Raw genomic sequence first — 137,536 nt, forward strand, 5'->3', positions numbered from 1 at the left:
TGTCCCCGTGCACGCAGGCCACCTCCATGGGAACCCCTTCCTTCCCGCCCGCCAAGTCGGGGCGGAGGAGAGTGACCACGCTTCGGGTGTCCACGAGGGCCTGCGTGTCCCGGTTCATCACCCGCGCCGGTATGGTCGGGCTTCCTGACGTCCCCTGCGCCCAGCAGGTCGCCAGCATGCAGGGCCGGTTCGCCCCCGGGTCCGCGTCGGCCGACGGCATCGACACATCTCGGTTCCCCGGGCAGTCGCGAGCGAGGTGGCCGGGTTGGCCGCACCCATAGCAGCGCCTCCACTCGCTCCTCTCCTGTCTCCAGCTCGGCGGGTCGGGGAGGTGTCTCGTGGCCCCGGCCGCGGGTCCTCGTGGGTCCCGGCGGGTCTCGGCGCGTCGTGGGGTGGTCCCGGTTCGGGCGCTCTGTTGGGCCACCTGCCAATTCTCCAGTCGCCGGACCAGGTCGTCGACGGTGTCGGGGTGGTGGTGGGCCATCATCTGCCGCGCGTCCGGCGGGAGTCGGCAGAGCGTGTGGTCGATGATCACCCGATCGATGGGGCTGGGCCCTTCCCCCGCCGTCAGCCACCGCTTCACCAGCCGAGTGAGCTGGGCGATCTGCGTTCGGACGGCGCCCCGGTCGTCGAGCCGCCAGTCGGCGACGCGTTGTGCGCGGGCCGCGAGGTTGTGGCCGTAGTAGGCCAGGATCACCTGCTTGAGGGTTGGGTACTGCCGGGCGGCCTCCGCCGGTAGGTCCTGGCTCGCCTGCTGGGCGGGCCCGGTGAGGAACGGGGCCAAGATATGGGCCCACTGCTCCTCCGGCCAGCTTTCCCTCTGGGCGGTCCGCTCGAACATCTCGAGGTAGGCCTCCACATCGTCGTCGGGACCCAGCCTGGAGAGCCGGCTGGTCGGGGCGGCGGTCGGGGTGGCGGTCGCGGCGGCGGCGGCGGCGGCGGCGGCGGCGGTCGCGGCGGCGGTTGCGGCAGCGGTCGCGGCGGACTGCTGGGTGAGCCGTAGTACGGCCTCGCGGAGCAGGGCTAGACTCTCCGCGGTCTCCCGCTGCTGCTGCTGTGCGGACGTCGCCGCACTCTCCTCCGGGTTCTGCATGTCGGCTGAGGGGGGTTGTAGAGGGGGTCGTCAGATTTCCTGCATTCTCCACCATATGTGGCAACCCGTTTCCCCGATTGTCAATACCCGGCAGGAATCACACAGGAATCAAGGGTTAAAGCCGCAGCCGGCGTTTATTTCGAAGCCGTGCAACACACTAAGTACGGTAATGCTGAGCTAGGGTCTCCGCGAGCCTCGTAGTCTCTGGCGCCTCCGTGTCGCCCTTATCTCCGTTCTCCTCGAGTCAGTCCTCCGCTCCCCTTTTAGAGGTCTGCGCCCACGTGTCCTCCCTCTGGCCAGGTGTCCCTCATCCGGCTGATGGGGTTGAGGGTTGTGCTGCTCTCTGTCGCCGGCTGGTGGATGGCGGTGGTACACGCCCTCCACCACAAGCCCCCGGACCCTCCCGATGGGGGTCGGGATGCCACAACGCATGCATGTTAATAAATTAAACAATGCTCATTGCCTTGGGTCTTATGTGGGCATGAATTGTTAATGCCAATGCAAATGATGGAAACAGCTTGTCATAATATACTGATCATAAAGACACTGATAAATCAAAATTGACACTTCTATATGGTTATACTCAATAATCGGAGTGTCTTTCTGTCTGAATGACATCTTGCTGAGGCCTCATAGGGTTAGTATAGGGAGAGAAACTTAATACATTTCAAAGAGAGGATAGAGTTGTCATATTTCATAGAGAGTGGACATTTCCTTACACTTAATGTAAGAACCTTCAGGGTGCCGCCAGAATTAACAGGGCATCTATGAAGAAATCCTATGACTCAAGTGAAAATCCAAGAACCTGTGATCTCTTTCTCTAGCTCTTACTCTATCATTGCTTCTCTCTCATTCCCTCACCCTATCTTCCTCTATTTTCACTTGTTTTGTCTCCTCATCAGAGTATCAGGGCCTCCCGTGTGTGTGTGTGCTACAAAGAGAAAAAAAAGAGGCAGAGGGCTCTACCTCATGCCTCATACGGGTCCCCATGTTGCTCTTACTGACACTGATTCTGGCTTATTACTGTCTTGGTAGTTATTTTCAGGTTTCTGACTTTTCTGTGCTTGATCTAATATATTTTTCTGGGACTCTTTTGAAGGAGTCCTTCGTTTCCATAACAGGTGAAGAGGGATGTGTCAGGATGCACTGCTTTTATCCTGAAGATCTAACGACCCCAGGAATCCCCCACACCTCACCTCTGTTTGTCCCCACTCTCATACCTGCCTCCCTCAACCTTGCAGTCACTGCTGAGCTCCATGGCTCTTTCTGTTAAACCGTTTGTGGAGGGTTAGGTCCCAGCTATACGAGCCGGGTGTATTTGTAATGCTGTCAAAGGTGGACATTATAGCGGACATTGGGCCATTGGGAGAGTCAGTGCTTTGCGGTATAGGGAAAAGAAGAGCATGAAAAAGAGCTAGCGCTGGGTGTTTGGTGTGTTTGCCACGTGGCGGCGTGGCCCTGGGGGCAGGTGGGGTGAAGTGGTGGGGAGTTGGGGTCCATTAACTAATACTGCATGTACTGCATAAACATGTCCTAATCCAGACTGACCCTGTTGCAGGAAACCGGCTTACACGTTTCATCCTGTGAGGAAGCCATTCCCTCATCTCTTCAGGGTGGTACACTTTTTACAGACACATGTAGTCGTAGGCACACTGTAGCACACGCACACATCCGCAAACCCAAACGCGGAAACACACACACACACACACTGTAGCACACACATACGCACATGCAATCACACACACACAAACACAAACATACTGTACTAGCACACACACACATATGAACATGTGAACATGCAAACACACACACACACAGACACACACAAACACACTAGTACACACACACACACACATGCGAACATGCAAACACACACTGTAGCACACACAAACACACACAAACATACGCAAAGGGTTAGGCTTAACGCAAACATGCAAACACAAACTCACACAAACACATTGTAGCATACACACATTTCCCCCAACTCAGCTCATGGAACTCAAAAAACTTGTTCAGGATCTTGAATACCTCCTCGCCAGTTGTCCTGCCAGGGACCTCTTTGCAGAACAAGAAGTCCTCCAGAATGGCTCCATCCCACGGGTAGCGGACAAGAGTGATAAGCTGTGCTGCGCTAGCCACATCAGTTGATTCGTCCAACTGTATGGAAAATTGCACCTCACTGCAACGAAGTCTCCCCAGAAGCTGCGAAACAATATCATCCGACAGGTCATCGATCCTCCACTTCAGGGTGTCTTCAAAGAGGGGTATGCTTTTTAATTTATTTGCTGCCTCTGTCCTGAGCATTATCTCACACATACCCACTGCTGCTGGGAGGATCAGCTTTTGTGTGATGGTATGAGGCTTCTTGCATTTGCTGAGCCACTAAAAATGAAGCCTTCTGTGCCCTCTCAGACGTTGTGGCCAAATTAGTGAGTTTTGATCGTTTATGGATATATTCTTCACTTTTCCTCACAAAGAATTCCTTTAATTTGTCACTGTACTCCGGGTGCTTGGTTAGGAGATAACGCTTTATCTTAGCGGGCTTCATTGATTTGTTCGCTAACACTTGAAGACACACAACGCACATCGGCTTCTCACCACTGTTCTCAATAAATTCAAAGACAATGTAGTTTTCATCGTACCTCCTGACTTTTCCGCTTTGTTTAGGATTATCAGAGTCATTATACGAAAACGTGCCATTTTGTGTCCCTCCAACAAAACTGCTCTGTAAATCTGAATAAACAATAAAAAATAATATATATAGTTTTGTTTCCTTGATATGTCTAGTAACATAAAAACAAATTAATAGTTTATTTTGTTTTTAGAGTTTTAAACCCTTTTTTGTGCAAAGCATCTTGCAAAAAATGTAAAAATAGCCTGTCCCACAGTATGTTTTTCTACCTTTACTAGCTACTAAGGCCCAAAAAAGTCAAACTATCATATAAAAACTTAAACTTATATAAAGCCTCAAGTGTTGTTTCATTACTCATGAATGGGTTTTATTCTTAATATGTGTTAAATGTTGACAAAAACAACAATTTACTCGGGTCCCTGGGTTGTTGTCAACCCTGTTACTTTCGATGAAAACACCCCTTCAGAGATAATGGACTGTTCTCAAAGTTTCATCCTGCCAGGAAGTGACATCATCTGCCTTTTATGAAGTTGATGGTGAAAAGACAAGTGAGTGTCCTCTTCTTTTAATGATTTTTTATTTATTTAAGCAATGTCTGACAGAGGGGGACAAGCTCATGTTGTCAGCCCTGTTACCACAAAAGCATACTTTAAAAAGTTATTTGTTTGAAATTTTAAATGTACATATATAACAACATTTAAGCCTCTCATGAATGCACACCATGTGGTGTCATGACCTTTACACATGGCTAGTAATGGCTGCCAATAACATTTTTCGTCAACCCTGTTACCGTCAACCCTGTTAACATTCTAGGGTAACAGGGTTGACAACAGGGTTTTAACAGGGTTGAAAGTATATGCTTTTGTGTGTACATGAAAATATACTTAGTATTAACATAATTTACATGTTTTTGCAGGTTTCATACCTAAATATCATGTTTTTCTATTATTCTACTGATAGGCGGGCTACAATTTATTGAGGTTACTGACCTATGCTGATCTATCTTTATACACCATCGTTTTTTTAGGAATGTGCTTTATAAATCAAATTCATTATTATTTTTATTATTATAACTTACTACATGAAATAGGTTAGTGTTAACGATAAAGTGATTTATGTGTTTTATATGTTTGTGCTAGGATGCCTCTTTCTGCAGCTGAGAAACAACGCAGATACAGACAACGTAGAGATGCTGATCCTGAGAGACGGGAAGCATATTTAGAAAAAGAGAAGGAAAAGTGGAGAAAGGACAGAGACACAGGGAAAAAGCTTTCTGTTAGTGAACTAAATGACAGAGAAAGGAGAGCCAAGCGGCTGAATCGGAGAGCAGCACAAGTAAAATGCAGAACAGCCAAAGCAGCAAGTGCAGCAGCCATAGATCAGTGCATGACGCCCCCTCTAAGTCCAGAGCCAGAGCCAGAGCCAGCACCAGGGCCCTCAAGGTTAGAGTTAGAGGAAAGAGAGGTTATGGCTTATGTTCAATGTGGTTGCAGTAGGTGTCTTTTAGCATTTTGTAAATTTAGATTTAATAGGATGTGTGTGTGTGTGTGTGTGAGAGCTCATGTGTGTTCATACATGTATGACACTGGGCATTTGAGTGTGTTACATGCATCTCCCTATATATTAATGATAATTTCTTTCTCAGTACAACTGTTTCTCAGTACAACTGTTTGATTAATCAGCGCTTCATTGTGTTGCAGGCAACGGGATCAGGGGCGTTTAAGGTCAAAGAGGGAGAGAAAGAAGCTCCACCATGATTTGGGGAAATTGAGGCAAAGCCTGGAAAAAGAAAAACAAAAGACAAATAAGTACAAAAAAAGGTACTTCCGCCTAAAGAATAAAACAACATCCCCATCTTCTAAAGTCAAGCATCATCTCAGCACCCCAGTTGCGCGGGCAAAAGCACGAAAAACCCTCAAATTCCATACTGCACTGTTGAGGGACTTAAAAAGCAAATATACAGATTCACGTGATGAGCGAGAGAGGCAGATTATCTCCCAATTGGTATCTGGGCAGATAGTCAAAAAGTACTGCATGCAGAAATATGGACAGAGTGCCACTGGTCTTCCAAGAAGAAGGTGGAAGACTTTAGATAGAAATGCACTTTCTTTCACTCGTAAAGAAAAGCTCCACATCCCAACACAGTTCAAATCAAGTGTCAGCGCCTTCTATGAACGAGATGACGTCAGTCGGGTCACAACTGGAAGGAAACAGACCATAACGCGAGACAAAGTTAAAAAACAAAAGAGATTTCTTGTTGATTCATTGTTAAACCTTCACAGGAAGTTCCAATCTGAAAATCCACACAGATCTTTGTCCTACAGTCTCTTTTGCAGACTTCGTCCCTTCTGGGTTGTACATCCGACCATTCAGGACAGAGATACTTGCATGTGCAAAATCCATGAGAACCTTGGCTTTATGGTTGACAAGCTAAAGCAACTAAGTTTGCTTACCAACTCAAACCGTGAGAGGCTAACAGAGGAGGTCTCTTGCAGCACCAACAGTAAAGAGTGCATGTATGGAGAGTGTCCCACATGCAAACTGAAACGCTTCCCACTGGCTACTGTTCATGATGCGTCAACGCGTGTTACATACACACAGTGGGTAACGGAGGAGAAAGAGAATACGAATGAAAAGAAAGCAAATGAGGCTATGTCATTCAAAGTGACTGCCAAAAAACTAATTGAAAGCTCTTTAGAGGAGCTCATTGAACATTTCACTTGTCTGCTGCATAAGTTTAAGAAGCATGTGTTCAACATTAAGCAGCAGTTCTCATTCTCCAGAGAACTAAAGAGAAGTCTGTCCTCACACGAATGCATTATACATGTGGACTTCTCAGAAAACTACTTGTGTAAGTACAGTGCAGAGATCCAGGCTGTGCATTTCGGTGCCTCACATCAACAGGCAACAATGCACACAGGTGTGTTGTATGCTGGTGAAGATGCAAATCCTCTCTGCTTCTGCACCATCTCACAGTCCAAGCAAAAAGGTCCCCCGGCAATCTGGCAACATCTTGACCCAGTACTGGACTTCATAAAAGCCCGTCATCCATCTGTGTCTGTGGTCCACTTCTTCAGCGATGGCCCTTGTACTCAATACAGGCAGAAGGGAAATTTCTTCCTGTTCAGCACTGAATTGAGCAAGAGAGGCTTTGAGAGTGGCACCTGGAATTTTTTCGAAGCGAGCCATGGCAAGGGAGCTCCTGATGGTGTTGGGGGGGTGTTAAAAAGACTGGCAGATCAGCTTGTGAGCCAAGGGCATGACATCCCTGATGCCGCCACACTCTACCGAGCGCTATTGACAACTGGCACCACAGTGAAGCTCTTTTATGTGGAAACCGATGACATTGTGGATGCATACCGCAACATGCCAGTAAACATCCCATTAGTCCCAGGGACAATGCGAATACACCAGGTGGTCACCAACCAAAAAGGCCACTTGATCGCCAGGGATGTGAGCTGTCTGTGTGCCACATTGAAGAACCTGTCCTGCACATGTTTCAGAACTCAGCACTTCATCTTCCCATCACTGTCAGAGGACCCTCAAATGATCCAGGCTGAGGAACCTGAAGCAACCAACCCAGTCAGACCTCAACCAACCCAGTCAGAGGAGCATCTGACAGAAAAACCTCAGGGACCCCAGGAGATCGACTGGAATAATGATGAAATCGTTGGCGAATGGTGTGTCCTGAAATATGATAAGGAGCTCTACCCAGGAATCATCATGGGAAAAGATGAAGGATATGCCCAAGTGAAGTGCATGCACCGTATTGGCCAGAATAGATTTTTCTGGCCAGCCCGCGATGACAGTATCTGGTACATGTTTGATGACATTTTGAGACTGATTCCTGCTCCTGTTAGAGTGACAGCACGGCACGTAGAGATACAGAGAGACATCTGGTCAAAACTTGTTGGATAGGCATACAGTAATGTTACATGAAGTGATCGGGTCAGGGTTAGGGTTTGCACTCTATACGTTGGAGAATGGATGGTTGGAAATTACGTTGTAATTTCAATATCCTTCATGTTTTGAATTAAACAATTGGAATACATTTACATACAGAGTATCATCATCATTTTTCATCATATTTTATTCTAAAACCTCTCAATCTGTCTCCAAAATAGTAGTCATGTTGAATGAAAGATTTATGAATGTCCCAATATAACTTGATTATAGCCATCACTGTAATTTAAACAGTAGTATAACCAATACGGTAACTGTTGGCAACCCTGTTACTGAGGTGTCAGCCCTGTTACTTGTATAATATTCTAATATAATGTAAAAAATGAAAAGACAAATGTAAAATCAACTTATTTTATATGTTAAGTAAAAGAGACCAGTAATCCACTCAAAGAAATTGTGGTATTATTATTTAGTTTTCATAACCTTTTCTTAAAGAGAAGATGCTGTGAAAGAGTCAATTGTAAATGAGCATAGATTCATTCATGGAAAAAAGTAAAATCCTCAATATTCTCACTTTGTAAACACACTTAGTGTAACAAGGGGGATTGTATATTTCCCTGTATATCAGATTTGTTTAAAATTTGGATTTAAAACCTTTTCAAACAGTAATTGATATATCAGTAACAGGGTTGACAAAACACATAAGTATGTTGATTATATGTGAAAATAATAATAATAATAAGATGGCCTGAGATGGCACGGCACATTTTTCTGAGAGGTAAGGATATGCTTCATCCAAAAAGGGGCTTAAAGACTTTTAAAACATTACTTTGAAAATCAAACATTAAGAATGGTAAATGGCACGTTTTCGTATAATGACTCATCAGTATTAGGCCTTTTAAAATATTTATCCATTGTGGATTCTCCTCAGTAGGCTACTTCAAAGTTTTCAGACTCGAGCATGCGTTGACAGATTGACGTAATGTTAACAGAGTTGCTATTGGCCCAAAATTAAAGCAGAGGGAGGGCTGAACACAATGCGCCTGTTTAATTGGCTTTCATTTAGTTATTTAGGTGTGAGATGTGAAGTTAAAGCCTGAGGGAGTTTGACGTAATTAACATTTACATTTAGGGCATTTAGCAGACGCTTTTATCCAAAGCGACTTACAATAAGTGCACTTGTTACAATAATGTAGAAGTCGAGTGTTCATTGGTTTAACGTTACACCGACGGGAGTAATGACGACAGGCCCAGCACTTTCTCCATAAATACCGGTATGTTTTTGTTGCAACAAGCTCTTCACGGACCCCCTGGCAACGCGCCGCGGTCCCCCGGGGGTCCGGGGACCCCACTTTGAGAACCGAGAACATAAGCAACTCCAAACACTGATTTATAATCGTGTCCATAAACGCAACCAAGATAATTTCGCTGTATATCATGAATGTTGTAAAATGAAGATATTTCTTACTCATGCCAGAGGCGTGTGTCGGACCAGTAAGCCGTCACAAAGCTTTATGGGAAATCCCTGCTGTGTAGAACAACCAAATCCATGCAAATTATTGGGAATCCGAGGGAACAAATTTACACATCCGTTCGTACATATTTACACATCAAGGTATCTTTTCTACTTAGTGACCCTAGAGGGGCTCCGTAGAAAAATAAATAGATGATATAGCACTAGCAGTGCTATTTAGTAATTTGAGTAAAATTACCGGTAGCGTAACACTTTATTTGAAAGTTTCTACATAAGAGTGACATGTCACTGCCATAACTATTACATGACACTAGCTGCGTTTCCATCCCCCTGCTTGAATGCAAATTTTGTAGAGTACACCAAAATTGCATTAAAATCCTAACTCACAAAAAGGTTTTTCCGCTCGCTTGACGTGGTTTTTCACTGATGCGAAAGAGAGTAAATAGGCAAAATGGGAGATGGAAACACACTTTTCAAACAGCTGTGACGTAGTGAACATTAGACACATGGGACTGACAACATCTTTCAGATTTCCGCATAACGACCGGCCACAGCAACCCCCGCCGACATCAACTTGTAGCATCACTATTTTTAAGCGTTTGTGTATCCTTTAACTATACCATGGTCTTGGGGAATACGCGATTCTGATTGGCTGCAGGGTGTTCATTTAACCCTGATATATGGACACCTACTAAGTAGTTCCAGTCAAATCGTCTGTTTAGCCTTCAAAAACGAGAGCTGGTAAATTGTGAAAAATGCATTAAACTGTTATCAAAAAACACGGTTGTATGCTATAGACCACCAGTGCCTATATGCTATAGACCCTAGAGAATCTATGGTATAAAGGCTGGGACGAATTTCGAATTATAAATATGTAGGCTACACTTATGTTGAAAGTATAGACCGTCGTGATTCCCATTGAAACGAATGGCGCAGTGATTAGTCTTCAAAACGAGAGCTGGTAAATTGTGAAAAATGAATTAAACTGTAATCAGACAACGCGTTTATATGCTATAGAGTCTATAGCATCCCCAAATGGCGGACCGGGGTCCGGGTCCAGACCCAGTGACGGTTCTGCCCGGACCCGTTACAATTCTAATATTACATTTAAAAAAACTAGATTAGCTGCATGCACAGCTAATCTAGTTAATACGACAGGAGCGTCATCAAAAGCAAAGCCAATCAAATTGATTGTTTGCCTTCCTCGAGTGAGAGTGAGAATATGAGAGATGACTTGCTCAAAAGTGAGAAAAGTAGATGGTGAAAACCGAACTTTTAAAGATGAATGGACAGACAAATACATGTTTGTTCTGCCTGCAGCCAGTTCTAAACCGCTGTGTCTCATATGCTGTGAAACTGTGGCGTTAATAAAAAGTGGCAACGTTAAGCGTCACTATGAGACCAAACGGGTCGTTTTAGGAAAGGTACCCACAGAAGTCCGCAGTGAGGGCAAGTAAAATGATCGAACTGAAAGCACAGTTTGGCAGGTCTACCCGTGTCCTCACGCATACATTTTCAGGCCAGCAACGTGCAAATGAGTGTTCATTAAAGATTGCGTGGATTTTGGCTCAACACAAGAAAGCATTCAGCGATGGGACAGTTGTGAAGGAGTGCTTAAATGCGGCAGCAGAGACTTTACTTGACGGTCAACATAAAGACGACATGTGTGGAAAAATCAAGCAAATACCATTGTCAGCTACAACCAGAAAATCTGAACTATTAGCAAAGGATGTACTGGCACAGCTTGATGCAGCTGTTCAGAACGCAGTATGCATATCCTTAGCCATTGATGAGTCCACAGATGTTATGGATAATGCCCAGCTTTTGGTGTATGTGAGATTTCTTCACAAAGAGAAGAAAGAGATGTGTGAGGACCTGTTGGGTTTAATGCCACTTGAGACATACACAAGAGGAGAGGATATATACGAGATGATAAAGGAGACGCTCACAAAAAGAAAGATTCATCTGAAGCAAGTAGTCTCAGTCACCACAGATGGTGCACCTGCCATGGTTGGGAGAGAGAAGGGGGCTGTGGCACGGATGAAACAAGACAACCCTGATCTCAAAGCCTACCGCTGTATCATCCATCAGACTGTTCTCTGTGCTGTCTGAAGGGTTTGCTGAAATAATGAATACCATGATGAAACTCATCAACTTCCTCAGGGCAACCTCATCCGTTCAGCATCGACTGCCAAGAGAATTTCTGAAAGAAACGGAGGCAGATGCAAATGACCTACTACTCCACAACAACGTTAGATGGCTGAGCAAAGGGAATGCACTGGGACGCTTCTTGTCCATCCGAAAGGAAATAGCTGCTTTCTTACAGCAGCTCAAGAGTCAAAATGCAACACAGTTTGCAAACTTTTTGCAAGATAAGCACAAGATGGATGTGGTGGCTTTTTTGGTAGACATCACCGGACACCTTAATGAGCTCAATTTAAAGCTGCAGGGTCATAAGAATTCCTCCTGCTAATCGAGAATCCATTCCTTATCAGCGAAATCAGAGGATTTTCAAAGGAGGTTCAACAGACCTTCAAGTGGGCACATCCTGGATCTTTACAGTTAGAGCTCACTGATCTGCAAGCAGATATTGCTCTGAGAGAGCATTTTTAAGCAACTGACTCTGCTACTTTCTTGTTACGGATTGTGCCTAAAACGATGTTCCCTGGTCTAACCAAAATAGCACTTCACACCTTAACCATGTTTGGATCAACCTACAGCTGTGAGACAGCTTTCTCTACGATGAACATTATTAAAACACAGTACCGTTCCAGGCTCACCAATGAGCATCTCCACATGAGCATGAGAATGTCACTAACCCCATTTAAGCCAAGATTCAAACTGCTGGCAGGACAGTTTACATGCCCATTTCTCTCACTAGGAAAGGAAGTTGGAAAGGGAGGAAGGTGAGGAGGAAAGGAGAGAGGAGAAAGGGAGCTGCTCAAAGCTCTGCACTTTTCCATTATTCATTCTGCCCTGTTTTATTTTACTACAAATTAACTTTACTACAAACTACAAACTACTGCTTTAGCCTAAGGTCCCCGTGTTATTTCATTTGAAATGTAGTTAATGCATGTAAAAAAAAAGGGGGTGGGCAGCTCAAAGGTCTTTTGTTAATTTTTTTTCTTAAAGATGCACTTTTATTTTATTCAAAAGATTCTGAATGTTTTGCGTTACTTGAAATATAGGCCCTAAGTTCAGGCTGCCCAAAGCTGTGTTTGCACTTTCAAAAGATTCTGAATGTTTTGTGTTACTTGAAATATTGGCCCTAAGTTCAGGCTGCCCAAAGCTGTGTTTGCACTTTTAAAAGATTCTGAATGTTTTTAGGCTTACTTGAACTATATTTTATTCAGGAGAAATTCAGTCTCTTATTGATAAAAGTATATTACTTTGAAAACACTTGAAGTTTGCCAATAAACTATATAGAAATGTACGTACGTTGTTGATTTTATTTACATCAGGGAACACTATTTCGAGTGACAATATATAAGATTCGGACCTTTGCTGGGAGGATATTTTAGTAACTGGACCTCTTTCAATTTTAATTGAATACCCCTGCTATAGACCCTAGAGTATAGGTTGGTTGGTTACTTATGTTTTATGGTAGCCCTGTAACCTTATTTGGAAGTTAAATACGTTCTGAAAATAAAGGAAGACATTCAAAAATTCAGTCTGTACAAAATTTTATCATCTCAGAAACGTTTTTTAAAAACCATATATCGATATCGGCAAATATCGGTTATCGGCCATGACAGCAAAATTAATATTGGATATCGGTATCGGCCAAAATTTTCATTTCGGTGCATCCCTAGCGCTAAGCCTTCTGGGTAACGTAGTACAACAAACCTTTATCAACACAGCTATGAGGACGCAATCATGTCAACATAATTTCTTTATAGGTCCATGATCAAATCGGCTGACTGTTCCCATGGTTACCGCTCTGAACTGCTCGCTTCCGGTGTGACCTTTTCTTCTAATTACCTTCAATTACGTTGAGTCTCACGCTTGCGTATCTGCAAGCAACTCAACATTTTTCAAGTATAAATGTCTTTCATCTATACTTGAAAAGCGAGTATTTTGTTTTACTCTGCGTTTAATCAGACATTAAATATCAGGTTTATTTGGGCGACCATAACCAGCAGATGCAGGTTAACAAATGACAACGATACATATTTGATCTGTTTGTATGTATGACAGTTCTATATGTACGCCTAACTAATAATTCAGGTTTTCTAGTTAAATGTGTCTGCATCATACCTGAGCTCCATGGGAGAGAGAACAGAAGCACAGGTTAATGTGAAAGCATCCCCCAAGCTTCCTTGCTTATATTCTTGCATGGCTTTACTCTACCCACACGCGTCCTCTTCCTAGCTCCCCTTTCCCCTCATGCTTTATGTCATATTACGTTGCCTAGTAACAGCAAGAGGATGAGGAGGACAAAGATGTTTTCTCGCTGTATCTCTTGTGATGTGTGATGTAGACATATGTGTCTTGCAATCAGAACAACAAGGGACATGATTAAAGTATACATTTTAAGAAAACAATATCCCGGCACTTTTGTTTATTGTTTAAACACGTATAGGTTGAGGGAAAATGCTGATCTGTACGACCATGACACTGTACTATTGTATAACAATTTGGGCTGATTACATTGATCATGTCCCACATGAGTAGCAATACCAAACTGTACACCTCGAGTTTCAAATGCACCCTCACATATTGACCTCATATTGTTTTCTCTCACAGTGGACATGTTGTAAGCCGGTTGAGGGCCCGTAGAGTTACCTAATAAAACAAATGTGAACTAGTTAAAATTATTACTTTTAGTAACGGTTGAGTGAGCAGCAGGGGCTAAAGGACTCAAAAGCACGAGGCAGATGTCTGTGTAGGTAGATTGTTCTTTTACTAGCTGATAGTTTGGTACACGGGAAATCAGTAGATCCGGCAAACAATCTGTCAGGGAGAAGGCAAAGGCGTAGTCGGGAGCGGGCAGGAATCAGAAAACCAGGAACCATGAATATCGCTAGGAAAATGCTGGGACGCTTGATACAAAGACGAACTGGCTCAGATGAAGGGAAACGCACTGAATAAATACACAAGGAGGGGAATGTTGATGAGGGACAGGTGAAAACAATTAAGGTGAGTGAGGACAATCAGGGATACTTAAGGATGGGGAGTGAAAACAGTCAACGAAGGGGGCGATGTGTGACACATTTCAATTATATAAACATTTCAGAAATAGGCTAATAAACCTATGTAGTCCTATAATTTGGATCAGACATTTTATGAATCCATCTGAATGCTGCATCAAATGCCAATAAAGAGTACAGTAGGCTATCAAGGCACCAGAAAAAAACAACAACTTTGGGCTGATTCACAAAGATTGGATTCTAGTCCATGATTTAAATCATTGAATACAATTTAACCTAAAAGCCTGGTTGCCAATGACAACATCTTTGATGACCGTTTGGTCTGAAGAGCTTCCTACTATTTGTAGGGACCAGTCGCCCCCTACTGACAGGCACTCGGTTCATCATGTCAATTAGATGCCGCTTCTTAGAAATCTGAGAGATGTATAGCAGGTGCATCTCAATCAATTTGAATATTGTGGGAAACTTAATACATTTCCATAATTCAATTTAAAAAGTGATCTCATATTATATAGATGCTTAACACCCAAAGGGAAATATTTCAAGATTTTATTTGTATTCATCTTGATGATATGGTTTACAGCTCATGACAACCCCAAATTCAGTATCTCAGAAAATTTGAATATCGTGAAAAAGTTCAATATTGTTGACTCAAGGTGTCAGCTAATTACCTTAAAATACCTGCACGGTTTCCTGAGCCTTTTCATGGTCTCTCAGTCTGGTTCAGTAGGCTTCAAAACCATTGAGAATTCTGCTGACTTGACAGATGTGCAGAAGACATTGACACCCTCCACAAGGAGGGTAAGCCTCAAAAGGTCATCGCTAAAGAAGCTGGCTGTTCACAGAGAGCTGTATCCAAGCAAATTCATAGAAAGTTGAGTGGAAGGAGAAAGTGTGGTAGAAAAAGGTGCACATGCAACAGGGATAACTGCTGCCCTGAGAGTAAATGCATCAAGAGCCACCATGCACAGATGTATCCAGGACATGGGGTTCTACAACTGTTGCATTCCTCGTCTCAAGCCACTCCTGAACCAGAAACAACATCAGAAGTGTCTTCCTTAAGCTAAGAGAACGAGTCTGTCAGTCAATGGTCTGTCACTCATTTCAATTGGAAATCAAGGTCCCAGCATCTGGAGGAAAAATGGAGAGGCACAGAATCCAAGTTGCTCGTTCAGTGTGAAGTTTCCACTATCAGTGATGATTTGGGGAGCAATTTCATCTTCTGGTGTTGGTCCACCGTGTTTTATCAAGTCCAAAGTCAACGTAGCCGTCTACCAGGATTTTTTAGAGCACTTCATGCTTTCTTTAGCTGATAAGCTTTATTGAGATGCTCATTTCATTTTCCAGCAAGACTTGGCACCTGCACACAATGCCAAAAGTACCAATGCCTGGTTTAACGACCATAGGATTACTGTACTTGATTGGCCAGCAAACTCGCCTGATCTGAACCCCATAGAAAATGTATGGGGAATTGTCAAGAGGAAGATGAGAGAAACGAGACCTAACAATGCATACAAGCTGAAGGCCGCTATCGAAGCAACCTGGGCTTCCATAACACCTCAGCAGGGCCAAAAGCTGATAAACTACATGCCACTGCGCATTAGCGCACTCAGTATTTCATGCAAAAGGAGCCCCAACAAAGTACTGAGTGCATATACAAGAGCATACTTTTCAGAAGGCCTACATTTCCATCTTAAACATATTTTTTATTGTGTTATTCTCTGAGATACTGAATTTGGGGTTTTCATGAGCTGTAAGCCATATTCATGAAGTGTGAATGAATCAATATAATATGAGTTTCACTTTAAAATTGAATTATTGAAATTAATTAACTTTTCCACAATAGTCTAATTCATTAAGTTTTACCTGTTGTTGTATTTTTAATTATGTTTTTCCACATGCATTTGTATGTTTTACATTAATTATTGTTCATTAATTTGTAATAATTGTGTGTTTATTAAGTGTTTTGTATTGAATAACTAAATAACTTCTTACAAATAGGCTTAGAGGTGTTTGGTTACAGATTGGATTTCACAAGAGATAAAATAAGCAGTCTATCGATTGTATATCCCTCACAAAAATCAAGGCTTCATGGTTAGTATTAATCAAAAGAACATTTGAAATAACACAATACAAAAAACATAGTTCATAATTTGTTCAAGTTTTTAATTCATACAGCAAGTGTACAATATTGAACTTGTTATTTTTCTATAAAATATATGAATTAATTACCTTTCAGCCTCTTAAAGCAAAACTAGATAGAAAGTGTTTATTTTGTCAAAAAGCAAATTACTTTCAAGTTTTAACCAAGGCAATCAACTTCTTTGGCAGTTCAAAAAATAACTGCACATTTTGGAAAAATCTAAAAGAAAGCCCTCGGACAAACATCACTTCTGTTTGACAAAGAATTGCAGCTCCATGGCCAATCATTGGCAACAATCATTGGCTATATTCTTTTCTTAAGTAGCAAAGACCATTCAGATACTGGCACATAGAGATTCAGCAGGTTTTATATGATGTGAGAGCGAAAGAATAAAGCAAACAGTATGAGCACACTACGCAGAGATAGAGAATGACAAAACATAATAGACAGAAGAGGGACTGTTCAACCATATGAAATGCAAAGGATGTGTCCCCCTTATGCATGTGGATGTCTGATTTCACACTTGTACACGTTGTTCACTGCTATGCTTGCCCTCGCATTCCATTTCCAACCCCACCCCTACTCCCTGGCTGATGAAATGCAGGGCAGTTGTCATGGCGGACATCTCCTCACTCTGAGATGGAAGGCAGGCAATGGGGTTGACGACTCTCAGGACCCTCCTCACCACAGATTGCCTTGTTCGGGTGCTGAGGAGAAGCTTTCTCTAGCGTGGTGGCCATGGTCGCGAGCTCCACAGGGAAAGATACAAGACAAGTAAACCCCATTACTACTACTACTACTACTGCTACTGCACACTGGGGTGAAAACGCACAACACTAAACCTATATCGACCCAAGACAAGAGAGATCACAAAGTGAGGAGTGGTAATGCGTTAAGCCATCTGCTAAGGATAATGGATCCCATTAGTGCTGTTACAGTTTTAAAAAGTGCTGAATCATGCAGGCCTATACTGTAACATCTTTTTATTGAAGTGTTTTAGTTTTTTAACGAAAAAAAAATGTAGGTGCAATAAATTCAGGGAACAATTGGGTATCAGTTTACATTTGACTATGGCTACATTCCTATGCTCTCTCACTACTCTCTCAAACTGCCACACACACACACACACAAACACATACACACACACACACACACACACAGACAGACAAAAACCTTAATGGGAATACACAAACACGGAAACACAGAAACAGGCACACACACAAATGGAAACAGACAAACACATACAAAGACACACAAAGACGAACTCAACATGAACAAACACACAAATGGAAACACACACACACACACACATACACACACACACACACACACAAACACACACTTAATACAGATAAATGCACGGTAGGAAGAAAGAGACAGGTACCAGACAGGTCCAGGGATTTATTTCTGTTCTGGGGTAGTCTAGGCTTTTTCACAGGGGGTTTGCGATTGGTGGGCTTCTCAAGATTATCCCTGTCCCTGTCAGTGCCTGAGATACGCAAGCACAGGAAAAAACAGAAATATACAGTTAGATGCAGATAGACTTATAGCAGATGAACACGACCTAGGATACAATTTTAACACACCTGTGTCACATGACATGGCCTTCCTGTGCCTCTGAGGCTTAACAGGAGCCTGGGGTCGTATTCCTTCATCACCTGAACAAACATGCAACAAATAATAGTTTGAATTGTGAATGGGGCCTGTTCTTTACAATTGTCAGCTTTTGAAAAGAAAATGGAAAGCATACACAGATTTTAGTTTCTCTTTTGTGTTATTTTGTATATGTGTATTGTGTCTTTATTTGTTATTTGTCATTATTCTTTTTTATGTATTTTGTTGTATTGTGCATATGAAAATGTTTTGATTGCATAATCCTTGGCACCACTATCAAATCAACCTTATTTACAGTTCTGTTGTGAAGCAGTTGCATGAGTTGCTCTAGATATAATTCATCATTCATAATTATTGCATATTATATCCTGTTTGACGTTTGTGTACCTTGGTAAGATTTTATGTATGTCCAAAATCACCAAAAAGTTTTGAGTACTGAATTATGACAACTAGGTGGTGGAGCTCCTGTGCAAATACCTTGACTGGCAGCTCGGTAAGGCAATCTATGCAAAGCTCTGGTGTTAGGAGGCGGGACCGGCGGTGGAGGTAGGTGTCTATCGCTGTCTGAATTCTTAGGGAACGTCATATAGGACGACGTCGTTGGCTGTTGCTCAAACAACATACAAGCGGCAGAGAAATGTACACATGATTTTCTTTACAACGCAATAAGCAATCCAATACATCGCCATTACATTCGTAATATAGATTAGAAATAAGGGCCAATGCCAAATAGAACGTATAAAACAATAAGTTCTGCATGTGCTCATCAATTAAATTCTGCGTGATTTGTCGCAGATTTGTCAATAGTCTCTTGACCCACAACCTGGCCTACAAAACTGGTCACCAACCCACAAGGAGCTACTTGTCAACGCCCCCGCATGGACAGTCTCCTGTTGTGAAAATTGCCCAATGGGTAGCTGACTGAAGTACCGAAGAGACTGAAAACGCATTGGTGCATCAAAGTTTAACGTGATAAATACTGAAATCCTGATTAGAACAACAGTTGATGGTGGCATTTTGGAGAGGAAAACAAACTCCCTCCTCACCTTCTCTGGAATGGGAGGGTGTGGGCCCTCCAGGTCCCTCACTCCCTCCCTCTTCTCCATCCTCCCGGGATCCACTTCCTCTTCCTCCTCCACACCTGCGGATGACAGAGAAGCAAACTTATTTGTAGTGAGGAATGGTTACCAGATGGTAACTGCTCTGTCGGCGAGAAACAGTCATTCTAAAGCTCTTGACGAGAAACAGAACAGTCTCTATCAGAGTAGAGCTAGTTGCATCTTAAATTAAGACATTGCCTCAATTCAAACTGGTGTAGTTTTTATGTAAATTTTAGCAAACTGTATCCACATTTTGTTTGCAGGTATCTTTAATTACTAAGCCACCAAAGCGTTAGTTTTCCTGTTTTGTATAAATGACAAATGCTTGCTTAGGGAGATGGGAGGTGGGGCACCTGAGCTGAGCCTGTGCAGGTGGCGTTTGCTACTCTCTGGGGGAGGATCTGGCTTAGACGCACAGGGAGCACTGCGGCTGGATGACACGCCCCCCCCTCCGCTCCTCCAGCCCTCTGATTGGCTGTGTCTATCCGATGGCGTTTCCTGCATGTGAAGCAGAGTTCGCTCCCCGACCACCAACGCAGCCAAGTCCAGATTTCTCAAGGGATCTCCTTCCTGCTTGGGTGAGGGCGTCCAGTCTGACGTGTATGGAGGTAGTGGCCTCTGGGGCAGTTGTGGCGTAGGGCCGGACCTCTCAGTCTTCCTGCCGCTGCTGCCAGGATGCCTCCCCTCCGTCCACATCCAGTCGATTGCGATGTCCGTGGGCCTGTTCTCCGACCACGAGCGGTCTAGGTGCCTGCCCGTCGTCCACTGTCTCTCCAGCTTCCGGTCGATCTGCCTCTGAGCGTGGCGATCCAGTGTCCACTGTTTGTCGGCGCGCCTGCTGTCACCACATGCCCTCTCCGTCGGTTTGCTCTCCGCACGCGTTCTCTCTCTCTCTCCGTCCGACCGCTGTTGACCACAGAGAGGCCCGTCGTTGGCTGCCTCAGCGTGGCCGTCCCCCTGCCTCCCGTCCGGCTGCCGCGGTCCCTCTGCATGCCCCGATCCCTCCGTCGTCTGGAGTCTGTCCGATTGCTTGACATCGCCCCAAAGCCTACCATATTCTGGCTGCCGCAGCTCGGGGTCCAACATGGATTTTTGTCCAAAACAAAGAAGAGCAGAAAAAATACAGTTTTCAATAGCAGCCATCAACCATGTTCTCAACAAGGCAGAACCCCCTTCTGGAACTCCCCCCAAAATCAAGGGTTTACCGCGGCATACCTCTTTGGGAGAATAAAATGGGTGTTTGCTGCCCCCCATGCCTGTATGTGGTATGCTCTGTACCGGTGGCGGGCTCAGGACCAGGGATTTCTCCCACTGCGGGCCGTCCCCTTTCCTGTCTGTGGAATCTCCGGGCGACTCTGCCCTGGACTGGGTCCTGGGGGGCTGCAACAGCGTGTAAACGTTCTCCATGGCCGTCCTGTGGGTCACACACACTGGGAGCATGAGAGTGAAGACAAACCGCAGATGGTTCAATCTCACCAATGAGAGCACACATCCTGCTTCCTCGTCCCTACATGTGAGGAGTGCTTAACAGCCTACCAACGTGTTGAGGGGGAGTTAACACATAAGTGGAGTCATGGGAATCTGCTCTGTGCCCAATGATGCTGATGACGATTTGCAATCTGACAATCAATGCCTTCTCTCTCTCTCTCCGTCCGACCGCTGTTGACCACAGAGATGCCGTTCTTTGCACTGGATTCTAGTCATAGTTTTTGACCTGGTAGCTGCTGCACCGGCTGTCTCTTACATCTGTGTACACAGACGGGTGTCGGCCCATCTGCTAGGGCTTTTTCTCATGATATCTGAGGTTTCTGAGCATTAGAATATTATATGCAAGAGATACAACAACAACCGTTGTCCCAATCAAGGGAACCCTGGCAGCCAATCAAGAAAATATAATGGATTACAATATGCACTTTCAATGTTCACATTATTGTATACCTAATTAATTAATGATTATCATTTAATTTGGTTATGAACAGAGGGAAGCAAAAATATTGTTTGTGAGATACATTTGCTGGATTAATCCTTGCATCTGGCTGTATGTAAGAGCTCGCTACAAAAGCGTTATTTACAATAGTGTCAGTGTCTTCTTTGGTTTACTTTTATTTGTGGCCAAGTGAACTGTGTGTGCATGCCTGTATATGTGTGCATGCATGAGCCAGGTATATGTTCACAAACCCGGTGGGTGCTATGGCAACAGCATGACATTCTTCGCTGAAAAGCTCTTCTCTTGATTCAGGCTCAGGTTCCAGGGTCTGGTTGCGGTTTTTACGAAAGCTAAAGATGGACAGCATGTTGCTTCTCTTCTTTCTTCTCAGTGAGTTGGATTTGTGCAAAAACGAGAGTTGACTGAGAGAAAGAGAGAGAGCGAGAGAGAGAGAGAGAGAGAGAGAGAGAGAGAGAGAGAGAGAGAGATTTGTCCCTTCTAAGGAGCAGTAACTTAATTTAATATATAGCTATTCAAAGCCTGCCCATCCGTACACTCGTTATGCACCGTGCATAGACAACTTGAGTGTTGCTAGGTTACGCCTCTGTTGTTATTTTTCCAGGGTGCACTTAGAACTACAGATAATTCTAAATAATCTAAATTCAAAGGTAATACAATTAAAAGCATTACTTGGGCTGCTGAATTATGGTGCTCTGTCTTGATGAAATAACCACTCTATATTTCTCGAGAGCAACTTAACTCATACAATCTCGGATGCTAAAAGTTGTAGATTAGATGGGAACAATACCTATCAGGGAGTACTCTTTTAGAATAGAAATCTGGTAGTCCATCATCAAGAGGGCTAACTCCTCCATTTTCACTGCAGTGCTGTGGAAACAAGCACACGCACAAAGTCACAGACACAAACACACACATTTGTATGATTATTTTCGAGAGGGGCATTAGGTTGTACTGGGTTTCATTTGCAAATGTTCTGAATGCAATAATATCAATGGATTACTCAGGCTCTAGGAAGAGGACATTACCGAGTTGCACTGAATCATTTCACATAGATTGCTCTTGACAAGGGAAAGAATTATTTACAAGCAAAGAGCAGTGCAATACCCTAGCGGCACAGCCAGACTGTGCAAGGCTGTATTTAACATCTTGAGATTCAATCATGGTACTATATATATATATATATATATGTTTTTTTTATTATATATATAGTTGAACCATAAAACACTACCCTCAGCTGTTTTTTTGACGCACATGACATAGATGTAAACATATTGTGTTGCCATTGAGTAATTCATTTTTAATCAGCTCTGGCCTCAAACTGTGTTGGTGAGAATGTGCCTGTGTGAGGTGTGTGTGTGTGTGGTGTGTGGTGTGTGGTGTGTGGTGTGTGGTGTGTGTGTGTGTGACCCCTACTGCTGAACATCAATAATCTCAGCGGGAGTTTTGACAGAGGTCTGGAGTGTGTTCAGAGATTCAGAGGAAACAGAAACAGAGGAGGAAGAGAAAGAGCAAGATGGAGCGTGACATACTGTGTCAGGGGGAAGGTGGCCGGCCCCGTGTCGCCGCGGGGGCTTGGGCCGGACCCGCGTGACGTGGAGCAATGGTGCACCCTGGGTAGGCAGCTCCGACAGATCCTCCCAGGATGCGGAACGGGATAGGGGTGAGGAGAAGGAGGGCATAGAGGGGGGTGGGGTAGAGCTGGAGTCATCACACAGGCCTGACACAGAGAGAGATGAAAAGATTTTAGGGTGTGTGTGTGTGTGTGTGTGTGTGTGTGTGTGTGTGTGTGTGTGTGTGTGTGTGTGTGTGCGTGTGCATAAGAATCTGAGAGTGCTGGATAGATTAAAAAGGAAAAGTCCAGGGATGCTTATGGGGAGTAATCACCTAGCATGTGACCATCTTCCTATGAAGTTCAACTTTACAAAGGTAATAAAAAAGCAATTGCCTTTCTGTGCTCACAACTCAAAGCAGAGCTATAAGCCCAGGTTAGCCCATCCATTAAAACATGGAGAGAAACACAGACATAAAGCAAGACTAAGAGCGGCTCACTAATGGAGCCCTGAAAGGTATTGTGTGTGTGTGTGTGTGTGTGTGTGTGTGTGTGTGTGTGTGTGTGTGTGTTTGTGTGTGTGTGTGTGTGTGTGTGCGTGTGTGTGTGTGTGTGTTTCAGGGTTTCTGCAGGTTTTAACAAGTTCAATATTACACTTCTTAAGACCGTTTTAAGACAATTATGAATGCAATTTTATTTCAACTCAATACTGGCAAAAAAGGTACAAACGATATGAACAAAAATCAGTACCAGAATTACTAACAAAGTAAATAAATGTTATCACATTGAAAAGAATGTGACAACACAGAACCGTTCGTAAGAGATAATATCTTCATTAAACAAAAACGTAGAACCTACGAGAGACATTTTAGACTACTTAAATGTCAGTACGGTACTGGGCAACTTTGCCTTGTGTGAGTGCACCCCAAGGGGACATATTAGGAAAACAACACTTTTCCTGGGATTTGGGGTTTTGTTTTGGGTCTCTGGTGCTCCCACACACATACAAACACATTTGAAATAAGTCTGTACATGATTCTTTGAGTGAGATATGCATTTCTGAGAGTACTCTGCCTACAGTTACCAAACAAGCGAGTCAGTTTCGGTTTCCCCTCCTACATAGGAAGGGGGCACATTTGAATATTACCCCTCACTTCCTCACCCCCCTCCAATCAGAGCATAGATACGAATTTGTGGACCAGTGGACGAGCACTGGGCGGAGATGTTTGCGCATTTCAGAGGCAGGGAGATTCCATACAAAAATTGATGTCTAATTTGTCAGTTTGCCATGTGACTGCCTGGCAGGGAGTCCGGCAGAGCTGCCGGACTGCCGCCCAAGCTCCCCCGGACTGCCGCCGGGGGAGCTTCGGCGGCAGTCCGGCAGCTCAGCTCCAGGAGTACAATTCCTTTCTCCTCCATGTCATGGTTCTATCTGGACTTCAGAGAGTCAAAGCCAAAGTTCCTTTTCCCCAATTCTTCTCAACCATGGCCGAGATAACCCCCACTACGATTATTTACTTGTTATGGAAGTACCAGAGACATCTTTATGATTCATAATATCATCCGAGGCACACTAAGCTTTTGGCCGTGATATTAGATATTATATTATATAGATACCTATCAGTGGCGGTGGGTCAATAGAGGGCGCTAGGGCACCGCCCCTCCGTGAAATATTCACTTCAATATATCTGCCAACTATTAATGAACTATATTCAATATGAAATAAATCAACAAAAATACATAGCTTTTATCCTCGTTTAATTGTGTGATATACTTGTCGCTGCCAGCAACCATTTAAATGCGTCTGAACGTCAATGATTTGGGCTAGGCTAGTTATTGGTCATTCGAAATAAAGCCCTCCTCCAAGTCAGGGGCGCCGGCCACGTCGAAGTCAATGTAAGCTCGTTAACTTTTTGCTGTCTATCAAGCAGAGACAGCTTTTCATTGGCGCAAGAAAATTCGCCCTCGGGTCGCACCAGTGTGCACCCCAGGCCAATGGTATCGCTTTTCTTTTTTGTTATCACCACATGATTGGACAATTCAGTAAATCAATCAAATAGGCTACCTCCCTCAGCAGCATTCGCGCAACACAGCTACATGTAGAGAAGAGATAGATCGCTAACTAGCAGAGAGTTGTAAGCACTTTCCACCCTTTTCAGTGGAGGAATTGGACTCCCAAAGCAATGTAATACTTAAAAGGAGCAAGTAAGTTACATTTTAATTTAGTCTTTCGGCCTGTAGCATATAAACAAAATGAAGCAACTGTCCCATATTTCAAACTACATTTGAAGTAGACATTGAGACTCACAAAAAGTGGACGCTATAGGACAGTGATCATGATTTGTCTCAATATCAGAATAACAACAATGGGTGAAATAGCAATGGCTGGTGGAATGGCCATGAAGTAGGTCTTTATATGCAGTGTAACCTTGTCCAGGCCCTGCAAGTCAGGATGTAGGCTAGGAATCTGAATGAATAGTAGGTAAATAGTTATTTATTTTTTATTATGTCTATTACTGTGCCCCACCAACATTTTTTATCACCAGCCACCACTGATACCTATATACATATATTATTATTTGATAGATATAGATATAGAGCCCCGGGAGCCCGCAAACGGCAACAATCACTTCTCCTCCATGCTGTAGTTCACTCTGACAGCTCATTTGTATGCAATGGGCGGCAGGTCATTTGCATTAAAGCTACAGACACCAGAAACAGCACATTCTGAAGGGACTGAAACAGAGGGGAATAGCGGTAGGCAAGACTTTTTTTCCTAAACAGCTTCAAAAACATGTTTTCTGGAACTCATATACTATGTTTACTTGTTGGGGAAACACCATAATATGTCTCCTTTAAACAAGCCCCATCAAAAATGTTTCCCCAATAGTAATGTGTTTTATTATCATGACATTAACCAGGTATATTAAGGTTGTTTCGGTGGTGTAGGACCACCTGCAGGGGCTCTGAACATTACATTTTTTTATTGGAGAGCCTGATTTTACAGAAGAGGATTAGGGCCACACGTGACTTTTTTTGAATGTTTAGGAATAATGTCTGAATTCTTAGGTTAAAGTCTGAATTCAGACTCATTCTCAGAATTATACTGCTCCCCCTCTGTATCTTCTGTAGGTCAGCGTGTGGTTCACGTTCTGTATCCGACCCAGAATACTGATTTAATTCTCAGAACTCCAAAAATAATCACATGTGGCCATAATCTGTGGCCATAAGAAATAAATGTTAAGAAGAGAAATAATATAATAACTTGTTTTAGGTACCTTTAATGTCGTACTTTGTAAGACATACCTATTTACAACAATAACAAGATTGTTATTGTTATTAACATACAAACGGTCCGTTTTGGCATTTCGACGAATAGGCCAACGCGACCTCCGCTTCATCTGGGTAAATATGCTTGTGTACGCCACATGCACAAATCGGGAACCGGAGTTGCAAGAGTCGATGTTAGTGCAGTAACAACGATTCTTGCAAGTCCTGGAACTGGACTTTGATGCTCCCGGTTTGAATACTGAACAATATTGGGTGATGGCAGGCGTTTGCCGGTGGCTTGTTACAGCGCATTTATGTTCTGATAACTTCCCATGCGACTCTAATGTCTTTATACCCAAAGTTCCTAATTTGAGTGTTTTCTTGCAACGCTGTTCTCGAGCCAGATCTTGTTGAAGTTGCATTTAGCCATAGTAGATTAAATAAATGTTAACAGAAACGATAGCTGTTATTATAACTCTAGTTCTTGCATGTAGGCTACTCACTTTAAGGGCTTGTCCCTTGCGCACGTTCGCATGTACTGCAAATTTCAGCAATGTACCAATCCACGTGGGCACTTCCCAAATCCCCAACGACAACGTGTATGAAATGTGGCGCACAGCAGTGTTTGTCTTCAACTCTATTCTTTCAGCAATTGGAGGGAACAGCAGGTGGGAAACTAAACGGCTATGCCTACAATCATAGAACTAGAGTTATAATAACATAACTATTGTTCTATTACATGTAGGCTAAGCCATTTACGCCTTATGAGCTAAGGTGAAGCTAAGTCTAAGTCATCAGACTCAATAAGCAGAGGATGTGCAAAAAACAACTGATCTATAAATAACAGACATAGGGGACTCGAGTCACATGACTTGACTCGAGTCAGACTCGAGTCGCAAATTTGAGGACTTGAGACTTGCTTGACTAACACTGATAAAAAACTCGACTTGACTTGGACTTGGTCTTCATGACTTGAGACTTGACTTAGACTTGAGACAGATGACTTAATCTAAAGTTAGATTAAGTTAGAAATGATGTTGTATTTATATTAATATATTTATTATTTTATTTTGAAACATAATCGGGTGATTTTACAGGGCAATGAATACACGCATCTCAGGTGATTGCGCTCTGCACGGACAAACTGCCACTGCGTGAGCAGGTCATTACAGGAGCAGCAGTCATGGAGGCGGCAAGACCAAAAATAATTCAATTTGGGTTCAAGGATTACATTGTCGATGACGGTAAGAAAAAGAGGACAGCGGTATGCAAGGTCTGCGGCGCAAAAATCAGTGACACGATCACCACAACATCCAACTTCAACCGTCACTACAAAACCCACAAAAAAGGTAAGCTACGTGACTGCGTCTTTTAGCTAGCTGTAACGGCTGTTAGAAAGCTAAGTTTGCTAACACTAACATAGCTTAAACTTAACTTGGCTAGAACGCTACCTAATGTATATCTCTTCTCAATAAAATGTGAAGTAAAAGTGTCTTTAGCTAACTTATTGGCTGGTCAAATGGTTCAGACGTTAACTAGAAAGGTAACGTTTGCTAACATGAATTCCAACACAGTAGTTTATTAAGCTAACATTACGTTGAAGATATGCATAAGATCAGTGGCGCAAAAAGTGGTTATGCACTATATGTGACGCATAGGGGCTAGAAGCAGTGGGGGGGAAATTATTTGGAGAAGGCTTTTTTCTGTATTTAACAGTGTTTGTGTAAATGGTCAGTGTTGGGACTAACGCTTTATTAAGTAACGCGTTACAGTAACTACGTTACTTTTGCGGTAACGAGCACTGTAACTAATTACTTTGTCAAAATCAGTAACGCGTTAATCGTTACTGCGATTTAAACAGGCTCGTTACTCGTTACTTCACGTGCATAACCCAGAACTACAGTTTTCGTGGTGGACGTGAAGAGGACGTGAGTCATGTGACGCAGCGACGCGCAAGTAAATGAATTAAAACAATGGCGGCAGTCGACGACAGTCAAGGGGTTGTATTTCTCATGGAAATATGCACATTATTTTTCCTTTCTGACGGTAAAAGACGTAAAGAATATTTTGGTGACCTGTCATCTATGTGGAGGTTCCAAAACTCTAGCCACATCAAAAACTAGCAATTCTAATCTTCAGAAACATATTTAGAAACAACACGCATCTACCAAGCTAATTTAAAAAGACGCTGAAGGTAACACAGGTGATGCTGCTGCTAACGTCAGCTCCGCCGACGCTAAAGGAGAAGCCACTCCAGCCAAACAACAAAAGCTTGATTTTACAAAGCTTTAACCCAGACACAGCTAAACAAATGATGGAGATGTATGGACAAAGACTGATATAGACAGACATACTAACATAGACTACTAAAGCTCTTTATCCACCATTATTGATTTCATCAGTTGTTTTATTTATCTAAATGGCCAGAGTAAAACAAACAAATTAACTATGTTTGGGAGGCTGAAAGTACTTTTTATTTATTTAGTTTCTCTTTGTGATGCTGAAAATACTTTTAAGTTTGCCCATCATTATTGATGATGAGGTCTCCAGTTGGTGAAGTTTAGCTGTTTTGAGTTAATGTTACAAAGAACGGATAAACCTCACTGTGTTTACATTGTAAACATCTATTGTATCAGTTTTGCCATATTATTGAGTCCTACATTTGCTAAATGGTCGGAGGCACAGTTTAATTTTTGCACTGCCAAACATATACTTTGTACCTGTTTCAATGGCTACAATAAATATGCCTATCAAAAGTTTCAAAACATACTGTATGTTGTGTTTTGTTGATCCACTGCTTCGTGTTTTGTTGATCCACTGCTTCATCGTAGTGATACTGGATACAATGATAAAATTTTACAGTTGTTTTGTCGAACACTATGCCACATCAACCCCAAAATAATTGGTGTGTGCATTTGTAGAGGGTTGGAAACAGTTGGAAACAATGGAAATATTTCATTCATTTGCACTCACACTACTACACTGCTATGGCACGTTCAGGTCACTAGATGGCGCATTGCGCTTGTGGTAGAATAGGACTTACGTGTAAGCAAGCCAGAGGACTGGCGGTCCTTTGCCACATTAACACATTAATAAGATAATTCAGAAAAAAAAGTTACTTCCCCTATCAACTAGTTACCTTGAAAATAATGAGTAACTTTAAGTAACTGAGTTGCTTTGGAAAGAAGTAACTAGTAACTGTAACTAAGTTACCGTATTTTCCGCACTATAAGGCGCACTTAAAAGCCGGTAATTTTCTCAAAAAACGACAGTGCGCCTTACAATCCGGAGCGCCTTATATATGGATCAATTCGTGTTTACAAATGAACAAAGTTGTCAGAACGCTTAATAAAGTTTGACTTTGTCTGACTGTTTTGTTGACATTCCCTTCATGGTTGGTTCAGACCACACGACAGATATTCCTCCACTATTAGGAAGGTCACACTATACGATCACAGAGCCAGGAAATCGGGCGGAAGACTGGCCACACTACAAGATTCGAGGGTGCGATGCTCTACTTTGTATCATTCACGTTTGCAAGATATTTAAAAAATCTAAGGTTTGGAACTGCGTAATTGTGTTTTACTTTTTTGTCATAAAGGTTCCAGTTTTATATCTGCTAAATGCAGCAGCTCGTCCTCACAGTTGCGTTGCGCGTGACGAGCAATACAATTAGCACAGCTCCATCTAGTGGATGCATAACGCATCGCCAGTCAAACGTTTGACTGCAGTATCTTCTATGCTATGCGCCTTATAATCCAGTGCGCCCTATTTATGAAAAAAGTTCTAAAATAGGTCATTCATTGAAGGTGCGCCTTATAATCCGGTGCGCGTTATAGTGCGGGAAATACGGTACTAATTTAAAGTAACTTGCCCAACACTGTAAATGATGCACGCTGATAACAGCCGCGACTCGCGGATTGTCATTGCAGATTAACATCACCTCAAGTTTTTGAGAGAGAGAGAGTGTGTGTGAGCAAGGGCTTGAGATAAACTATGGGTGAATAGAGAGTGTATTTCTATGTGTTTGATTGATGGTTGTGTAGCAATGATAATACAAATCCTGTTTGCCACAATCTTTATAGTTTATTGTAAGGGAATTTGGTGTGATAGATTTGAGGCTCTATTTTATCTATTTTTTCTGTCTTATTAACTTGAAAAAAAGTTGTATCAACAAGCTGGTTTTTGCGATTTAACCGTTTTCTAAGCTGTTTTTTAACGTTTTTCTTGGTAAATACCTACACACTTTCTATGGGTAAAGTCAAGATGTTCTGATGATCAAATTTATAGTCATGTTTTTTCCAGAAAAATTCCGAAAGCCATGAAATGTAGGCCTTGTTAAGAGTCACTTAATAGCATACATATACACAATAATGATCATCAGCTTTGTAAATGTTTAATTTTGAATATGTATTATAAGCTATTAATACATTATTACCTTACATTGTAAAGAAAGAAAGGAGTGAAGAATATTGATTTTGTTAATATTATAAATGTATCCTAAAGTCAATATTTTCTAGGAAAACTCTGATTTTAATTTGACTTGTCATAAGCCCTATAAAAGTTGCCTCTCAGATTGCATATTAACAGATTTTGTTTTCATGTATGAACATTTCAGTGCATTTTAAAACAGCCAATTCACAGAAATTTAACAGACTGATTGAGACCTAGCTATATGGTCTGCAGTTCCAAGATTACAATTGATCTCATTTGATTCTTGCATTCATAGAACTAAACTATATTTCTAATGATTTACTATGCAATGAAGATCATAATGTGGGCTGAATATATTCCTCTCTTTTCTTTTTACTGTCTACAGATATGAAGAGTACATCCATACCAAAGCAACTTTGGATCTTAAACAGCCTTCAATCTCCCAATTCATCGAATCGAGGAGTGTGCAACTGTACAACTGCAACCATCCCCAGCAGAAAGCCATTACACACTCAATACTGTCGGATCTAATTATAAATTGCAACATGCCATTGTCCATCGTTGAACATCAAAGCTTTCATCATTTTTTGTCAATAGTGGACAACAAGTACTCTCCAGTCAGTCGAAGAACAATTACTTCAAAGATTGACAGTCTGGTGGAAGATAGAAAAATCAAGCTAAAAAATGAACTAGCAATGGCAGATAATGTGTCAGTGACTGTAGACATATGGTCAGACCGCAGCATGAGAGGCTTTCTTGGAGGCACAGGACATTGGATCAACATCGAAGATGAATGAAGATGATGCAACCGCTTCAGAGGTTCCCATACAGGGGAAAGAATTTGTGAAGAGTTTGAGCAAATATGCGAAGAATATGGAATCAAAAAAAAGGTCGACCACATCATCTGTGACAATGCTGCAAAGATGAAAAAGGCGTTCTCTACATGTTTTCCTGGACAGGAAGATGAAGATGATGACCTTGATGATTTCAACATTTGGAACGACCTGACTGTGGAAGAGCAGGAGAGGGTTGAAAATGTCTTGAGTGCAAAGTCCCAGACAAGACTTCAATGTTTTGCACACACCCTTCAATTGACTATAGGTGATGGCCTAAAATACAGACACTAAACATAGCGACATAGACACTAAAATAATCAGTGCAGCTCTCTCCAAAGGTTCAAGGTTGAGCTCTTTGCTCCACACAAGCACCACTTTCAAAGACAAATTTGAGATGGAGTTTGGACAGCGTGGAATCGCTGCCTCTGTTACCACACGCTGGAATTCCACACTGAGGCGACTGAAATCAGTGCTTAACTGTGACCAACTGAAACTGTCTACAGTTCTTGAAGATGCGGGACACAAAGAGACAGTATTCACAGCTAGAGAGTGGAGTCAGATAAGGGAACTGGTGGATGTTCTTTTACCCTTTGGAGAAGCCACGGATCTCACACAAGGAGAAAATATTGTCACTATAAGTGCTGTGGTACCCTGCATCCTTTCTCTAAATCACCACTTGGAAAATCAAAAAGAGAGAGTGCACTACTTGGGTCGCTTGATCCGTAGCCTGCAAGGATCACTCCAAAGAACATTCAGAGGGATCTTTGTACATGTGAGGATGGCAGATGACCAGAGTGATGGAGCAACCTTGTCCTTCTCTGACCCTCTATACGTAAAAGCTGCTCTGCTGGATCCTTCATTCGGCACCATGTGGTTGGCCCATGATGTTTTGGCCCCTGAAAACGTCAAGGAGGATGTGTCTGTGATGATAAAAGGTATGTTATTTTTTCCGTAGTAATCCAATTTTAATGTCAGACCTAAGAAGAAATAGGCTGTAAAAGAAATGTTCAGTATGTTGATATATACACACTGAGCACTTCAGTTTTTGTCAGAAAGGTGATAATTCTACTTTATAGTTATTATTGAGGTTATAGTGGGTGATAGTGGTGTACTGGAGAGTGTTATATTGAAAAGTGTTCCTAATATTTTCCCTCCCACATTTATGTTAATGAAGTGGACAAAATTGAAATTTTGATAGAAATATTTTGTGACTATTGTTTTTGCTTGTTTATCAGACTTGATTCTCAGAGATGCTGGCACGACCACGACCATGACCAGTCCAACCACCGATGAGCAGGACCAAATTACACCATCACAGCCAGAGCGTCAGACTGGGCTGTTCTCAGCATACCGCAAAAAAAATTAAGATGGATTCAGGTTCCAGTCCCCAAATTCAGTTGAACCACTACTTGGACATTTGTGATGGACAGAGCTGCCTTCAGTTTTGGGCCATGAACAGGCGCACCCTCCCCTCTTTGTTCAAGGTGGCGGTAAGAGTTATGGCAGTCCCTGCATCAAGTGCACCTGTTGAACGTGTGTTCAGCCATGGTGGGGTGATAATGCGACCCCATCGTTCACAACTCAGTGACAAAGTACTGTCAAATTTATTTTTTTGCAAATGCAATGCATTGTAAGTCGATGTATGTTGCGAGGCAGCAAGATCGCTACCAGCTTTCAGGTTTGTGTATTACTATTTCCCCTTCCTACAGTATGCGTATGTGATATTACTTTTGAAACATTCATTTTTTTCACGTCTGATGCCATGTGTTGCAAATAATATTCTACAACATGTTGGGAGATTGACTGATTGACTTGTTGAACTGTTCTCGTATACAGCCACCTAGAGGTTCTATTTGATTCTGTTCATAGGTTGGAGGTAATGATCATAAAAACATTTTCAAACTATTCACATAATGGTTTTGGAATGTTTTGCAATAGTTTGAGTTATTGTTAATGTTAAGACATTGTTATTGTTAATGTTGAAATAAAACTCAACTTATGAACCACTCTCTTTACAAAACTTTTAAATGTGGAAACTGGGTTAGATCATCAGATTTTTGTTTGACTTGACTTGTGACTTGCTTGACCTGAGCAATGACTTGACTTGTGACTTGCTTGATTCTCACCACAGTGACTTGGGACTTGCTTGAGACTTGAAGGTTATGACTTGAGACTTGCTTGTGACTTGCACATGAGTGACTTACCCCCACCTCTGATAAATAACCCTTAATTCTCCTATGAACACGCAAAAAGCAATGAACATAGAACGAGTCTAAAACTTCTGACTCAACCCGTATTTCATAGAATCCATGAAAAATGTGCGATGCAGAGCAACAAGGCTTCTCCTATGGAACATTGACAAGTGTCTCGGGCGTAACAATGAAAAGAGCGGCTAAATGGCTTCACAAAGTAACAAGGCTCTAGTTTGCCGCTGAACACACCGAATGTGCAGAACTGGCAACGAATGTATATGACGATGGACTAAAGGTCCACACAAGCACTCATAAACTTCTAGATAAATGCAAAGCGTTAAAAGGATAAAATCCATTATAAATGGTTAGAAGACAGAATATTAAAGACGCCATCTACGAACTGTAAACAAAGACAGAATATCCGGTTACTCTTAATCCCAGCATGACGCTGGGACGCCACCATGTGGTGAAGTGAAGACGGTGTAGCCTACATGAAATAAACAGCGACAAAGAGTAGCTAATGCGGCATATCATTGCAGCAAGAAGCTCTACTTGCCGGATAACACACTGAGTGTGCAACACGACCGTATGTGACGGTAGACTAAAAGTTCATACAAGCACACATAACCTTCTCAATAAACACAAAGTGTATAAGAGATTGGGCTAACGGATCCATTATAAATGGTTAGAGGACAGGATATTAAAGATGCTTGTTACAACCATAAACAAAGCCAGAATAACCGATCACTCTTAATCCCAGTGTGACGCTGTGTCACCATCGGGTGACAGCAGATTATGGTTTAATCGAGGAGCACTGTTACGAATCGTAACAGCTCAGAGAAGCAAGCCTAGCCATGCCTTACATCAACATGAGGCGATGCCAGACGGCATAGCCTACATGAAAATAAACAGTGACAAAGAGCAGCTAAATTGTTTCAAATCATTTATTATGAAGCGTCATTTGAAATATCAAGCCACAAAATAGTCATTATTGCTTATTTTTTAAATATACAAAAATGCATTAGATATGCCTTAATCCCCCTACCCACAACAACCCACCCCAGACTGTAAGGCAAGACTCGAATCAAAACTTGCACGATAAGATACCAAAGGTTGCGAAATCGGATCCTCTGAAGGTGGAGTTTGTCCTCTAGCTTCAGTGTCGGGGCTTACTTCTTTTCAAGTATAGGAGGATTCCATACGACAAAAAGCTCCGTTGAGCCTGTGTTTGTGTTTTTGTTTCTTAAGATTTCCCCAATATTACTAAAACTGGATCTACGACAATCTGAACCTTTAATACATTTGACATAAAACTAAAAATATCACACAAGTAAACTTGTACCTTGCCACAAAGAACATAACTGTGAAGTAAATGACAATCATGTGTTTCACATTTTTCACACAGAGGAGAGATTTCAGGAAATATTTTATGTAATTTTTCTTTGGAATAATTTAACCTATGTAGGATTTTAAACTGTATTAAACAGTGACGTGCATTTATGGAGCAGTGGAAATATGCTAAACGCCCATCCCATAGGTCATTCTTAATACCCAACTCTTTTACCCAATCCGCTTTAACAGTGGTTGTTCTTGGACTGCTTAGCGTTGCAACGTGTATCCTATGAACAGGATATAATGTGATCTGACCTACCTAGCTTATCTAGACAATCAACCAACTTCTCTGGCCCTGCTTTCTCAAACTGAGGGAGATGTGTTCTTAGATCATTTCTGAATCTGAATAAGTGGCGCTTTGGTAAACAATTTTTTTTTGTAGTTGATAGAAAGATGCAAATTATTCTTATCGTTCTGAATTTAAAGTTCTTGGACATTTGATTCCAAATCCTCGTATCCTTGTATTATATATTACCGGGTTATGATTAAAATAAGTTCTGTTAAGAGGAAATGGTAATAAGATGACGGCACCGATTGAATATTGCAGACAGTCTTCTCACTCAATCTCCAGCACTCTTGAAAAAAAACAACGGTATAATCTAACACAGAACAATGGAACGGATGCATTTAGCCCAATAATATTTTATAAATGTGGAAGCGCAAGTCCTCCACGTGATCTGCACTTACACAAATTATCTTTCTTTATTCCATGGGATTTATAATTCCAGACAAAGGATAGAATTATTGAGTCTAACTTTTTAAAGTAGGACTTTGGAAGGAATATTAGTATGTTTTGGAGGAGTTAAAGCGGTTGCGGGAGAAAAACATCTTAATTGTATTCAATTGGCCCAGCAGCGTCCTGTAGGCGTGTGTGAGCGTCCTCCACAATTGAATGCTACTTTTGAGTAGCATTCAATTTTGTCTTCACATGTAATCTCAGCATAAAGGGAACTACAGTAATGCTAATTCAATGTTGGTTATTTAAATGTATAAAAAAATGGACCAGAGTTCACCTTAGATTTATATGAACCTTCGTAAAATTGCCGCACTTGATCATTAATGTCACCCTGTGAGGTGCAGAGTGGAACATTTTGTTTTTATTTTATGGATAGTTCGATCATTTTCTATTTTACTTTTATCAAGCAATATTTTTGCTTGATAAAAGTAAAAACCCTGCAGATTTTTCGATAATATTCGATGAAGCTTATACTTGTGTGACATAATGGTATTGTATTTTTTTCTGGAGGGCTGTTTCTGAATCTAGTGTTTTTATTTGCGCTATTTGCGCTTCTTCTGTGAAGACTGAAAATAAATGATGGATCCCCTAATATATGCTTTAAAGGTTTCCGATAATAAAGTCGGAGAAGTACTCACAAAATCTAGGATTATTTAGGAGTTGAGGATCAAAGCTCAATTTTTTTTTAAATTAATTAGTAATTAATGTTATTGGAATTTACTGCATTTCCCCCATAACTATAACATATATAACGTAGCTTGGTATATAACGTAGCTTGGTGCCTAAAAGGAGTGTTCTCCAAATCAGTATGGCCGCCCCTCTTGCCTTTGCGGAAACCTAGTGAAATATTTGGCTTATTCATCTACACCTCAGTTTATTGTGAGCATAATTTTTCAGATGAGTTTCTTTTAAGAAAATTACATCAGTTTTAAGCGCCTTTAAGTAGGCAACAACCTTTCCCCTTTTCACCAATTCATAAACCCCATTTACCTTCCAGCAACAAAATTTCCCTGTTACTCTATTCTTCTCTCTATTGAATGTATCCTGCATTGCTAAGGCTGTAGTCAATTTTTGCAGCCCTGAGTAAGGCAGTGCTCCTACCCGTCCTGCCTCCATCTAAACATTACACAAAAAACGCTTATAGTCCGAACCTGAACTACCTGAACCTGCGAGAAAAAAGTCCCCACACATTCACCTAACTGAACAAAAACACAAAAACAACATCCATAACCTAAGCTCTTAATCACTAACTTCCTTATACCAAAGCAGTAGCTCTGCAGCTTTACAGAAAAAGGGAGAAAAAAAATTCAACTTAGTAGCTAAACTTAAATGTGTGTCCAGATCCTTGTCATCAAGGAGAAAATAAACTGAGAAAATAATTATTAATTTGGAGAGCGGTAGTAGCCTAATGAAAATGTGCATTTATGGGCATGAGAGCCACATTCACAGGGTTTAAATTTGGTTTTAATGCTCCCCTTGTGTCAAAAAGCACTTGTTACCCCTCTCTTGTCACATGCCAATTTGTTGGATCTTTCATTCATAGCCAGTTGTAACTAGGGCTGTGTTCAAAAAATCGATCCGCGATCCGATATCGATTCACGCTCAAAAAGCACGATATCGATCCAAAAATGTCTGGATCGATTCTTTTCCAGGTGACTAAAGGCACTATTTTCTTTGACGCGCAAGGCGCACTATAAAAAGCGAGTGCCGGCTAAACGAAACCAAAACTTAAGCTAGCGAGACGGCTGAAGAGGCACCACTTAAATCACCTTCTGGAATGAAGGCTGATGTTTGGCAAAACTTCGGATTCAGACGTTACGAGGACAAAGACGAACTAGACAGAACAAAAGCAGTGTGCAAACTGTGTCAGACAGAGGTAAAATATAGTGGCAATACCACGAATTTCCGCAACCACTTATCCAGGCACCACTGCGACCTAGCTAAATCTGCCGCGAACCAAACAGCACTGGAAAAGGCATTTGGGGTTAAGTTTCCCTCGAATTCTACGCGTGCCTTGAGCATAACCGAGGGTGTCGGAATATTTATTAGTAAAGACCTCCGACCCTACAGCGTAGTGGAAAATGCTGGATTTAAACTACTGATCAAGAGGCTTGAACCACGCTATGTCCTGCCCAGTCGCAAACATCTGAGCGAAACGGTGATTCCACGAATGTATGCGAAAACAAAAGATGCCCTTGTGCATTCACTGAAATCTGCCGAGAGGGTGGCGTTGACATGTGACTGCTGGACCTCGAGAAATACTGTGTCCTACCTGACAATCACTTGCCATCACATCGACGAGGAGTGGAGACTAGCCGCTAGCGTCCTTCAGACCAGAGCAGTTGAAACGAGCCACACTGCAAGCAATCTCGCAGACCTGCTCGCTGAAGCCATAGAAGAGTGGGGAATTTCCGACAAAAACCCAGCTCTTGTTACGGATAATGCAGCCAACATCGTGAAAGCGGTGCATTTGATGGGTCGTTTTCACATGGGCTGTTTCGCCCACCTCCTCAACCTGGCCTGCTATCGCACGCTTACTGGGGCGGGTATGGCGGATAGTTGGGTTCTTCCACCGAAGTCCCACTGCGAGCCACTCACTGAAAGATAAGCAACAGCTACTTCAACTGCCGCAACATAAACTCGTGATGGATGTCACGACCCGGTGGAACAGCTCGCTGGATATGCTGGGCCGTTTCCTCGAGCAGCAGCCAGCCATCTCAGCAGCGCTGCTGTCCCCTGACGTCGGCAGGAGGGAGAATGACCTCTGCACATTGACTGAGACGGACATCACCACTGCAGAGGACGTGGTTAGATGCCTCGGACCCATGAAGACCGCCACCCTAGCCATCTCTGAGGAGGAGTCCCCTACCATGTCAATGGTTGCCCCGCTGCAATTTCAACTGCTTAATCAGATGGCATGTACTGCCGAAGACACGTCCATCATAAAGGAGCTCAAAACTGCTGTCCACCAGAACTTGAGTTCAAGGTATGTTCATTTAACATGGCTGTGTAGTAGTACGCAGCACTGAAATGCATATGTAGTTTTTAAATAGATTTGTCTCTGATTTTGTTCTCATCTTCTCATAGAATAGAGCAGTGATTTTTTAAAACTGTACTATTCATAATAGTGTTTGCATGACTGTTCCTGCATTTACTGTAGACCTACCCTGCTATCTATCTAAAGTGATATATGTTCCTCTATATAGATATGAAGGCCTGAAGGAGACCTTGTGTGTAGCATCATCCTTGGATCCACGTTTCAAGACCCTACCGTTCCTGTCTGATGAGGCACGTGATGCTGTCTTCTTGAAATTGACCTCTGAAGCTGCTCATCCAAACCCATCAACCAATGTAGGTTTGCAGATTATATAGTTTGCCCATTTGAATATTTAGACTATTTTTTCTTAATTGAGCTACAAAAGACTGAATTCAGGTTAATTTGTGTATTATTTTCTTTTGTAATATTATTCTGCATCAGAACACTACACCAGAGCAAGAGAACACCCATGGTTCAATGGATGTGGCTGCACCTGCACCTGCACCAACTCAACCAAAGAGGCCCAAAGACTCTGCTCTGACGGCTTTACTGGGGTTGGTGTACACACCACCAACTCCACTACAGAAGAAAACAACAACTGAAAGGGCAGAGGAAGAGATCGCCACCTACAGGAAAGTGCCAGCTATTCCTCTTTCACAAAATCCACTGACATAGTGGCAGGTGCATGCAGAGGATTTCCCTCTTTTCGCAGGCCTTGCAAAGCAATATCTTTGCATACCTGGGACCAGTGTCCCATCTGAACGAGTTTTCTCAACAGCTGGAGACATTGTTAGTGCTCAAAGGAGCTGCCTCACTCCACAGCATGTTGACCAGCTCCTTTTTCTCCAGAAAAATTACACAATTCCTGAAGACTAGGACTCTTCTCAGTCAGGCATAATTTTTTCACTTTGTTCTTGTGGCTGAGCTGGTTGGTTAGTTCCTGTCTATTGTTTTACTCCTGCCATGGGTAGGCCTATGTTATTACCATCTAGCACACTTTTACATACATTCAGCCCAAGGCAGGCCTCTCTCTCTCTCTCTCCCTCTCAACCTGTATGGCATTTCACAAGTCTCTGGTTGTCAAAGACTGGGTACAGGGGTTCTTGTAGTTTTCTAATATAGAGGGCCACTTAATTTTAATTTATTTATATTTTATTTGGTCATTGTTGTTTAGTTCTGGTCATTGTTTTATTTCTGCCATGGATATGTTACTTAAATTTCAAATAATACTTGGATTTTTGTCTAAAATAAATACTTGATTCTTGACTCTTCTCTCTCTGTGTCCCTCTTACACGTACACAGATACAATCACAAACACATGGAGCTGTTTTGTCTATGGGACAGTATTTATTTGCATTATGTCTGCAAATAGATCAATATCGAATCGAATCGGATCGAATTGTGGATCGAATCGGATCGTGACCTTATGAATCGGAATCGGATCGATCCAGGAAATTCGGATCGATTCCCAGCCCTAGTTGTAACCCTCATGTCGAGAAGCCTTGGGACCCAAAATGTTGCTCCGCCTAAAAATGTGCCTTATCTGGGTCAGTAAACACCGCTTCTGACCCCTTGTTTGTAATCCTCAGTTTAGCCGTGTGGAGAAGCTTGAATCTCACTCCAGGTTTGTCCCGTTGCAAGTTCTGTGTGGTGGTGAAGGCTGCTCGTCGTTTAATTACAACCTGCGACAGATCCCGGAAGATTTGAATGCTATCCTCTCCACACTTCAGATTCCTATTGCCAGTAGCTTTCCGTAGGATTTCTTCATGTGTGTGACAGTAGTGTAGTCTCATGATCAGATGTCTCCGCGGGCCAGTGTCTTCCTGACGTGTCCCCATGGCACTATGGGTCTATCACCAGAGTTTCGGCAAAGTCCAGGGCTTTTTTGAGCAGCTGCGCCACAAACTCTCTCGTACTTTTCCCAGTTTATTTTCCCTCGCATGGCCTGTCGGTTCAGATGTTCCATCTCTTAGATCGTCCCTCTGAATCCACCCATTTATCAGACAGTTGTTCAACTTGGTTAGAGAGGCGCTTAACTTTGTTTTTTAACTCCACCAAGGTGTCAGAGGTGTCGGAAGTGGACGCAGCTATATCCTTTAGTGTGGAATTCTGAGTTTCCCTTTTTTCGTCTTTCAATACATCTCCCCTCTCATAGAAGCTGCTACATCGGAAATGTTCTTTACCCCGGAGAGCTCAGCATGCAGTGTTGCTATGGCAGTCAAGATCTTCAGGTCACGGTCTCTCTCTACATTCTCTCCTGCTTTGGCAGGGCCTGCCTCCTCTGCTGACCCCGTCTTTGCGGCTCTTGTATTTGGCATTATTCAGTTGAGTTATATCTCTGATACTAATTCATACATTTCTTAGACTTGTTCTAGAAATGCAATTTTAAACAAAACTCTGCAAGAGCTACCAATAAACATGTTCTACCCACTCATCGACAAGCCGGAAGTCTCAGAGCAGCTAAATTGGTGGCAACAAACAAATGCGGTGATCGACTAAACAACCACAAAACACACATAAACCTCTGAATAACGCAAAGCGTATAAGAGACAGGGGTAGCGTATTTGTAACCAAGCAAGAATATCGTTCACTCTGAAGCCCAGCGTAATGCTTGGACACCACTGGGTGAGAGCAGAGAGACTTATTCGAAGAGAAACGTTACCAAACGTAACAACTCCAAGAGACAAGCCAATTTCCAAGCCATAGAAGCGGTCTCCAACTGCAACAGAGAGTGGAGCCCCTGGACATGTCTAACATGCCGGGGGATGACCATGACGCAAATGCCCTCCACATAAAAAACGCTCTAGAATAGAGCTGTTGAAGCGGCCACACCCTGTGTAGAGCAAGGTGTACCGACCCTTGGCAGCATCACTATAACACACAAACAACTTTTGTGTTTAACAGAACGCCGCCAAAAGTATTATGTATGCACCAGGCACAGGAAAAGCAACTCTGCATCTGCTTCACTACATTAGAATGAGGCAGGGGGTGGAAAGCGTTAAGCCCAATATCCCTTAACCTAAAGAACTGTAGATGTTCTTGGGGAGGAACACAGGATTGGGTCTAAACAGTGAGTAAGTAACAAGCAGCTCGGGCTGACAGACAGAGCGGCCAACTCACCGGCGCGTTGGCAGAACCCAAAGCCAATAAGAGCGCTTTCTTAAAAGACAGAGCATCCAAAAGGCTTGAGACAGAGGCTCCAAAGGGTCCCTGGATAACCCACACAACACAGTGGTAAGATCCCTAAGTGTTAAAAGCACTAGAGAAAAACAGGCTTGACATGTCTAGCCCCACACAAGAATCTCTTGGGTGACTGTAAAACCGGTTACCTGTGGGGCCAGACGAAACGGCTGGTGCATAGACTTTGTTATTGGAGAAAGCCAAGCGTTTCTCCAGTAAGCACTGTAGGAAATAAAGCTCACTGCCCACCTCACAAAGCGATGGGACAACGTGGTTGATGTCACACCATTTAGAGAAAGTGCCCCACTTCACCGTAAAGGAAGAGGAGGGCACATGCGCACTCTGGGTAGTGTTGATACCTCTCAGAAAAAGCCGACCCGACACATCGGGTGGGTGGGAAACTGTCCCGTCCTGTGAGGTTTTGAAAGCAGATCCGGTCTAACCGGGGACAACAGAATGAGGACAGATCCTCTGGTTTGAACTGCAACAAAGGAAGACGGATCAGTTGAAGTGGCGGGAATGCAAACATGAGAACCTGTGGTTTAGAGTGGGCGCCGTTGCGTCTTACCCCCAAGGGCGGACATCTTGATGACTGAGAGACAACCACTACCTGCAGTGGGTGTTCTCTCTGGACACGAAAGGACCACCTGAGCTGGTCCACCACACCACATGTCTTGGTGGGGACTGAGGTTCGTCCTGAAGTTCTGGGCGGCCGCGGTATGAAGGGCTCTAGGCTGAGCAGATTATGATCAGCTGAAAGCCAGAGCTCGACCACTGCTCTGTGGAGGGCCAAGGAGTGCCCTGTTGGTTTATTTAAGCCGCCGCTGACATGCAGTCCATTCTGATCAGAATGTGCATCAGGTGAGGAAAAGGAAAACAACGTATTTCCTGACCGCGGCCAGGGAGGGGGAGCATCATCCACTCACATCCAACCGAGTGGGGTAGGTATATTCCTCCGCAATCCGTCAATGAGGTCTCTGTAAAGACCACCACGTAAGAGAAGTGCAAGGGGGCTTCCCCAACATTCGAAGCCTGGCAACACTGAGCCGGGTACGGAGAGCACCCTTGAGCCTGGGGATCAAACCTCTGGTGAACCAGCCACCGCTCTAGTCTACACAAAAAGGACAGACACAGAGGAACGACGGGGAGGGGAGCTGCCATCAGCCACAACAGGTGATAGATGATGATAGACAGTGCGGTCACACTCCTGTGTGACCGGGAGAGTGTGCCCCTTGCCGAGGAGACGAGAGCCTCGCTGTCATCGTGGCCGAGTCTAGGGGAAAAAAAACAAGTAGACGACGGCAGGGGAGCGGGGAGCTCTTTTCCAAGTTGACTCCAAGTTGAACGCAAAGAGGAGTGATGTTTTATCACTGTCATGGTGTCTCTTCTCACAGCTTCCTCTGAGGAAGAAGGCTCAGGAAAAGCAGATTGTGGTTTATGCATAATAATATCCCTTGACGCCTGAGCAACCCCAGCACAACTTACAAACACCTTGAGGAGGTGCGCGGGCCCAGAGAGTTACCGGATGGCAGGCCCTGTCATACAAATGCCACTTCTCAGCCAAACTGTTGGAATATTGGTAGAGAAGAGAAGCTTCAAATCAACACTTATCTAACAGCCTGCCCTGACCTGGGCTCAAACTACCACGGCCTGATGATTTCTCCAAACTATCAAACATTCAAATATAGCCGACACTAACAATGCTACACAAATTCCACTTTATAAAAAAGAGAAGCTGTACTCACTCATTCAAAGCTCATTTTACGGGCCTTGCGCTCAGCAAAGTAATTTACGATGCTGCTCAGGTCCAAAGTCCTCGCTCTGCTGTTCTCAATAGAGAGTATAGCCAGTCCACTGAGTCTTTCTTGTCCCATGCTGCTCCTTAAATAAGTCTTTATCAACTTGAGTTTGGAGAAATTAGCGCCCTGCAGTCGCGACAGTGACAGGTATGGTGAGATATAACAGTAATGCAGTGCAAACGTCAGTAAATGATGCTGCCATGGTGCTATTTTCTACAATTAACATCTTATCCACATCCTTCACAGTTGGCTCTTTTGCTATTTCAGACTTAAAGCAGGCTCTGAATGCAAGGAGTTGGTCGGGGAAACTTGAGGATAAATCCCTGCTGTAGTGGTCCGCGAAGTGCCGTGCGTCCTGGTGAAGTGCGTCATCCTGCGCTTTGTTCATTGTGCCCTGGTGGATAGCGTGGAACACCTTGTTAGTTTCACGCATAGAAATGAATCTCTTTGAAAGCTGGCTGATAATGATGTCCAGGCTGGCGTGGAAGACATTTATTCTGAAATAGCTTTCTCCATTACTAAGCCTTTCATCTTCACAGAGTTCATCGAAGTGGCGTTTCACTCTTCTTTGGCGTATTTCCATGAACTCGCTCTGTGCTCCCCATTTTGTGGCCAGATTTTGAGCCACAAAATGAGTCATGTCAGTATGCAGAGAGGGTCTGACTCTGAATTATGTTTTTCGAGGAGACCGACTGCTTTTTGGATGTCGCAATCTTTTGCCTGCAACATCTTTGACACTGCATTCACGTTTTCCAGTATTTTCGTTTGCTGTACGACAAGGAAAATAAAGCAGAAATGTTCCTCTTTTTTTTTTTAGGGCTGTAGCTTCATCCCGTTCCTCTCTTTTTTCGCTGATGAGGGTGATTTTAGTTAAAACTTTCATGACATCTGCACAACGGTACCTCAGGGCAGCAAGGGCATCATACCTTGAGGACCACCTGGTGGGGCAGAGACGTTTTAGAGTAACATTATAATGCTCTGAGAGTTCCGATGAAATTATACCAGAAAGGAGCGACCATCTCTTAATACTTTGGCCGAAAAAAGTATAAAGACCCTCAACAGTGTCATAAAATCGACGCATCTCTGCTATATTTTTTACAGAGTCATTCAGTGTCAGATTCAGGTTGTGTGCAGCACAGGCACGGCGCCAGGATTCCAGTTGTGGATGGGCCGGACCAATTGTGGGTGGTCCTTAAATTAAAAACGTTATCAAATCCCTGTTTAACCTAATACAAATGACTGACTAATAAACTGTTATATTATCTGTGCATATAGAGATTTCAATAGCTTGATGTTATTTAAATAATTTGTTGCATTGTAAAAAGTTTCGGTGCATAGGACAACCTATCCGCGATCTCTCCTTAGGCCTTTTACACTGCCAAGCCGGTTCGGTCGCGGCTTGGCACGCAAGGAACGTTCTTCTGCGTCTTTCTTGTAGATCGCACCATCTTACAACATCTTTGTTAAATGCGACTGCATCAACTTCTCTCCCATGATGGTCAGCAGCTCGCGGATTTCACCGTCTCTCCAGTTAGAACTGCTCATATCGCTGCGTTATTGTCTTTGTTGTAGATACAACGCAGCAACACCTCTACCCAAGACCCCCCCCCCCCGGAACCGCGGAGCATCTAATCAAATTTACATCGAAAAGGAACCGCGTGTGCAGGGTCCGGGAGTGTAAAAACGTCTCTTGGTTCTGACCAAAGAAGGCAAGGCAAGGCAACTTTATTTATATAGCACTTTTCATACACAAGGCAGACTCAAAGTGCTTCACATATAAACATTGTCATACAATAAAATAATAGATAAGTAAAAGAAAACATATGCAAAGAAATTAGTAAAATAGAAAGTTAAAAAGGCATTTTAGTAATAAAATAGAAAATAAAGGCAAAGTTAAAAAAAAGCTTTTTAGAAAGTGCAATGTATTTACGATTTTAAAAAAAGAAAAAAAAAGCAAACATAAAAGCCTTCAGTCTTGTTTTAAAGGTGCTCAGAGTTGGGGCAAGTCTTTAATCCTCAGGGAGTTTATTCCAGCTATTTGTTGCATAGTAACTAAATCCTGCTTTCCCATGTTTCGTGTTTACTCTGGGGATAATTAACAGATTGGTCTCGGAAGATCTTAGTGGTCTAGAAGGCTTATGTAGTGGAAGCATAACAGTTCAATTCTCTGACCTACAGGAAGCCAATGTAACGATTTAAGAATTGGTGTAACATGTTCAAATTCTTTGGTCTTTGATAGAACTCTAGCAGCAGCATTCTGAATAAGCTGAAGCTTCCTTAGAGTTTGTTTTGGGAGACCTGTAAGGAGACCATTGCAGTTATCAAGCTTATTAGTGATAAAGGCATGTACAAGTTTTTGTAAGTCTTCGGTGGACATGAGCCCTCTAAGTCTTGCTACAATTTTAAGGTGATAATATGCAGATGGTGTAACTGATTTGATGTGACTGTCGAAATATAAATCTGAATCCATGATAACCCCTAGATTTCTGGCTTTGATTGAGGTTTTCAGGGACAGAGTGAAGGTGTTGGGTTACTTTAAGCCTTTCCGTTTTAGAACCAAATACAATTATTTCTGTTTTGGTTTTTTGTTTTGGTCAATATTGTTATTTTGCATGATTTGCCCTAGTGGGAGCATATAGATGGTGAATAAAGAGGGTCCTAAGATCGAACCTTGTGGGACTCCACATGTCACGTTGGTTGATTCTGATACAAAATCGCCAATGGAAACAAAGTAGTTCCTATTTTGTAGGTAGGACCTGAACCAATTTAAGACTGTGCCTGAAAGCCCCACCCTGTTTTCTAACCTGTCCAAAAGTATTGTATGGTCTACAGTGTTGAATGCAGCACTGAGGTCTAGTAGCATTAGTATTGAGGTTTTGCCAGAGTCTGCGTTAAGACGGATGTCGTTTACAACTTCAATAAGGGCGGTCTCAGTGCTGTGCAGGGGTTGAAATCCTGAATGGAAGGTGTCATAGCAACCAGTTGATGCCAGGAAGTGATTAAGTTGCTGGAGAACTTTCTCAATGATATTACTTATGAAGGGTAGATTTGATATTGGTCTGTAGTTGTTAATAATAGAGGCATCTAGGCTCCGCTTTTTTAAAAGGGGTTTAATAACTGCAGTTTTCAAAGCTTTTGGGAAATTGCCTGACTGGAGAGACTTGTTAACTATCTGCAATATGTATATTGCTAGGCAGTCGAAAACATTCTTAAAGAGGTGTCTTGTGTCACAGTTTCCACAAGAGTTTTAGAGTCTATAACATTAAAGCATGCCATCCTCGCCATGTTACTTTTGCCTGAACAGGGTGGTAGTCCAACATTTTTGTTTGAAGTGGAGATATTGATGGCGCGTCTGATGCCTTCAATTTTATCAGTTTCTTCTGCAGCTCACGGGCTGATGTGTCCACTGTTTCCTCGAAACCTAGGAAAGCCTCGTTTATCAGGATATCTTTGGCGTTGTTGTTTTCATCCCTCTGGATAGTCACATACCTATAAACCTGGCTCAGCTGGTCTCTTTTGGAAATATCTTGAGTAGTGTCCATAATAACAGAGAAAAATGGAGCACTGTTTATTGCCTCTTGAATGTTGCACTGCACCCGTTTTGCAATAATGTAATAATAATAATAATAATGAATTGAATTTTCTAGACACTCAAAGACGCTTTACGGTGAAGGTGGGAACTGGATCATAACGTGCTAAGAGCTGTATTATACTGAGAAAGTTCCTGCTGTTAGACTGTCCAGTTATCTCCCTGTGTCCTCTAAAAGACAAGTTACAAGTGGCCAGAGTGATTGTAACATTGATAATACGTGGTGGTGTAGTGTTTGTCAGAGAAACACCTGTTTCCTTGCGTTTTGTCTCTGGGGAATCGTCCGGTAGGCCTACATGAACCAGTTGCTATTATATAGCTTTTGGTCTTGGCGTCGGGAGGCAGAGTAATGTAGAGTACTCAATCTGTGGGCAGAATTATCCCTGCAACAGGTCCACTGGTGGGCACAGCCAAGTCCGCCGACTCTGACCTCTGAAGCTTCGGTGGCGGGGAAGTCTCCTTCGGGCCGACCGGAAAGACGGGACGCGGCGGTAGGGTCAATTTGAGCTAGCTGGCAAGCTACCGCTAAGCGGGACGCTAGCTTTTGCCTGGGTTGCCTGGGTCTGAGTGAAAACGTATCTAACTTGGCCATTTTAGTTTTACCCTCATCCTGCTTCTTTCTTTCCTTCCTCTTTTGCGCGCCGTTTTTTTGTTTAGGCTTGCTAAACATGATTATGCTACCTTCTCTAGTCAACTTGCTTTTCTTTCCTGCTGAAAGGAGAAACAACTCACGTCACGTCATCACGACTCATCATGACTGAGAGCTATCAAGGTGATTGGACAAATTATATTTTCCTCCTCCCATACCAGCCACTCAGCGTTAGCCAACCTTATCGACCCGCCCCCAAGCTATTTCATTCACAAAAACAATACAGCTGCTGGACAGATCCTTTTTTTTCTTCCTCCATGAGCCCCTGACGGTGTCTGGGCCCCGGTGCAGCTGCACTGGTTGCACGTCGATATTTACGCCACTGAATGGAGCCAAATGTTAATCACTATTGAGATCTCCAGGCCCTTCCTTTGCCTGCATTTCGATGAACCCCCGACACGTCATGTAAATGGCCCCTTATGGCGCATTTCCACTGGCGGGTGGGGGCGGTTCGGTGCGCAATAGTGTTGCAATAGCGTTTCTACCGCCAAAAGTGGGCGTGACCTGGACTGAGCCGTATTGAGCCGTACTCGTCTCGCAGCACTCCTCTGTTGGGGTACTGAGACGCCGGAAAGGGTGCCGGCAAGTTGGAGCTACACACGCCGTCCGTTGATTGGTCGACAGAATGGCACTTCCGTGTGACGGGGATAATAACAAACAAACACATTACCTGCAAGATATTTCTGGACGGTTTATTATTGGGTAAATACCACTGGTAATAAGAAGGTAAATACAGAGGAATTACAGCTGAAGTACTGAGAAAAACCTCCACTATTACCCATCAACTCAAAAAAATACAGTGTAGTTGTAAATGTTTTAGTCTGGTAATAACTCAGATATAATTGTGTACTTCCTAGGAAAGTAGGCAACCAATTCTTAGAAACACCTCTTATATTACCCATCAATTCAAGATACAATTGTAGTTATTCAAGGTTTATGTTGGTAACAGCCCAAGGTTAATTATGTACTATCTATAAATTAACATAGTACTTTCCAATAAAGTACTTTTTCTTATGTAGTTATTGTTCATAGCTACACCCAATTTTAAAAGGTTTATTCGATTTACCTCAGAAACTACAGAATTGTTTTTATTTAAGTTGAAAAGTTACAGCAATACTGGTAACAGCGTCTGCAGGAACAGTTTTCCTCTAGTGTCATGGTACATCTTCTTAAATACTGGGTGTGAAGCCTTGTTTGTTTCCATGGTATTACCATTGTAGGATCAATAGGTCTAATTAGTGAATATCCAGCTTGACGCTCCGTTTTCCCTTCAACGCATACCTCATCCAATATCCACAAAAATGGTAATACATGGTAATACCAGGCTCTTACTAAATAAGTTCTAACTGGTTATTCACTTCCTTGCACTTTTCGTGCAAGGAAGTGGAGGACATTAAGTAACGGATTGGATCATAAAAATAGATCATATCGGAAATATAGGGTGGGGTGAGGCCGTTTAATGATTTAAAGACAAGAAGGGAGCCAGTGAAGTGTTTTATTTTACTGGGAGCCAGTGAAGTGATTTAAGAATACAGTAGGGTTGACATGATTAAATATAGATATTCTAGTGAGTATTCTAGCAGCTGCACTTTGGACAAGTTGAAGTTTGTTTAACATCTGTTTTGTTAGACCAGCATAGAGTGTGTTACAATAATCTAAACAACTCGAGATAAATGAGTGTACTAATTTTTCTGAATCCTGTAAAGACAGGAGGCCAAAGACTTTAGAAATATTTCTAAGGTGGTAAAAGGCTTTCTTTGTAATGTTAGATATATGTTTTTGAAAATTAAGATTGGCATCAAGAGTCACTCCTAAATTTTTAACATCCTTACACGGTTATACCAAGAGGGAGGTTAGGATTGGGTGAAAGTGATGTCTCAGGGCCTTAGTACCTACAACCAGAATCTCTGTCTTGGCATCATTTAACATTAAAAAAATTTGGGCCATCCAATTTTTTATGTTGGAGATACAGCAAGTGAGGTCATTCACCGGACTGGGGTCATCGGAGGAGATGGATATGTAAAGTTGGGTATCATAAGTATATTAGTGATAAGAGATGTTGTGTTGCCAAATGATAGACCCAAGTGGTAACATGTACAAGTTAAAAAGCAAAGGACCAAGAATAGACCCCTGAGGTACCCCATATAAAATGGGCATTACATCAGAAGAGAGGCTATTAATAAAAACAGAAAAAGATCTCCCATTTAAATAGGATGAGATCCAAGCAAGAGCTGTACCTTGGAGACCAACTGAATGCTGAAGACGTTGTAGAAGTATAGCATGATCAACGGTATCAAATGCAGTACTTAGATCAAGGAGAACAAGAATCAACATTTTGTGATTATCAGTCGCAATTCTAAGTGCATTTACAACTCTGACCAGAGCAGTTTCTGTGCTGTGATTTACCCGGAACCCAGATTGATAGGCATCAATATGGAGTTTTGAGACAAATAGGTGCAAAGTTGCTTATAAACAACCTTCTCTAGAATTTTGCCTAAGAAAGGGAAGTTAGAGATGGGCCTGTAACTTTCATAAGCCAAGGGGTCAAGGTTTGTTTTTTTTAGTAGTGGTGTTACAATGGCATGTTTAAGGAAGCCAGGGAATGTTCCAGGTAGAAGGGAGGTGTTAACAATATGAAGTACGTCAGCAGCCAAGCAGCTGAAGAATTGTTTGAACAGCTTAGTAGGTACAGGGTCGATGGAGCAAGTAGCTGACCATAATTTTTGGACTACTTCTTCAAGCTCACTCAGATGGATTAGAGTGAAATTGTGAAGAGTAACCGTACTTTTGGGCAGATGTTGGCTAAGCGGTTGATGATTAAAGCCATCAATGAAGGATGATGTGATACTGCTCCTGATAGTTTACATTTTTTCACTGAAAAATGTAGCAAACTGATTGCACTTCTCTTCAGTGTGGAGCTCATAGGATATCAAGCGCGGAGGATTGATTAGTCTGTCAATGGTATTAAACAGGACTTTAGAATTATTTGAACTATCTGATATAATCTGGGAGAAATACTGTCATCAAGCTTTTTTTATTTCACAGTTGTACATTAGCAAATGACTCTTATAGTTCATGAAGTCAACCTGTGATTTTTTCTTGCACCATTTACGTTCAAATTGGCGGCAGGTTCTTTTAAAAGTGTTTATTCCCTTAGAAGTCCTCCAGGGTGGCTTTTGTTTTCCTGAGACAGACTTAAGTTGTATTGGTGCAATACTATCCATAATTTCTGTAACAGTAGCATTAAAATACTTGACTAATTCACCACAGTCTGAGGATATTTCTACATTATCACAAATAAAATCAGTAGAGAAATTCAGATTTAGGAAATTAAATAAGCTGAAACTGTACTGTAAAAGGAAGCCTTGTTTGTTTCCATGGTATTACCAGGCTCTTACCATATAATTTGTAACTGGTTATTCCCTTTTCCATGTAATCAACACAAACTTTTACCATATATGTTCTGCAACATTACTAAGTAAAACATGACAATTTACCCAGTAAGTAAGCTGAAACTGTACTGTAAAAGGAAGCCTTGTTTGTTTCCATGGTATTACCAGGCTCTTACCATATAATTTGTAACTGGTTATTCCCTTTTCCATGCAATCAGCACAAACTTCTTCTATATAGGTTCTGCCACGTTACTAAGTAAAACATTTTAAACCGTAAGTAAGCAGAAAATGTACTATAAAAGGAAGCCTTGTTTGTTTCCATGGTATAACCAGGTTCTTATCATTTTAATAGATTATTTCCTTTCCCATGCAATCAACACAAACTTTTGTTTGTGTTGATTGCATGGACCATATATGTTCTGCAACATCATTTAAACGTTTTAAAACGTTTTGGTTTTAAATGAAACAAAAACAAAGGCTCATCTTTCAAACAATGCATCTCACAAACAGGCAATGAACACTGAAAAAAATCAGACAAAAAAAAGAGCTGTCAAAATCAACTCAATTTAAATGTTACTGATGGTGTTTTGATAAAACACATGACAGTGTTACGGCAAGTGACCAATTAGGCCTGTCAATTAATCAACATTTCTAGAACATGTAAAACTCAAATATTATTTTGTTTGCCGGTTAAGAAAGAATGCTGGTCCTCTGGCCATTGTGTTTGGTCATATTAAAAAGAAAAAAAGGCATAGCCATAAATACAGTTAATAGGACGGGAGCGGACAGGCTCTGTTAGCTCCGGTTAGCGCTTTAGCTTCGAGCTAGCGGAGCTTCTGTCATTCAAACAACTAGGACATGTTGTTTAAAACCTAGAACACCCAACTTATTAAAATATCCGGATTTAATGAGGTCTGTCCCATAAATACAGTTAATAGGAAGGGAGGGGACAGGCTCTGTTAGCTCCGGTTAGCACTTTAGCATCGAACTAGCGGAGCTTCTGTCATTCAAACAACTCGGACATGTTGTTTTAAACCTATAACACCCGTTAACGCTTTTTATTAAGGTCCTTGTAATAAGCCTTAGTTAACATGTAATAAGACCTTATTATATGCTTATTAACATTAATTTGTTTTAGTAAGACTATCATTAAGTGTTAATAATAAAATAATAAACATGTTTATTGTGAGATTATAAGACTTTTATAAGCACTTATAAGAAACTTGTTAACTATTTATTGATTGCTTAATAATATTAATAATGGTCTTATATATAAGCGGAAACCATGCTTATTAAGGTTAATAAGTCCTTTATTTAACTGCTAATTATGCATTTTGCAGGTACGGGATCTAAAGCAGGAACAATGCTTATTAAGGTTAATTCTTTTAATATACGCTTAATAACAGTTAATGAGTAATATATATTATCAAGGTTGATAAAGGGTCAAATAAAAAATACATATACCGTAAATACAATGTTATGGCAGTGAAGCACATCTTTAAAAAAATTAATATATTTTTTAATTTTAAAAACTTCTGAACGTATTCTTAACATCAACATTGAAAAAAAACGGACTAGACGAATCCGAGTCCGGCTTCTCCATGGCCTCGGGATGGTTGGGAATTCTTCTGGCTGGTCTTTCTTGTTACTGTATAAAAAAACACAAAGAACATTGACCACAATAGACAGTTAGCAGACAGGTTACAATAAGCATTAAGCCGTTTAGACATGGATTCATGAAAACTGTTAATATTAGATACGTTTGGTTACCTAGTTTCATATTAAAGCATAAGCTAAACGTTAGCTCCAATGTAGCACGCCAAAGCCTCTGAAAGAAAGTAATGTAAGCCAGAAAAGTTTGCTAGCAAACAGCTAGCTAGCTAGAACCAGCTCCCGTTACTATAGCATCACATTCTTAAACTTACCCGAGAGTAATCCTCCAGTTCGGACCTCTTTCTCTTATCCATGTTTTCTGTGCTCTTTCCTGTCTTTTGTCTGTCAGTTGTTCTGGGGTACTCGTGCCGATGATTCCGACTTGTTCTCCAAACGTTCGTCAAACACATCAAGCATATGCGTCAAGACGTCATCCACTTGCATAAATAGAACTTTCGGTTTAAAACGATCTTCAAAATAAAAGCCTTTATAGGACATAATATATGAGGCAAAAAACGTCACACTCGCTCAACATGTGCAGACTTATTAACCTTAATAAGCATTGTACCCGCTTTAGATCCCGTACGTGCAAAATGCATAATTAGCAGTTTAATAAAGGATTTATTAACCTTAATAAGCATAAAAAATGCTTAGTAAAGCCTTAACAATGACATAATAGGTAAGTTAGTAAGGCTCAATAAATTGGTTTGTAATACTTTTATTAACAACTATTAGGGAATATTGCACTACGGTCCTCTATGTTGTTGCACTACGGGCCTCTATGTTGTTGCACATAGCGGAACAGGAAGTTAATGACTCTGTTTAGATGTAAACCTACCAGCACTTTCAGCTGCTCATGACATGTTTGGTTATTGTCATTTCACTGCTGTCGTTCATTAAAGCAAGTGAACAAATGGAAAGTTATTCTTATTTATAACCAAACATCTGGATTAAGCCAAGCAGACATCTCCGACGTCGCGAAAGAATGCAGAATCATACGAGTGGCCTGACCGCAAGTGTATTTACAAGTGACGTCGCCCGGGAACCCGGATATACGAGCGCATCATTGAAAACAAAGAAACGAAAATACAAAACTGTGAGACCAAGGATGAATGTGCCTTGCCCTATCGAGGAGTGTGACTATGTGGCTACACATGCTGAAGCAGCAGTGGTGGTGGCCATGCTGAACATACACGCGACCACACACGCTGCAGCCCCTAGGGAACCACGCCCAAATGCCAAAATGGAGAAACTCAGGCGCCCGTCCATAGCGTTGGCTGGAACAGCCGAGACCTGGTCATACTTAACTAACCCACTGGAGTGAGTACAAGAGGGGCACTAAACTAATTGGATCAGATGTTGTCACACAACTGCTAGAGTGCTGTGAGGAGGATCTGAGAAAAGACCTCACCCGTGCTGCAGGTAAAAGCCTGCAAGTCAACGACTTCACAGAGGAAATATTGCGTGATGTGATCGCCCGCGGCATAACAGACCAAGAAATACAGCTCGATCTGCTTGGCGAAAGGAATCAGGATATGCCACTAAAGGACATGATAGAGTACATCGAAGCCAAAGAGTCAGAAAAGCGCTCAGCGTCACGCCTGCTTGACCCTCAGAGCACGGACACTATCAGCAGCTCTTATCGACGGGGGAAGCAGCAGGACGTCCGCGGCAGGGCCGGCGCCAGAGCGGAGAAACCCAAGGTAAAGGCAGAGGGGACGTGCATCTACTGCAGCGAGGCAGGCCACGGGTACGAGTGCCCCGCGTACGGCAAGACGTGCCGGAAATGCAACCGTCAGAACCACCTTGACAAGGTCTGCCTGGGTGGCCGATCATCTAGGCCCGCACCGGAGGAGGCTGATGGGGTGTGCGACGAAGAGCAGACGACCACCTTCGGCAAACTGTGCACAATCACCAGCACCGGCGACATGGTACGCACACTCCCCCTCGCCCACCACCTGTATGATGATATGTGCGACAAGTGGATGAAGCACCCGTCCAACTCACAGCCATACATTCACCTCACACTCACGATTGAAAACGAGGTTTACAAAGCACTGGGCCTCGACCTGCAGAAGCGCACCCGCACTGTGACTCTGCCTGCTATGGCTGACACGGAGTGCCAGAGCTGCCTGACCGGCGTGAAGGTCGCCCAACAGATGGGCCTGAGCACAGATGACCTCATTCCCGTATCCATGACCATGAAGGCCGCGAATAATGAGGGCATACGGATTCTCGGGGCCGCTGTCGTCAGGTTCGCTGGTAACAGCAGCGACACCCGAAGAATGGAGACATGCCAGATCGCGTACGTGACTGACACCTCAGACTGTATATTCCTGTCTTGTGCAGCCTGTGTGGACCTGGGCATGATCTCAGACAGGTTCCCAACACTCGGGGAGGTCAACCTCGCGACCTCAGACCCATGTGACTGCCCGCGGCGTGCGGAGCCTCCAACCAGGCCAACCATGCTCCCCATGCCGGCCACGGAGGCTGACAGGGAAGCTCTATGGAGACACTTACTTGGACTATACGCTCAGAGCACATTCAATACATGTCCCCACCAGCCTTTGCCGAGGATGTCTGGTCCACCGCTTCGTCTCATGCTGACGCACCCCCATCCCAGTCGCCATACACTGGCAAGGTGAGGTGAAAGCGGGCCTTGACCAGGACGTTCTTCTCGGAGTGCTGGAAGAAGTGCCCATTGGCACACCAGTGACGTGGTGTCACCGCAGGGTGATCTGCGTGAAGAAGAACGGCAAGCCACGACGCACGGTCGATTTCCAAGCACTGAACAAGCATGCGCTCCGTGAGACCCACCACACGCAATCTCCCTTCCACCAAGCGAGACAGGTGCCCAGTGGGAAACGCAAGACTGTATTCGACGCCTGGAATGGCTACCACAGCGTCCCGCTGCATGAAGATGACCGCCACAAGACGACGTTCATCACACCATGGGGGCGCTACCGGTACCTTTCAGCGCCACAAGGGTATGTGGCGTCCGGTGATGGTTACTCACGGCGCTATGATGAGGTGGTTGCGGACATCGGCAACAAGACCAAGTGTGTGGACGACACGCTCCTGTGGGCTGATACAGTTGAAGAGAGCTACTTCCAGGCGGCACAATGGCTGGACGTTTGTGGCAGGAACGGCATCATCCTCAACCCGGATAAATTTGTCTTCGCCGCACCCTTGGTGGACTTTGCGGGCTTCACAATCACCATGTCCGACGTACGGCCATGCAGCCATTACCTGGAGGCTATCCGAGACTTCCCACGACCCCGCAATGTCACTGACGTCAGGTGCTGGTTCGGACTGGTCAACCAAGTGGCCTACACCTTCAGTATGGCCGAGCGCATGCAACTGTTCCGGAAAGTCCTACTGCATGGGGTACGCTTCGAGTGGTCTCCCGAATTGGAGAACGTTTTCCGCGAATCAAAAGGAGGAGATCGTCCAGGAGATCGAGCGCGGCGTCCGCATCTTTGACAAGTCCAAGCCGACATGCCTCGCCACGGACTGGTCAAAGGAGGGCGTTGGCTTCTGGCTGTTCCAGAAGCACTGTCAGTGCGCGCCGGTCAGGCCCTTCTGCTGCGCTGATGGATGGAAGGTGACCCTGGTTGGCAGCAGATTCACGCATGCGGCCGAGTCCAGATACGCGCCTGTAGAGGGCGGGGCGCTCGCAGTCGCTGACGCCTTGGACAAAGCGCGCTACTTCGTGTTGGGCTGCAGGGACCTGATTGTTGCGGTCGACCACAAGCCACTGCTCAAACTCCTTGGTGACAGGGCACTCGACGACGTGTCCAACCCCCGTCTCAGGAACCTCAAGGAGAAGACCCTGCGCTATCGTTTCCGCATCATACATGTCCCCGGAATGAAGAACAGGGCTGCAGGTGCCATGTCGCGCAGGCCGGTCGGCACACCGTTCCCGTCGCCCATGGATCTTCTGGACGACAATGCTGCCATGGTGGCCCACCTCTCAGCGCACACACTGATGTGCTGTCTCTGATACGGTGGGCAGGGCCGAGGGCCGATGATGTTGAGGAAGGTGACCTGGCCTGGTGCGCTGCGGGGCTTGAATTGCTGCAGTCCGTGACATGGGACAGCGTCAGGGAGGCCATGAGCAGCAGCGACGATATGAGCGTGTTGGAGGAGATGGCAGCAGACGGCTTCCCCGAGTCAAGGGCTGGGATGCCGGTGGCGATTCGTGGCTTCCATCAGTACCGCGAGGACATCACATCAGCTGACGGGGTGGTCCTGTACAAGGATAGGGTAGTCATACCACCCTCACTCCGTGGCGAAGTGCTGAGCGCCCTGCACGCTGCCCACCAAGGCGTCTCCATGTTGACCGCCCGCGCGGAATCGTCCGTGTTCTGGCCAGGCAATTCGGCTGACATCTGCGCCACTCGGAATGGCTGTGAACACTGCCACCGGATGGCGCCCTCTCAGCCCGCGGCGCCACCGACCCCGCCTGTCATGGCCATTTACCCCTTCCAGGCTGTGTGTTCAGTCTTTTTCATGCACAGGGGTGTACACTATCTTGTGATAGTTGACCACTACTCGAATTGGCTGATCATCTCGAGGACGACGGGTGGCGCCATGGAACTCATATGCCAACTACGCCGTGCCTTTGCCACGTACGGGACTCCGGAAGAGCTTGCATTGGACGGGGTACCAGAGTTCGCCTCCGCCGAGACCAGGTCTTTCCTTTGCAGATGGGGCGTGCACCACCGCCTCTCATCGCTGGCCTTCCCCCACAGCAACTGCCGTGCAGAGATCGGGGTGAAGACGATGAAGCGGCTCATTATTGACAATACAGGCCCGAAGGGCGAACTCGACACTGACGCTGTGCAGAGGGTGATACTCCAATACCGTAATACGCCGGACCCTGACACAAAGCTATCCCCGGCGATGTGTGTCTTCGGCCGGTCCATCCGCGACTTCATCCCGATTCCCCCCGGGAGGTACAGGCCTTACGTAACGTGGCGTGAGACGCTGACGGCGAGGGAGGAGGCCCTCCGCAAACGCCACTTCCGCACAGCTGGCACTTGGGCGGAGCACACCAAACGCCTCCCACCTCTCGAGGTGGGGGACTTTGTCCGCGTACAGAACCAGACGGGGCCTCACCCTAACAAGTGGGACAGGACGGGCAGTGTCGTTGAGGTGCGCCAGCACGATCAGTATGTGGTCAAGATTGACGGGTCGGGCAGGGTCTCAGCTCAGAACCGAAGATTCCTGCGCAAGTTCTACCCGGTCCACAGCGACCGGCCCCCACCTCGTTTGATCTTTGATGATCTGGCGTCTCGTGTCGCTGTACCAGCACTTCATGCAATGCCACAGCTGCCTGGTCTTGCGAGCGGCCAAGTGAGGCCCATGACGGAGTCAGGGCCCACTCCACCACCGGCGCTGCTACCTGCAGGCTCTCCCCGGCGTGGGACGCAGCCCTCCTCTATCGTGCAAGTGGTGCCGGCCCAGGGCGTGCTTCGTACACCGCCGCCGGCCTCTGTGGCCCCTGTGGCCCCTCTCCCACCACCACCCGACGTGTCGCCAGCGGCAGGCCTGCGCCGGTCCACCAGGAAGGCCAGTGTGCCTGCCTGGCATAAGGACTCTGCTGTGGGGTAGTCTTTAATGGGTTCTGTGGGCGTTGTGTTCATGTTGGACTTTCCGCTCGTTTTTATGGCACAAAGTGCATACGACCGTTCGTTCGATGCTGTTTTTCTTTTATTTTTATCAGCCTTTGTGTTAGAGTGTTAAAGGCTCAGGGGGAGATAGGGAATATTGCACTACGGTCCTCTATGTTGTTGCACTACGGACCTCTACCGACCTAATGACTCTGTTTAGATGTAAACCTACCGGCACTTTCAGCTGCTCATGACATGTTTGGTTATTGTCATTTCACAGCTGTCGTTCATTAAAGCAAGTGAACAAATGGAAAGTTGTTCTTTTTTAACTATAAGAAGCTCATAAGACTATTATTAATATTATTAAGCAATCAATAAATAGTTAACGCGATTCTTATAAGTGCTTATAAAAGTCTTAATAATATCACAATAAAAATGTTTATTATGTAATTATTACGCTTATAGATGGTCTTATTAACGGCAATTAATGTTAATAGGCATTTAATAAGTGTATGATCAAAGGCTTATTACAAGGACCTTAATATAAAGTGTTACCAAACTGGTAATTGCATTCTGATTAACAAGCAATATATTTGTGTGATTCATTTTCTGAAACAATTCCATGGTAACGTCTATACCACCAGTCTGTGAGTGTAATTTATACACGGTCCCTAAAACAGGTAGCAGCCAGAACGTAGATGTTCTCCACAGACATCAATGGCAACAAGATGTCTTTGTGATTGTTTTCAATATGGTGTCCTAAACTGTCCTCAACATAAAACACCCCTAATGTAGTGCAATTGTGTTGATGAATTTGATCGCGTGGTAAGTCAAAACCGAATATCCGGCGAATATCAGACTGGCTGCTAACTTGTACCTGCTGAGGGAGCATGCTCCGGTAGAGCTGCTCTTTAGCATCGCGCTAACCGGGGCTACCAGAGCCTGTCCCTTCCCGTCCTATTAACTGTATTTATGGGACAGAGCCTGATTAAATTCGGATATTTTAATAAGTTGGGCGCTATAGGTTTTTAACAACATGTCCGAGTTGTTTGAATGACAGAAGCTCTGTAAAGCGCTAACCGGAGCTAACAGAGCCTGTCCCATCCCGTCCTATTAACTGTATTTATGGCTATGCCTTTTGTTCTTTTTAATATGACCAAACACAATGGCCAGAGGACCAGCATCCTTTCTTAACTGGCAAACAAAATAATCTTTGAGTTTTACATGTTCTAGAAATGTTCATTTATTGACAGTCCTAATGTTTATTTTCTTTTGTTCTACTACTTTATTACAGTATGGGAGGGGAGATTTGGAGGTACCTGGTCAGGGCTTGGTCAGCCTACAAGGTGTGTAGACTGCGGGGAAACCACACAGAGAGGACACTAAAGAGCCATCTCTCACTCATCGAATGGACTCATTGGTTGGCGAATGACCACAAAGATGCTCCTCTAGGCAGATTGCTTCATGACATTCGCCACTTATTCAAATTGTAGAGGTTGAAGCAGTCTGCATTTTGGTCACTTGCCATAAAGCTGTCATGTGTTTTTATCAAAACACCATCAGCAACATTTAAATTGAGTTGAGTTCTTTTTTTTTGGCAGATTTCTTTCAGTGTTCGGTGCCTGTTTGTGAGAAATGCATTGTTCGAAAGTTAAGCCTTTGTTTTTGTTTCATTTTAATATGCCTTTCATCAACAGTCGTTTGGGGTTTTAAAACTAAAATAAAGGTGCCTAACAACTGGTGAACAACGTTGCAGAACATATATGGAACAAGTTTGTGTTGATTGCATGGAATAGGGAATAACCTGTTACAAATTATATGGTAAGAGCCTTGTAATGCCATGGAAACAAACATATCTTTCATTTACAGTAGTTTCAGCTTACTTACTGGGTAAATGTTCATGTTTTACTCAGTAACGTTGCAAAACACATATGGTACAAGCTCCAGTTAACTGCATGGACAATGGAATTATCTATTACAAAGGATATGGTAAGAAACTGGTAATACCATGGAAACAAACAAGGCTTCGTACCATAGGCGCCAGAACCTATGCGGCCGCAGGGCCAATGGCCACCCCACTTTTCGGAAAAAAATAAAAATAATAATAATTTAGCCTGTATTGATTAACCATTTTGTTTCTTAGTAATGTTTTGGCCTAATTGGCCTATTGTTACTATACAAACGAACAGAGCTTCGTCTCCCCGCGACCTTATATTGATTGAGTCTAAACCCTTCTCAACGATTCAGCCAATGAAAGTACTACAGCAGGTAACAATCGCGTTGCCATGGCCCATTGGTAAACAAATGATAAGGCACCGACACACAAGTTAACTAACGATCGCTGTAGGCTTCAATATCATGGAAGCGCTTTATGTTTTATTTTTATTTTGTTCTACATCACAATTACATGCTTTAATAAAGTATTGTTTTTACCTACCATTACGAGTCTCGTTTGTTCTAGTAGGGAATTCGCACAATGGCGCTGCTGCTGCTTGCTTATGGCTGGTTCAGACTACACAATTTCAGCCCGATTTTGCCCCGATTAGTTTGTCGCAGACAAATTTGCGAGTCGTACACGATTTTGAAAAGACGGCGACGAGACAAGGTCTTGTAATGTGACATGCTTGCGATCTGCAATTTTTCCGTCTGCGACGTTCGAAAAACCCACGACGAAAGTTTGGCATACCAGAAATTTGGGGGAATCACATGACGTATCCATTGTTGACATGGAGGGAATCCCGCGAACAGCTGGAGCACACAGGCAGTGTTTACTAACTAGTGAAGAACTAACTAATAATGTAAAGACTAGTAGAGATGTGCGGTTGGCGGTCATACCCGCGGTGGATTGCGTGAAAAAAAGTAATACTTGGAGGAATTGCGGGCGGGTCGCGGTTGAAATAAATACATTTTTAATACAAACGGCAAACTGACAAATTATATTTTTGTATAATCTCCCTGCTTCTGAAATCTCCGCTCGTCCGCTGGTTTTCCATTAGCATTCCACTGTGCGATCATCCCTGCTGCATATGCTCTCACACATTGTTGAAATCATATGCTGGATGCTTTATTCTTTCTATGTGGCTTTTAATTAATGATCGGGCTATAATAAGACCACGTTGGCTATGTTTGCTGACAACAGGGGACATTTCATAGTGGTTGGACATTTTAGCAAGCCTTTTTGTCGGGATGCGGAACACAGAACTCAAAATCGGGATGACATTACAGCTCATCCGCGCATCTCTACTAACTAGACTTTATTTACACTTTGTTGCTGCGTTGATGCTGCGTAAAGCACTGCATTAAACACGACCAAAGTTTCTACAGTCAAATCCAAAAGCCATCTATAATGATGATTGCGATGATGATGAGGATTACGATGACGATGATGAAAATGAAGAAGGTTATTATGATGATTCAGTGTTTACTTTGCGGTGACGACACATTATTTGGATCACAACGGTGCTGCAGCGCGCCGCTTCCTATTGGTGCTAGGGGCGGCAATTGACGCGCGTGAAATGCGCACCGCGGCGCTTCGGCGCCGGTGTGTGAGTGTGGCCGGCTTAAGGATGATGAGGTGTCACGCGTTGTTCGACACATGCACGTGCATTTGGCCCCCCCACCACTGAAATCATTCAGGCGCCACTGCTTCGTACCCAGTATTTAATAAGATCCCTGCAGAGGTTTTTACCAGGTCAGTATTGCTGTAATTTTTCAATTTAATAATTAAACTTGGGCTGTTACCAACATAAACCTTGCAAAACTACAATTGTAACTGATGGGTAATAGAAGATTTGTTTCTAAGAATTGGTTGCCTACTTTCCTATATTATATCTGAGTTACTACCAACCTAAAACAGTGACAACTACATGGTACTTAGTTGAGTTGATGGGTAATAGTGGAGGTTTTTCTTAGTAATTCAGCTGTAGTTTCTCTGCATTTACCTTCTTATTACCAGTGGTAAGTAACCAATAATATCTATGATTTATCATATATTTACCAGGTAAATACCTAGTAATTAGGGGACTTTAGGCTTCAAGTTAGACGTTAAAGCAGACATATTATACCATCAGGTGTGAGTGTGATTAGCCTTACAAGCCGTTCTGAAGATCTGCCCCATATGACATCACTAGTGGACGTGTCCACCTAGATCTATGCTGGATAGATCAGTCTACCAGCCTAAACGTTGCTCATCTATCCAGCACAGCTCTAGGTGGACACGCCCACTAGTGATGTCATAATGGGAAGATTTTCGAAACGGCTTGTAAGGCTAATCACACTAACACCTGGTGGTATAATATGTCCCCTTTAAGTTTCATCCATACCCCAGTTAAAATTAGACACTACCAGCTTTATGATTATGACTGTTTATGCGACAGACAAATAATGTGGCATTGTTAACTAAATTTATTACAAATGCATATTTTATTGTTTAAATGAATATTGCTTTCGCAGGGCTCATCTGTTAAACACGTCATGTCAACACATAAGTCATGGAGATTTAAGATCAGGTTAATAAACAAGGTGATGAATGGATTTTAATCAAAGACCTCACTTCATGTAACTGTAATGTATAATATGTAACTTCATGTAACTATAATGTTTAATATCTAACCCTTTTGTACGTAATGCATGAATGTATGAGAATGTAATATGGGCATGGTAGAGGGACGATAAATGTTAACGGTGGCCGGGGAGTGCCCGGAGATTGGATTTTAGAGCACTGTGATTGGTCTAGGAAGTCACAGATGTTGGGGTTACCTCAGAGAATGCGGCCTGGATGGGGCAGTTCTTGCAAACCAACTCAGGTTTCTGTTGGTACTGTTGGTACTGCAGTCGCAATGAAGCCTTGATCATTCAACCCTAGTCCTTCTCAGCCTCTCGTATTTAGAGTATTAGACTTTAGGTTTTATCCATGACACGCTCTGGTGATGAGCAATTTTCATTTCTGTGTAATAACTGATTTGTTGAAAACGCAGGATCCAGAATGAGCTCGTCTCTCAAGAGAGCAGAGCTAGTGAGCGGAGCAGAGCGGTGGAAATATCCCGCTCCTCCGCTCAAATTCGTGTCAGGTCGCTCCGCTCAATTTCGCTCCACTTAAAAATCCTCCCGCTCCAGTGAAATCGCTCCATGCTTGCTCCAATTTAAAAGAGGGAGAAATAATCTACTACGATTAGTCACCTTAAACCGAAAATGTAGATACTAAAGAACTAAGAGCAATGGCAATATATTTCACTCACAGAACATTTATTTTAAAAGATAGACAAGTGCAACAATGAACAAGCTTGGCAACGTCAAAACACAGATTTGCCTAAAAATAAAGGGATCAGTGGGATAAATTGCCTAAAGAATACAGGCTAAGAATCAAATTTTTAAACAAACAAAACAGGATAAAAGTGCCTGCTAGAAACTCTAACCATAACTATGCAGCCACAATTAACCCATCAGAAATGTAGCCTATTGAACTGCCTTTATATAGCCTGTTTCAGCCTATTTTTGTAATTACAGTCATCCTTAACATTAAATAAAAATATGAAATAGGCAATAAAATGAAAGGAATTATGCAGCTAGGCTAAGCATCAAAGTGTGCACTTTAAAGGTCCCATGGCGTGCTACTTCATGGATGCTTTTATATAGGTGTTAGTGGGCCCCTTATACAGTTCTTGAAGACGTTCAAGAAATTCAGCCTTGGTGAAGAATTACAGCCAATACGAGCCAGTCCCACAATGAGCTTTCCACAAACTAGCCATTTTTTAGAGGCGAGTCAAGGTGGAGGGTGGGGGTGTGGCTGTGAGCAGCTTGCGGCCACGGTACCATGCGCTAGTGTTTACAGTGGATGTATTGCAATGGCTCGGATTCATAATATCATCCAGAGGCGCACACAGCTCTTGGCTGTGTGCTCTGGCGGGAGTCCTGGAGCTCTATATCTAAATAATATAATATAACATATAGATATCTATATAACATAATATATTTTATGACGGCCAAAAGCTGTGTGCACCTCCGGATGATATTTTGAATCTTAAAAGACTGCGTCGGGTTCTCCGACGTCTCTGGTTCTTCCACGTCAATCTGAAGTACAGACTGAGCGGCGACATGGAGGTGAAAGGGATTGTTGTCGTTTGCGGACTCCCGGTAGTTCCACAACGACACTCCTAGAGGCTAGGAGAACTCATATTAATGTTAGAAAACCCCATAAAGTCCTACATTAGTTATTTTGCATTCACTTTCAAGAAAACAAGTCTGGCCAACGTCTGAGGCTTTAGACTACAGTGGTGACTTCTGGACAGTAGGCCAGCAGTGGAGAAAACCCTTATGGCACTAGGGATGCTAAACACTCTGAAAGCTACTTTGGCCAGGTGGGTAAAAAACACGGCATTCTTTTTCCAAAACTAAGATTTTACATCTGTCCAGGGTCTGCATCGAGGATGAAAGATATTTCTCAAACTCACCTTTGGCGTCAGCAAGTGTGTGCAGCTCCTTGCTGTAATATGAGCCAAACAGTCCAGATTTTGGTCCAGAATCAGTGTCTGATGGGCCAGCGGTGTCAGTGTCGGTGTTGGGTGTCCAGCTGGAAGTTTTAACCCCCATGGTTTCCTCAATGAGGAGTTCTCGGATCTCCCCAACCTTGTTGCACAATGACTCATCTCGGAATATCCATTCAGTCTTGAATCTGGGATCTAATATGGATGCTAAAACAACATGCTTGTCTGTGTAATATCTCTCGCACTGAGTTTACATGTTGTTCGCCAATTATTCCACAAAAGCTGCGATTTTCATGGGTAGATCAGCATCACTAGAGAGCAGGGATTTTATTTCGGTGACAGCGGGGAGAATTATTCCCTCGTTCCCTAACATCTTCTGTAACTTCTCAGTTAGGTCTGCCAGGGGGTAACCACTCGGACCAGGTGCTTCAGCTGCCTGAATTCATTGAGAGTGAGATGAGCAGCATTAGGTTTGAGTTTCTTTTGCCACAATGGGTCTTTCTGAAACAGTTGGAGGACCGAATCAATCATGTCTAACTGGCTGCTCCATCCAGAGATGCAGGCCGTTGTGGGCCGGACACCTAATCGGTCTGTTACCTCAGTGTTCATTGTGCTCTTGCACACACTTCTCACCAGCTGACCGACTTACAGGAGCAGCCGTAATGCTGCTGTGCTTGTTAATGGCATCTTTGATTGCCAGCTGGAGCATGTGAATCGGACACCTCAGATGTATGTTGAACGCGGTGAAGCACTGGTTGATCATTGTCCCAACGTTGGCCGCTACCTCTTCCACCTTGATCTGCGAGAGCGCAGTCCTCCTCCTGGTCTTGGTCAGCACTGCTGTTGTTGGCACCCACGGCCTCCTCCTTGCTCTCAGCCTCCTCTACAGTGACCGGGATGAGGTTAAATGCCTTTACCATGTTACTGGCACTGTCGGTGACGTAAATACGTTCAGTGGTGTGGTTCCCCTGTATGTGGTAACAGCCCAATAAAACCGTGTGTCCCCGGAACGTTCCATCAATAAAACTGGCAATGACGCCGAGGAAGCTGTGCCCTCTTCTATTGGTCCAATTGTCCGCTGACAGAACAAACCCATCACTATTCTGCAGTAGGTCTCGCAGCATTGCTTCCATCTCCTCAAGAGCATGCAGCATGAGGACGTCCCCCGCACAGTGTTGTAGCAGGGGGGTGTGTAGCCTGGCTGGGCCTCGCTGGAAAAGTGTTGCATCCCTTCTCGTTCTCCTTTACTCAGCGCTTCATGGTCCACGTAAATCATTTAAAAAAAGTTTCTAGTTCCTTCTTTCTCGTCCTAGATATGGTTGGGGCTTTGGCTGCAGTGAAGATACTTTTAAATGCCTCACTTTGTTGCTGTTGTTGCTGCTGCTTCTGCATTTCTTTCTCTATGAAATACAATTTCATGAACAGCGATAAGTACATTACAAAAATTGTATTAGGCCTACTTTGAATGGCAAAACAAATTTATTTTATTTTTATAATTAGCCTGTTCTTAATTTAGCCTTCTACTTGATATGAAGCATATTCAAATTGCTCACGTTTTTCTTTGCTCTGCGCCTGTTCGCGTAGCACACTCATGTTTCTGGAAATGTGTTTTCTTAGATTCCAGTGAATCGTTACTCACTGAAACAGTGTCACCACATGGTACATCTTGCACTACATTCATAGTATTTAGTTGTTTAGTAGGAATAGTAGACTTGTATGACTTATCAGTTTCCCATCCAAAATATTTAGCGAATGGCCAATTTTTGAAATTTAACGGTCTTGGTTGTATTAGGCAGAAATTAATTCTGGGTGGATTTGGGCTTGCCTCAGACACATGGTGTGAGCGGTCTCAGAGTGAAATTGGAGTGGAAAAGAGCGGCCACTCCGGCCTCTAAATTAAAAAGCGTTCCGCGCTCAAACAAAATTCCATCCGCTCCTTGCTCGCACTCCGCTCCCTAGCTCTGAAAGAGAGCCATGCTCACAACGGGGTCCTGCAGCCTAGTCTCCACCAACCCTAAAGAGGGTGAGGGACAGTGCTTGACCTGAATGGGAGGTCCCCATCTCAGCGTATTGTTCTACCATGTTGGCAAACGCGTCACTCGTGCATGGGCATCAGTTTGGTTTGAAATGTGCAGGGCACAGAGATGCTTTCGGAAGTGCATTTTCAGATGTGTAGCACAATGAGGATGCACTTTTTTTTCTCTTGCAGATAATGAAAGGTTCTGAATGACGGCATACCCATGAAGCTTACTACTGAATAAAATGTATACAAAAAACTGATGTCTGACATGTTTTATGAAGAAATCGTTTCCAAAAAGCATTGGACATATGACCCACTATGTTCTGCTCCATGTACCTAATGTTGACAACATGACATGACATGACTAAGCTACCAACATAACAAAGAGGAGCTAGGAAAGGAAATTAACTACGAGTTTAAAGGCTGTGTTGCAGGTTAACCAGAACTTTCGATTAATGGGTACATAAAGAACTCAAAATACGTACATCATTTATCAAATGTCTCCAAAATAGTCCAGTTTTGTCATTTTTGGTAGTAACCGTTTTTTTCTTCTCATGTTGGGGAGACGTGGTGGAAGGTAGCCTCAGCCTAGTACTAGAACCATGGCATCTAAGAGGTGGCAAGAACCACAAATAACATGTATAATAGCCAACAGCAGTATAATTTCGTACATGTCAGACGTGAGAGGGCGAATGAGGAATTGCCGAGAACTGATAGCCTTCAAAGCCAATTAAATGCATGGTCAGAGGAGAATGAGTGGAGAGGTACCATCATTTAGCAATGCAGCAACAAGGGCTGGAGCTAGTCTATGAACAGCAGAGCATACAATAACAACACTTTTTTTTATTGTCAGTGAATAGCACCAAGTGAAACCGAGTTTATATCTAGTGATTATGTCGTTATGTCGTTCAAATAAGTACCAGCGAATTTAAGAAGTTCACCAAGCCAACAGAAGATCTAGAAAAAGAAGGCATAATGCTAGCTATGGGCTAATTTGCCAGTCCCAGCTGTGAAAGCCCCCCCCCCCAGATAATCCCTAATTATATCTTTCCCCCGACGTTGTAAACACATTTCCCATTAATTATCCCACGTTTTGATGGTAGGCGGTAGCCTACTAGCTCCAGTAGCAACATCTTTGCCTATTGTTTATTTCTAAGCTTCAATATTCGATATTCCATCTCCCGATTGTTGCGCAATATAGATCTACATTTTCTCAATATGCAGTAGGCCTATAACTACAATATTTCACAGATGCAAGCCAAGACAATCAGTCTACAGCCTACATGACAACACACACATTTAACAATTTTGATAATCCGATATGCTATAGTATTGGTAAAGCATCACATAGGAGGCTGCATTGGCTAAAGTTGTTTGGATGCACGTTGTTTAATAACAATGAGAGGCAAAGTTGTGCATTACAATGCAAACACGACAATGATTAGCACCAATCTGGTGCACTTCGAAGAGCAATCAACTGAATAAATGCCAGGTATAACCTATCGAACACGTAATCAGTACACTTCCAAATGGTGCCTGCAGTATGACCGATCATGGTGTGACACTATTTAACCATCCATCTACAGCAAATACGATCAGACAGATAAATCATTGAACACATACACAAAGCACATTCGTCCAACCCGGCGGGTGCTGACAGACAGCCCACAACAAGCCAAACATCACCACGGCGGGTGTGGTCTCTCTCTCTCGCACGCACGTACACAATCACTCCAACTTCTCCAACTCCAAGGCTAGGCTGCTTCACTAACACCACAACCAACCACAAGGCCTTCATAGCCATGCAGTATGTCAAAGCTGGAAAGGACACACGCATAGTCGCACACACTCATCTTATGAACAATCAGTTCTATTATCAACATTCTGTCGCTGCAAAGATAAAAGAAAATAGCCTCTTACCTTAAGTTAGAATGGACCTAAAGTGTGTGACTTGCCAGTTGGCTATCTGTCTATCTATCAACGCATATGTCTAGTTTTAATGTGATGTATTTTGTGTATGTCCAGTCAATATTGTTGTCTCCCTTGTGCTGTGTGGTATTGTACTGTCCTGTTTGAGCTGATTAACCTAAATAAATTCCAGACGATTTGTGTTGTTTGGCAATAATAAAGACTTGACTACGCTATCTATCTAGGCTATCTTTATTTAGCATATGCTACACGTAAACCTCTTAAGATGGCACAATTTGATTGGTTCGCTATCTCGGGATATTGGGCAATATCCCATGATTGAGGTCTCAAACTCTGGATATTGTTTTCATCATGTGACGGTCATCTAGTCACGCTAATGAAAATGTAACCCTAGTTGGCAGTAGAGTATTCAGATATGGACTAGTCACTAGGTTAGTAAGGAGGGAAAGAATAAATGACAACACAATGACTAACTGGAGCCACAGGTTAACTTTTAGATCAACTGTATTCATCCTTGTAGACAAATAATAATATAGATTGCAATGCAATCAAGAATATTCAGGAATTCCACAATTTAGACCCTAACATTAGGTCAGAAACAATTATCTCTAAACACCATGAAATGGCTGAAAAATGTCCATAAGGAAAAAATAAAATATAAACAAAAATAAATTCCTTGCAAGTGTTCCTTTAGTTTCCTTGGTTCAGTGTACTTTAGTCAAAAAAGAGGAATGTCAAGTCAGAAGTCAAAAAGTAAAAGTCAATTGGTCATGTGTGGTGCTTCAGAGCGCTTTCACCTGATATGCTCAAGTGATGTATGTAAAGGAAGATTGGTATCCTCCTCGGCACAGGTGATATCTGTCCACTCCTTTGGATAAGGAGGTATCTTCACTAGCTCGCCACCCCTTCGTCAAGGGGAATTCGATCCAGATTCTCAAGGGTTTCCAAGGACTACAAAAAACCTAGCCAAGACTCCACCGAAAATAATAAAACTCCCGGCGCTTGGTCATCAATTCCCTCTCACTCACTTCGGTTTTGTTTCCTTTCAACTTCAACTCCGTTTTTTATACAGTTTTATAACTGACACTTTCTTCAATCTGACTCGATTTCTCAGCTCGTTTTACTTGCCTGCTTGTGTTAGCGTTCTGGCTGCGCATTGAAGACAGCTACGTGAAAGCTGGGGTTTACTTCCCTCTACCCATTAGGAGGTCTGTATTCTTAGATACAGCCAATAAGACTCCAGTATGAGCAAAATCACTGATGGACAGCTTAATAACCCAACAGGTAATATAATATTAAGGATATAGTACAGACAAAAGTACAGAAAGGGGAAACTTTGAGAAATAAGTATATAATATGGAAATAAAATAATATATCAGGGCCCAATGTTCTGCTGGGTTACAAAAACAAATTAACCGCTAATAAAAAATAAATAAATCCCGGTAAAAAGTTTTATCTTGTTTATTTTTGGAGTGTTCACGTTTAGTAGGCTATATATATATATATATATATATATATATATATATATATATATATATATATATATACATAAAAAACAATTATTCACCTCCGGCGCCGTGAATAGTGGGGGATAGCCCCCTCGACCTTCAGTCTTGGGCGAATAATTGTTAAATATCTATGCATTTATCTATTTATCTGTATAATCTACTGACCATTCTCTTATTAGTAGTTTCTACTCTCAAGGATCTCAATGCGGCTGTAGTCTGTCGTCTCCCCAACCTGACGTCTTGCAATGCATTGTGGGGGAAATGAGAATCAATTGCAAACTGCTAAAATAGTACCTACTTTTTCGTTTTACATTCCGTTTTGATACCCAACAACATCAATTACAATGGATAACAGTTTAAATGTTTATTACCAAGAAGCAAATTGCGCAAATTTGTTGGAAAGTTAACCCTGAAACACAGATTTTAAGTTGTGAAGGGGCAAACGTGTGGCTACACACAGCACTACAAATGTCTTCAAGATTGAAAAAGCAAAAAATATGTATTGCACGGCTGAACGCTATATCACATCATGAGCTGGCTGTTCTCAATTCACAACATGCATCCATCCAATCTACATCAGGGATTCTGACCAAAACACATGCACTCCCCACCACTATTATTCCAGAATTCAAGCAGAGCAAGAATGACCAAAAGTCACTTTGTGTCAACAAGACACTGACTCCATCGACTCCACTTTCGTCATCTCCACTATACCCAACACTGTGCAAACCCTGGATAAGTTAGCCTACTTGGTGGCTATGGCTAATGTAACGGGTATAGAAAATGGCTTGTGTTATAAACCAGTTCCCCCCACCCATTTTCTGGTTTTAACGGTTAATTGCAATAGCAGTTAATATTAACCACTATTGTATTTATTTTCATGCTACTGTGCACTGTTGCCGTAATGGATTGCCATGGAGACGTAGCTCGAGTTAATAAACTGTTGATTGCTTGAGGAAGATTGAAAACTGTTCTCCACTTTGTATTACCCACAGCGCAAACCAGCCTGTGGGCCTTGTACCTGCCCAGATTCCCCTAGATCTGGCGCCGGTAACAATTGGGGGCTCGTCCGGGATCAAGCATCCAAGAGCAGGGTGAGCGGTCTCTGTGACGGTGAGACCAGGTGTCCAAGCTTCAGGGAAGGCTGCTGTGTTGAACGTCATCCAGAGAGTGACATTCACCAGTGAGACATCACGATGGCCATTGTAATCCCACGGTGGATGCTGATCTTCCAGATTAACAAAAAGCTTCCAGCGCTGAGTTCCAGTCAACTGCAGTTGGTTGCCAGGTCAGTCGAAGATGGCAGCGAGAGCACTGAGAGCTTCAGTGAACCAGAGCTGTACAACTTCATTCTCGACTACACCAGGAGCAAGAGGTTGAAAGCGATGGAAGATGAAGGCATGGCTCAACTCCTCTCCCTCCAGGACCTGCTGCATGATCTGACATTGACAGACGCCAGGTCTGGTGAGGTTGGTGTTTCCACCATTCACATGAACGGTGCGGGTGACATTCACACACATCCATCGTCCAAGGACAGCAACACGTGTCTGTCACCCATGGGCATTCACCTGCACCCATTGCCCAATGACACAAACACAGATTTGCCCTCCATGAACATGCACACACACACACGTCACCAATGGAAAACCATGCACCTGACAATCCAGGGATGCCAGCCCAGTGTTGCTGAATCCCGCAGTGTCCACCATGGTCGGTCACGCTTATCCTCCACTGTAACAGACCAGGTTGTAAGGTTGTCTGATGTTACTGCTTTGCTTCCACGCAGAGAGTGCACGGTGGACAGATATCTGATACAGGTTCTGACACGTCTTTTAAGGGCCTTTGTAAGCAGATTGACACCGCTTTACAAGAAGGGTTTAGTGAGGCTGAGATCATTAGAGCAGTTCTTAAAATAATTAAACCAGGTATATTTAGGGAAATTTCAACTAACAATGATGATCTAACAGTTAATGGGTTAAAGAGGTTCCTCCGCTCTCACATCAGAGATCAAAGTGCAACCGAGCTCTTCCAAGAGTTAAGTAATGCCAAACAGCACAACAGGGAGAGTCCACAGCAATTTCTATATAGGCTTATGGGGTTAAAGCAGAGAGTTATTTTTGAGTCAAAGCAGCCTGGTGTAGAGTTTAGTTATGATAGGAGGCTTGTACAGGGTACCTTTCTTCACATACTCTTAGACATGACATCAAAAAGATTCTTGCTGACCAGCAGATTAGTGATGGCTTTCTGTTATAACAGATGACTAGGTCAATGACTGAGGAAGAGGGGAGGTTAAAGCGCCTGGGTGTTGTATCTAAGTCTCGACCAGTGACTGTAAGTGTTGCCCAACATGACGGTAATGGACAGACTGACATGAATACACTGACTCTAGTTGATGCCAAATTAGAGGCTAATCGTGTTGCTATCAGACTGCACAAGTGTCTTCTCTGACCAGACACATGACCCTCGTTGAGCCGTCAGCCGCCAGGCACACCATGCCAATCAGACCCAAAGAAACGCATTGCACAGCTCATAAGGAAACGTTGTACCGTCTCTTGCAACATCAACGGTGTGCCTATTGAAATGCTTTTAGACTCAGGTGCTCAGGTGACGATGGTCAGCAAAACCTTGATAGACAGTGCATCACCCCACGTCAAAATCCAACCACTTCAGTCCCTATTTGCCGATCAGTCCTTTGAAATATCAGCAGCAAATGGTACACAAGTTCCCCTGGATGGATGGGCTGAGGTTGACTTGTAGATTTGTAGTGAGCGCCATGGGTCTTTGATAATTAGAGTGCCCCTACTTGTCAGTCAGAGTTGTCACTGTCCCCTGTTAGGTAGCAACGTTATAGCCGAGATCGTCAAAGAGCATGACAATACCCTTAATGTGACTGCAATCCTGACTGATGCTTTCAGTGTCCCCGAAAACACAGTTGAGACTTTAGTTTCTGCCCTCCAGATCACAACCGGTGACGAGACAGCCTTGTGTACGGTGCGCATAGGCAGGAAAGGTGTCACTATCCCTGCTGGTCGAGTCTATGAAATACTTTGCCAGGTTAGGGGGTTATCAGGGATATCGTACCATGCTGTTCCAGCCTCTCATAGAGAACACCTGCCCTGAGGGTTTAGAACTGTTTCCTGCCCTAGTCAACGTTCATTGTGGGTCATCAAAATGCATTAAAATTCCCATCCAAAATGCAACCCGACATGCCATTTATCTGACCCAGAGAACCACTCTCGGCACCCTTGAGGAAATGAGGCTGATGTGAAACCTGTCCTGAGTCCTGAGGGCATGCAGCGTGACGTTGCCCAAACCTTTTCAGCTCAGCTAAACACAGATTCAGTGACCTACCTGAACGATGAGCAAGACCTTGGTGCCTACCACCAAGGCTTTGTTGAAGAGAGCTGCCGTCACCTGACCACTGTTAGCACACCTTGGGGGTTTTATGAGTGGGCACGCCTCCCATTTGGCCTCACCAATGCTCCAGCAGCATTTCAGCGCTGCATGGAAGGCATGCTGGCTGGTCTGAAGGATGGATGCTGTTCTCCTTATTTGGATGATGTCCTCTGCTTTTCCGAGACATTCCAGGGGCATGTTGAGGACTTGAGACGAGTGCTGTGTCGCTTACGAGATCATGGTGTGAAGCTGCGCGCGAAAAAGTGTGATCTGTTCAAACGCCAAGTCAGGTATGTCGGACGCCTGGTCACAAGTGAAGGTGTTCAGATAAACCCCAAAGACCTGGAAGCGGTGTTGCATATGAAGGAGGGACAGCCAAAGAATGTGGGAGAGGTCCGAGCTCTGCTTGGTTTCTTGGGCTACTATCGCTCATTAATCCAGGACTTTTCCAGAATAGCCCGACCACTGTTTAAGCTCCAAGAACAGCCTGCTGCTTCCAACAAGGGTCCTGTTACAGCAAAGTCCAACCAGAAAGGCCAGAATAGTGGCCAGTTATCATCCAGGACACCAGTTCAGTGGACTCCTAAACACAGTGCTGTTGTGTCCCGCCTTGTTGACATGTTGATTAACCCCCCCATCTTGGCCTACCCTGACTTCCATTTGCCATTTTTCCTGCACACTGATGCATCCAATGAAGGTTTGGGGGCTATGCTGTACCAGGAACAGGATAGTAAACTCTTGGTTATTGCTCATGGTTCCAGGTCACTCACGTCTGCTGAGAAGAATTATCACCTTCATTCCAGTGAGCTTGAGTTCCTTGCCCTGAAGTGGGCCATCTGCAATAAATTTCGTGATTATCTGTATTATGCACCAACATTCACTGTGTATACAGATAACAACCCCCTCACCTGCGTCCTGAGCACGGCCAAGTTGAATGCTGTTGGACACCGCTGGGTTGGTGAATTAGCTGACTTCAAATTTACCATTACAGGCCAGGCAAGGCAAATGTTGATGCTGACACCCTGTCCAGGTATCCAGTGAAGCTCCAAGATGACTTGTTGGAATACTCTGAGATAATGCTACCTGAGGTTGTATCTGCCATCTGGCAGGGGAACAAAGCCGAGAGAGATGAGGATGTACCCTGGGCTGCCGCCCTTCAGATCTCCGCCGTTGATGATGACCCTCCTCCTGTGAGTACGCCCATGTTCACCCCAGAGGACATCAGAGATGCCCAGAAAGGGGATGAGTCCATTGGTGAGGTGATCCAGTTGAAAGGAGCAGATGGAATCCAAAAGACAAAGACCAGAGGCCAATACAATCAGGAACGCGACGGCTCATACATGAGTGGAACAGGCTCAAACTGGATAAAGGAATTCTGTACAGGCAGTCAGGACAAAATCAACAACAATCATCAATCCTTCCAAAAGCAGTGAAGTCAACCGTACTCAAACACCTGCATGATGACATGGGATATGTCGGAGCTGACAAAGTCATCCACCTCGCAAGGCAGCGGTTCTACTGGCCTTTTATGCAGCGCGACATTGAAGACTACGTCATCTGCCAGTGCTCATGCATTAAGCAAAAGCGACCTGCTGTTCATGAGAAAGCACCAATGGGCTCAATCACAACCTGTGCCCCTTTTGAGCTGCTCTCTGTCTACTCCATGCACCTCGATCCCAGTAAAGTAGGCTATGAGTACGTCCTTGTTATAGTAGATCACTTCACCCATTTTGCTCAGGCCTACCCAACTCGAAATAAGACAAAACAGTGGCTGAAAAGATCTTCTACGATTTCATTCCACGCTTCGGGCACCCTCAAAAGCTTCACCATGACCAGGGCTGGGAGTTCGAGAGCACCCTGTTTCAGAGACTACAGCAACTGGCAGGAATTTCTCACTCCTGAACTACTCCTTACCATCCGCAGGGGAACCCTGTCGAACGCTTGAATAGAACGCTGCTCCAGATGCTCAGAACGCTCCATGAGGAAAAGAAGGCAGAGTGGAAAGACCATCTTCCCAGCATAGTCCACGCCTACAACTGTACAAGACATGAGGCAACAGGCTACTCACCTTTCTTTCTTCTCTTTGGAAGACATCAACAGCTCCCCATCGACCTGATCTTCAACCTTCACCCAGATCGGCAAGCACAGACACAGCAGGAGTATGCCCAGACCTGGGCTTCCTGGATGCAGGAGGCATACCGGATTGCCTCAGAAAACAGCAAGAAATCCTCTAAGAAAGGGAAGAGGCACTATGACCAAGGTGCCAGGGGTGTTCTGCTGCATCTAGGTGATCGTGTGCTTGTCAGGAACCTGTCTGAGAGAGGTGGCCCAGTAAAACTCAGATCTTACTGGGAGGGGAAGATCCACTGTGTCATCGAGAGGCTAGGAGACGGTCCAGTTTATCGTGTCCAAGCAGAAACAGGTGACCGAACCCTCCGGGTTCTCCACCACAACCCCCTCTTGCATGTCAGTGACTTGCCAGTCAGCCATGAGGAACGTGATACTGGTGTGGAGAAGAAGCCACAAAGACAGAGACATCATGTTCAGCCCAGAGAAGCCACCAAGTCAGATTCCAGCACCTCCTGTGATGAGGGAGAATGCTCATACAACCTCAGACCTTTGCCTGTGTATGAGAGAAAGGCTGTCAGACACCTTTCACCTCAACGTGAACTTCACAGCGAGCTGAGGGCTGTAGCTCCAGCATACCAGCCTTTGAACCGAGCACTGGAGTCTGAGGATGTATGGCAGGCAGAATAATCTGACCCTTTGATGACAGGAGAGCCAATGCCTGCACCACGAAGGATAGATCTGTCCCCAGCTGTGGAAGGAGAGGAACAACACAGGGATGATGCTGTGGAGAGTGGAAGTCCTCAGGATTCTGAGACATATGTTGTTGCTGTTCCTCAGCCAGTGAGAGAGGTAGAACAGCAATTGCGGACATCCACCAGACCAGTGAAACCCAGAAGCATCTTCACGTATGACCAATCAGGACAACCTTCCTACCAGCCTTGGAGAATGGGGGCTAATGCCATGTACTGTGTCCCGCATCCCACGCTCACCTACCCAGTGTCTGCTGAGATGTACTACCCTCCCCAAGCTGTATGGACATACGGAAGAATTGACAGTGACCAGAACATTGACATTGACATACAATCTTACTTACATATGACTTACCTGTGACTGACGTTCGGCAGATTCACCTCCTGTTCAGACTGATGACCGCTGGGGACTGTTCTTGCTTGACCGACTGTATAGAAAATGGCTTGTGTTATAAAACAGTTCCCCCCACCCATTTTCTGGTTTTAGCGGTTAATTGCAATAGCGGTTAATATTAACCGCTATTGTATTTATGTTCATGCCACTAGATGGCACTGTGCAGTGTTGCCGTAGTGGGTTGCCATGGAGACGTAGCTCGAGTTAATAAACTATTGATTGCTTGAGCAAGATTGAAAACTGTTGTTCTCCACTTCATATTACCCACAGCGTAAACCAGCCTGTGGGTCTTGTACCTGCCCAGATTCCCCTAGATCTGGCGCCGGTAACACTAACATCAATTGCATGAGTTCAAACAGCCGACCACTTGAGTGCAAAAAACACATAAGACCTCACCACAGCACCAGCAATAAATATTGCGTCTTACCTTTATTTATGTGGCAGTGGTCTGCAGGTGCATCCCGTGGTGTAGCCTACCACATCCATTTAGTTCAACAGGTCATCGCTCTGATACTGTCCATGTTACTAGCAACCTGGTCTGGTGCTTTTTATGTATGTATTCAGGCTAAAATGACTTGATTGTCTGATGCCTCATTATTGCATCCCAGCCAAAAGAGTATTGGTATTAATACAATTCATTATCCAAGCCAGGCTGGCAGCCAGTGGCGGTGGGTCAATAGCGGGCGCTAGGGCGCCGCCCCTCCGTGAAATATTCACTTGAATATATCTGCCAACTATTAATGAACTATTATCAATACGAAATAAATCAACAAAAATACATAGCGTTTATCCTCGTTTAATTGTGTGATATACTTGTCACTGCCAGCAACCATTTAAATGCGTCTGAACGTCAATGATTTGGGCTAGGCTAGTTATTGGTTATTCAAAATAAAGCCCTCCTCCAAGTCAGGGGCGCCGGCCACGTTGAAGTCAATGTAAGCTTGTTAACTTTTTGCTGTCTATCAAGCAGAGACAGCTTTTCATTGGCGAAAGAAAATTCACCATCGGGTCGCACCAGTGTGCACCCCAGGCCAATGGTATCGCTTTTCTTTCTTGTTATCACCACATGATTGGACAATTCAGTAAATCAATCAAATAGGCTACCTCCCTCAGCAGCATTCGCGCAACACAACTACATGTAGAGAAGAGATAGATGTGAGTTATAAGCACTTTCCACACTTTTCAGTGGAGGAATTGGACTCCCCAAGCAATGTTATACCTAAAAGGAGCAGGTGAGTAACATATTAATTGAGTCTTTCGGCCTGTAGCATATAAACAAAATGAAGCAACTGTCCCATATTTCTAACTGCATTTGAAGTAGACATTGAGACTCACAAAAAATGGACGCTATAGGACAATGATCATGATTTGTCTCAATATCAGAATAACAACAATGGGTCAAATAGCAATGGCTGGTGGAATGGCCATGAAGTAGGTCTGTATATGCAGTGTAAGCTTGTCCAGGCCCTGCAAGTCAGGATGTAGGCTAGGAATCTGAATGAATAGTAGGTAAATAGGTAGAGGCCATCCCCAAAATGCACCAGAATACATGAAATCAAATCTGTTAAATTCAATTTTTTTATGGGGGGGGGGGGGGAGAACCCCAGACCCCCTGTCTATTACTGTGCCCCACCAACATTTTTGATCACCAGCCGCCACTGCTGGCAGCTCATATAAAAATAACCCATAACTACGTTGCCTCAGAGGGAGCCCACCCACCCCTCAATATCCTAGAATTTATCCCAATGTTACAATTGTTGCAAATTGTTGACAGAGAATCATGTACCCTTAGGCCACGTAGTAGCAGTATGTGGATTTTTTTGTGGATTTGTTGGCATCAGTCTCAAGATTTATGTTCTATGAACTTTTTTATTTCATTAAGTGGTGGGTACAAAATTAATCTTGACGAAAACTGGTAGGTACTCGTCCCCAGCGTCCCAAGCGAAATCGACGCCTATGCGCTCGCGCCAACACGCATAGCGCTCGGAGAAAGAGCAAGCAGATTGCTGATAAAATGCTGTGAGGCCCCTCCAATCTTCACATCGTGTGTGATGTGATGGAATAGCTCATCTGCAAGCGGAGAAAACCACTGCAGGGCAAGCCGAAGCAACCGATTGAGGACCGTGCCACAAGTGTAACAGGCAGAACCGCCTTCTCCTTAAAGCTAACCGACTGTAGGGAGATAGCAGGGAAAGTCAGGGTCTAGGAGACTGGTACACACAGCCGTACAAAAAAGGCCTCATGCAACGAGTGCCCAGCCCGCTCATGAAGAACAGTGAAACACTAGGCTATATTACGCCGCCCCACAACCACGTGGCTGAAGGGATGTAATAAGCTTAAATTGTGTGTGATGGAATTGCTTGTCTGCAAGCGGAGAAAAACGCTGCAGGGCAGATCGGTACCGCAAGCGTAACGGGCCACTCCACCTTCTCCTTACAGCCAATCGATGGTAGGAAAGGCAGAAAAGTCTGGGTCTAGGATACTGGTACAAGAGGCTGTACATGCGGCCTCGTGCGACCAGTCCCCAGCCCGCTCATGAAGCACACAACGACGCCGCATGGAGGTGGATGAACCCGGGCTATACTACGCCGCCCTACAACCACTAGAAGGGAGGGCGAGGGAGCGTGACGATTCTATACGTAGTTGTATAGAGTGAGACATTATACATTTTCCATAATTTCTATACACAAAATATATATTTATGTGTATTTATAGGTCGGTCCTTCTGCGGTCGGGTTCCCCTCTGCAAAGGGATGTCGGCGATGTCAGAGAATCTTCTCCATGTCGTCAGGCTGGAGACTGCCAAAGCTGACAGTCAGAGGAGAGCAGGTTATGTTATTAACATCCTCAACGTTCAGTGAGGCACAGACATGAGTCTATCCCATAGAGCGTCAGGCTGTTTTGTCAGGAGGTACCGGCTCTACATTCGGACACCATATGGCGTCTCAACAGAGGAGCGCTGTTAGGGGTGACTGCAAGCGAGTTATCACTCTTGCTTGAGAGGTTCCCCTCCACCCTGTTTAGACTGTGAAAAACTTTCACTGGCGCCTTCAGGGAATCATCAGCAGAGGCAAAGAAACAAGAGGCGTGCTCGTCGCCTGCTGGAAGCGCCACCGAGCAGGAGGAGCAGAGAGGCCGAGAAGGTGCCGTTCCTCTGTGGGCTCCGTCACGCCGTCGCTGCAATTCTTCATCGTAGATGGTCGAAGTAGTAGACTGATAGATGACTAGTTCAAGCAATTGCTGAAAGAAAAGGGAGTATAAACGCTGCTGTGTGCCGCGTTATATACACGGTGCCGTGGGGAATGTGGGCGGTGCCCACGTTGATTGGTACATTGCTGAAATTTTCGGTGCACACGAGTGCACTCACGGGACAAGCCCGGAAGGCAAAACCTAGACGGCGAAGCCTACATGAAATAGAACAAGTAGTTATTATTTGACGAGAGGAGACTTCACTAACCCCCGCGACACAATAGCTGGGTGTGCTCTGATCAATTCTAACCAGGTTGCAGTTTGCATTAGTGGTTTTTGGTTCCACAATCCAATATTTTTAAGACCTGTCACAAATCGTATTTGAGTAATTTTAAGGGCTAAAAATCGGATTATTGTATTTAAGGACCTGCGGAAACCCTGGTGTGTGTGTGTGCAGATGCAGGTGTGTGTGTGTGTTTTGTGATGATATGGGGCAGGATATAAGCCTCACTTAGCCTGGTGGATACGGGGCGTATTCGGCGAGTTCTAGAGCTGCGCTTCTTAATTGCAATTGTGTCCTGCGGAGAAGACATGACTTAGAAGTTTTTCAACAACACACAAACGCTGAATAATACAGAAACTGCATCATTGATGGACACTACTCACTATGCTGGTTCCTAGCTCCTCATCTGTGATCTCCAGAGAGTTTCTGTGTGACCTTTGACCCGTGCCGTCCTCGCACGTCCCATCCCAGCGTTTCAGCTGGGACACCTGCTGTGTCTGACAAAACAAACAAAGAATCAACTATGAGTCCCCGTTCTTATGTCGTGTTTGACAGTCCAAACACCTCAATACACACTCACACACACACACACACACACACACACACACACACACACACACACACACACTGTGTGTGTAACATTTACAAGGGTCTTGTGGGTAGTGTAGAGTTCCTGGAGGATCTGATCCACGATGGAGTTGGTGAGATAAGACACGACGGACAGCTTCACCTCCCTGGGGTTGTGAGAGAGAGAAAGCGAGAGAGGGAGAGGGAGACAGAGAGACCAATCGATTTGAATCGCAATTATCAAATGGAGTATGGCTAATGTAGCCAACCACTGGCTCTCCCCTGAGGGCTTCAGGATTGGGGAAGAGGGTTCGTACTCTAGGGCCCGGTGGATGTCCTGCGCCGCTCTCTCCATCAGCGCGGTGCGGATGGCCGAGCGAGGGATGGACACACGGTCAGAGACAGACGACAGTGGTGGCGTGAGACGCTCTGCGCTGGACGAAGACAGGGGACACAGCTCGCGGCACAGAGACACCATGGAGTCCACGATCACCTGCCGAGAGAGTCCGGCAGGTGAACGTTACACATCCACAGCTGTCTGTCCTTTGAGGCACATGGAGGCATGTGTGGTGGCTATGGAGAAAAAAACTTAAATAGTTTTGCTTTCTTTCCAGAAATAGCAACGTCACCACAACGGCCTGGGAGAAAACCAGGAATTTATTTGTAAGATGCCGACCTCTCAGGCACCTCAGATAGCAACAGGGGGTTGGCATGGCAACCCTCTTTTGTGTCCGGTTTCTTGTCCAAATATTACAGTTCACAGCAAAAACTGGTATGGGGTGGGTGGGAAATAATGTCAGCTCAATAAGGAAGGACAGCGTCTTGGGATTGATTATTATTCATGCTGGGTTTTGGTAACGAAATCCAGGCTGAATCTCCACTCCACACCCACTCTAGGAACTGTAGACAGTTGATGGAAAGGAGAGCTATATAGACATGTCAAAATAAACTCGCTGCCATTTAACAAAAAATATATTCTGAGTAATATTAAATGAAATCCATACCTGCAGCTCCTTATCTGCTGCCTTGGCCAGTTCTCCAGCTAGAGAGTCTAGCCTCTGTCGGACTGGTCCGTCAACTGACAGAACATGAGCCAGCTCGCACAGTGAAGGGTAGAGCTGGAGAGAGAGGAGCACACATTCAAGACAAGTCTTCCAAGCATAGGATCAGACACACACTCTACTTACCCTGCTTGCTTTAAAGGCAACATATGTCAACCAAGCTGGTAGTGATACTACAAACCCTGGCAGTTTTGTTAAACGATAAACAATGTAATGGCTGTGCATGGTTGAGCACATCACTGGGAGCTGCTGCTCTATACTGCATAAAAATCAAGGTCTGTTCCTTAAATTATGTTCTTCATCAAATCAAATTAACACATGCACGATAGCTTCTGTGAAGGAGCAGTCAATGGTAGAGAAGCATTTTGTAAAACTAAGAATAATACACTGTTCACCCATTGTTTCCGGCTGTGTTTTGTTTGTGTTCAGGGCATGCTTTCTACCTGTAGGTCTGGCCATCTGGCATGCCCTGTGACAAATAAGGTGCCAATTTGTTTTTCCTCAAAAAACTAATAATTTACACCTGAGGTAGTCATTGACAATTATATATTCACTGACAGCACGGGAGCTCCTGGCTTCTTTCAGCACTTGTTTGGCAGCTTGGATCTCCTCCATGTCGCCAACACCTCGTAACACACACACCTGCTGCTCGACACGCACGCACAGACGCTCCATCACCTAGACAACACATGGCCGGCAGAGGGACAGGTGTCGGAATGCACACAAACACAGACACGCGGACACGTGCAGACACACGTGAGGATTATGTTTTTCTCTACTGGTTTAAATACATTTTTCCATTTTGATATCCCACATCCGGTGGTATCAAAGTCTTACATTTACTGCTGGTAAATCATGGCTGGTAAAAACAAATCCAAACACAGTCTGCATAAATTATGTCATTTCATAAAAAAAAATTGGATTGCACTGGAAATTGGACCAGGATCTGCCCCTACTCTGCAGGCTGCAGTACCTGCTCAGCGGTGCTGGTGACCAGGCCCTGGTGCAGGCGGAGGGCCTGTCTCTGGGAGAATTGTTGGGTCTGGTTGTTTCTCAGCAGAGCTCGCTGGATCTGCAGGGTATAGAAGTGGGGACAGAGAGAGCCTGACAATATTAGCATAGCTACCATTTAGTTGTATTTCACACTGCCTTGATTTAAGATAGGAGTGGGAAAAGGAGAGAGTTGAAAAGCTTTGATGTGGCTATTTTTTCTAGGAGGATGCAAAGTATCAATATAGTCACTGGAGTAGAGATGGAAAATCAGCTAAATATCAATTTCAAAGTTTTTGCTTGTCATTTTTGACAAGCAAGAGTAATTTATTATCCAAGTATTTTGCTTCAAATTTGACAAAGCAAAGCTTTAATGTGTGTATATCTCTTCCCTTTAAAAACTGAAACTGGCAGTTAAACTGGGAGACCATAAAAAGTACATAATTTGCGCAATGAAACCATTTAGTTAAATTCCAATAAATAAATTGCACCGCGATAAAAATACATAAAGTTGTATTGGGTTTATTTCTGGAGTTTAACCAGGCGAATGCCGGACAAGGACACCAACCTTGGTCAGAGCCTGCTCCGTTTTCTCTGGGGCACTCCGATATGCCTGGCTGATGTCACTGAGAGGGAGGGGCATGTATTGCAAGGTGAAATTACTTAAGAGGAAGACGATGGCGGTGTCAATGAAAACGTAGGAGGAAAAAAAGAAGAAAGGGTTATTAGAGCGGGGTTTTGTTCCAGAGAACCCTAGCAAAAGACTGAACATAAATCTCTGGTTTAGGTTAGTATTTGCCAGTGGAGGAAGCTGTCCTAAAACATATTTATCACACTCGTTCAGAAGGGGGAAGAGTTTGGCTTTGATCTATAACCATGTCATCTCTGGCCCTCAGCCCAGGTTTCATTCACACCTTTCCGATGTGTTTCTTATTTACTGCTGTGCTATGAAGGAAGGCTGGTATTCAAAGAGATGGTTTGAGTTGGTGGGTGTGTTTTGTGTAATCCTCTTACTGCTCAAGTGCCCGCGCTACATCCAAAAAGCCAGTCGCTGAGGTATTGTTTCGATCCCATGTCACGCTCCTATAGGAGGCATCGGCAAACCAACACACAGACATGGTGAAATTGAATAGTTTGCTAATGTCTCTAAAGACTACATCTCTAAAACACTTTCTGACTGCATGGTCTATTCTGAAAATGTAAACTTCAAGTTAAAGATCCAGTCTTTTGCTGTCAGGGACGCTGAGAAACACAAAAGACAACACCTGTAAGCCATAAGACACATGACGTTGACAACTCTAAGCTACAGTAAAAAACATACACCATGGTAATAACTTACACAACATTATAATAGAGAAAATAGATACAATTAATGCATAAAATATCCCAAAATACAACTATCAACAAACTATAAGAGTAAGTAGGTATATGACGATGATAGGCACTCCTACCACCTGGCCTCAACGCTCACCTGAGTGTGGTGTTGATCTGAAGAGCCTTGCTCAGCATCTTAGCGCCAATGTCCTCCATGCTGTTCCCACTCAGGTCCACTTTCCTGAGGCAGGTGTTGCTGCCCAGGGTGTTGACCAACACCGTGCCCCGAGAGCGGAGACGCGAGTCAGTCAGCGACAGAGACTGCAGCGCCTGGGGACGGAAAAGACATGTGGCAGAGAGAGAGAGAGATGAGAAGAATGTGGACACACCATAGCCGTGCCAAACACTAATCGCAGGAAGTGGGACGCAAGCTCCCATTCACGCAAGAAAAAAATCCCAGATTCCCAAGCTGCGAGATAAAAACAATGCAAGATGAAATGCTGACAAAAGGCAGGGCCCACGTCGGCGAAGGTTGGATGGCGAAATTGCCATTGTGACAGCCCTCTGGCACCTCCTGATTGAGTTATCAGTGTAATGGCTAACACCCATGCGGGCTGAGCTCCTCAGCTATAAAAACTGTAGGAGTCAGCCACTTGCTCTCTCTCTCCTTTGACGTATGGTTTGTATGGAGTTTTTCTTGGCAGGCTTAGCAACTTGTTCTAATAGAGTTTGTTTGCATCCTTTTCTTTTTATGTGGTGGTGAAAGAGGATAGAGCTATATGCTCTACCCACGTCTAGGGTGTTCTGAGGGTAACTGCATAGCAGGGGCTTTTCAGACCCACTGGTTTACAGTGAGTTAATACCCCCAGCCCGTAATCACACAAAGACTAGGGATGAGATATATAGTTAGCTTTGGGGGATTATCTAGTCTAGGGTAGGGGAAGCTCCAGTGTTCCTTTTAGCTAGAAATTGTATTGCTGCCTATATAACACCGTTTTTTTTGGTTGGCTCAGGCTGCGATTGTTGGAGCAGTATGGCTTCTATAGTAGAGGAATTTGTTTGGTCTCCTTCTGAGGCGTTGCTTGATAACTGCACGAAGGATCAGCTTTTGTCAATTGCTGATTATTTCAAGATTCAGATTGCAGCCACTCGTCTGAAGGACACCATAAAACGCATCCTTAAGGCAAGTTTGAAGGGGTTCTGGCTGCTGATTACGGTAAGGAGTTACCAACCACAACTGTTTCTGCAGGGGGTCGTTTCAGTTTTGAGCAGCAGAAAGAGCTGCTGTTGTTACAGATGGAACATGAGAAGTTCAAGCAACAAAGGGAGTTGGAGTTTGAAATAATGAAACAAAACAGAACAGCTGAAACTTGAAATAGAACAATGTAAACTGAATCTAGTTAAAGAAGGTAAAAGGGCAATAACTGATATAAATAGTTCTACTAGTTTGCCTAGGATGGATTGTACTAAGAATCTGAGATTGTTGCCAAAATTTTATGAGAAAGACCCAGACACTTTTTTTTTTTTTTCTATGTTTCAGCGTATCGCTGAAACATAGACATTTTGGTCGTTGGTGTTCGACATCCAGTGTTTCCTTTGAAGAATTTTGTAACCTTGTTGTGATTGAACAATTTAAGCAGTCTGGACCTGAGGACCTGACAGCGTTGCCATTAGCACTTGGGCATTTGGATTTTTGAAGTTGGTCGGAGGGGAGAAGAGTTGGTCGGAGGGGAGAAGAGTTGGTCGGAGGGGAGAAGAGTTGGTCGGAGGGGAGAAGAGTTGGTCGGAGGGGAGAAGAGTTGGTCGGAGGGGAGAAGAGTTGGTCGGAGGGGAGAAGAGTTGGTCGGAGGGGAGAAGAGTTGATAGGATTGTGTGTTCCCTAGTTATAAGGTTGCTGTGTCTCAGGGATGCCAGAAGAAGGAATGTGAGGACAAAATTGTCCTCACATCAATGATCAATGTGTGTAAGGATTGAGCATACCTGAGCACACAAGGTATCCCAAGCTTGGTTTTTTGGTTAATGCTTAGTTATGTAACGTATGTGTGGGGAGACGTGCGACGTCTGGCCTGCAGGGGGAGTATGGACAGGTTGGGAGCGCACGGGATTGGCCGGGGGGATTGGACCTGGTGGTGAGCAGGTGTCTGCACTCAGGTCAATCAGGGAGCTTTCTGTTATAGTAGGAAGACCAAAACCCAGGAGCGAACAGACCACGGAGGTCCGGAGCGTGTGGAACCTACCCCGATCCACCAAGAGACGGCTCTGAACGGACCTTTTTGTTATATTTTTGAGTATTTCTGTTTCCGGTTAAATCAAATAAACCGATCTCCTGCTGAGAGAATGACAACCCTGCCTGCTCGCATTACTTCGAACCTGTTACAGTATGATTCCACCATGTAACATTGTTGTCCTTCAGGTTACGGGGTGAACCCCGTTCTTATGGAGGGGGGTGTGACAGGCCTCTGGCACCTCCTAATTGAGTGATCAGTGTAATGGCTGTAATGGCTAACACCCATGCGGGCTGAGCTCCTCAGCTATATAAACTGTAGGAGTCAACCACTTGCTCTCTATCTCCTTTGATGTATGGTTTATTTAGGGTTTTTGGTTAACTTTGCTTTGCGCATTCATGACATTCTCCACTCAACCACACAAAGCACTGATTACTGATTTACATGCATCACTTTAAATTACTTTACGTTAAGTTGGTTAAATAAACTATGATTGTTAAACTTAAAGCTATGTGTGGTCTCCTCCTTGTTATTCCCTTGAGCCGGGCTGTGACACTGTCCAAACCCAGCTTTGCCAGATGGTCATTAGCACCAATGTGAAACTGAGTATGTCTCTCAATTAAATATGAAATGGCTCTTAAATTAATCCATAAAATTGAATGATGGGCTATAATATATCACTAAATACAATTGTGTGTTGTGTCCAAAATACATCGCCATATTAGCAGATTTTGTTCTCAACTGCTTGATTTGTTATTCCTTCGTACTTTACTCCTTTGGTTACTAATCATTCTAAATTTATCATATTAAAAGGTTAATGTCTTGTTGCCACTATTATTATATCCTACCGTATTGCCTGTTACACAATGTCTGGGAAATATTATCTGCTAAACTTGGTTGCCTACAAATTGCACAAAAACACAAATGGTTGCCGCATTGAAAAAATATAACTAATAGTTTTTCGAGGATGCCATTTATGATTGTGAAATGATGCATGGATGGTGTTTTTCAGCACAAATCATGCTTTGCTGAGATGAATCGTTTTTTGGTCACTTCCTATGGACCTGGTTGAAGAACTGCTGAATTTGGGGGAAGTAGGGAATGTAACTATTTAGAAGTACTTAAACCTAAAGCACTAGCATGGAAGCCTTTTCCGGCTAAACAACTTGTGTTTGAGACACTGCATTATCACTCACGCAGTCCTCCTCCTGAATGAGCAGAACCAGCTTCTGCAGGACCTCGTCCAGAACCCTGGAGGGAGAGAGAGGGACGAGATGGTTCAGCTAAGGTGCCTCCACAGGAGTTTTTTTCTGTTTCAATTGTTATTTATTTATTTAAAAGGGACAATGCACATCAATTGACATTTTTAGTTTACACTCAAAATGTAAATTTGCCAGGGTAAGCAAAAAAGAGAGGAAGAAAAGAGGCATTAAAAATAAATAAGTGCCGTAAAAAGAAGTGCAGTACTTAGGATGAGGTAGATCAGCTATTGATGATTGCAGTTTTGGCTGTTTTTAATCCATCTCTTAAGTTTTGTTTTAAATGATAGAAAGCAGCGCTTTCTCTAAGTTAAGTAGGAATGCAGTTCCAGTTATTTGAGGCCCGTACGAGAAGACTGTTTGGCCAAACTTACTACGTCTATACTGTATAATACAGTCTCCCCTGGTGGCTGCCCTAGTTGCCCTGCCACTGCTGTTTTTCTCGATGTTGAATTGCATTGCCCAAGGATTCGATTGAACAAACAAGTTTCACAAATGCCCCCAAGTTCAGTCAAGTTCAGTGAAAGCGTGTTGATAATTAAGTAAATTTTCTTAATAGATGATTTTTGTATCTCTGAATTTATTTAATTTGAAATTGAGACTTTAATGGGCCAATGCAGCCATCATTCATATTCATTTTAATAATATTGCTGCTAATATACCAAAAACCAATGGACCATCTATGTTTATAAATCTAGTAATTCTGCCAGACACACCAACATCCCTTACCAAAAATACATTGTGAAAAAAGGTCCCAATACAAATAGTTCCTAAGGACAGAACTACCTGCTCTTGATGTTGAAATTTTTGCCCAGATGAAGGTGCTTGAGGGAAGGATGTCTTGAGAGGGCAGGCAGGACCAACAACAGGTCTCCGTCTAGACCTACACAGACACACACACACACACGTCCAAACTCCACAAAGCCAAGGTGTCTGGAATAATTGTAGTTCAGAGAGGGCTGGTGTGGAGGTTCAGAGTGCCAGCCTACCATTATCAGAGATATCCAGGCTTGCGATGGAGGACACCCTGGGGAAAAGCTCCTGGATCACGGCAGCCCCTGCAGATCTCAGCTGAAGGGGGCAGGGAAGGAGTGAACAATTGTTGGTGGTTAAAGGGTCATCAAGCCAAGCCAAACTTTGCCTGATCAAATGTCAGAAGAGTTTGTGGAGTACTACATGCTATAATAATATTTTATAACCCCTGGAAATCCTTTGAGCTATTTTCATTTGTGATTGCTATGAATTATTTTATATTTTAACATAAAATATAATGTTTAATAAAAAGATAGGAAATAAAAAAATTATTGTAAATGTAATAACAAGACAATAGCAAGTAATTAAAACACGCACAAAGAAATCCCTGAGCATAACTCCAACAATTAGAAGAAAAACAATTCCAAATGCTTCCTATCAAAGCCATCTCTGGGCGTTGTCATTTGAAAATGCAATGATGTACAATGTTCAGGATTGACAGTTGCAACATGTTCTTTGTCATCTCAGCCTGCAAATGGGTTGACAGATGGGGATTAACTGACCTCACAGCCACTGAGATCCAGGTGTAGTTCATTGATGTGGGGGTTGGTGACCAGTCCTGTCAGCAGAGACCTGGCAGACACAATGAGCCAGTCCACCAGGCAAGTAGAAGCACAGATAAAGACATGTACAAAACTGATAGTTTCTCAGTTCGTCCTAAACAATGAAGTGAATTGTGTATAAGGAATAATACAGGCAACAAAACGTTGACTTTGAAAAGAATGTCTATTGGCGATGTACAACGCACCCCAGGGCCTTATTTTACTGTTTTAGGTAGTATTTCACTTTGCCGGGGCTAACCCTGATTTCTGTAGATGCTACCAAGTCATAAGAAGACTTTGTGGCAGTAGTAACAATGGGGTTTAACAAGATAGTATGTCTTCAAATCCCTGTAGTATCAACCATTAGTATCAGCTAATAGTTTTATTCCCATGTGATAAGGGTTCTGTCGTCGAATCATTGCGTATTACATATTTTACATACTTTGCAATCTACCCAAATGGTCATCATTGGCTACAACTCAGTTGACCTATTTGTTTTTGTTGAAGTTCGGGTCACATTCGCTGAAAGGGAGGGGTACAGGATCAAAATCCAGCACCGAAAACGACAGTCGATGACAAACTGCAAATAAATATAAAGTCTAATATTACACAGAAAAATAAACCCAGTAATGAATAGGAAATCATGGTTGGACGTTGTATAATAATGTCTTTGTGTTGCAGCCTGTATTATTCCTTTAGGATTTAAAGAGCAACCACCATAGCTGTTGGTACAGGTTTTAGTTTTCAGTTTCTCTTTGATGTTCAACCTGAAACAGGATGTGTGGGTTTGTGTATGCGTGTGGTTAGGTTTGTGCCCGTAGGTATCAGGTGTATAACTTTGGCAATGTGTATGTGTGTGTTTACTTTTAAAATACATTATTGTATGAATACATTCTTTGTCTTACTAGTTAAGACCTGTCTCAGCCAACAAGCGTTGACTTTGTGGAGTTGTCCTCTTGCTTTGCACTAAGCTTCTAAATGTAATGTATGTATTTTACAAAGAAATCCAAAAAATATAAGAAAGAAAGAACCACAGAGAAAGAAAAAAACTAGAATACAGAAATAACAAGAAAGCAAGCAAGAGACATAGAAACAGCAGGAAGCTTTTGACCGTGGAAACCACCTGAGCACGTCGGGAGGCAGTTTCATGGAGGCGAGGCTGACATGGGTGAGGCTGAAGGCGGATTTTACGAACTGGTGGAATAGAGGCAGAGTGTCCTTCACCTTTCTGGGTGAGAAGGTTGAGAGGAGAGATCCAGAGGGAGAGACATCGTGAGTAGACATGATTCGTATGCCCATCCATTACTGGCCATGGCAAAGTTAACGATCGTCTGCGTGTACGATAAACTCGAAACACAGCGGTACAACGTCACCGGGGCTACGGGAAATTAAACTAGATACAAATAAAAAATGGCTTAGAAAATGGGAGAAGTTAATTGATAGATTGCTGCGTCTAAATATTCACGACTCTTATCCCTGCAGACAACTCTGTGAGTTATCGTTTTAAAACAGCATTAGACACCCAAACACACACACACGCACACAAATACACTCACACATAAAAACACAAAGTGTGGATATACACAATGTTTCCGTCGTACCAACTATTCTGATTTCTGATTTGTATGGGAGATGAAGATTATTGCAGATTAAACCAGAGGCTTAACACAAGAATAGCAAGCAAGAGAGAGAAGAGTATAGTGTAAAGCTTAGGGTTCCAACTATTATAGGAAATCATTTACACATAGTTATGCTCTGTTTAAGTCACTCCAAAAGCAAGATGCCATCTGAAAGATGTGACTAACCTGTGAGAAAAGGAGTTTTTGGAAAGATTGAGATAAGAGAGATCGGCACAACAGCCCCGCAGAAGAGCACCAAAGAGCTGTGCGAGAAAAGGAAAGGGGGACAAAGTACTTCACACAGATGGAGAGAGAGAATGGCACTTGTTTGTTGACGGTTTTCTTTCATGCAATTGCACACTCAATTATTTTGTCTTTCGCTACTCACAGAGTCTACAGTGCAATCTGTGCCGGAAAGATCCAGGTGAACGAGGCAGTTTGGCTGCGACAAGAATAGGTACAACTTCTACAAAAAGACAGAGAATATAAATAAATCGTCCGTCATTTGTTAGTGTGTGTGTGTGTGTGTGTGTGTGTGTGTGTGTGTGTGTGTGTGTGTGTGTGTGTGTCACACACTAACCGACACGTCTTCGCCGGACAGCAGCCCTGGGTTCTTGCTCAGGTCCAGGTGCAAGAGAGAGTTGGAATATTCATCACTGGAGCAAATAGCTTGAGAAAGAGAGACCACTCCTGAGAGGAAGAGATATATGGTGATAGAGAAGATAGGAGAGAGGAGACAGAAAGACAGACAAAAGAACTGAATAAATGTTTCGGCCATGCATAATAATTCCCACCTGCCTCCGAGCTGGCAGCTATTGTGATGTGCGTGTGCAGCAGCCATTATGTGAACATTTCAGAGTTTGTGGTAACACTGCTCATTTCTCAATGGCGCACACAGCATGAGGAGAGATAGCAACTGTTGGCAGGCAGTCCACTTAATCCAGACCAGGGTTACCATACATTTACTGAGCTGTTGAAGCCATAACAAACTGGGGGATATCAATGATGATGGTGCTGAGGATCATTCCATTGATCTATGGAACTCTGCCAGAACTTCCAGAGTTCTTCATTTATTTAACAAGGACTCCACAGAAACACATGGAGGTAGCTGTAGACTGGGATGGTGTGTGTGTGTACGTGTGTGTGTGTGTGTGTGTGTATGTGCGTGTGAGTGTAAGAAATTTGCTTTTGTTAGAGGAGAATATATTTTGATTTACTTGCAGAAGGATCCGGCAAGAGCGAAGGGAGCAAGAAAGTAAAAAAGTTATAAATCTGGTTGGCAGGAGTTTTGTGGACATGGTAAGGCTGTGCCCATATGTATATATAAATGTAAATAAATGACAATTGGCTGCAATTAATATCAGTCTGGCCCATTCAGGGCCAGACTGATATTAATTGCAAAACTCAAACTTCAATATCTGGTCTCACAGAGCTAGAGAAGGGTAATCTGGACCTTGTCTAACCTTTGGAGGAGAGAGAGGTCTTGGAAAGGTTTAGCAGACGGAGTCCCTTGCTGAGGCGACACACCTGCTGGATGAGGTTGGACACACCTAGAGCACACATGAAAGAAGATCAACACGATTTAGTCCAAAGCCAAGGAGCAGACATGCTTCCTGGGTCGACGGTTTGAAATGAAAGGACTGCCAAAGCCAAAACCAATGCTCTCATTTTTAACAAACACAGATACAAACTTTGATACTATCAGGCCCCTGGGCCTCAGCTAGGAATCAGGGTCAAGGTCTTATACCTCTTGGGAAGCTAGGAAGGATGGATGGATGAAAGAGTGGCTAAAGAGTATTAGGTGGTGGTGAACAGAAACATTAACTGGATATTCCAGTTGAACATTTTAAACAAGCATTGTTTATAACTGGGCAGATTGTTAGATTGTTTTCAGAATTTCCTACTTCCCACAGAATAATGAATAGAAGTGGAAGTGTGCCCATTTGTTTATCTACTAGATATGTTTTGTTAAGTTCCACTTCAGCTGAGACTTGTTCCTTATACCTTGATTGTCCAGAGAGTTATGGGCCAAGTTGAGGGAGTGGATGGCAGATGCTGGATTCTCTGAAAGAGCAACTGACATCTTCTGTGGAAAGTCCCTATGGTAGCATAAAATTAAATGCAATGTTCAGCTAGTGCAACAGTGCAAACAGACTTAGACAGTCAAATATAATGTGGAAGTGGGTGTTCACTCACGATTTTAACCCAGCGTTCTCCAGTGTGATCTCCTCCAGGCTTGAAGACTTACTGAGCGTGTGCAAGACCTGCTCCGTAACCTCCGACCCCTGTGGCAAAATCAACACTCAGATTGAGTAGCATACACATTAATCACAATCCCCCCTCCTGCAAAATCAAACAAACCTCAGATTAAAGAAATACATACTATCCGCAGGTCTTTGACATACAGTTTGGTAAACCAGTTGTTGTAGGCCATCGATGCAACAATGACAGCCAAATCTCTGTAAGAGCAAGGACGGATCATCACAAATGATGTGCAGATTCTGAATCAAGCTATATCTGCTCTAATGTGTTATGATCCGGGAGAGGCTACACGTGGATACAGCTGAGATGGTTAAGGTAAGGTATTGGTTTAAAAAGGGTTAAGTCCAGGAGCTAGTTAAGTTCAGGTATAAGGTTAGCGATGGTTAAGTTCAGGTAATAGTTGAGAGATGGTTAAGTTTAGATATTAGGATTGAGATAGCAACATTCTGTTGTTAGGTGGGAGATGGTTGTGTTTAGGTATTCAGTTAGATATCGGTATATTAAGATGTAAGGTTAGGGATGGTTATGTTTATGTGTTAGGTTAGAGAAGGCTCGGGTGATGTGCATGCAACTATGTCAGCTGTGTCCGTTGAGTCTCTCCAGTGATGACCCATGTAGCTCGGCCACACCCCCTAACACTCACCTGCTCTCAAGGTGACTGAAGTCCAGCAGGTTAAACTCCCGGTTGTCCTGGGAGTGATAGATTGTGTCCACATCCTATTAAACATAATAGTTTCCACCATTTACACCATTGGCTTGCCAAAGGATATTTGGAGAAACCCCTAATGCACACAGCAGTTACAGTCATGTAACTCACGCCCCCAGTTGGGAGACTGAAGGACGGGCTTAGCTTCTTACCCACTGCACCTCCTCCTTGCAGCCAATACCGTTGTAGTCGCATAAAGCAGCGTAAGTCTCCGAAAAACCTCCTGCAACGACACAATAACAAAAAACAAGAAGTTAGAGAAATGTATGAGCAGATACTTTCGTTGGTGAGGGATGGGGAAGAAATTAAAAACGGGCAAAAAAGCAGTCGACAGTTATCTTTTATGTTTGTGTGAAAGGGGAATTTACCAGGAACATCTGGGAAATGGGGTATTCTAGCACATACTGCCTCTCTGCAACCTGCCAAGACGTAGTTTGCAGGTGCACTTGCGAATGAAAGTGTGTTCATACTGCGTGTGTGTGTGTGTGTGTGTGTGTGTGTGTGTGTGTGTGTGTGTACATGCTTGTTCATGCACAAGTGTGTGTGTGCACGTCCAAGTGCATGTGAGCGGTTTGAATGCTCAGGTGAATAGTAACTCAAGACTAATGCAGAGCAGTCTCAGCAGTGTGCTCCTCTTACCGCACGCCCTCTGGGTTTCCAGTGACGTCTCCGAGCTGGGGGAGTACTTTCTGCTGCCTTCTGAAAGGTCACTGTCTGAGTGACAGATGGAGGGGCTAAAAGAAAAAAGGCAGACGTGAAATACCAAACAAAACCATCATTATTAAAACATGAACTAACTAATCAACATAAGGGAGGACCGCCTAAGCACCCACGCAAACACAGAGTTGTTGAATATTCGTGACAGGGCGAAGTTAACATGGCTGACGACATGGTTGAGCTGCTCACGGGACTGAAACCACAGGGAGTAGGTGGACTTGTCCGTGTCAACGATCACCTGGATTGCATTAGAGACATGTGGTACAAGGGAAAACAATGAGTAACTGATATTTACAATTCAAATTTACAAACTTCCGTTTGGTCTGATGAGACGGACTGACTTTTCAAACTTGAAGAGCTGCATTATAAAACAATTAGGCTGATAAACAAATTAACTAACAACAATATACAGAGCTTCATGGAGACTTTAAGTAAAAAAAAATAAAATTGGGGAGGGGAGGCAGGTTGGCACATGAGTTGTCACTCATGTGCCATTAAAGGGAAAATTGATTTCCCACAACACAGCAGGGGTAGCCAGTACTGAGCTTCTTATTTGTTTCCACTGTTGTTGCTTCATCAAGTCGCAAGTAGCGATCTTAATTATTGCTTCCATGGCTTGATTGTGTTCTTGTGTTGGAACCAGAGCTGCTTATGTACCTTTGCATTGATTAGCCTGATTATGGAATAGCAGGCTCCCATACCAACTCAATAATGAGTTTCTAGATAAAATGTAAGAGTTAATATTCAAATTAAACGTAGTAATTAATAACATTATTGTTTACAGTGGTTTGTCTCCCATATAAAATGAGTATGGTTACTATAATTGTTATTAAACTTTTTTTACTTAATTAACATTATTCTCAAATGAATTGCAATGCAATTTCAGTAAAGTAGAATGTTGCTTATAATATAAGCACATGGAAGTTATGGTTAAAGGCTGACCCACTAGTTTAAATAGCCACTCAGTTAGCATACATAAGCATCAGCCAGCATCAACTAACCTCCCACACTGCCTTAGGTTTCATGTTCTGGCTCATTGACACTTCAGCTAGCCAGGTGTCAAGGCTGCAACCTGTATATTCTCTAATTATCCCTTCATTATTGCATGCATTTTATCCCCATAACAGGACTGCAATAATGCGGTTATTATTTAATTACCTTAAAGGATTCATTACCTGTAATTGGAAGAATGCAGTGCATGCATACAAAAATGACTAAAAAAAATATTTAGAAAATAAATAAATACACCTGATGTTCCGCATGGGAGGTCAGAGAGCGAATTTCTAAGAAGTTGAACGTTGCCTCTATCTGTAGGTGGAAGATGCAATTTCAAACACATTTTATTAGGCATGTGTAGAGGGTTACTATGAAGGTATTATTGTAGCAAAAGTCTTTAGCACCTGTAACTGCCGATTTTGTATGCGTACTAAAGTCACAAATGTGTAACAGTAAATTTGAAGTCGTAAATATTTATTTTGCAGTTTTGCAACATGTCTAGGTGGTACATGTGTAGCAGAAGTGATTTGTATCCGTATGAGGCAGAGCGTCATTCATTGGTTACTGAATTGCAGCAGTAACCAATGAAAGTCGCCGGCAGGGAGTGCATTTTTCAAACTACATTGGGACCATCCAAGCAGACCATTAAAATACATTGAAGGACACTTGCGGCATGTAAATGCAATAATTTGGAGGGAATTCAGTTGAACTAAGTAATTTAATTTGACATAATGTAAGATACCCAACTCCGTCGTGTAGGATGCCCTCTTGTCTTCTTTCAAGACTCCAGAAAGTAAGAGTTTGCTTGGATGGTCCCAGTGTAGTTTGAAAAATGCACCCCCTGCCGGCGACTTTCATTGGTTAATGCTGCAATTTTGTCCTGCTTCATACGGATACGAATCACTTTTGCTACACTTGTACCACATAGACATGTTGCAAAAGTATCAAGAAAAACAACAGCTGAGACTCGTAGCAGCAGATTCGAGCAGGTGTATCGATGGACTTGCGCTCGCTCATTAAAATGCTCATTGAACATAGCGATCTATATAATTTCATTTGTGAGGAAATATTTCACAGATGTGCAACTTCTGATGCATTAGTTCACATTTGGGTTTTTTGGGTTTACATGCACAACTTTTTTGCATGTTCTCAGATTATGAAACACGCGTGTGTGAATGTGTTTTGCACCAACTGCGCTGCAATGATTGTAGCAAAAGTATCAAGTACATGACTCTTTGAAGTTGTGATGCACAGGATAGGATTTGTGCACCTGTATGACAGACTTGTGAACTCGTAGACCCTATTTAGTGTTTACAATGGTAGAAAAAATATTTACGACATCAGATGTACTGTTACACATTTGTGACTTTAGAGTACATATGCAAAATAAATATTTAGGACTTCAAATTTACTGTTACACATTTGTGACTTTAGTGTACACATACACAATCTGCAGTTACAGGTACTAAAGACTTTTGCTACAATAATACCTTCATAGGTTACAACGGTAAACATCATCCCTAAAGTACCAGGAAGACCAAACTACCTTCGTGGGAACCTTGGGCATCAGGAAATACAGTCGCCATGTTGTGAGGACCTGAAAATAAGGAAGAATAAGACTAAACTTTGATCAAGTTCCATGCGACGCAGCCGCACTCCCCGCCTGGAGCCAAAGCACACCCTTGAGTTACCATGGTATTAGTCAGGTTGAGATGAGAAGTCCTCTCTCTATGCATTTATTGATCTGCCTAAAAGCATTCCATTTGGAGACACACTGTCTTCAACCAGGTGGGGAACAAATAACTGAGATGGATTAAATAGCATTGCAATGTAGTCTATAATGGTATTAGATAACAATGCAATCATATAACCCATCTCTTGCTCTCTCTGAAGTACCAGTTTTGCTCGGGAATTCCTGATGTATTCATATATATTATAATAAATTCATATAAATGAATATATTCATTTATATGAATATATATATATATATAAAGAATCTAATAAAATGTAAGGAACACACGCGCACAAAGCAATATTATGTTTATTCACCTATCGATTTTCTGATTTGAAGCTAATAAGCGGCTCTCACACGATTTCCTTCCTGCCAGTCCAAAATGAGCGCATGCGGCTACTTCTATCCAAACACCATTTAGACCAGACTGTCCTGCTTGACAACAACCTCCAAGGGATTGCAGCTCTCCCCTCGCTGGCAGTTGACTGCGGCTCGCCAGCCTGTCTTTACAACCTAAGAGCTTCTCAGGAGGATGCTGCACAACTCCGGGCATAGCTTGGCACATTTCCCTTTCCCCAAAATCTGCCTGCCCTGAAGGTAAATGATATTAGCAAACCTCATATTTTATATGGCTCTGTTTCTGCTTACCCTCCCTATGGCTGAAATGTAAGATGTCCTTCAGCATCCAGCAACCAGCCAGGGCCTGTCTGTTGCGGGCACGGTTGATAGGGCTGTGGACTTGGAATGGAGCGGATCAGTGCAACATAGGCTATATTCTAGACTAACTGAGAGCTATTCTGTGGATCAGAGTTACTCTTTGTCTCCTCTCTGGAGTCCTGACATCAACCCCTTCCCCGCTTGTCTTCTGCTCCATCACTCCCAATCACTTGATCTGTCTTCCACATGAGGCCCCGACTGAATATCTCTCTACCTCTCGGTCAGTCACTTCACATTTCTCTTTCCTTATGTTTTTACTCACTCCAAAAAGTGAGTTATTGCATTAGTGCCAGCCCCACCCCTCTCTATGCTTGATACAACCCTTCACTTTACCACGCACACTCTTTCCTCCCACCTAACCAAAGCTTAGTCTAACCCGATGTCCGAAACCGGTTGAGTAGTTGCAGAGAGAGTGGGTGGAAACAAAATGTGTGTGTCTTTGTTCATGCATGCATCTGCCGCAGGGTGGGGGGCGATGGAGCGACCTGGGTTAAAGGGACTGGGAGGGGGAAAAGGGGGATGCTAGACTGGGTACCCCCAGGCTGTTCTGCCTACATTTTTAATTCGCCCTGCAGCAGGGGCTGGAGAGGAGCAATACTTTTCTTAATTTTTCCGAATCACTTTTACTGGAGCCAATCACCAAGTTGGCTTTTCCCTCAGGCGCGCTAATGGCTGGTTTAACAAAATGACGCCAGGGCAGCAACGGCAAGCTAGACTGGGTATCCCCAGCCCGATCTGCCGGCGATTTACTCATCCTTCCATCTCCAGTACGCGGTCAAATCGTGCTCAAGGTGTGAGAGAACAATAACACAGCGATTGAAAATTTGTTCAGATTTGCCCGACTCTTGCACTACCATCAACCCTATGCCTGCAAACCTGTCGGCGATACTCATAGGCTTCTTAGCTTTAATAAAAATATCGCTTGAGTGACTGTATATACACTCCACTTTCATAATAATTTTGCACAACCTGCAAAAAGTTTTAGCTGCTATTGCCAACCCATTGTGCTACAAAACAATCACGTTTGTTGACACCTGCCTTGAGTTTTCCCTTCGTTCTGCATAGTACGTCATCCGGATGGTTGGTCTGATTGGTTGAAGGACTATCCAATTGTGAACAGAGTCATTTGAATCACGGCTCTTGTGCTGAAGAAAATTACAGCAGCCTCCCAAGACCAACGTGCAATCTAAGATTGAGCTTGTTCTGGCAATAGCCAGGCTAGGGGATGCAGCAATCAACTTAAACCCCAATTCAGAGCTTGACTAGTGGAACTTGATTAAAAAGATACTAAAGTGTCACTTTGTGAGGGATGAGTTGGGGTCATGACCTGAAAGTGTGAGACAGTTGGTACAAATAAACAGTAAAGAGAAAGGTGGGCTAGCTGGAGCGAGAGAGAGAGAGAGAGAAGCCCAAAGAGATGCTTCTTATTAAAGTTGTACACATCAAAAGAAGACAACACACAAAGATAACACCAGTTGTGGCATATCATTATGCAGTGAGGGTCCAGCGCACACACCTCTTCCTTCCCTTCCTTCACCCCAGCAGCTGCCGTCTGGTAGACGCTACCGCAGCATCTGGTTTCGCACCACCAGACTCAGGGACAACCCACAGTTTTATCCCACAGGCCATAAGACTGTTGAACACCTGAGCTACTTAGCTCGCCACTATGCCACTTCATAACAGTTGACATCTGTATAACAATGTATTTTTAAATTTCACACCTGTTTATGCTGCATCTATTTATACATTAGTTATTATTATATTTTATTCTAATTATTTATTATTTATATTAAATTTACTCAGCTCTCTTTACTTTTTATTTTTATATTGCACTGTTGAAGGAGCCTGAGACTCAAGAATTTAATTGCCAGCGACTGCTTCTGTAATTGTTGTGCATATGACAATAAACCATCTTGAATCCTTGTTTGAAAGACAGAAGGGAATATACATAAAACTTTCCCTGGTTAGTAGAGCTGTAATGTGGTGGACATGTTTGTAACCATTACTCATTTCCAGTAGCGTGCCGTGGGGTTTAAGTCAGGGCCTTCAGTAATGAACTCCACCAACAGCCAACCCCCAAACACTCAGACATGCACACAAATTTCATATTAGGTGCCAATACAGCCAACACAGCCACAATATGCACTACTGCATAACATCCACAACAAGACAGTTGATCTTCAGCAACAACAACAGCGCACACGCACACCACTTAGCATTACTGCAGAGCTAGAGTAATGCAGCATCACCATCAGATCTTTCCTTATGTCACTCCGCAACCAGATTGCACATCACACACATGACACAAAAACAAGTGTTCACAGTTATTGTTATTTTCACTGGATGCTTTCGCAACTTCAACGGATTCAATAAAGTAATATTGTAATATAAATGAAACATACAAGTATGCCTTTATGCCACATATTTTAAAACAGCTATTCCAGACAGAATTTTAAGCCCACAGGAGTAGTAGTGAACGGGTTAATTTAATATGCTTATCAAGCGGCATCCACACACAGCATTACCATTAAGTCTACTGCCCAAATTCCAGCAATATATTTGTGTTTCCAACCTTTGAAAAAAATGCTTTATAAACTAAAGTACTGTAATGACCTCGCCGGTGACATAACGATGTCCAGTCATAAGTACTTGAAGGAACTTTTAATGTTACAAAAACCAGGTCACTAAAACCCGTAACCAACGGCAAAAATCCACACTAACAACCCGGTTACCCGGGCAACCCCCAACCCGGTCCCTTCAACGTGCAAGCCCCCACCCTCCTGTTCGACCAAGGCCTCCCCCAGCTGACCTGATGATTCGCCCCCACACTGATTGACAAGAAGAACATTCAAATGCATGCACATAGAACAACTGGCATAACGGACAACGAAATACAATGCAACACATAACACACAAACTATTGTAATGTCCCAGGGTCGCTACATTGCCTCCCCCCTTCAAAGTTCCTCGTCCTCGAGGGAACAAACAAAGTCCCAGAAGCGACCCGGCGCTCTCCCCTCCCTACAAGGCCCTGTTGGGGCTACAGGGGGCTGGGGAGAAGCGCCTGGGGGTGAGAGGGGCCCACGAGTGTCAGGCCCAGGGGCGGGCAGGGGGAAAGGGAGGGAGGCTGGGGGCCAAGTTGCTGACTGTGGTGATCGACAGGGAAGGGAGACAAGGATAGGGTTAGGTGGGGACCTAGGGCCAGAACACTGAGGTGTGCGTGTCCGGGGCCCATTCGCACTGGTGCGGGGAGCTGCAGGTCTCGCTGGAGCAGGTTGAGAGGTGGCGGTGCCTCGATAAGGGGCCAACCTGTCTCTGTGGAGGGCCACCCTCCTTCCCCGAGGTGGTAGTTGGACCCTGTACACCACCTCCCCCATTCTCTCCAGGACCCTGCATGGCCCGATCCACTTGCTATCAAGCTTCGGGCATCTTCCCTTCTTTCTTTGCGGGCTGTAGGTCCAGACCAGCTCCCCAGCCTCAAAGTGCCTGCCACGAGAACGCACATCATAGTTTCTTTTCTGCCTCACCCCTGCGCTCAGCAGCTGTCCCCTGGCGAAGGAGTGAGCCGTCTCCAGGCGGTCCTGGAGTCTCCTGGCATACTCTGGGCCGGGAGGAACAGGGGGAGAATCGGGCGGCCGGCCAAACGCCAGGTCAGCTGGGGTGCGAAGCTCGCTGCCCAACACCAGCAGAGCAGGCGTGCAGGACGTCGACTCCTGAACAGCTGACCTGTATGCCATGAGCACCAGAGGCAGATGAGTGTCCCAGTCCCGCTGATGCTCAGCCGAGACAATGGCCAGCTGCTGCTCCATACAGCGATGAAATCGCTCCACCAAGCCATCACTCTGAGGGTGCAGGGGGGTAGTACGGGTCTTCTGCATGTCTAGCCTACTACATAAAGCCGCAAAGACACAGGATTCAAAATTTCTCCCCTGGTCACTGTGGATGGACTCCGCTGCCCCAAAACGGCTAATCATCCCCCCGACTAAAGCGTCCGCTATGGTCTCTGCCTCCTGGTCAGGCAGAGCATATGCCTCCGGCCACTTGGTAAAATAGTCCATAACCGTTAGGGTGCATCAAAAAACACAATTCTTGAATTTTGATATGGCTGGGTGCTAAAAGTGTTCCAATATATGTAGAAACAACACATGCAAAATATTTTTCCAGTACATGATGATTTAGGGGCGCCACCGCACATCTGTTTTTGTTGGATATAGTGGTTAACAGGGCTCAATGGTTGCCATGGAGATCTGAGGTAAACAATACTACAGCTCAAGAAAACTGAGGTGATCTTTCTGTTTGAGGTGATCTTTCTGTGTTGGGTATGTACTATTACATATTCCTATCATATCTGTAGTTGTGTCTTTGTATAGTTATTTAATCATAAGTCATTTAAGCCATGTTTATAGGATTTGGTGCTCATTACATCTAGGTAACGTTAGCTAGCAACAGTTTGCTATCTATGTTAGCTAGGCTATTAAGCTTAACATCAACAGTATTCTAGAGTGGACAATGTCATATTCAGAATATAGAAGCCAACATCCCAATGGTGAGCGATAAGCGTGCGTGCCACAAGATGGTAGACTTAGTCAATGCTAACAACAAGCTGCGAAAAATCTCCCAGGCCAAGCGCTCCAATGAGAATACAGCGAAACAATTGGAGAAAATGGAGTGCAGACTTGATGCCACATTTCCGCAGTGGCCTCCAAATATTAAAAAGCTAATTGATAACCAAGAAGACCTAGCTTTCTTGGCCAGCATGAAGATTGACAGAGTGGCCACATTTGGTGTATTGGACAAAAAGCTGCAGCTCAAGGTGAAGCGGCGAGAGGAGCGTCAAGCTGCCGCAGCAGCCAGGCAGTCCCGCTGTGAAAAGGAGCTGGAGGAGATGACGGCAATGTCCATCTTGGAGTCGGAGAGTGATGAGAAGTCAGAGGAGGATACTAACACAGTCTATCCACCATCTGAGGGCGAACCATCCCACAAGCATAAGAGTGGAACAAACGTCTTCATTCCACATGACATCCTTAGCCGACCAAGTGTCGTGTCACTGGCTACAAGGATGAAGATGTCACCAATGCAACAGGCTGCCTTCACGCGTAGCCTTTTTGCAGAGTCAGGCGGTGAATGTACACATCTCTCTGCATCTTACGCAACAGCTGACCGAGCAAGACGCAAAGTGCTGGAGACAATCAGTGAGGAACAGCACAAGCAGTGGACACCACCTCCATTGTGCACCCTACACTGGGACAGCAAGTTAACACCGATGCTCAGCAATGTGCGCCAGTTGGAGGAGCGTCTTACAGTGGTCGTTGGAGATGCAGAGCGGCTGAAACTGCTTGGTGTCCCGGCGTATAAGAAGCAGACTAATGAGGCATGTGGAGTGATCATTGCCCGGTTGACATGCAAGTTGCTGCAGGACTGGTGCTGCGCTGACCAGGTTGTCAACATGGCATTTGACACCACTGCGTCAAACACCGGCCATCTCACAGCAGCCTGCATTGCCATACAGCTCTCACTGGGCCGACCACTGCTTTGGTCTGGGTGCCGGCACCACATTGGTGAGGTCCTCCTGAATCAGGTTTTCACAGACCTGAAGGTGGAGACATCACACTCGCCAGAGGTTGCCTTGTTCACACATCTGAGAGAGAAATGGAACCTGTTACCACAAGAATCCAGCAGCCAATGGTCCCGCTACATTCCTGGCAACACTGAGCAATCAATCCTGGGCAATTTACGTGCTGAACTTGTCAGGTGCACAAAAGAAGTCACAGACCACAAGCGAGGTGACTACCATGAGTTTGTGCAGCTGTGTCTTGTGTTTCTTGATGCAGATGGTGAAGAGCAGACTGCAGTGACCTTCAAACGACCGGGAGCGCTCCACAAGGCACGATGGATGGCCAAGCTGCTCTATACTCTCAAGCTGGCTTTGATGGAGCAGCACATCGCGTTGCTTCCCCAGGGCACAATCACCACACGGCAGCAGGTGCCGAAGATTCGGGCATTTGCCATTTTCTTTACACACAGCTATGCAAAGTGGTGGTTGACCTGCGAGAAAGCTGTAGATGCTGCCTGGAATGACCTGACACTCTACCACCACCTGCAGGCATACAAGGCTGTAGATGAGGGCATTGCAGCATCAGCGATCAAGGCGCTGGAGAGGCATCGCTGGTACCTGACAGGTGAGATGCTACCCCTGGCTCTCTTCAGCAGCAAGGTGCCTAATGATGACAAGCGTGCACTTGCTAGAGCGATCTTGGAGCACAAGCCCGCTGATCTCCCCATGCACATCCCTGAGCAGCGCTTTGGCACTGGCTTTGGCAAGCCAAAGTTCCCCACCCTCTTGCCAACCACCAGCTTGGCTGACCTTGTCAATAAGGATTGCTGGTTTGGGATGCACCAGCTGCACATTGATCAAGAATTCATGTATCTTGATGTGAAGGAATGGGCGACCAATGCTGCATTCAAAAAAAGTGAGGTCAATGTACGTGCAATGAACGTGGTCAATGACTGTGCCGAGCGTGGCGTCAAGCTCACACCCGACTTCGTCGCAGTGGCAAGGAAGGAGCAGCACCTGCAGAATGTGCTGCAGGCAGTTGAACATGACCGCAACCAACAGCTAAACCTTCGTCGCTGCAAACGCAAGCTAATCCCTGAATAGGACCGTTACTCTTGGGTGGCGGGTGGGGAGACATATCTGGGGGGAGACGCACTGGCTAGGTTCAGGTTCCATTTCCTCTCTCTTTCTCCCTGGTGATGTTGCTCAGTGGAGCAGACTCTGGCACAGACTGAGCAATTAAGTTTGAAGTTTAGTTAGTGTCAGCTCTTACCATTAGGCCCTGTTAGTTGCCAGTGAGTTAGCCACTAGAGAGGGTTTGTTCTTTTAAGTGTGTCAGTATTGCCCCTTGTGTTTAACAATAAAGTCAATTAAACTTTATATGTGTGTCCAACATCCATCACTGCTGCACAAAATTCAGGGTAAGGCCACGTGAACATGTCCCATTGACCTCCATTAATTTTGTCTATAGAACAAATGAATGAAGAATCTTGAAAGTTGAATTCTGAGAAATGCCCAAGTTACCCAAAGGGCAAACAAACAACTTTTACTTTGATAACCCTATAGAACATGTTACTGTATAAAATTTCACTGTACTCAACATTTCCAGGTCAACTTTTGGCAATTAGACAAAAAAATTCACATTTTTCGAAATTTTGCCAAAGTTCATGTGTTAGGTGGAACCCCTAAATCTCAATAGAATTCCTCAAATCTTCAAAAAAATGACTGCAAAAGTCATTTTTATGTTAATTGGAACAAAATGCAATGCCAGCCAAATTGATATTTTGAAATTAAAATTTCCCATTCAAATTTGATGCACCCTAATGACCGTGAGGACATACTTGTTCCCCCTCTCTGTGCAGGGTAGCGGGCCCACCACATCCACACCAGCCCTCCTGTTGTGTATTACTTCATAATTATAACGTAATAAGGATGTCTAGACCAGGAGTTGTAGTCAACATAGTTTTTTACTGGATCTACATAACTGGGGACATAAATCAATGCGCACACATAGAACAGGCAACGCATACAACAAAAAGTAGTTCCTTCATTATGTGGGTATACCACATACATAACAATTCCTCCCTTCCAGCTTTGACCTAACCTGTAAACATCAGAAGGTAAGTACTGTGTTAGATAACTATAACTATAACAGAAATAAGACACTTAATCAATCTTCAAACAAACATCACTTGATTACAACAACAACAAAGGGGTGGTAGTCAGTCATGACTACAAATCAAGTCTCTGAGGTGCTCTGCGATTTCTTTCAGGGTTCAATGTCATCATCAAAGTCCTCTGGTGCTGTTGAAGCAACCTCCTCCGAGTCTTCACGTGTTATTGAATCCTTAGCCATGGTACTGCAAGCCGTTGCCTCCAGTAGCTGGTCAACATGCCTGCGCCAGACCATGTCAGGCCCTACACGCACGGTGTACGTCAGTGGTTCGGTCTGTGACAGAATCTCCCCCAGCTGCCATTTCTGTTTTTTACCTCTATAGTCTCTGGCAAGCACTTGGTGTCCCACACTGAAGGTTCTCAGTTGTTTTCGTGTTTGTCCACTTGTACACTGTTTTTCCAGTACATGTTTGCGAATGTCTGGCTTTAGCAAATCCAAACCTGATCTCAGGTTCCTGCCCATGAACAGCATCGCTGGTGTCTGTCCCGTTGTAGCGTGTGCTGTGTTTCGATAAGCCAGCAGGAAGTGTGCCACTTTTTGTGGTAACAACGTTCCCTCCTTCCCACTTGCTTTCATCGACTGTTTGAAAGACTGTACAAAACGCTCCGCTAATCCATTTGTTGCAAGATGGTGAGGAGCTGAGGTAATGTGCTTGATACCATTCTTCCTGATGAACTTCTGGAACTCCTCCCCAGTGAATACGCTTGCATTGTCACTCACCAGTTGTTGAGGCAAACCCGTGCGTGAGAAGAGTGTTCGCAGCATGTCCACAGTTTGAGCAGATGTGGCCTATTTCACTGTGAATACTTCGGGCCACTTTGAGTGGGCATCCACCACAATGAGGAACATCCGATCCATAAAGGTTCCTGCATAGTCAATGTGAATACGTTGCCATGGAGTAGTGGGCCACTCCCATGAGTGGAGGGGTGCTGTCTGGGGCTGGCGCTGTATCTGCTGGCACCCACTGCAGGTCTTAGCGAGGTTTTCAATTTGGCTGTCTATGCCAGGCCACCAGACGTAGCTTCTAGCAAGGCTTTTCATCTTTACTACACCGAGATGCCCTTCGTGCAGTGACTCCAGCACTCTTGAACGCAGCTTGGGTGGCACAATGACACGTGAGCCCCACATGACACAGCCTTGACACACTGATAGCTGGTCACGACGGGTGGAGTACTCAGGTAGCAGGGGGTAGCCATGAGTTGGCCATCCATTCAACGTCAACTCATATACCTTGGATACTGAGGGATCTCTGTTGGTTTCCTTTTGTATCTGAGCTCTTGTGACCGGAAGTGATTCCAGTTGGGTCAAGTGGAACGCGTCAGCTGGATCAGTCATGTTCCCCACCGGGTGTGGCTCGTGTGGGAGGCGTGAGAGTCCATCCGCGTTTCCGTGCTCTTTTGTTCCTTTAAATTCAATGGTGTAGGTGTGAGCACCTAGAAACAGAGCCCATCGTTGCAAGCGTGCCGCTGCCATTGCTGGAACACACTTTCGAGGGTTAAATATCGACACAAGGGGTTGATGGTCCGTGATCAATGTGAAATGCTTTCCGTATAGATATTGGTTAAACTTCTTCACCCCCCATACTAAACTCAAGCCTTCTCTGTCAATTTGGGCATAGTTGCATTCTGCAGCGTTTAGAGATCTTGACGCAAAAGCGATGGGCCGCTCCGTCCCATCAGGCATTCTGTGTGAGAGCACAGCGCCGATACCATACGGGGAAGCATCGCAGGCAAGGCGCAGAGGGAGACTGGGGTCAAAGTGTGTCAAGACCTCCTCCGATGTGATGAGCTGTTTAGCAGTCTTAAACGCTCGTTCACAGTCTTTGGACCACTTCCATTTCTTGCCCAATTGTAGCAAACCGTGTAGAGGGTGCAACACAGTGGAGAGGTTTGGCAGAAATTTGTGGTAGTAATTGATGAGGCCCAAGAATGAGCGCATCTGGCTCACATTCTCCGGCTTTGGTGCTCTCAGAACAGCATCGATTTTGTCCTGAGATTTGTGGAGTCCATGTCTGTCAATGATGTGACCACAATACTCAATTGAGTCTTTGAAGAACTCACATTTGTCCTTGTTGGCCCTCAATCCATACTCCTCCAATCTCAACAGAACTCTTTGTAGGTTTGTCAAGTGTGTCTCATCATCAACTCCCGTGACAATGATGTCATCCAGATAGCATTGGGTTCCCGATATCCCTTGGAGTACTTGGTCCATGGCGCGTTGCCATATCGCTGGGGCACTAGATATACCAAAGACCAATCTGTTGTATTGGTAAAGGCCTTTTGTGGTATTTATCGTCAGATACTTTCGTGAAGACTCCTCCATTTCCATCTGTAAGTATGCCTGAGCAAGGTCTATCTTTGAGAAACGCTTTCCACCTGCCAGGGACGCAAATATATCATCAATGCGTGGGAGGGGATACTGGTCTGCATGCAGGACAGGATTCACTGTGACCTTGAAGTCACCACAGATTCGTACAGCACCAGTCTTCTTGACCACGGGCACAATCGGTGTTGCCCATTCACACCAGTCGACTTTGGAAAGAATACCTTGATCCTCTAAGTGCTGTAGTTCCGCCTCCACCTTTGGGCGAATGGCGTAGGGCACAGGACGAGCCTTGTGGAATTTTGGTGTTGCATTTTCTTCGAGAACAACCTGTGCTTTCAGGTGCTTCAGGGTGCCTATTCCATCTTGGAAAACCTGTGCAGACTGTGTCAGTATCCGTTTCAGTCTTTCATCTGTAGTGCTTCTGTTTTCCTTTGAGGTGATCTGTATTGCCTTTATTGACTGCCAGTTGAGATGAATGCTTCTCATCCATTCACGTCCAAATAAAGGGACACCCTCACTCTGCAGCACATACAACTCCAACTTTTGCTTGTCCTTCCCATGTTTAACTTTAACTTTCAATTTTCCCATAGGAGAGATTTTCTCCCCTGTGTATGTTTTCAGCATTACTGAGGTTGGCTTCAGTTTCACCTTTGGAAATGTACTCACATAATCTTTGTGGGAGATGATTGAGAGGGCAGATCCTGTATCCAACTCCATCTTTAATTTCACTCCCTCTACCTCAGGTGTCACCCATATGATGTTACGATCTGTCTCTTTAAGAGAATGAATTTTCAGACATGACAAATCTGCATTTGAGTCGCTTGAATCAGTTTCACTGACCTGATGTACATTTCTGTCCCTCTTTCCTATTTTCCTGTGGTATGATTTGTTATCACTTTGCTTCAACCTGCACATTTTCTGTATGTGTCCAGGTTTGTTGCACTGTCTACAGTCTTTATCTTTGAACCAGCACTCAGTTGAGTCATGTGAATTTTTCCCACACCGAAAACATGACTGTGATCTGTCCTTTGGTTTAGTGTGAAATTTATTCACAGAGCATTCTCCCATATTTTTCGTTTGCAATTGAATTGCGTCTTTTGCAACAGTTTCCATTGAAACGGCGATGTCATATGCCATATCCAGTGTTAGATCTCTCTTCGTCAAAAGTCTTTTCTGTGTATTGTCATTGTCCAATCCGCATACGAGCCTGTCTCTGAGTGCATCCAAAAGTCCCGCCCCGAAGTCACAATGTTCAGCCAATCTCCGCAGCTCCGCCATATATTCAGCTATAGACTCCATCTTTAACTGATCTCTCTTATGGAATCGGAAACGTTCGGCTATGACTAGTGGCTTCGGATTCAAGTGGCATTTTAGCAAATCCACATTCTGTTGGAACGTTTTCTCAGACGGCTTATCCGGTAATGTGAGGTTACGTAGCAAATTGTATGTCTTAGCTCCCATCAGACTCAAAAGCACCGCAACCTTCTTCTCCTCCTCCACGTCATTTGCCACACAGTATTGTTCAAGTCTTTCCACATAAGCCGACCAATCTTCTACAGTACTGTCAAAACAATCCATCCGTCCAATATTCATTTTCACTTGTTTCGTTGCTCTTCACTCACTGTGAAACTTTTATCCGGTCACTTCTTCTGTAGGATACTCCGTAGCGTTTCCATTAACGCAGCCGCCATGCGGGTGGGTAAACAACGTGATCCTGACGGCCATCAAAGACACATTCAACCTGTCTTATGGGGCATTGCACCGCGGGGATACAACACGATTCTCGTCGCCAATTGTTGTGTATTACTTCATAATTATAACGTAATAAGGATGTCTAGACCAGGAGTTGTAGTCAACATAGTTTTTTACTGGATCTACATAACTGGGGACATAAATCAATGCGCACACATAGAACAGGCAACGCATACAACAAAAAGTAGTTCCTTCATTATGTGGGTATACCACATACATAACACCTCCCTATAGGGAACCCCACAGTGAACTGCTGTAACTGGGCATGGGACCTTTCAGCGGCCACAGAAGTCCTCGACGTCCCTCTTGTGCTGCCCCCAGTAGAAGCCAAGGCGGAGGCGACGCAGGGTTTTTGTCACCCCAAAGTGCCCCGAGCCCACAGCACCGTGGACCGCTTGAAGCACTTCCCCACGCAGAGAGCAAGGCACCACTACCTGCCACCTCACCTCTCCGGTGGTGGGTTCCTTCCAGGCCCGCTGAAGCACGCCATCCCACAGCCACAGGGCCTCGAACTTAGCCCACAGTCCCTTGGTGACCAGGGAGAGAACGGCCACTTCTTCCCATGGGGGCCGCCGCTGTAGGTCCAACCACTGGAGCACTGGTCGAAGGTCTGCGTCCTCCTCCTGCTGCCGACCTCCCGGAGCTCACAGCAGACTGGGGACGCCACCTCCACTGCAGAACATCCCTCCTCCTGGCTGCACAGCTCCTTCTCACGGCTCTCCCTCCTTTCACAGTAGCGGCAGCCATCCTAACTGCAGGGGCGTCGGGAGAGAGCATCTGCATTAGCATGGCGTGCCCCTGCCCTGTGCACCACACTGAAGCTGTAGGACTGCAGCTCCTCGATCCACCGTGCGACCTGCCCTTCTGGCTCCTTGAAAGACATGAGCCACTGGAGCGCGGAGTGGTCAGTCCTTACAGTGAAGTACAGGCCACAGAGGTTATATTTAAAGTGGCGTACAGCTCTATTGATGGCCAGCAGCTCGCGACGAGTGACGCAGTAGCGGCGTTCAGCTTTGTTAAATGTCCTGCTGTAATACGCCACCACCCGATACCCTTCCGGCCCCTCCTGTGCCAGAACTGCGCCATTGCCAATGTTACTAGCGTCCATGTCCAGGATGAAGGGCAGGACAGGGTCAGGAGGGGAGAGCACAGGGGCTTTGGTGAGAGCTCCCTTGAGTGTCTCCAAGGCAGACTGGCAATCCTCTGCCCACACAAACTCCCTGTCCTTCTGTAGCAGGCAGAACAGGGGAGCGGCCACACAGGAGAAGCCCCTCACAAAGCGTCTGTAGTAAGACGCCAGTCCGAGGAAGCTTTTCAGCTGTCTGGTGTCAGTGGGGGTGGGCCAGTCCTGGACAGCTTGCACTTTGTCCTCCATGGTGCTAATGCCTTCTCCCCCCCGCCTTGTGCCTAAGGAAAGTTTCCTCTCTCCTCAGGAAATGGCACTTATCAGGATGGAGCTTCAAGCCTGCCGCAGCTACTCTCTCCAGAACCTGACGCAGCGAGGCAAGTGCTGTCTTGAAGGAAACCCTGTGTGCCAATATATCATCCAGGTAGAAGATACCCTGCTGCCGGGGGATGCCGGCGAGCATTCTGTCCATCAGCCTCTCGAAGGTCGCAAGTGCATTGCAGAGGCCAAAAGGGAGGACCCGAAACTGCCACAATCCTCTGCTAGTGCAGAATGCAGTCTTGGGTCTGGCATCAGGGGCGAGAGGGCACACGAAGTAGCCAGAGCGGAGATCAAATGAGGAGAACCAGGACGACCCAGCTACGACATCTAAGGCCTCATCAATGAGCAGGATGGGGTAGGAGTCCTTCCTTGTCACTGCGTTAAGTGGCCTGTAGTCGACACAGAATCTCCACTTACCCCCCTTCTTAGGCACCATCACCACGGCTGCTGCCCAGGGATTATCTGAGGGCTCTATAAGGCCCGCCTGCTGAATCTCCCACAGTGCCTGGTCTGCAGCCTCCTGGCAGGCCAAGGGCAGGCGACGCGGGTGCATTCTGATGGGCCTGGCATCCCCATTGTCGATTTCATGCTGCACCAGGTGCGTCTGACCCACGTTGCTCTCATTCAAGGCAAAGCTGTCCTTAAGCTCCGCCAGTAGTAGCCACAGCTGCTCCTGCTGTTTGAGGGTCTGCTTCATCACAGTGCCCCTGCCATATTGCCTGCACAGTAGACAACACAGTCTCCTCCCCTGTCTGGGGAAGCTGGGCAGGGCAGGAGAAGGGGCCCAGGCTCACGGAGTTGGGTGTCGGGGTGGCAAGGGAGTAGTCTGCAGGGGCCGAAACATTGACACAAGGGGGTGGAGGGGGAAGGGTTCCGGAAGGAGGACTGGGTCAATGGACAGGGATCGGGAAGACAGGGTGGTTGGAAGGTCTTTGCAAGGGGGCCGGGGACATGTGACTGGTCCATCTGAGCTGTTGTCGGTGGGGGCCGGATGTAGGAGGTGTTTGGCGGGGCCATATAGACTGTAGGCCCTCCTTGGAAGCCAATCGCCCCCCTCTCCAGGTCCAGCCCTAGGATACAGGGGTCTTGCACAGCTGTTACCCACACTTGGTGGAGGAGAGTCTTTCCCCCCACCCAGATGGACAACAACCCCTTCCCTTTCATGGGAGCCCTCTCCCCCGTTACTGTGCGGAGCTGCACAGTTGTAGGTTGGAGCACTGTCCAGTTTGGCAAAATGTCTTGCCTCACCAGGGTCACTGTAGACCCTGTATCGACTAAAGCCAAACAGGCCACCCCATCAACAGTGACAGGAACATGACAAAAGTCCCCCGCCCAGGTCCGCCCCACCACGACAACAGGCTCCAGGATGCTGTCGTCTGCTTCTGGGGGGGGGTGGAGCCCCGCCCCCCCGGCTGCGGTGATGGGCTCCTCCAGACGATGACGGCGGGGGTACGGGGGCATGGCCTCGCATTTCCCCAATTACGCGGACCCTGACCCGTTTCCCTGGGCTCTCACAGCTTTAGGGCACTCTCTGACAAGGTGGCCAGGCTGCCCGCAGCCCCAGCAGACCCTCTGCCCTCGAAGAGACGGAGATCGGCGGTCCGCCTGCATAGAGACAGCGCGGACGAGTTCAGTGAGCTTGTCCACCCAGGCTGGCTTCTGTGAGTCCTCACTCCTCTCCCTTGCCGATCTCACCGTCGGCTGAGGAGCAGGATGACTGTCGATTGCTCCAGCCCACACCAGCTTCCTCTCTATGGCCATCTCCAGGGCCTCTTGCAAAGTCTGCGGGTGGGCTAGCTGGGTCTGCATGCGTAGTTTTGTAGGGGAAAGGGCCTGGAGAAACTGATCCCGAGCGAGTTCGCTCTGCACGGCTGGCGGCATGTGGGCATATGCTCGCCGAGACGCTCTCGATATCGTTGGCCAGGGCCCGCAGCGTCTCCCCCGGCTTCCTGCGCCTATTACAGAGTTCTGAGCGCATTAGCCCCGGCTTAACACACAGTCCAAAACGCCTCCTTAGTGCCCCCACTAGGGCAACATAGTCCCCCCTGTCCTCTGGGCTAAGCAGCAACAAACATGACAATGCGTCGTCAGCCAGACACATCGCAAGCTGCAACGCTTTGACCTTCACTGACCATCCGGCAGCATCGGCCAAAAGTTCAAATTGCGCGTGGAAAGCTTCCTAGTCAGCCTTACCGGTGTATCTTGGCATCTTGATGGACACCGGGCTCGATGTGAGAAAGAAGCCGCCATGTCTGTCACCGTCTTGTGGCGGCCACGGGCAGTCGGCACTGCGAACTATGTGGGAAAAATCATCTTTTTCAATGGCGGACAGACTCCGAAGCTACTCCACACGCCCCCTTGCCGTAGTCGTCCATCTCTATCTTCACCCGACAGTCCGCAGGGAGCATTATTGTTGTAGAGAAAAAGCGACAACAAAAACAGAGCTAACGCCGATAGCAACTTCAGCCGACTCGCCGAGCAGGACCGAGAAAAAAAATCAAAAAAAATCAAAAAAGCTTTCACTTCCGACACCAATGTAATGACCTCGCTGGTGACATAACGATGTCCAGTCATAAGTACTTGAAGGAACTTTTAATGTTACAAAAACCAGGTCACTGAAACCCGTAACCAACGGCAAAAATCCACACTAACAACCCTCTTACCCGGGCAACCCCCAACCCGGTCCCTTCAACGTGCAAGCCCCCACCCTCCTGTTCTCCCAAGGCCCTCCCCCAGCTGACCTGATGATGCGCCCCACACACTAATTGACAAGAAGAACATTGCAATGCATGCACATAGAACAACTGGCATAACGGACAACGAAATACAATGCAACACATAACACACAAACTATTTAAATGTCCCAGGGTCGCTACAGTACCACAACAACATTATCGCTCCTACACAGTGCAAAGTAAAACTCACCCATCACCCATGGCCTGATGTTTTAAAGCTGTCTTGGTTAAGCTGTTTAGACTGCTAATTCCGGCGCTGTTCCATGTCCCCTCACTGATGTTGAACAGCAAACACGGCCAGTAGAATAGCTTGTTCTGAACGGTGCTAGCCGTTAGCTAGTCATAGCGGCTGTAGTTGCAAGTGCCGCACAAAACCTTTACCGGCCTGGGCCAGCCCATCCAGCTTCGTCCCCCCCGGTTTCTACGCCCTTGGTACCCGGTATACCAAAGGAACACGGATGATATCAGCAAGGGCTAACACATTATGCCAACGTCACTGCAGATGGATGAGGGGGGGGAAAGCACACTTTGCCTCAAAGCAATCATATGATTGCTATAGCAGCACACTTCTTATAATCAGCTACATGGGAAACCGAGGCAATTGAACAGAGAACGTTTTGGATTCCTCCCTCTAAATAGTGGGATGAGCAGAGCTCATGATGCTCCTGTATACATCATACACATTTCGACAATAAACCATTGCAAACAATGTTAAGACTCTCCCAAAATAAAATGTCAACTTCCAATCTGATAGACTAGGCTCCCCCCCGCCCCCAACTACAGATAGCAGCTAAAAAGAAACCTGGTATCTCTGGCCCACATACTCTGTGGAAAGCAGCACAGAACCAAAGGCTGGCCCCCCGCCTCGTCCAAAGCTCACAGAAACCCAGGCCCGATTAGATTCAAACCAGCATCTACACACACACACACACACACACACACACACACCTATTTTAATCCCTTCAAACCACAGATACAGTCTCACAGAACTGCAGCCGGTTGTAGCGTCTGTAGTTTGCTGACCGGAGAGAGAACATTTAGATTGTCAGAGCTGTTATTATCGCAAACCAATGCAAACCACCCAAAAAGCACTTCTGTATCTGACTTTTGTCTCATATTTGAATATTCAGTAATAACTCTCAAGAGGGAGGGAGGGAGGAAGATAAGAGGAACAGAAGGAGAGATAGAAAAACAGAAAGAGCAAAAACAGACATTGGGCCTTGGATTGAGGTTATAAACAAATGGTTTCACACCTTTGACTCAACAGACAGATAGACAGACAGACTGGTTCAAAGCATTAACTTACCAAAATTCTTTCCTCCGTTTTGCCATTTTTGGTGTCAAGTTTGATACCACGTACAAACTTGATCGGAGATTTGTCGATAATCTTCCTGACACTTTCTGTGAATGGAAGACCAACACATATTTGGATGACAATAAGATAAATGCACATGTCTTGCTCTGCTGCTATTGGTTCAGAGTGAAGACACTCTCAAATCAAACCTGGACAATGGCCTACTTTGACATTTTGACTTTATTTAGTTGGACAGGTGTTTAACCAGCATTCCTACTATATTAAGCCAGGAAAATCCATTTGAATAGGCCTCTCTGCACATTCAGAGACAGGACACGGTTGTCTTTTTTGGCTGTAAATGAGGCTGAATTTGAAAGGACATAGTTGCAATAAAAAAATAATTAAATTACTTTAATGGTCATCTCGAAACAATGTTATTTTAGATTACTGTTTGAAATGTGGAAAAAGACAACAGCATGGGCTTGAGCATTAGCATAAAGGTGACATATTATACCAAGTGTGATTGTGATTAGCCGTTACAAGCCATTTTGAAAATCGACCTTCTGAAATCACAAGTGGCCGTGTTACCTAGATGTATGACAGATCGATGAGCAACGTTTGCTACAGTCCACTGGCTAGGCTGGTTGACTGATCTATCCAGCACACATCTAGGTGGACACACCCACTTGTGATGTCAGAAGAGGCAGATTTCTAAAACGGCTAAACACACTCACACCTGGTGGTACAATATATCACCTTTAAAATACTAATAGACACTGTCACACAGAAACTACACACAGGATGCTTGCTGGTACAACAGGCTTAAACGTCTGTTACACACTTGACCATTATCCAATGTAATACGTGTACAAATTTATTTAGAATACTGGAATGTGATTTTGATTCGATATGTTGGATGCACATACTTCACATGCTAGATGGCTCCACAAGCCTAACCTTAACAGAGTAGGATACATGACATCTAACCATGACACTATTTAAAGCTGCTGTAGGTTAATTGACATTTAACAGTGGTAGAGAGAGAAGGCAGAAAAGAGAATTCTAAAACAAATCATTCCAAAGTGTTACTTGTGATTGAGGGGCAAAAAGGAATCCCCAAGACAAATCACAGAAGAGATGCTCTGATTGGTCAGAATTTGGCCAGGAGCAGCTTAAAATCTAAATCGGCTCAGATAGAGTCATCCAGAAACAGATATTATCACAGAATTGTTTTTTATAGCTGACGGATGGCAATGTCAATTCCAACCACAAAACCCATGGCATGGCAATATTATACACAGACCAAAAAAAATGACCAAAATCGCTAGGTTTAATTGAGACAGGTGTGATTACTTTGACCAGAGAGCCAACAATGTTGACTGTTTGTACGCTGCATCCCTGTAAGATAATCTTGTCTTAGATATCCTGTTCGTTACAGAAACTGCTGTCAGTGTGGTGGAATCCTAATGGAACAATTTACAGTGTCTATCCGCTACAACTTGATCATGTTTGAGAGAGAGAGAGAGAGAGAGAGAGAGAGAGAGAGAGAGAGAGAGAGAGAGAGAGAGAGAGAGAATAGTTGACATTTACCTGGCGGCTTTTTAGGAATTTTAACATCTCAGAAAGATAAATTCACATTTATGCTGCGGGGGTTACTGTCCCGCTTGTTCTATTATACAGCTATTTAAAGGAGGTGCATTTGTGTGCTTGTCAGTTAGTTGGGTTTAATGGGAAAACATAAGAGGACATTGGTTCTATGTAATTGTTTTGATATTTTGATTCGTCTAGCTTCCAAGCGTTTTCCTGTCTGTCTCTGGCATTAAGGGATGTCAAACCAGAGATACAGCAAGCACACCGACGCCGGTCATTTCAGCGATACATCAAATTCTGAATAGTTCAACCTCGTGAACACGAACAATTATTGTATTAATCATACAAAATTAGATTTCAATATACGAAAACTTACGAATAAACGTAACAAATGTATGAGAAAGAACCGGTTAATACCCACGACAAGCCTCCACGGCTATTATGATTATTTTTACAACGCCCCTTTTCCTCAGTGGCCTAAGGCTGGGATTCTACAACATGATCTTCCCCAAGGAAACACCAGGAGAAGGGCATGCGTGTATAAATGCATTTAATAATTTTAGCACTGATATCATACCACATTGAATTTAATTTATCACAGAAGCTCGAACCTAAACAAAACAAAAATCCTATGTTGACCATGCAATGCGCCTGTTCAGTCCCAAAGCCTAGGCTACTTACTGTACACTTGCATGGTGAATAAAGCATTAGAGGCTCACACGAGACTGGAAGGGAAATAAATGATAAAAGAGCATCTTATACCAACCTGTAATTTCCTTGCTCAGACTGACGAAACAAGAGGCAGTGATGTCTTTAGAAGCCATGCCTATCACAGCCCCCGTTCCCCCTCTCTCTTATTGAAGAACCTAAACGGATCGTCTCTCCCTCTCGTTCCACTAGCAGTGTCAGCCGACCTCGCTTCCTGAAAGAAACCGTAAGGACACGAGACCGGAGAACTGGGAGAGGAGAGGGGGGAGAGAGAGAGAGAGAGAGAGAGAGAGAGAGAGAGAGAGAGAGAGAGAGAGAGAGAGAGAGAGAGAGAGAGAGAGAGAGCGACACGATTTTTTTTCTGGCTCATTGATCTTAATTAATATTAGAGGAAATATTGTATATTTATTTAGTGATATGCATGGCACTATTTGTGTTATGGTTATTGAAAATTACACTCACTTATTAATTATCTTCTACACTAGCTTCTACTGTCTGAAATGGTCATATGAAAGAGGGAACAGATATTTCCATCAAATCTGCATACATTTCCACATAGGTATATAGCTCATCACTATAAATCTTACTTACCTACCTCTTGCACTTTCATCCTCCTGACTGAGGTCAGGGCTTGGGCTTTCTGTTGTAATGATATTATACATACCCTAAGCAGTGATATTTTGCACAATTAATAGTCCAATGTGAGGCAAATGTTTGAATTTGGCTACGGGTTTCTCAGGGTCAGTTTTTAGGGTTTGATTTGTAGTTCTAAAGTTTGGTAGGGTAGGGGTTTCTGTAATAATGTTCATGCTACAGGCCACCTAGGTGCCTTTTATTCGGCTCCTCCATAACTCACTTGGTCCATGTATGGCTGCTTAAAGGTCCCATGACATGCCACCAGGTGTGGGCTGATTAGCCGTTACAAGCCGTTTTGGAAATCTGTCCCTTATGACATTACAGGTGGGCGTGTCCACCTAGATGTGTGACGGATAGATGAGCAACGTTTGCTACAGTCCACTGGGTAGGCTGGCAAGGCTAATCTATCCAGCACACATCTAGGTGGACACGCCCACCTGTGATGTAATAAGGAACAGATTTCCAAAACGGCTTGTAACGGCTAATCAGCCCACACCTGGTGGCATGTCATGGGACCTTTAAACCAGCCATCACCCACACACACTGCACAGTTTCCTGTTAGTGTCATGCCTCAGAGTTTATTCATTTTGGGCCAATCTCCTTTGTTTCTAAAAACCTCCAGCGTCCTATGGACGGGGCCTTAGTGTCAGGATTTAGGGGTAGATTTTTGGTTCTTTTTTTTGGAGTTGGAGTGAGGGTTTACTAGTAGGGTTTGAGGGTAGAGGTTCCTATGGGATGGGTTTCGTACTATGGTAAAGTTTCTGGTTTTAGAGTTGGGTATAGGGTAAGGATTTCTTATTATTGTTACGGTTTTGGTTGTCGGGTTTCGTATTAGCGTAAGGCTTCCTATGGGTTTGGTTTTATGGTAAAGGTTTTGTATGGGCTGTGTTCTAGGGTTTGGGTTTTGGTTCAAAGGTTTAGTATGTGTTGGGTTTTAGGGTTTGTTTTTCGGTTCTAGGGATAGGGTAAGGGGTTCCCATGGGTTGGTTTTTAGTGTTTGGTTTTGGTTAAAGCGCATCAAGAGGAAGGAGAGGTATTCCCTTAAATCTCCATCTCTTTAATAGCATGTGGAAATAGTAGTTGGAGCTCCCCCACAACATCACATGCCATCATAATTGTATTTTTCTTCCCCGTCTTTGTATATAATGAAAGACAGCTGGTGGACAAAAGAGATAATTCAAATTAACACGATATTCCATCTTCATAACTAAACATTGAAATTCATTGAGTTGCCAATTTGTGTATTTATTGAGAATCGAGTAGGGATAGGCAACAATCGTTGAATAGTCGAATGGTCGTCGTCAAGTAGAAAATTGAATAATGAATGTGACTATCGTAATTAATTACATGGCTCTTCTCAATTCTGTTGAACGCTCCGTTCACTTGCATGAGCCTTCACAACTTCCGGTGGTGAATAATCTTTGATTATTCATTGAATAATCTTTTGATTATTCACCCTTGCTAAGCATATAATTACCGCTGTCAGGGAAAGCTTTTTTTTTTTCTTTTTCTGTCGTATCATTCCGCAAGTAGTCCAATAACTTATCAACCCCAGCGTCCTCGGTTGCTTAGCGACATCAACGTCTTTGGCAGACTATTTCTCTGCTGATCAATACTACGAATGCTGGTAACAAATAAATTGTAAAAAGACACACCGTGTGAAGTTATTTTTTTGACCATAGTTTCCATATGCTAAATGCGTGTCTAGTTCACCGCCACGCAGGCTGTGTTAAAGTAAAATAAATAGCGAGCTGTTTTCGGCGCATGTAGGCCTATATGCCTAAGCCCACGTTGAAATAATTTTGATGTTGAATGTTGATGGCGTTGATAGTTGTTGAAATAAACAGATTGATTTCATACATGTCATAAAAGCCATAATCATGCGTGCGTGCGTGCGTGCGTGGGGGGTTCTTGATTGACCGAATACTTCTCAGCGAATATTGAACAGTGTTTTTTGACAGAAATGCACATCCCTAATTAATACCAGAATATATTCGATTTTTCACTATTCAAGTTAGTTTTTTTGCGTTTAAGATATTAAGTAATTTCTTGCGCATGACCCATGGCTGCCTTTGTGAATGTCGGCACACATCGAATAATCGATTTTTCGTTCATACCACCCACTGATTATTTGACCATGAAGATTTTGAGTTATTCACATCCCTAGAATCGAGAGGGGCGACCCCTATCAGTCCGATTTTGTTACAGCCATGGCCGTACCCAGCAGATGCTTTGCTCTATGTCCCCCTCTTGGGAAAGTTGTTCACTCGTTTTTCCCGGCTCTCCACCTGTGAGTAGCATCCAGCTGCAGCCATGGAGCCGTACACTGTGGTGTGGGAACAGCACTGTGGTGTGGCAACGCATTGTGGGGTGGCAGTTCGGCTTTTTTAGGCTTTTAGACTTAATTTGAGACTTAATTTGACCAAAGTCAGAAAAGGAAGAAAACTCGATTATTATTAGATTAATTATTCTTAATTATTATTTTATGAAATTTAACAAGGAAAATTGACGTTGAAAACTTGACTTGGGCAGCGGGGCTGAATCTGGTTGCGATTGAAAAAAGCCGAAAAACCCGACCTGCCACACCAGTGTGTTTCCACACCACAGTGCTGTTGTCACACCAGTGTGCGGCTCCGGGGCTGCAGCTGGATGCCATTGCCAGCTGTAGAACTTGCATACCTGCCTTCAATCATCATTTCTGCTCTACTTGAACCCTGGTTCTTCAGCCACTCATCGCCAGATCGTTGTTTCAGGCCTAACTGTTAGTACCTCGTCCCTGGCTCTTCCTACTGGTTTGATTGCTTAGCCCTTGTGTTCTGTCACTTGCCTTAACGATCACCTCCCTGTCACCAGTGTTGCAGAACCCCTGCCTGTACGACTACCCTCCTGTTGCAGATCTCTCTTCTTTAGGACTACCCTCCTGTTGCTGAACCCTCGCCTGTAGGCATACGACTACCCTTCTTTCGCCAAACCCTTGCCTGTATGACTATCCTCCTGTTGCAGAAACCCTTGCCTGTCTACCTTCCTACTGCTCTCGTCCTCTCTGAGTTAAACCTCTGGTATTTCAACATCCGTTGTCTGCGCTTGGGTTCCTCCCGTTCGATCATAACAGATTTAGGAAATTCCCTTCCAGACTGAATGCACATTGTTCTCATCTGCCTTCTCCTGGGATAGTTATCTGTAAGGTCTCTACACACAACTGGAGAACCCTAACAGATAAAAATACATATTCTTTTGTATTTCAGTGGAGCAGAGGGGGAATATGCATTTGATTGTCTTGGCGTCACTTCAGTGTTCTCTACATAAATAATGTTATGTTTATACAGTGCTCATTTTCATAAATCCTATGAATGACAATGTTGACTGCCAATCATTTCTAGAAGTCAAGAATAAGTAACTGGAAACTTTCTTTCTAGAGATGTGCTAAATATACATGGTGATCATTGTCAGGAAATACAGTGGCTCTCGCATTTTCCAAAACCACCAAAACCATGGGAGAGATAAGCATCTGTATAACCTCTCTTTGTCCATGTCACATCCCCCGAATGGCTTTGATATATTTGATTTGCTTATGATATTATTTTTCTACACTTGGATTATTGGACACTTTTAGAAACAGCAGTGCAAAGCTATTGCATGGAGATGTATGTGACATGGAAATTAGACAAGCAATATAAACCATGCTTTATATTAAACATATTTATGCTGCATTTTAGTCAGAATTATTTCTTCAAAGGAATACATGAATAGAGACGAGTTGAATGAAGACATCATTAAGTTCAGCTGACTGCGTGGCCTGCCTGAAATAATGCAATGCCCGATTTTTATGTGTCTGTATTACATATCAAAAATACAGTTAGTTATTTAAGGTTTAAAACCATTTCTGTTCCAGTCCTCTGCATCTAAAGGTATTGTAAAATGACCACACACACACACAGACACACACAAAAACACACACGGACACGGGCACACACACAGGGACACACACACAGACAAAACACAATCTGACGGCTTCTCTGCACAGTGGCCCCCATGTTGGTCATCTGGTTGTGGCCACTGACCTACCTGGGTGAGTCTGTTGTGCTCCAGTGCAACGTGTCCATGGCGTCGGCGGCAGCAGCAACGTACACCAGAGCGCAGCAGCGGCAGTGGAGCTACAGGTGGTTCAGACACAGGCTCCCCCAAATTCCACCCCCCCCCCCCCCAGACAGCTGGCATCCCGGACCACCTACGCCGTCACGGACACCACAGCAGAGGGTCCGGGGCCCGGGGTCAACAGCTCTAATGTCCTACTGCTCAGCAAGCGGGTCCAGCTGAACATGTCCGGTGAGGCCCACAGTTATTTCTCCATGCCATGGCCCCAACTGTGGAGCAAGTTTCGGGCCAAGATGCATTTGTGGAATAAAATAAGAAATAGGCCTACATTTTCCGTTGATCATTTTACATTCTCAATGTACAGTATAATGTTACAGTATTCCCTTTTTATCCTTCAAACTTAACGATCAAATAGAACAGGCAAAGCCTGTAGAAAGGCATATAGGGGAGAACAGGTTAAGATGAGCCAGTGGGAAACATGATCCACCCCCTGTATTTAGACAACTATACACATTTGTTGTCATTTGACCATTAATTCAGGAAGCACCCATAATTTATATCTTGCTGTGATGGGAGAAGCATATGGTAAAGTGTGTTGTTTTTACAATAAACTTTTTTGTTTGTGAAAGTATGTTTTTAAAATATCAGGTATAATGCCTGCTACGTCAAAGCAAATGTATCCACGCGTAAAAGTAAATGTCATACATGTTGTTGATTGGTCAAGGTATAAAACCATGGGAATAACTTAGCTAAAGATTCACCTGAATTGTTAAACTAGGTAGTTTTTTCCAATATCGTGGCTGTGGGGAAAAGTGAGCCACATGCTGTGGGGTAAGTTGAGCCAGTCGTTCAACTTGCCCAGCTTGATGCACTGAAGTCAATTTAACTCTCCAAAGTATAAAGTGCTATTTCCAAGTAGTATTACATTATTGATTTGGTTATTCATATTTTAAACATTACATAAAATACAAAAGCTATCATGCCAAGGAAGAGAGAAAAAGGAGATGGAGAGCATAGCTAATGATGTCAAGGTGGTATATACATCAGGGAAGTGGCAAAATACAGAAATATTGACAGGTTTTACATTGTTAAAGATAACCCTAAGCAAATATATAAGAGAATGTTATTGAAAAAGCCAAAAACGTATTCAACTTGAAAATGTAAATTGTACTATTTACCCCTTAACCCTAACAAATGAACACCACATTGTTTTTGAGAAGTCATATTTGCACAGACCTAAGTCATAGATGTGTGGCAGGTTGACCTATACCTCTGGCCGTTCTCGGGGTATGATTGGCCGAGCCATAGCCATCCTGATGTGGGGGACGACTCTGAAGTTAGCATCCGCTTCGCAGCATTCGATTCGGCAGTTAAGGTAAAGGTAAAGGGATTCTTAACGAGCGGCATGGAGCGACTGATTATTCGTTGTTAAACCTCTTCAGTTGTGGTAAAGCCGCTTTAATTGGTCTAGATTAGTCTTTAAAACACAGTTTACAATTTATGTAACCTTTATTTGATTAGTTTAGATACCCAAAAGGGGAGATTTCACTGCTTTTTTTGCATCTGGACCATCTTGAACTGGTCCTGATTGAAAACCACTACACCTAGACTCTTCAAATCTGGACTAGATTATCACATTGAGGCTATACATTATATAAAACATAGTTTCAAATTTGTGAAACCTTTACCCTATTTGGGAAAATGCAATAAAGACACATTTCAACGCTTGTTTGTGGTCCAGACCACATTAGAACTGGTCCTGATTGAAAACCACTACACCTAGGCTCTTCAAATCTGGACTAGGTTATCACAGTGAGGCTATACATGATTAAAAACATAGTTTCAGATTTGTGAAACCTTTTTTCTATTTGTGAAAATGCAATAAAGACACATTTCAATGCTTGTTTGGGGTCCAGACCGCATTAGAGTTGGTCCTGATGGAAAACCACTACACCTAGACTCTTCAAATCTGGACTACATTATCACAGTGAGGCTATACATTATATAAAACATTGTTTCAGATTTGTGAAACCTTTTTTCTATTTGTGAAAATGCAATAGCGCCATTTTGCCATCTTAATTGGAGGTAATTAATGTCACGTATTGTAACTTTATTCACGCTTCACGCTTGAAAGGTCAATATTCATATTTAAATGTGTAATTATTATTTTTAAAAGGCTAACTGTTTGTTTTCTAAATACTGGTTCTGAAATATATTTTATGAATGCAGACTTAAATGAGTGTGCTGATCAAATTGTATATAGTTTGGGTCACATAGTGTTCACCTGTTGTATAATAAAAAGCCGGCGATGCTGAAGAGAGGATGGAAAAATGACAAAACGATGTGAAAGCTAACTCTCCTGAGCATTGACATCAAGGCGCACACGCTATGTTTGTTTATTTTTTTAGATTGACAGTATTTTTTTTTATTTGTGTACTTTGTATTTCTGTTTGTGTATTTATTTCGTTTTTCACAGTGACATTGCTGGAACCAATTAAGGAAGAAAAAAACGTTCATCTGTCATAATGCGTTTGGGAGCAGTTATACCTACCCTATCAAACTATAGTGTCTTCCTACCTATACACCTGCGTTCAGGTAAGAGCAGAGCGCCACCCAATGCCCACAGTGAAACAACACAAGTACATTAGATTTGGATCACACAGAGATATTACAGAAATTCTGTTTCATGAGATAAAGAAATGAGATTCCGGGAGTCTTTCATCTACGCTGTTGTTCACAATTAAGTACACCAGTTCTTCATTCTGAATGCGCCTGGCTTCAACAGCTTCTGCTGCTTTGTCCTTAAGCAGAAGAAGATTTGCATTGATTTTTATGGGCGGGTGATTGATGGCATGCAGGACTTGAACTATTTTGAGAAGTTAAGGCTTTCTTTTTCCTGAATTAGTTGTTCAAACTTAGCTCCAAGTTTTTTTTGGATGGTCGTCTCTTTGATGACAGTATCTCCTCTTCCGGGCTTCTTGCCTTCTTCAAGGCCATCATATAAATATAGCCTCACTGTGATAACGTAGTCCAGATTTGAAGAGTGTAGGTGTAGTGGTTTTCATTCAGGACCAGCTCTAATGCGGTCTGGACCCCAAAAAAGCGTTGAAATGTGTCTTTATTGCATTTTCACTAATAGGGAAAAGGTTTCACAAATCTGAAACTATGTTTTATATAATGTATAGCCTCACTGTGGTAATCTAGTCCAGATTTGAAGAGTCTAGGTGTAGTGGTTTTCAATCAGGACCAGCTCTAATGCGGTCTGGATCCCTAAAAAGCATTAACATGTGCTTTTATTGCATTTTCCCAAATAAGGTAAAGGTTTCACAAATCTGAAACTATGTTTTTAATAATGTATAGGCTTACTATGATAATCTAGTCTAGATTTGAAGAGTGTAGGTGTAGTGGTTTTCAATCAGGACCAGTTCTAATGCGGTCTGGACCCCTAAAAAGCATTAAAGTGTGCCTTTATTGCAATTTTACAAATAAGGAAAAGGTTTCACTAATCTGAAACTATGTTTTATATAATGTATAGCCTCACTGTGATAATCTAGTCTCGATTTGAAGAGTCTAGATGTAGTGGTTTCAATCAGGACCAGTTCTAATGTGGTCTGGACCACAAAAAAGCGTTGAAATGCGTATGTATTTAATTTTCACAAATAGGGAAAAGGTTTCAAATATCTGAAACTATGTTTTATATAATGTATAGCCTCACTGTGATAATCTAGTCCAGATTTGAAGAGTCTAGGTGTAGTGGTTTTCAATCAGGACCAGTTCTAAGATGGTCCAGATGCAAAAAAAGCAGTGAAATCTCCCCTTTATGATATTTAAACTAATCAAATAGAGGTTACATAAATTGTAAACTGTGTTTTAAAGACTGTTTAGACTCTCTTAGATAATCTAGACCAGTGGTCGGCAAATAGGGGCCCGCGGGCCAATTTTGGCCCGCCATCTATTCTGTCTGGCCCACGAGATGACGTTAATTTGATGTAAAAAAAAAAAAAAAAAATTAATTAATTTAAAAAAATATATTTTCAGCCCCATATTTAAAAAAAAAAAAAAGAAAAGGCATACAGCAATCCCATCAATTTCGAAACATTTATTGAGGTATAGATGATAGTCCTAAAGTGACAAAACAACAGGTGGAACATCTGTGCAGTTATCCATGACGCACAGGTCGGAACGGTATTGGCACGCGAGTGCGCGTAATCTTGTGCAAAAAAAACCCAAAAGTGTCCCGTCTCCCTCCTCCAGTGGGCAAGGTAAAAAATTGTCTACGTTTCGTTAAATTAACAACATATCAAGGTCTGCTCAAATGTGAAATGGCCGAATTAAAATAAAACTTAAAGAAAGTGAAAGATGAATGCACATTGTCCGCGTGGGAGAAGGATCTGCGCTGCCCCTGAATAAAGACAGAAAAAAGGGAATTTACAATTTAAATAAGATCAAACAATATAACTGGGCATTTTTTTTAGGCCTACTATTTAAAAAGGCCAGTAGGCTACTCACTTAATGGGAAAAGTGGCTCCTCCCTTCGGTCACAATTTTGTGGATGTCGGGCGACAGGGATGTCACTTTTATTCTCAAGCAGTTCTCCAAGCTTGCATTGGTCAGACGGTTCCTCTCGTGTGTCTTGATTGCATTCATTGACGAAAAGCTGGACTCACACGTGTAGGTTGATGGAAACATCGTCAGCACATAAAGGGCAAGTTTCTTGATACCCATGTACTCTTCTGAGCATCCGATCCAGAAATCCTCCACGGAATGCGCACTAAACGCATCACGGACGAGGGAGCTTGACTGGAAATCGATGAGCTCCAACTGAAGCGTTGCCTCGTCCAACGAGCTCATGGTTGTTTTGGCCAGTGAGGAGAATTCCTCGCTTCGCGTGGACAATGGGTCGCGGACAAAGCCAACAATTTCCCTTGGGACACAGTAGTCTCGGAACCGCGACTGAAAGTTGTCCCGTAGCTTGTCAAGGAATTCAGTCATAATTCCTGTCACTCGCCCCCCTCCCTGTGATTTTAATGTTGCAAAGTGCAAGAGCCTTCCACTTGCTAGATCAGACTAGAACAACTCCAGCTTCCTTGTAAACGAATCCATCTTCTCGATCAGGTCCACAATGGTTTACCCTCTCCCTTGTAGTTGCAGGTTCAGCTGGTTAAGATGGCCAAAAATATCAGTTAAAAACGCGATGTTTGAGATGGACATTTCACCTTCTAGAAAGGCCAGGTGATCGTCTGAAGCACGCATCTTGCTCATTCGCAGGAAGGTTTTCACTTGATCTAGTAGCGCACAGAAGCGCTCCAGTGCCTTTCCTTTACTTAACCAGCGCACGTCATTGTGAAGTAGCAGATCTTCGTAGCAGGTCTCTGACTCAGCAACAAGTTGGCGAAAAAGACGGTGCTGTGTGCTTGATGCACCCCGGACAAAATTAATGACTCTCATCACTTTATCCATGACACTCTTCAGCTCGCCACTGAGTCTGGCGCACAGGACACTCTGGTGAATTAGGCAATGTAGTGCGTGCATTTGTGGTGCTATCTCCTTCAATCGGGCCACCAGACCTCTGTGGCAACCAACCATGGCAGGTGCACCGTCTGTCACGTTGAGGTTTATTTTCTCAAATGGTAGTGCATGTTGTTTAATCAATTCCTCCACTTTGGCAAACATAACATCCCCAGTGGTGTTCCCTTCTAATGGAATTAGAGCCAACAACTCCTCCCTGAACTCCTTCCCATCAAAATACCGCACGTATATGCACATCTGACTGATATCAGTGTTGTCTGTACTCTCGTCAATGGCAATGGAAAAGTAGTTGGCCTGACTCAGGCCACTCATAATTGATCCCCGCACATCGTCAGATAGGCTCTCTATGCGTCGGGAAGCTGACCTCGCTGAGAGCGGCATTTGTTTCACTGAGGCAATCACTCCATCCATTGACTTATCTGTAGCCAGCTCCTCCAAAACAGCCACCATCACTTCCTTAAAAACCTCTGCGTCCGTAAATGGTTTGTTGTGACGGGTAAGAACACATGCTGCTTTAAGGGACGCACTTGTAACCCTCTGCTGCTCGGTGAATGACCTGACAAGTATTTTGTTGCTGTGTGCATATCCAGCCTCCAATGCTTTAATTTTATTCGTTCGCACCTCTGTCCCAGGAGGATATGCGTTTTTGAACTGGCCATGTTTTGTCTCATGGTGTCTTCTGATGTTATATTCTTTGCAAACGGCAACAGCCTCGTTGCAAATGAGACATGTAGGCTTGGCATTAATAAATGCAGGCAGGATAAACGCATACCTCTGCTTCCATTCTTCTTTGTAGGTCCTGAATTCTCTGCAGTTTTCTTTTCAAGGCTTAACGACATTTTGCATCGATAACTAGCATAGCAATGTTCAGCTAATCATTTTTACACATCATCTAAAAGAATATTTGTATACGGCAGGTTGCTAGGCAATCGCCTGTTTCATGAGCGACGACACGAGATGCAGCAGGCGGCATAAAAACAGCGAACATAAGCAAATAAACGTTTTAATGGAATTAAATTAAATGCGTTTTAAAAGTTAGATGATGTTTATTTTATTTTAATATAATAAAATAAATAATAATTTAAATAGTAGACCCCCCCCCAAAAAAAAACAACCTATGGCCCGCGATGCCATTGTCTGAGAAAAAATTGGCCCGCGTCCAAACGTAATTGCCGACCCCTGTTGTAGGGGAATAGTGACTGGGCTCGTGCCGTGGCCAAGTGCTCAGAGAGGGGTGCCGGGACTTCCCTCAGCCTACTAGCATGCCACCGTGATCCGTCGTCGAGCAGAAATGTGGCGGGGCCAAGAAGGCGACTGATCTGTCTGGGTTGGGACCAGAACGAGGCCAACTTGTTGTGTCGCTGCGGCCGTCGAGCCCTGACCCAGTCTGAGACCTGAAGGGACGGTGGCCTCGCCCTGCACTTCTTGTCCACCCTTTCCCTCGTCTCCTGCTGCCGTGCAGCAACAGTCTCTCGGATTCGGGCCAGGGAGGGCATGGGAAAATCACTATTTGGTGCTCGGAGCCTGTGTAATGGCAGTTCCAATTCTCGTCCGAGCATCAGAAACGCTGGTGACACAAGCGTGGTGGAGTGATGGCTTGCTCTGTAGTGCAGCAAGGTCTGGTTGAGTGCCTCCTCGAATGCACAGCCTTGGGCCAGGTGTGCACGAATCCCGTTCTTCAGTGTTGCATTAAAACGCTCTACTCCACCGTTGGCCTGTGGGTGGTAAAAAGCGGTTCGGATGTGCTTGACACTCCTGCTGGCAAGAAAGTCAGAGAACTCCGCAGACGTCATCTGCGGGCCATTATCTGTTGTTATGGCCCGAGGCACGCCCCAGCGGGCAAAGAGGCCATCCAGTATCCGAACCATGACGTGCGACGTCACTGTCCCCACTGGCACAACCTCCGGCCACTTAGAGTGGAGGTCGTAAACGACCACCAGGAAGCGCTGGTGGTGGGGAACACCACGGCCATGGATTTCCCCACAGATGTCCAGCTGTACATGTTCCCAGGGACGTGAAGGCCAGGGGAGCGGTTGCAGGGGAGGGGTTGAAGGGGGTCCGGTTTTCCCACTGAGGAGGCACGCTGAGCAGTCCTGGACCAGATGTTCAATATCGCGGTCGATGGCTGGCCACCACACCAACTCACGGCACCGCTGCTTGAGTTTCACGATTCCCAGGTGACCCTCATGTGCCATTGACAGGACACGTGCACGCAAAGTGTTTGGGACGACGGTGCAGAGCCCCCTCGAGACACACGTGTCTGCCCAGCAGGAGAGCTCATCTTTCACCCGAGCAAACGGTTTCAACTCTTCCGGGATGTGGGACGGCCAGCCGTTTCTGATGTAGGTGCACAGCTTGGATAGTATCGGGTCTCGTCCTGATTCAGTGTTCAGTTCCTCCAGTGTGACTACTGGCTGCAATGGTGGATAGAGCGCTTGGATGAGAGCTGGTTCTTCATCGTGTGATGGTACAGAAGGGTTTGGGGCTGCGATGGAGTGAGAAAGGAGATCTGCCACCACGTTTTCCCTGCCCGGCGTGAAGATGAGGTCATAGTGGTACTGGCGGAGGCGTTCCGCCCAGCGATGGAGTCGGAGAGGCTTGTGTCCCGAACCTGACGTGGAGAGCAGTTCAGGTTTACGGGTGTTCTGGTTTACGTCAGTTACGTTTTGAACTCATGCTGGAGTAACTTGTTTAGTTTTGAAGTGGAGAGTAAAGCTGACTCGACCCATCTCCGTCTCTTGTCTCGTCATTTACCACACTCCACAATTGGTGACCCCCGACGCGAGTTGGATACGGCTGGATTATGTTGCACATCGACGGTGATAACAACGCCGCGCCCTCTGTGGCGCCGGCCGCCGCTGGCAGCGCGGCTAATGACGCGGCTAACGTCGGCGCTATCTATGCTGCCACCGTCAAGTTACCGGACTTTTGGCAGCACAACCCACGGTCGTGGTTCCAACACATCGAAGCCCAGTTCCAGCTGAGAGGAATAACGCAGGACGTCACAAAATATTTCCACATGGTAGCAGCCTTATACCATGCCGTGACGACGGCCAGGTCTATGGCGCGGTTGGAGGCTCCTCCAGCTGTCGGCAAGTACGACGCACTCAAGACGTTCCTCGTGGGCCTTTTTGAACTGTTGGAGCTGGAGAAGGCGGACCGCCTGCTTTCCCTGAACGGCCTGGGTGACGGCAAGCCGTCCGAGTTGATGGAGAGGATGCTGGCCGTGCTGGGCTCGGCGGATCCCTCCTTCCTTTTCGGCCACATATTCCTGCGGCAGCTTCCAGCACCCGTGCGCACCGCTCTAACCAACTCCCCCCTCTTTGCCTCCAAGGACTACCGGGCGGTGGCTGTGGAGGCCGACAGGATTTTCCTCGCCAGCAGGCAGCAGTTTGTCCATGCGCTGCTGCCCCCCCAGCACACGTCGGCCGCGCTTCCGCCCCCAGGGTACGACCCGGACACCGCAGCCGCTGTGACAGCCCGCCGACAGCCCGCCGACAGCGTGACGATGGGTGTTGTTACTACCATGCCAGGTTTGGGGCCAAGGCCAAGCAGTGTCGCCAGCCTTGCAGTTTTGGGGTCCCGGGAAACGCCCGGGCCAGCGCTCGTTAACAGCTGTGAGCGCTGGTTGGGACTGCAAGCTGTTGTTCGTCACTAACGCCTTGTCCGGCCGGCTGCTGCTGGTCGATTCTGGGGTTCAGCGCAGCATCCTGCCAGCGACGCCTGTAGACACTGTGGCTGGCGGCCATGGTCCCCCGATGGACGCCGCCCATTCGTACCTATGGCACGAGGTATGTGGAGGTGTGTTTCGGCGGCCGGCGTTTCGGCTGGAATTTCGTCATGGCTGCCGTGTCTACGCCCCTTCTGGGGGCGGATTTCCTCTGCGCCTACAGGCTGCTGGTGGATGTAACGAACTGCCGCCTGTTCGACGCCCTCTCTTTTGCTGCGTACCCCTGCACGCTGGGGGGGGTTGGGCGGCTTTGTCTTTCGAACACGTTCGCCACCGGGGACCTGTATCAACGCCTGCTGGCTGAGTTTCCCGACATCACCACGCCCACTTTTTCATCGGCTGTGGCTAAGCATGGTGTGGAGCACTACATCACCGCGGTTGGCCCCCCAGTCTATGCACGGGCCCGGCGCCTCGACTCTGCCAAGCTCGCGATCGCAAGGGAGGAGTTCGCCACCATGGAGCGCCTCGGCATCGTACGCCGTTCCAACAGTCTGTGGGCCTCCCCCTGCACATGGTGACCAACGCTGATGGCGGTTGGCGGCCCTGTGGTGATTTCCGTCGCCTGAACAACGCCACCACCCCCGACCGGTACCCGGTACCGCACATTCAGGACTTCTCCGCCCACCTGGCCGGCGCCGCCATCTTTTCAAAGGTGGACCTGGTACGCGGTTACCATCAGGTGCCCGTCTGCCCGCAGGATGTCCCCAAGGCGGCGGTCATCACGCCCTTTGGACTTTTTGAGTTTCTGAGGATGCCTTTCGGCCTCAAGGGCGCAGCACAGACGTTTCAGCGCCTCATGGACTCTGTGCTGCAGGACATGCCGTTCCTGTTCGTCTACTTGGACGACATTCTCGTTGCCAGTGCGTCTGCAGACGACCACCTGACGCATCTACGGCAGCTGTTCGGTCGGCTCAGTGAGCATGGTCTCATTGTCAACCCGGCCAAGTGCGAGTTTGGCCGTTCCTCCATCACTTTCCTCGGCCAACACGTCACCCCGCAGGGGGCGGTTCCCCTCCCGGCCAAGGTGGACGCCATCGCCAGTTTCCCACGCCCGCGCACTGTGAAGTCCCTGCAGGAGTTCCTGGGCATGGTGAACTTCTACAACCGTTTCCTCCCCCATGCGGCCCAGCTCATGCGACCCTTGTACAATGCCTTGGGGGCAGGAGGCCGGCAGACATGTTGGATTGGTCCACAGAGATGACGGCTGCTTTCGATGCTGCCAAGACCGCGTTGGCCAACGCTGCTCTGCTGGCGCACCCGTCTCCGACCGCCCCTGTTGCTCTTACTACGGACGCCTCTGATTACGCCGTAGGGGCTGTGTGTGAGCGGTGGGTGGGCGGAGCCTGGCAGCTGCTGGCCTTTTTCAGCAGGAAGCTCCGTGACACTGAGAGGAAATACAGCGCCTTCGACAGGGAGCTCCTGGCTCTTTTCCTCACCTCCCGTCATTACTTTTCCTTTTGGAGGGCCGTCGGTTCACGGCTTTCATTGACCACAAGCCGCTGACGTTCGCCATGGCCAAGTCTTCGGACCCATGGTCTGGTCGGCAGCAGCGTCAGCTCTCCGCCATCTCTGAGTACACCACGGACATTCAGCATGTGGCCGGCAAGGACAATTTTGTAGCCGACTGCTTCTCTCGGGTGGTTATTGGTTCCGTCCACTTGGGCCTCGACTACGCAGCTATGTCTGGGGATCAGGCTACGGACTCTGAGGTACAGACCTACAGGGCGGCCCCCACGGCGCTCCTCATGGAGGATGTGGTATTTGGCATGGCCAACACTACGCTCCTCTGCGACATCTCCACTGACCAACCACGCCCCATGGTGCCTGCTGGCTGGCGGCGTAAGGTCTTTGAAACGATCCACGGCCTTTCCCACCCGGGGGTGAAGGCCTCTGCCAAGCTGGTGGGGGCCAAGTTCGTCTGGCCGGGCCTGCAGAAGGACGTCAGGGCCTGGGCCGCTGTCTGTGTGGCGTGCCAGCGTGCAAAGGTGACTCGGCATACCAAAGCCCCCTTGGCTCTCTTCAAAGTGCCGGAGAGGCGTTTCGACCATGTGAATGTGGACCTGGTGGGCCCGCTTTCACCCTCCCGTGGTTACACCTACCTCCTCACCATGGTGGACAGGACCACCAGGTGGCCAGAAGTGGTTCCCCTGTCTTCCACTACAGCAGCTGAGGTGGCCCGGGCGTTCGTTATGGCTTGGGTGGCCCGTTTCGGCACACTGTCCGACCTTTCTTCGGACCGGGGGCCGCAGTTCACGTCGGAGCTTTGGACTGCGGTCGCCGAGGTCCTGGGGGTGAAGGTCCACCGTACCACAGCCTATAACCCACAGAGCAATGGGCTTTGCGAGCGGTTTCATCGGGACATGAAGGCCGCGCTCAGGGCCAGCCTTACAGGCAGCGACTGGGCTGACCGCCTCCCATGGGTTATGCTGGGCCTTCGCTCAGCCCCCAAGGACGATCTTCAGGCCTCGTTGGCAGAGCTGGTGTACGGCCAGCCCCTTCCCCTCCCCTGGGGAGTTTCTTCCGGACGCCACGGCCCCGTGGTCGGCTGCCTCTCATCGTGCTGCGTCCCGGGACATTGCAGACGCTTTCGTTCCCATTCCAACATCTCACCATGGTCTCCCCCGTTCCTACGTTCCCAGGGATTTACCGTCAGCCAAGTACGTTTTCGTCCGCCAAGACGGCCACCGTACCCCGCTGCGGCCCCCCTACGATGGCCCCTTCCACGTTTTGGAGGGTGGGCCTAAGAACTTTGTTGTGGATATGGGGGGCAGGCCTGAGCGGGTGGCTATAGACCGGCTCAAGTCTGCTCATGTGGATGTTGGCGAACCGCTCCAGCTGGCTCGGTGCCCGCCTGCGGCACCCTCAACAGCTGGCCCTGCGGCGGCCTCGGCACCTGCTCCTGCCTTTTGCCCTTCTCCTTTTAGGCGCAGCCGTTCGGGCTGCCTGGTCCGCCCCCCTAGGCGTTGATTTTTCTGGGGACTGTTATATTCTAGTATGTTCTGTTTAACACTAGTGGGTGTCCGATGTTCTCTGTAGGTTCCCTGTCGGGTCTGGACCTGTTGGTTTGGGTGAATTCTGGGGGGGCCTGTGTGGTGACCCACAACAACAATAATAAAGACATTCACAAAGGGACTGTTCCTTTAAGGAAAAGGGTTTTGGGATAACAGTTCCGGTTTACGACAGTTCGGGTTTACGGGTGTTCTGGTTTACGGCAGTTACGTTTTGAACTCATGCTGGAGTAACTTGTTTAGTTTTGAAGTGGAGAGTAAAGCTGACTCGACCCATCTCCGTCTCTTGTTGCGTCATTTACCGCACTCCACAAAACTACTGTTTTTCAACCGTTATGAGTTCCAGCTCTTATTCAAATAAAATAATGACAGTTTTAATAAATTAATCACACTTTTTACAATGAATACACCATTAGTCTCCTACTACCTCCTTCTGCTTCTAAGGGTGCTAAGTTTGAGCTCAGCTTGCTAGCTGCCCGTCTTCCTCACACACACACCTCGCGGTAACAGTCCTTACACAAGAAATACAATGACACAAAAAACATGGAGTGAACCACAATAAATATTCTTTAACAAGTTTTAACACAGGATACGACATGTAAATAGTTATTTTGCATGTTTTACCAACTCTAGCATCGTGAGCATGTGGTTTTTGCAGAGATGGAAGCAGGAAGTCTAGCGTCTTCGATAACAGGAAGTAAAAAAATAAGAGTGGTGCTCGTCAAATAAAAGTACAAAAAGTAACAGTGGCATAACTTATAGAAGTAATTAACTGCCATTTACACCTACTACTTCAGCTACTACTACTTCAGCTACTACCTGCTACTTCAGCTTCTACTACTTCAGCTACTACTATTACTTCAGCTACTACTACTACTACTTCAGCTACTGATACTTCTACTTCAGCAACTACTACCACTTCAGCTACTACTACTACTACTTCAGCTACTACTTTCAGATTCTTCAGTTCAATACATTTTGCATTTCTTCATTTTCAGCAATGCTTTGCGCTTTTCAATCAGCCGTCAGCTACTACTACTACTTCAGCTACTACCTACTACTTCAGCTACTACCTGCTACTTTAGCTTCTACTACTTCAGCTTCTACTACTTCAGCTGCTACTATTACTTCATCTTCTACTAATACTTCAGCTTCTGCCTACTACTTAAGCTACTACCTACTATTACTACTTCAGATACTACGTAATACTACTACTTCAGCTACTACCTACTACTTCAGCTACTACAACTACTTCAGCTACTATTACTCAGAGGCGGGCCGTCAGGGCCAGCAAAGCCTTCCCTACTGACCTAGACACTTTCAGAACAATACAATATTTTTTTCATTTTTATAAAATATACAATTTATACCTTTTAATATATATATTTTATATATTTTTTTTTTTTTCATACATTCTATCTATTTTAATAAGTTTGTTCACATAAGTCTAATTACGTATTTATTTGTTTTTCCTTCAGTTGCATTGCCTCCATTGTGATAATATATATATAACAGCCCTTATCCAATCAGATTATTTCCCTGCGCTGTCTCCGGGTAAAAAAAAAATCTAGCCAAGGCCTTCAGAATCCTGAGAAAATCCCCTCGCTGTTGACGCTAATGGGGACTATGTAGTTGATTGACATGTTCTTAAACCAATCAGATTTCGAGTATGCCGAGTTGGACGTATCCTTTTACACGTCTAAGCCTTCTAGCTGGCCTTGTCGTTTGGCGTCATCAGGATGAAAACAAAAGAAATTACAACTAGCTAGCAGCGAAATTATATTGATCATTAGGTTCGATTTTTTTAGATTAGATTCATTTTAATTACAATGGATGACAGAGGAGATGGAGTGGATGTTGTGGCCAACTTGTTGAAAAAGTATTTTTCGAGAAGGATTTTCTCAGAAAAGCTAGAAATTGTGAAACAGGGACGACCAACACCGCAGCTAGCTGCTCTGACCCAGCCGGGCAAAGGATTTGTGCGGCACTTTCAATCCAGCAACTACGTGATGTATAGTTGCCTGACAGCGTCAAGTGGTCATTTTAATCTGTATTGCTGGGAATGCTTGCTATTTTTGGCTGCATTTACAAACAGTCGGAAATTGTAGAATCTGACGAATATTAAGGTCTTTTCAGCTTCAACTACTTCAGCTACTACCTACTATTATTACTTCAGATACTACCTACTACTACTACTGCTTTAGCTACTACCAACTACTTCAGCTACTACCTACTTCAGCTACTACTAATACTTCAGCAACTACCTACTACTTCAGCTACTACCTGCTACTTCAGCTACTACCTACTACTTCAGCTGCTACTACTACTTCAGCTACTACAACTACTTCAGCTACTACTACTACGTCAGCTACTACTAATACTTCAGCTTCTGCCTACTACTACTACTACTTTAGCTACTATTACTACTTCAGCTACTACCTACTACTTCCGCTACTACTACTACTTCAGCTACTGCTACTACTTCAGCTTCTACTACTACTTCAGCTACTACCTACAACTTCAGCTACTATTACTCCAGCAAAGCCTTCTCTGCTGACCTAGACACTTTCAGAACAATACAATTTTATTTTCATTTTTATAAAATATATAATTTGTACCTTTGATATATATATTTTTTGCATTTATTCTATCTATTTTAATAAGTTTGTTCACATAAGTCCAAATACGTGTTTATTTGTTTTTCCTTCAGTTGCGTTGCCTCCAGCGCGATAATATATATATATTAAAGCCCTTATCCAATCAGATCATTTCCCTCCGCTTTCTCCGGGTAAAATTAAATCTAGTCAAGGCTTTCAGA

The 137,536-nt window shown here is 44.6% G+C and overlaps 1 protein-coding gene across 1 annotated transcript; it reads right to left on the bottom strand.

The window, feature by feature from the left end:
• Positions 1–17,007: 17,007 nt before the first annotated feature.
• On the bottom strand, positions 17,008–117,836 carry LOC307077860 (capping protein, Arp2/3 and myosin-I linker protein 3-like; the record flags this gene model as incomplete). Its single annotated transcript, XM_079739338.1, has 39 exons — positions 17,008–17,144; positions 17,780–17,884; positions 17,982–18,053; positions 18,487–18,613; positions 19,056–19,150; positions 19,463–20,523; positions 21,288–21,458; positions 21,845–21,924; positions 22,587–22,774; positions 80,629–80,695; positions 80,784–80,897; positions 81,047–81,134; positions 81,285–81,460; positions 81,972–82,085; positions 82,587–82,706; positions 83,002–83,100; positions 83,587–83,680; positions 84,033–84,101; positions 84,490–84,662; positions 87,754–87,808; positions 88,603–88,699; positions 88,806–88,887; positions 89,352–89,421; positions 90,514–90,618; positions 91,196–91,272; positions 91,398–91,475; positions 91,590–91,699; positions 92,473–92,559; positions 93,014–93,108; positions 93,206–93,294; positions 93,393–93,468; positions 93,915–93,988; positions 94,130–94,200; positions 94,617–94,711; positions 94,811–94,932; positions 95,943–96,002; positions 97,237–97,287; positions 115,435–115,529; positions 117,779–117,836. The coding sequence occupies 39 exons, from the start codon at positions 117,834–117,836 to the stop codon at positions 17,077–17,079; spliced, it is 4,728 nt and encodes a 1,575-aa protein (XP_079595464.1). The 3' UTR covers positions 17,008–17,076.
• Positions 117,837–137,536: the final 19,700 nt, after the last annotated feature.

Source organism: Pollachius pollachius (genome assembly GCF_949987615.1).
Source record: "Pollachius pollachius genome assembly, chromosome: 7".
NCBI lineage: Eukaryota > Metazoa > Chordata > Actinopteri > Gadiformes > Gadidae > Pollachius > Pollachius pollachius.